This window comes from Hetaerina americana, unplaced genomic scaffold, assembly GCF_022747635.1.
Source record: "Hetaerina americana unplaced genomic scaffold, ioHetAmer1.1.p SCAF_9, whole genome shotgun sequence".
Lineage (NCBI taxonomy): Eukaryota > Metazoa > Arthropoda > Insecta > Odonata > Calopterygidae > Hetaerina > Hetaerina americana.
The window spans coordinates 43,091,257-43,235,435 of NW_027287538.1; the positions used below are offsets into that span (position 1 = coordinate 43,091,257).

Genomic DNA, 144,179 nt, shown 5'->3' on the forward strand with positions numbered 1-144,179 from the left:
GAAATGAGTCGAAGAATTAAGAAGGGATTGGTTATTTTCCTCGAGTTATTGGACCATTCATTGGTATTATTTGTAATAATATATGGTGACACGTTTATAGTAGATGATAATCACTAGTTCCTTTACAATGCACACTGTTGGTAAGAATTGTTTTATAACAGTTTTTTGAATATGCGTTGATATATAGTCGAAGCGAATTAGTCACTCGAATGACAAAATTATTATCATTTTTGCCATATTTTATTTGCATTAGGCATGAATGAGATATTATTAGAGGTGAATTAATATTGAAAACAAACATAAAATATTTGACTTGGTATTGATACTTGGTTTTTAGGTGCTAGGACACCATCAGATTGGTTATAATGTTTTCACTTGTGACATTATATCCCAGCCATATCAGCAAATATCCCTTGAGAGTAGGTTTTTGATATCCAAGGTAATGTTTATGGGATTTTTCATCGCAAATATGTTCCTCGTTCAAGTTTTGGATGTGACCATCTTAGCCCCATTCCCCTATGCGAAAAAAATTCATCTGGTACTCTTTGTTTTTATATTTTAAAGAAAAACTTCGTTATGCGTTAGGATAAAAATTCTTCCAGTGTATCTATGCAAGCATGATTAAATGCGGCGCAATGCTTCAAAAATTTACGAAGGTATTGGTTATTTTCGTTGAGGTTTTTGTCCATTAGTTGGTATTATAAGTAATGGTAAAATAATGCCCCCTCTTTTGATGATACCGAGGAATTCGGTAATACTGTACCATATTGGTAAAACATGTTTACGGAAGGTTTTAGAAAATAATTTGATATGCAGTGGTCGAATAACGGAAAGTTTTATGAATATATGACATAAGTGTTCCCTTTTCAATAGAAGTTGGTATGCGTTGTTAATGTCTGTATGGTTTAACATGTCAACTTATTTTTGGAATGACGATGAGTAGTATTTGGTCGAAATCTATTGTATTGGTGTGTTTTGAGTTGAATTTCAAATGAGAAGGGCGTACTATATCTAAGACATGGTGATTTTCATGAGTAGGTAGGGGCACTTAGCTCTTTGCTAAATAATTATTTGATGTAAGGCGTGCAAACTGCGGTACAAAACATTTGGAAGTTGATATACCTTCTTTGATGATAGCCCCCAAAATTTTTTATATGCGAATGAATATATAGGTTGTGCTTTAATTTGCGAATGCTTGGATATTTCACTCCAATAACTTTAGCATAAGGTTGTGGCAAACTATTTCCAAAGTTTTTTAACCATATTTCCTTCAGGTTATATATTTTATTGGATATCGAACCAGGGGTAGGCATTGTTTTCTTTGCCTGAGGTTTCCACAGTATGTAATTAATGGATAGGTGTCGATAGCAAGAATATTCATTTATATCAGGGTAAATTGGCTAATGGAAAATATTTTATGTGGTGGAAATCCAAGGGGATCTCGTATTTTACATCACATGACTCGTAGGATATTCGTATGGTCTTGGGTGTGCCGAAGTTAGTTCCATCAGTGGATTTGATTACTAGTTTGGGTTCGATAGTTTGGTTCTAATCGGGTTTATTTTAATGGCAAAGGGCTTTGTCGTTATCCCCAGTAGTGAGACAGTGGGTCTTTTGTTCACGAAGACCAATATCATTGATAATGACGCCATGGATATTATTTTCAATGCAGAATTATAACTGCAAGAGGCAGTGGTAATCAAGTTTCTGTCGTGTTATGTATTTCCCTCGAAATTAAAACTGGCTTGAGAGCTGGTATACGATATCATTGGTGATGGTTATGGATGTTTTCATCGCAAAAATATGGCCTGTTGAAAGATTTTTCCTGGCCATCTTTGCTCATTTTGGCTGTGTGGAAGGAAGTTTTCCTTGTGATATAAATTGTATAGCAATTACATAACAATGCGTTAGGATAAAATGACTATAGTGTGTGAGCGTTTGAAAATTATTGCTGAATTACTGAAATGAGTCGAAGAATTAAGAAGGGATTGGTTATTTTCCTCGAGTTATTGGACCATTCATTGGTATTATTCGTAATAATATATGGTGACACGTTTATAGTAGATGATAATCACTAGTTCCTTTACAATGCACACTGTTGGTAAGAATTGTTTTATAACAGTTTTTTGAATATGCGTTGATATATAGTCGAAGCGTTTTAGTCACTCGAATGACAAAATTATTATCATTTTTGCCATATTTTATTTGCATTAGGCATGAATGAGATATTATTAGAGGTGAATTAATATTGAAAACAAACATAAAATATTTGACTTGGTATTGATACTTGGTTTTTAGGTGCTAGGACACCATCAGATTGGTTATAATGTTTTCACTTGTGACATTATATCCCAGCCATATCAGCAAATATCCCTTGAGAGTAGGTTTTTGATATCCAAGGTAATGTTTATGGGATTTTTCATCGCAAATATGTTCCTCGTTCAAGTTTTGGATGTGACCATCTTAGCCCCATTCCCCTATGCGAAAAAAATTCATCTGGTACTCTGTGTTTTTATATTTTAAAGAAAAACTTCGTTATGCGTTAGGATAAAAATTCTTCCAGTGTATCTATGCAAGCATGATTAAATGCGGCGCAATGCTTCAAAAATTTACGAAGGTATTGGTTATTTTCGTTGAGGTTTTTGTCCATTAGTTGGTATTATAAGTAATGGTAAAATAATGCCCCCTCTTTTGATGATACCGAGGAATTCGGTAATACTGTACCATATTGGTAAAACATGTTTACGGAAGGTTTTAGAAAATAATTTGATATGCAGTGGTTGAATAACGGAAAGTTTTATGAATATATGACATAAGTGTTCCCTTTTCAATAGAAGTTGGTATGCGTTGTTAATGTCTGTATGGTTTAACATATCAACTTATTTTTGGAATGACGACGAGTAGTATTTGGTCGAAATCTATTGTATTGGTGTGTTTTGAGTCGAATTTCAAATGAGAAGGGCGTACTATATCTAAGACATGGTGATTTTCATGAGTAGGTAGGGGCACTTAGCTCTTTGCTAAATAATTATTTGACGTAAGGCGTGCAAACTGCGGTACAAAACATTTGGAAGTTGATATACCTTCTTTGATGATAGCCCCCAAAATTTTTTATATGCGAATGAATATATAGGTTGTGCTTTAATTTGCGAATGCTTGGATATTTCACTCCAATAACTTTAGCATAAGGTTGTGGCAAACTATTTCCAAAGTTTTTTAACCATATTTCCTTCAGGTTATATATTTTATTGGATATCGAACCAGGGGTAGGCATTGTTTTCTTTGCCTGAGGTTTCCACAGTATGTAATTAATGGATAGGTGTCGATAGCAAGAATATTCATTTATATCAGGGTAAATTGGCTAATGGAAAATATTTTATTTGGTGGAAATCCAAGGGGATCTCCTATTTTACATCACATGACTCGTAGGATATTCGTATGGTCTTGGGTGTGCCGAAGTTAGTTCCATCAGTGGATTTGATTACTAGTTTGGGTTCGATAGTTTGGTTCTAATCGGGTTTATTTTAATGGCAAAGGGCTTTGTCGTTATCCCCAGTAGTGAGGTAGTGGGTCTTTTGTTCACGAAGACCAATATCATTGATAATGATGCCATGGATATTATTTTCAATGCAGAATTATAACTGCAAGAGGCAGTGGTAATCAAGTTTCTGTCGTGTTATGTATTTCCCTCGAAATTAAAACTGGCTTGAGAGCTGGTATACGATATCATTGGTGATGGTTATGGATGTTTTCATCGCAAAAATATGGCCTGTTGAAAGATTTTTCCTGGCCATCTTTGCTCATTTTGGCTGTGTGGAAGGAAGTTTTCCTTGTGATATAAATTGTATAGCAATTACATAACAATGCGTTAGGATAAAATGACTCTATAGTGTGTGAGCGTTTGAAAATTATTGCTGAATTACTGAAATGAGTCGAAGAATTAAGAAGGGATTGGTTATTTTCCTCGAGTTATTGGACCATTCATTGGTATTATTCGTAATAATATATGGTGACACGTTTATAGTAGATGATAATCACTAGTTCCTTTACAATGCACACTGTTGGTAAGAATTGTTTTATAACAGTTTTTTGAATATGCGTTGATATATAGTCGAAGCGAATTAGTCACTCGAATGACAAAATTATTATCATTTTTGCCATATTTTATTTGCATTAGGCATGAATGAGATATTATTAGAGGTGAATTAATATTGAAAACAAACATAAAATATTTGACTTGGTATTGATACTTGGTTTTTAGGTGCTAGGACACCATCAGATTGGTTATAATGTTTTCACTTGTGACATTATATCCCAGCCATATCAGCAAATATCCCTTGAGAGTAGGTTTTTGATATCCAAGGTAATGTTTATGGGATTTTTCATCGCAAATATGTTCCTCGTTCAAGTTTTGGATGTGACCATCTTAGCCCCATTCCCCTATGCGAAAAAAATTCATCTGGTACTCTGTGTTTTTATATTTTAAAGAAAAACTTCGTTATGCGTTAGGATAAAAATTCTTCCAGTGTATCTATGCAAGCATGATTAAATGCGGCGCAATGCTTCAAAAATTTACGAAGGTATTGGTTATTTTCGTTGAGGTTATTGTCCATTAGTTGGTATTATAAGTAATGGTAAAATAATGCCCCCTCTTTTGATGATACCGAGGAATTCGGTAATACTGTACCATATTGGTAAAACATGTTTACGGAAGGTTTTAGAAAATAATTTGATATGCAGTGGTCGAATAACGGAAAGTTTTATGAATATATGACATAAGTGTTCCCTTTTCAATAGAAGTTGGTATGCGTTGTTAATGTCTGTATGGTTTAACATATCAACTTATTTTTGGAATGACGACGAGTAGTATTTGGTCGAAATCTATTGTATTGGTGTGTTTTGAGTCGAATTTCAAATGAGAAGGGCGTACTATATCTAAGACATGGTGATTTTCATGAGTAGGTAGGGGCACTTAGCTCTTTGCTAAATAATTATTTGACGTAAGGCGTGCAAACTGCGGTACAAAACATTTGGAAGTTGATATACCTTCTTTAATGATAGCCCCCAAAATTTTTTATATGCGAATGAATATATAGGTTGTGCTTTAATTTGCGAATGCTTGGATATTTCACTCCAATAACTTTAGCATAAGGTTGTGGCAAACTATTTCCAAAGTTTTTTAACCATATTTCCTTCAGGTTATATATTTTATTGGATATCGAACCAGGGGTAGGCATTGTTTTCTTTGCCTGAGGTTTCCACAGTATGTAATTAATGGATAGGTGTCGATAGCAAGAATATTCATTTATATCAGGGTAAATTGGCTAATGGAAAATATTTTATTTGGTGGAAATCCAAGGGGATCTCCTATTTTACATCACATGACTCGTAGGATATTCGTATGGTCTTGGGTGTGCCGAAGTTAGTTCCATCAGTGGATTTGATTACTAGTTTGGGTTCGATAGTTTGGTTCTAATCGGGTTTATTTTAATGGCAAAGGGCTTTGTCGTTATCCCCAGTAGTGAGGTAGTGGGTCTTTTGTTCACGAAGACCAATATCATTGATAATGACGCCATGGATATTATTTTCAATGCAGAATTAGAACTGCAAGAGGCAGTGGTAATCAAGTTTCTGTCTTGTTATGTATTTCCCTCGAAATTAAAACTGGCTTGAGAGCTGGTATACGATATCATTGGTGATGGTTATGGATGTTTTCATCGCAAAAATATGGCCTGTTGAAAGATTTTTCCTGGCCATCTTTGCTCATTTTGGCTGTGTGGAAGGAAGTTTTCCTTGTGATATAAATTGTATAGCAATTACATAACAATGCGTTAGGATAAAATGACTCTATAGTGTGTGAGCGTTTGAAAATTATTGCTGAATTACTGAAATGAGTCGAAGAATTAAGAAGGGATTGGTTATTTTCCTCGAGTTATTGGACCATTCATTGGTATTATTCGTAATAATATATGGTGACACGTTTATAGTAGATGATAATCACTAGTTCCTTTACAATGCACACTGTTGGTAAGAATTGTTTTATAACAGTTTTTTGAATATGCGTTGATATATAGTCGAAGCGAATTAGTCACTCGAATGACAAAATTATTATCATTTTTGCCATATTTTATTTGCATTAGGCATGAATGAGATATTATTAGAGGTGAATTAATATTGAAAACAAACATAAAATATTTGACTTGGTATTGATACTTGGTTTTTAGGTGCTAGGACACCATCAGATTGGTTATAATGTTTTCACTTGTGACATTATATCCCAGCCATATCAGCAAATATCCCTTGAGAGTAGGTTTTTGATATCCAAGGTAATGTTTATGGGATTTTTCATCGCAAATATGTTCCTCGTTCAAGTTTTGGATGTGACCATCTTAGCCCCATTCCCCTATGCGAAAAAAATTCATCTGGTACTCTTTGTTTTTATATTTTAAAGAAAAACTTCGTTATGCGTTAGGATAAAAATTCTTCCAGTGTATCTATGCAAGCATGATTAAATGCGCCGCAATGCTTCAAAAATTTACGAAGGTATTGGTTATTTTCGTTGAGGTTTTTGTCCATTAGTTGGTATTATAAGTAATGGTAAAATAATGCCCCCTCTTTTGATGATACCGAGGAATTCGGTAATACTGTACCATATTGGTAAAACATGTTTACGGAAGGTTTTAGAAAATAATTTGATATGCAGTGGTCGAATAACGGAAAGTTTTATGAATATATGACATAAGTGTTCCCTTTTCAATAGAAGTTGGTATGCGTTGTTAATGTCTGTATGGTTTAACATGTCAACTTATTTTTGGAATGACGATGAGTAGTATTTGGTCGAAATCTATTGTATTGGTGTGTTTTGAGTTGAATTTCAAATGAGAAGGGCGTACTATATCTAAGACATGGTGATTTTCATGAGTAGGTAGGGGCACTTAGCTCTTTGCTAAATAATTATTTGACGTAAGGCGTGCAAACTGCGGTACAAAACATTTGGAAGTTGATATACCTTCTTTGATGATAGCCCCCAAAATTTTTTATATGCGAATGAATATATAGGTTGTGCTTTAATTTGCGAATGCTTGGATATTTCACTCCAATAACTTTAGCATAAGGTTGTGGCAAACTATTTCCAAAGTTTTTTAACCATATTTCCTTCAGGTTATATATTTTATTGGATATCGAACCAGGGGTAGGCATTGTTTTCTTTGCCTGAGGTTTCCACAGTATGTAATTAATGGATAGGTGTCGATAGCAAGAATATTCATTTATATCAGGGTAAATTGGCTAATGGAAAATATTTTATGTGGTGGAAATCCAAGGGGATCTCGTATTTTACATCACATAACTCGTAGGATATTCGTATGGTCTTGGGTGTGCCGAAGTTAGTTCCATCAGTGGATTTGATTACTAGTTTGGGTTCGATAGTTTGTTCTAATCGGGTTTATTTTAATGGCAAAGGGCTTTGTCGTTATCCCCAGTAGTGAGGTAGTGGGTCTTTTGTTCACGAAGACCAATATCTATGATAATGACGCCATTGATATTATTTTCAATGCAGAATTAGAACTGCAAGAGGCAGTGGTAATCAAGTTTCTGTCGTGTTATGTATTTCCCTCGAAATTAAAACTGGCTTGAGAGCTGGTATACGATATCATTGGTGATGGTTATGGATGTTTTCATCGCAAAAATATGACCTGTTGAAAGATTTTTCCTGGCCATCTTTGCTCATTTTGGCTGTGTGGAAGGAAGTTTTCCTTGTGATATAAATTGTATAGCAATTACATAACAATGCGTTAGGATAAAATGACTCTATAGTGTGTAAGCGTTTGAAAATTATTGCTGAATTACTGAAATGAGTCGAAGAATTAAGAAGGGATTGGTTATTTTCCTCGAGTTATTGGACCATTCATTGGTATTATTCGCAATAATATATGGTGACACGTTTATCGTAGATGATAATCACTAGTTCCTTTACACTGCACACTGTGGGTAAGAATTGTTTTATAACAGTTTTTTGAATATGCGTTGATATATAGTCTAAGGGAATTAGTCACTCAAATGACTAAATTATTATCATTTTTACCTTATTTTATTTGCATTAGGCATGGATGAGATATTATTAGCGGTGAATTAATAATGAAAACAAATATAAAATATTTGACTTGGTATTGATACTTAGTTTTTAGGTGCTAGGACACCATCAGATTGGTTATCATGTTTTAACTTGTGACATTATATCGCAGCCATATCAGCAAATATCCCTTGAGAGTAGGTTTTTGATATCTAAGTTAATGTTAATTGGATTTTTCATCGCAAATATTTTCTTCTATGATGGTTATGGATGTTTTCATTGCAAACAATGGCCTGGTAAAAGATTTTTCCTGGCCATCTTTTCTCCTTTTGGCTGTGTGGAAAGAAGTTTTCGTTGCGATATTAACTGTATAGCAATGACATAACAATGCGGTCGGATAAGATAACTCTAGAGTGTAAGCGTGTGAAAATTATTACTGAAGTATGAGAATGAGTCAAAAAATAAAGAGATTGGTTATTTTCCCCGAGTTATTGGACCATTCATTGTTATTTTTTGTAAATTATACGATCCGTTTATTCTAGTTGATACACTCTAGTTCGTTAATACTGCACATAATTGGTACAAATTGTTTTTCGAAAAAATATTGATTCGAAGCGAATTACTCACTTGAATGACTAAATTATGATTCATTTTTACCCTTTTATATATGCATTTGGAATGAATAAATTATCATTAGGATTGAATGATAAATGAAAACAAATTTAAAATACTTGGTATTGATCGTAAAGTGTTTTTGGTGTTCGGACTCCCATCAGTTTTGTTATATAATGGTTATTGAATAATGACTCCAAATAGATCCTTGTTAGTGCAGTAATAGAGCTACAAGAAGAAGTGGTAATCAAATTTTCGTCGTTATATATTTCCTACCAAATTAAGATATGGCTTGAGAGCTGGTTTTTGATATCTTATGTGATGGCTATGGATGTTTTCATCACAAAAATATTGCCTGTTAAAAGATTTTACCTGGCCGTCTTTGCTCGTTTTCACTATGTGGAATGAAATTTTCTGAGTGATAAATTATAAAGCAATGACATCACAATGCGTTAGGATAATAGTGCTCAGAGTGTGTGCGAAGATGATATAACAGTGCTGAAATGTGTCAAAAATGTACGAAGAGATTGGTTATTTTCCTCGTTAATGGAGCAATAATTGGAATTTTTGATAATCTGACATGATGACCCGTGTTTTGTAGATGATACACACTAGTCCCAAACAGTGCACACCATTGTTACGAATTGTTTTTCAACAATTTTTCGAAAAGGTATTGTTATATATGAAGCGAATTAGTCACTCGAATGACTAAATTGTGATCCATTTTTACCCTTTTATATTTGCATTCTTCTTTAATATGTTATCATTAGTGGTGAATTATTAATGAATACAAATATAAAATATTGGACTTTGTGTTGATCATAGCTTTTTAGGTGTTAGGAAGCCTTCAGATTGGTTATTTTGTTTTATTTTGTGTGACGTTATTTCCCAGCAATGTGGAAATCACCCTTGAGAGTAAGGTTTCAACATATAAGGTAATGTAAGTGGGATTGTTCATTGCAAATACATTATTTCTTCAAAGATTTGACATCACCAACTTTGCTCTTTTCCCTATGTCGAATGAAAATCAATTGGTACTGCTTGTTTTATATTGAAATGTTATAGGTCTAAATTGATTAGGATTAAAATCTGTTTGTTTGCATATGAAAATGATTAGTAAATGTGCTGAAATGAGTCATAAATTTAAGTAGGTTATGGTTTGTTACTTTTGACTATTTGTTTGTACTTTAAGTAAATAAAATAATCCCCCTTTTTTGATGTTAAGGGAACTCTTGTAATACTTGACACCATAGGTATGACCTTTTTTTTTTGACAGTTTAAAAAAAATAATTTGATTGGTATTATCTGAATCTAGGAGATAAATGAATAAAGAATGAAGTAAGATTTACCTGTTTGATTATCATTGTGCTTGTTTTAGTTTCCACTATTTGGTAATTGGATAGTTTTTTTTAACAAAAACTTAGCAATTTTTTGATACCGTATGTAGTGATTAGTGTACAATCTTTTTACTTACTAATAGCAAATATCATTAAGTTGAGTCAGGATAGGTTTTTTTTTCCTGGAACCGGAAAACTCCTATTTTTGATTGGAAGATTTGATATCCAAGTTTGTGCTGTTGGTTTTTATCATCGTAAATATAATGCTGCTTTACAGATTTGAAGGTTTGCCATCTCAGGTCTCTAGCAACGGTGGTCAGGCCATTTTTCTCTCTGTGTACGTAGAATTGTCTTTTTATTAAGCAATTTTTATTTGAATGGAAAACTTCACAATGCTCTAAGATAGAAGTAAAAAAAAGTGGGCAATGTTTCGTTTGAATGTAAGTAGGGATTGTGGGTATTTTTTAATGATAAGCACTTGTTGGAAATTTTGGTCCTCTTAATTCTGATATAGTCGAGTACTGCACGTGCAAAATATTTACAATTTTATCCCTCTTTTTAGTCGAGCTATGTCACCAATCATTGGTATTTTTAAAAATCTGTAATGTTGGATTCTTTTGTGGATTATACAGACTGCACCATTGATGCTCTACATCCACCATATGAATTTTTTTTTGACAGCTGATTGAAAATTTTTGATATTCACTGAGTGTTTAATAGATATAAATGATGAATGAAATTACCAATTCTATAGGGATATTGCATGGGTAATTTATATATGTTAGGAAGATTGAAACTTATTAAAGGAAATGATAATGAATAGAATTGGGGTCCATATCTACTCTTTTGGTGTGGGTCCTGAAGCAAGTCTATTAAAATGAGAAGTTGGTTCCTTGGACATCATTTTTGTCATAGGTTGAGAATCTTACCCAACTTTCATTAAGTTACATTATTATGAATATTATTGACTATTATTTCGATAAGGACCTGCTAACTTGGTTACCTTATGGTTAGAATGTTACAATAATTTATGAGGGTAGTCCCCCAACATTGTTGCGCTAAGATGTGACTTAAATGTAATTTTGAAAGGATGGGTTACTTATTTTCATTTGGTTTGGGCCAAGGTAATTGCAATTTGATTACTCGATATTTTACATTAATATTCAGCAGGTAGTATTATTTTCTTGGGTACTTTTGATGTACTATTCTAATTGCATATTGCTCAATAGAATTTTTTTCTTGGGTGTTGAAAGAAATTATTTGAAATGGACCCATTATGAACATTATTGGACAATATTTTTTGTTGGATTGAAAAAAAATGCTGTTCAGGGTGATATAGGGGATATTTTAGATATTTTTGTATTGAAAATGGTAACTCTTCATAGGAAATACAATTGAATGCAATGAGGTTTTACTTAACTTGTTTGGTTTAAATACAGGCGTATTAAGAGAAAATAGGTGATAGCTGATGTGGATGAGAAATATTCCTGTATAATAAATTTTTCGATAAGTAGTCATTATTTTGCCCTGTTTTAATGTATTTAATTGTTTATATGAAGAGGATAAATAAGATTAAAATTGTGTTTTGGAAAAATCATTTGAGTACCCATGAAAATGAAAATAATACATATGATACATGCGAAACAATTTCCCCAGTTTAATCGTGAAATTCCGTGAAATCATTACAGAAATGTCTTCCCTACTGCGTGCTACTGTATTAATGCTTAATTGGTGATCAGTTACAGATAATATTGATTCATCTGAATGAGTCATCATTTAATTTACCTATCCTATGATTATTTAGTGATATTGAGATTAAGTTTGATTCTTTTTGTATTATCTTGTTGTGTTGGGAAATCTGTTTTTTTCCATGTTATTATCTAAAAATTTGGTATTTATCCAACCTTTTTGTTGTTAGGACATATCAGAATAGCGTGACCATAACTAATATTATTACCTACTATTATAAATTTTGGTATTTACATTAATATAGCTATTGTGAGGATTTGGGAAAGAAAAACTGGGAGAAGGAAATTGCAGGAAGTTGAGGGTGAGGTGTGAGTTTGGTGAGTTCAAGGGAGGGAATGGGACTGGACTGTAACAGTAATCTAATTGGCAGGCTAATGAAAAGGTATGGAGTAAGCAAGCATTGTGGGAAGTACAAGTTGGTGGTTAATATAAGATTTTTCTTTTCACTATGCATGAAACTGAACAAATATTTATAGCACAATTTATTGTTCTCATTTCACTAAGATTGGGAGTGTTTCAGTAGAATACTACTCTCTGTGTAGATGATAGAAATAAATGTGTAAATGATGTTTGATTATTGGCTTCATGTATGCTGTTGTCCCAAATATTGCCAGATTAACATCACTGATTACCTTAAGTATCCTCCCCTTGTACATGTTCTTCCTGTAAACTAAGATCTCCACTTTGTAATGTTTGTGGTCTTTTAATTCTGGAAACCCCAAATTTACCAAGTTCTTTACCTATGTGCATCTAGGTCCTTTCTGTTATAAGCATATGTAGAACTTACCATTTTCCCTTCATCAATAAATCTTCCTCCGAATAATTTAAATTTTAAATGGAATTTTGTTACTCCACTTGATATTATATCGACTGTTAAAAAATTTAAAAAATCCAACAGTAAGGATATTTATGGTCTTTCTAACTCCCTAATAAAGGACATTATTGTGCTCATTGCGGAACCATTAGCAATGTTAGTCAATTTATGTTTTGAGACAGGAGATTTTCCAACGGCTCTAAAATATTCCAAAACAGTACCTGTCTATAAGAAAGGTGATAAAGATGATTTAGCTAACTACCGCCCCATTTCCATAGTCCCCGTTTTTGGTAAAATTTTTGAAGCTATTATGAAAGATCAAATATGTAATTTTTTTGAGTTAAATAATCTCTTTTCCAAATCCCAGTACGGCTTTCGATCTGGGAAATCTACAATTTTGGCAGTAGAGTCCATAGTTAATTATGTCATTAATGCATTTGAAGAAAAGGAATCAGTCTCAGTGACACTATGTGATCTTAGTAAGGCCTTCGACTGTGTTAATCATTCAATATTACTAACAAAGCTAGAATATTATGGTATTAAGGGAGTTGCACTGAAACTAATGAAGTCATATTTGGATGATCGCCACCAATTGGTTGAACTTGATGGCTGTCGGTCTGCAGCTCTTAAAGTAAAATGTGGTGTACCACAGGGCTCTGTGCTTGGCCCAGTACTTTTCATTATCATGATTAATGATTTGCCCTGTAATATGAAACCTAGATCTGTTTTATATGCTGATGACACTACTTTTGTACAAAAGTGTCAACATCCAGAAGATGCAAAGTTACGATCTAGCCCTACCCAAAAACAGGCTAAGGAATGGTTTGATGTTAATCATTTACAATTAAATACTAACAAAACTCAGCATATTGTGTGCAGTCTTAAATCAAAAACAACTAATATTGAAACTGCTAAAATACTAGGAATTTATATTGATTCAAAACTTAATTGGGAGACTCACATCAGTCAGACCTGTAATAAACTTAGTAAAGCTGTTTATATGTTAAGAAAGCTCAACTTTATCATTTCAAATGAGTATCGTTTAACACTTTACCATGCCTTCTTTCAATGTCATTTGAATTATGGTGTTGAGTTATGGGGTCATTCCCCTCATGTTAAACAAATTTTGCTACTGCAAAAGAGAGCTATTCGCTCTCTTGCTAATATACCACCACGTGATTCCTGCAAACCTTTTTTTATTAGGTATAGAATCATGACTGTATTTTGTTTGTATATCTTTAAGGCTCTGATTCATGTGAAAGTTAATCTAGAAACTTACCAATTAAGATCCAACCTCCATAACTATTCCACAAGAGGTAAATCGAATCTAAATACTACTTATTGTAGATTGTCATCAACTTACAACACATTTCACAATATGAACATACGACTGTATAACTATCTGCCTACTCAGTTGAAATCAGATGGTATCCAGAGTTTCAAGAATAGGGTATATACCTGGTTACTTGCTCACCCACTTTACTCATTGGATGAATTCTTTTGTGACAATCTTCATCACATTTAAGAACTTATGTTTATATATTAAGTAATATTATGATTGACGACATTTAATATGGTTGTACCATTTTTAAAATGAATAAAGTATTATTATTATTATTATTGGCCTTCTGCCACCCAATGGTCATTGCTGACCCATGGGCCATTAGCCCTCCAATGGTCTCTTTGAAGGCCTGTCCCTATAATCATCATACTTAATCTTTGTTGAAATGCTTTTATATTACTCCTTTTAACCGATTATGGCTTGGAAGTTATCTACAGGTATATTATTCAGCCAAAATATTATAGTTCTGAAGGTATTAATACCTAAATTTGCAATCCAATAACAATTTTCCCCTTGTTAAATATGGTCATTTTCTTAATGTAACTTCGCAAGTCTAACATTCTGATCACGTTTAGTATCTAATTCTGTTGTATATATGGGGTGCAGCAGCATAAGTTTCTTTTTTATAAAGCAAAATCTCTTTAAATTAGTAAGTTATGTTGCTGCACCCTCAATGTTTAATAAGTAATTATGTTTTGTATTCAGGAATAACTAATCAAATATACTTACTTAAATTTAGGTTCAGCGAATATAAAAGTAATCAGGCCATTATAGTCTAGATTAACATTTGTAAAAATGCAACGGTAAGGAAAAACTCACAAAAAGTTTTTAAAAGTAATATTGTTTTAAAGGCAAATAATAAAATTTGTTCTGTATTGGAATATTTAGTCCTGAGGGAGATGTAAGATTCATGAACCTGAATTAACCACTTTTTAACATGTTTTGGTCAAATTGTTACTTCAGGTGCATTTGTGAATCAGGATTAATGTTATTTTTTGTAGCAGGTTTTTTAATAATTAAACTTAATCTAGGTGAGAAAATTTAGAAATTTATTTGAACAAAGAGCATATATTTCAATGGTAAACTTGATTTTCAGGTGGTTCTATCAAGGTCTTCCTAATCATAAGACTATTGAAGTCTTCTTAATATTTGTCTCTCCTGCCCTCGATGATCATCTTGTTCACCATGTTTTAATATCGCCTTGAGTCCTGCCCATCCAGGATATCTTCTCCCAGCTCCATGGCCCTCTAGGTCCATCTAACCTTCGTATGCATTACCATCAGGCATCCTGCCCATCTGTCCGATTTCTGTCCAGCTTATGATCTGATGGTCCATATCCTTTTCCACCATGAGTCCACCTGCCAATCAGGGGCCTTTATACCCATGGAAAGACACCTGGGAGTAATATACATCATTCTAGTTTTCTTTTCCATTTTACCAGGATTAATTAATTAATGGCCATTAAGTTAAATGCAAGTGTTCAACAGCCTTCACAAAGTTTTTTTTTCTGGAATGTGCTTAACAAGGATTTCTTGAAATTTCATTTTCTGTTATATTTACCCACTTGCTATGATCCTTTTCACCTGGGATGTCATAGCATTATCAAGCTTCCTCCCATATCTCCAGATCCTGTTCATCTATGGAAATAGAGCCTGTTTATACCATCTCAAGAGTTGTATACTTGTGATAATTGTCACTTCAATGAATCTTGACAGCAGAGACAATCGAATTTCCATAGTGGCATTTGTGATAACTGACAGTTTCTTGATTAATCTTGTGATAGCTAACATTTCATTGGTTACTCATGCTCCTTACAAATAATCAGTGAGTTGCCATTTTACTTGCTGTAGTCCTGTTTTTCACAATGTTCCTGAATGACCAATGTATCAATGTCATTTTTTTTCACCTACTGAATGACCACACATCTGTTGCACAGTATAAGTGTGACCTGTATTTTTCTTGGGGCTTTCCCTTCATATTCCACCCATAAATGTACTCAACACTCTGTCCACCTTATGTCTTGCCCACCAGCCAACATACTTTCTCTCCAATACCTTACTTTACTACCCTAGTGAAAGTTTTTTATATTTTATCTGTAAAAAGGTATCTAACAGATATGGCCCTAACATTTGAAAGGCAATGAACAGAAATAGTAGGTGGAATAAGTTTTTTGCAATTAAATTACCTTGTCGAAACTCACCAATTTCTGATAACAAATTGGTTTTGGTTGCTATCACTGCTCATGTTAGGATGAAAATGGTTTTGATTTTAAGTCCAGCTAAGGTGCTTTTTGGCTGAAATATCAATCAATAACTTCAAACTCATAAATAACATCTCCCTTGTCCCGTATTCTCTAATTTCAACTTTGTTATTATTTTGGCAGTTTCACTTGCATAAGGTATTACCTTACCTTAGCCTGTACTTATCTTTTTTCTGACCATCACCTGCTAAGCACCCAGTTGGAGGTTTACTCTTATCATTCATTTCCTAATTAACTGTACTCCCCATTTATGGAGTGCTAATCACTATTTAGCATTATGAAATCTAATAAATTCTCATCAGCATTCCTGTACCACTGATATCATTAAAGCTCTCTTCATCAACCACCAACTTCACTTGGAATGGGCGATGGTTCTTTGATCCAAGGAATCCCATCAATGATTTGTTATTATATCACTTAGTTTTCATTCCATTGCCCATCATTCATTAGTCCATCTTTTTTCTAACCATCCTCTGTGTTAGTGCAAGTGATATGTGTGGAAATAACATGGTGACCAAAGGCATGCTGAACATATTCGGTCATCAAACGTTCCTGCCCACATAAATACTGATGGCCATTGCTTATTATAATATCATAAAAATCAGCATCCTCATCCATGTTATATGGTATCACAGTTGTTTTTCTTTCATTTTTTGACCCTCAAATCTAATATTGCTATCCAATGGTGTACCTGTGTCCAATGCCATCTGCGAAAGCATGGCCTCTCGCTTTAGTTAGCTAACTTACTGATATTATGCATATACTGTGATACTCAATGCTAGTTAGGATATGACTGCCTGTCAGGCAATATGCAATAGGAACCAAAATGCAGCAAGAAATCCTGTACAACGATTATTTTTTTCACTTCACTTGCATTCATGGAGGAATCTTTTTACCATTTCATTTTAACCATATTTTCCAATGAAATATCTCTTTCAATGTGCATGCATGATATTCTCCCAAAAAAACTCGCTTGAAAATCTTTTCTATCACTATAGAGCTAAAGCTCTCATCCTTTTTCATTTCACTGCCTTAACATTACCATGGGGTCAAAATTTGAAATTCACTGTCATGCTGTGAAATTTAATGCATGTTTTCCAGTCATACCCATGGGAGTAAGTAGTCCATAATTGTTCCATTTTTTGACAACTATGGGGGTGGTTTGGTGGGACTGTCCCTCCTTAAGGGAAATAATCAATAACTTGTCTTTTGCAATCCCCAAATTAGATTATTTACTGAATTTAAAGTCACAATGAGCCCAAATTATGAAGTCCACCTAAACAGTATGAATTTTAACTTCGTGCTTTTTTTGTCGTGTCATCAGCTTTGTGCTGAACCAGCCATATCCTCAGAAGAAAGCAGTCCATAGTTGTTTCATTAATTTGGCAACTATGGGGGTGGTTTGGTGGGACTGCTTCCCCTTGAGGGGGATCATTCAACTTGTGTGCTTGTCCTTATCAATCCCAAAATTAGGGTATTTGCTGAATTTTGAATTCTTAACTTTGTATTTTTATTATCATGTCATCAGCTTTGTGCTGCAACACCCATATCCTTAAAAGAAAGCAGTCCATAGTTGTTTCGTTAATTTGGCAACTATGGGGGTGGTTTGGTGGGACTGCTCCCCCTTGAGGGGGATGATTCAACTTGTGTGCTTGTCCTTATCAATCCCCAAATTAGGGTATTTGCTGAATTTTGAATTCTTAACTTTGTATTTTTATAATCATGTCATCAGCTTTGTGCTGAAACAGCCATATCCTTAAAAGAAAGCAGTCCATAGTTGTTTCATTAATTTGGCAACTATGGGGGTGGTTTGGTGGGACTGCTCCCCCTTGAGGGGGATGATTCAACTTGTGTGCTTGTCCTTATTAATCCCCAAATAAGGTTATTTACTGAATTTAAAGTCGCAATGAGCCCAAATTATGAAGTCCACCTAAACAGTATGAATTCTAACTTTGTGTTTTCATTGTTTTTTCATCAGCTTTGTACTGAAACAGCCATATCTTCAAAAGAAAGCAGTCCATAGTTGTTTCATTAATTTGACAACTATGGGGGTGGTTTGGTGGGACTGCTCCCCCTTGTGGGGGATGATTAATAGCTTGCCATTTTCAAACCTCACTTTTGATTATAAAACATTTCCGAAACTTCCTATCATTATAAAACCAGTATCCAGTCTTAGATTTAACATACAGTTCAAAGGCCTCGTCTTTTGACTTGTTATTTTTCCAAATAAAACAAAGTCAGCCTACAGTTTCTTGCTATGGATAAGAGCTGCAGAGGTAGTTTGGAGAGAGTGCTTCTCCACTGTGGGAATTTCACAGTGTTCAAAAATTTTACATAAATTTGTATGAATAATAAAATTTGACTTCCATTCAAAATTCACCATTTATTTTAAATCCTGCTTGTTTTTTAGTTGCTAGATAACTCAAAATGTGTAAATGCCTTTAACATATTCTCATCAAAATGACAAGTAAATAATAACAGTAAATTAAACTAATTTGTTACTGCTATTTGCCCATTTTTTCCATAGAGTTGTAATTGTACACTTAAAATGTGGTATAAACTAACCTGGACAGTTGAAGTGTTACGTAATGTGTTAACAGGAATAAAGAAATTAATAACATGACTGAACTATTGGTGATGCAATTTGAAAATGGCAAGCAATATGATAAAGTAATGTTAATAATTAAAATAATAAATGACATGGAATGTTAAACAAGTATACCAATGGTATAATTACATATCTGCAAATGCATTGAATAATAAAATATAATAATACAAATAATGTTGTAATTATTTGATACCCTGAAACCTAAAGTTCCAGCAATTCCATATTTTAGTCAATGAAATTATTTGGATCAAGTGACTAAAGCTTGACTTTCATTCTTCTGGAGCATCAATTAATGCCTGTTAAGAGGGTCAAGTTGGTCACAGAATAAGTTGAAAGTACCCCTTCTTGTGATAGTAGGTCATTCAATTTACATAAAATGCCATTCGCTATTCTGTATGCATAAGAATATTTTCTGTTAGTGGACAGCAAATTGCTAATCATGCACTAATGTCTTGGTGTGACCTGTGTTAATTTGTTAAAGTTATGAGAATGAATACAATTATTCTGAGTAATTTGGAATGAAATTCACTTAAAATTAAAATTGAATTTCTTACATATTGCCAAATTATGAAAATTAACAAGCTGGATAGTTGTAATTAATAGAGTAATAATTTACTATAAAAAGTGGCCAGGTAAGTTCATATGGTGATTCAGTAAATTTCACAAGCACAGGTAAGCAGCAATTTATAGATGTACAACCTTTAATATGCATCAAAGTTCACTGAAGATTAGGATTAGTAAAAATTGATTATGCAAGGACCTATAATTAAACCAGGTGTATTGAATACTTCAATATAAAGACCTGTAGTGTTGGGTTGCCATTTACTGAAATAATAATAGGAGGTTGCTTGTCCTATCCTGATTTAAGGAAATGGGATGTTTAACGTCACGTTCATTGCTTAAATTCATATTGAAAGCATGTGAATTTTTAGAATTACAAATGAAAGCAGTGAAAAGCAAGCAGTCTACTTTAATTGATAGTCATTGAAATAAGTCTCGAGTCTTGCTTGTTGGTTTTCAATGGTAAATAGCAGAATTTGGTTTCAAAGATCAGAAAGTATAGAGCTTGAACACATGTTGTGCCTGTCAAGATAAAATTAAAATTTCATTGTGTTTATAAAAAGCAAGCAGCGGTCAACTCGAATCCACTTCAGAAAAGTAATTTCAACTGATGTAATGCAAATTTTAGAACAAATAATATGAATTAAGGAGCTTGGAATATTAATTACCACATTTTCCCATCAATGATGTGTGCATTATCTGTGCAAAAATGTTGAGATGATCATAAAAAATGACTGCATTATGTAATGAAAATTGAAAAAATCCAAACATTTGCATACCTATATGCCCAATAATTTAAAAAAGTCTCACAAAAGAAATTAGTCTGGAAGCATGCCTTTTCAATTGTATTCTATTTTATACAGATCTGCTCCTGTTATAGTTATTTCATCTTGTAAATCCATGAGAAAAAGAAGAAACAATTTCTATACTTCATTTATTCTAATGCGTAGTACTTCCTGTTTGCATGAGAGTACATCATATTACATATACGTAAGTATAAATATATGATAAGATTGGTAGATCACTCGAATCCAAGAAATTCATCACCTGAATCACAATTACATGAATTAAGTGCATGTATTATCTACTCAGGCAAATCACAGAGTTCACTCTTCTAAGTTAACTCTTCCTAATCTTATAGCACTGGCGTTGAAATATTCCCTGAAGCTTTTTCAAATCCATTTTTTACACTCTGACACCCTGCCAACTTTCCAGGATCCACCAGCTTATTTCTTCATTAGGCACTTAGTTAATTCTTCCCAATTCTGCGTAATCTTTCATACCAGACATCATCCACTATTCCCAACTAGAATGGAACTTTGATTTGAAAGATTTATCAAAGGATACATCCTGGTAGCCTTGCAATTTCCTTTTCCTTTCATGAAATTGATGACTTCTAGCTTAAACATTGCTGTATACAATTTTCTTCTCCATGGGTAATTTTCTTGAGACAATTCTTAATTAAAAAGTGTAACTCAATTCAGGTTTGAAACAATCGCCATGTAGGCGGCACTTAGAACTTGTAGGGTGTCTAGAGCAGCTGAACGCCTATACTAATTAAGCTAATTAAAGCAAACAAAATTCTATTGCATTCATTCTCTTTATGTATTTGATTTGCTGAAAGTTAATTTTGCTAAAGTTAAAAATTTAAGGCCATATTATCATAGAATGCTCTGTTATATAATTTCTGCGCTTGAAAAATGTTTTTCTCCTCAAACAAACTTGCATAATTTTAAGAATATGTGTAAGCTATTGGTTGTGAATGTCAAGTTTAGTGTATTCCTCTAGCCAATATTAAGAAAACTTCAGAAAGCTCAAATAATGTTATATCGGTCTGCCAGTGGCCATCAACGGAGAGAGCTAAGGGCTTGACGGCAAGAAGATATCAATATTGAATCACTGATGATATTGAGAGGTTGTTAATAATGAATAATCTTTTAATAATTTTGTTTAAAATTAAATTTCTTATTCAGCATTTCAAATTCTGCAAAGAACCATTTCATTTTTTCCATTAAAAAGTGTAATAATTGAGTTGTTAGTGTTGGTCAACAATACCAGAGTAATCCAATGAATTACCCTAAATTAGTAATGCTGTCCTTATCTTAGTTCATAAAAAAGAAAAACTATGTGGAGAAAGTAGTGTGCTGGTCACATCAAGATTTTTGGTTTATAAAACATTAATTATAGCTATTAAAAAGTAATTATCAATTGTGAAACTACATGTTCGAGGTTTCATTTCTTCCTATCCAGTCATGGGATATGACCTTCTGGTGAAGAGGTGTATCTTGAAACTTCTTTGGGCAGAAGATACTGGAACTGAAAGAGTTATTGAATTTCCTCCTCTCTTCTTATAATAAATCAAAGAAGAGAGGAGGAAATTCAATGAGTGAATAGTATGGAGAGGTAAGGTGATGTCTTATTCCAAGAAACAGCGGGAGATGCTGCAACAGTAACTCTTAATGAAGTCAACCGCTAATATTCATTTCAATGCAACAATTTCAGAGTGTAAATCAAGGCAAATGATTTTTACACGGAAATTTTTGTAGTGGTTTGTCATGTCTGAAAATACAATTGCTCCCATTTAAAAATAAAGTACCCTACTTTTACAGTGATACAGGTATAATAGTATGATAAGGTACTAGGTATTTCTTGGGATTACAAACTTGGAGATAACCAGTTAAAGTACAGTTGTGAGCCTGGTGCAAGTATTCACTTGGCAAGAAGAAAAAGAGCCGCAATTCATCTCTTTTAATTATCTACATAAGAGAAAGAGTAATTAAAGGTTGGATGATTACTTGGAGGATGATCAGGAAGGGGAGAGACATGTTAACTCAATTGCAGTAATGAGGTTACTAATAGATAGGAAAATACAAGAATGTTGAATTTTCATGTGGAATACAATTAGATTTCAAAAAGGTGTTTGATAGAGTGAATAGGGAAAAATGAATCAATATATTGCAGAAAATAGGTATAGATCGGAGGGATATGAGGCTTATCTGCAACCTGTACATGTCTCTTACTGCTCAGGTGTCAGTGGGGGATCGCGAGTCTGGATAGGCAGTGTTGGGTAGATAGTTAGGCAGAATTATGCTGTTTAACCTATTTGTGGAAGAAATAATTAAAGAAGCATCAAAGACCTGGAGATTGAAATGAATTGAAGACGGATGATAAAAAAATGGCTAGTTAAAACTTTGATATGGAGTGTAGTGACATATGTCGTGGAAACATTGTCATTGCTGCAAGATGATAGGTATAGATTGGAGGCTATTGAAATGTGGGTAGAGAAGAATGGAAAAGGTGAAGTGGACTGAAAGGAAAACTAACTTGGAAGTGTACTAGGCACAGTTGAGGAGGAGAGGGGTTACTGGTAGAAATTATAAGGAGACAGAAGAAATGGATGCAAAGCATATTTATTGGTAATGAGATGTTTAAGACGAATGAGGAAGGGGTAGAAATAGGATAGGAATTTTGGACAGAATGAAGGGATAAAGGAAGTAGACGGAGATAAGGAGGGGCTTTTTGTGGAGTTGGATGTTGAGTTGTGTTTTGCTAGGAGAAACAAGAGCATTATTAGTTGTGTCCTTAAAAAACCTACCTTAACCTATGATACTTAATAATTAGAGAAAAGGGATAACAATAATGCACAGCTTCTAATGGATGTTGAGTGAGCTGAGGAAACTTGCGCTGAATCCGGGAACAGTAAGGAGGCCAAGAACAACTGAATTTTAGTAAAAATGGTAAAATATATTTAGCAGTACTGAAACAATTGTAATTAACCCAAAGTTTTATGTGATAGGCAAAGGTAGAGCTCTCCTAGTACTGCATAAGTATAGTGAAATACAGGGTCCATACAGTAAGTATCGAGACATGTTCCAAAAATCAAAATTTATTGCAGTTATCAAATCAATTACTTAATAAATTTCAAAATGCAATCCCCCTGCATCGATACACTTCGTACGGCATGTCTGCCACTTGTCAAAAGCCAGCTGGAAGTAGGTTTCAGGAATACTCTTGAGAGCCTTTGTCATCGCCGCTTGAACCACCTCAATGGAGTCAAACCGATATCCTTTGAGGTAATAATATTGTTGAGAAAATCCTCATCTTCCTGGACCCAGTCCAAAATTTCCACCCGCGACAGTTTTTGTTCCTTACTGAAGACTCCCGGCACCAGCTTCTCGCACACTTTCCTCATCCCAAGATCCTCTGTTACAATGGTGAGGACAGTTCCGACTGAAAGGCCAGTCTCCTCAAGTGGGATGATTAAATGCCTGTCAGAGTCCCAAACTTTTTTTACTTTGGCCAACTGAGCATCAGTTAAAGCGGTCGTCAGGCATCTGACGCAGTGCTAGTCTTCGACAAGCTGCCGGCCTTCCTTAAACTTTTTGTGCTACTGAAAAACTCTTGTGTGGCTTAAGGCATCATCCTTATAAGCCTGTTTAATGAGTTCAAGGGTCTCTGACGTGGATTTCCCGAGTTAAATGCAAGGCATCATCTGGAATCCCACCCAGGTCTTCCAGTGAGCATCCCAATGCTGTACTCTCACATGTAAAATGCAATGAAAATTATTTTTTTTTACATTTTCATTGGTATACTTTACTCTCAATCATACTGTTAATTATAATATATAATATCAATTATTTATATAAGGTCATTGATAGTTTGCATTGATTACAAAATTGAAAGAATCATATAATGTACAAGAATTTTAAGAAAATATAATGTCATGTAAAAAATAATGCATTTCATTTGAACTTAATCACCCACTACAAGAAATAAATACTATTGCCTAAAATATTAAGAACCTTTTCTAGCTGGGTAGGAACTTATTAAAATTACAATGGATGAAAAAAGACATACATATATACTTTAATGGTTATGCTTTGCGTTATCCAAATCACAAACCACAGTATTAATTAACCTCAGGGTTTGTTTGAAGGTAGAATTAACCTAAAGCTAAGGCCAATGGTATGTGAAGTTCGTACACAGGAATTATGAGGACCAACTCCTCATAATGCTGTTGCCAGTGGTTTCCCAGGAAGGCTTATAAATTATGTGGATTGGTTGAGGATGCACAAAGCTATCACCTGGAATCAAACCTCTGGTCAGTAGCCCAGTATTTTACCCATTGGAAGACCATACCCATAGCTGAAGCTCTATCATGATTTTGATTATTTTTAAATAGCCAAACAATAAAACAAAAGTAATATTTTGTGAGATCTTCCTTATCACAACATATCAGACCCTGAATTTGATAAGCAATTTCATTAATCATTATTAAAATCTTGTGCATCCATTCATACTCCTTTTTTGAGAATATTTTTGAATAGCTAGAGATGTATAAAGGGTGATGTTTGATTTTAAAAACCAAGAACCACAGTTATCAACCTGAAGATAGGCGAGGGTAAATGTCACCCAATACTTAGGAGAATGGTATTTGAAATTCATATATCAGGGTAGGGGGCCAGATGCTTTCCCTAAACTGCCTATGGTATCCCAGGAAGGCCTGGTACCCTAAAAACATAAAACTTGGGTGAAGCCGAGGGTGCCCAGTAGCATCCCCCGGTATCAAACTGGGGCCCACCTGTCAGTAGTTGAACACTACCCAATGGATGGTTTACCAATTTCTTTAATTTTATTTTATTAAAAAATTCGTTTCATCGAAAGAAATGAACTGGGAATATTTTTCCCTTCCCCCTGATTTTTTATACAAATAATTAATTCAATTAATGCCAATCATTCACAATATTAAGTTGTTGGTGAGAGAATAATACAATTACAAATAAAGAAGCATCTCCTTACTTTCCTAACACATTAAAATATATAGTGCACCCTTCCTCTGAGGAAAAGTAAGTGGGTACTGACCCACCTATGACAGAGGAGAGTGTTTTAAGCTCACTATTGTTAAATGAAATGGTAAACAGATACAATTGACATATCTAAGATTTGACACTGAAAGATGCCAGCTAGGCCTTATTAATAATAAAAACTGATAGTTTCACATTACATAAAAGATTTTGGTAGCATCTGTTGATCCTAGTCTATGTGCCATTTTACCCTCCATAATTTCAAATCTCCACAATAATAATGATGGTTCACACTCCACAGTAATAATGGTGGTTATTTAAACTTCAATATTTTCAATGTTTAAGTCAGCAAACTACAGTGGAACCTTGTTCAATAAGCATAATTCGTTCCAGAATGTCACTCTTAATGCAAAACATGTTACAACTAATGATGCATTCCATGCTGTAAAAAATATATTATGTGTAAGGTGTCCTAAGCCATGTGATTTTTCGGGTACCAGGTCTTCCTGGGAAACCATAACTGGCACAGGGAAAGGAACTGGCCCCCATACCCTGATGTGTGAATTTCACATGCCGTTGGGCTTAGGACTGGGTGAACTCTACCATCACCTACCAAACCGACCTTTGCGTTGATTAGTGTTTATGGTTTTTTTATGGTATAATGTTTATTCAAAGAAAACTATACATTGTTATGGATTATAAATCATCTTTTCTTCTACCACAGAATGAACCAACCTGGAAATTAAAATTTCTGAAAACAAATTCCACTTAGCCTGGTCCTCTGGGCTTTACACTCCATGGAAGGCTCGTGGAGTTAATGAACGAAAAACAAGCAGCAGTTTAATTTTCAAATTGGTGCTTGTATTGGCCCAAAATAGCATCAGAAGATGGTCTTTAATTGGCTTAAGGCCAGGCAAAACATTCTCCTCTGCTTAAATGAAGGTTCACTTCAGCATCTTTTCCCAGAAGACACCCACCCATGACTCATCTACAGTCTTGAACTTTTTTATAAAACCTGGGTCATCGTTTACAGCTTGGAGCAGGTCCCCTGTGACTGCAGCTCAACATTTTTGATGTTGACGAGAATGCAACAAAACAGCTGATGCCCACACAGAAGGACTTTGTCGATTGCTTTGAAAAATTGAAGAGACCCTGGGTAAAGTGTGTGAGGTCCGAAGGGGAGTACTTCAAAGAGGATTTAGGCCTTATTGTTTTAGGTAGGCTTTTTTTCTCAAAATATTTTATGGCTGGATCCTTCCGGGATGGACCTCGTACACTGTCTGTATTAGGCTTGTATATAAATGTATCATATTATAAGTAATTTCATATGGAGAAGGTAGCCATGAAAAACCTTGATTAAAAGCAAACCTAGTCAGTATTTTGCTTTGTCAATTTATTTATCACAGTATATGTAGGCAAAGGTGTTACTACATTCATCTTTTACAGGAATAGAGTTAGTTTGTAGCATGGGGAAAAGATTTATGTGTAAGAGCTCTAAAGTTGAAAATTAATTAACCCCCATGTCAAAACAGTTATATGAAAATCTCTTTCCTGCAGTATAGGCAAATTGATGTTGTGCCTTTGATAGTCATTTCATGTGTTATCTTTGATAAACCTCTGTAACATACATGAAAGTTCCCCAGAAAACACATGCATTACGTGGGGAAATTGCCAGATATTGTAGTCTACATCTGTTCATGGCTACTCAAGTCCTATGTGATTGAAGTTTCATTAGAAACATATATTTGTAAAGGTAAGAAATAATACAATTCTCCCCTTTGTGTTACACTTACATTCATGGCTTCTTTAATTCAATATGAATAAATGGCTTGACGTGCATAAAAATGACTTAAATGACTTGCATAAAAACCATCAGGTGCATTCTAATTTCTAATGGATTAAAATTATGTGTATAATATTGTAAATTTAAGTAACTTCTGAAAGACATGTTTGATCAAATATGATATTTGGAGATCAGTAAAACTCAACTCATTTATTTCTGTTTACCAACAAATTTCAATAAAAATTAAATTACAAATAAATCAAGTCAATTCATATACACGTATTTTAATGGACAAAATTCACAGATATTTTACAGGCCTAATGTAGGCTAAGGGATTTTTTGTAGTTAGATTATTTCACACCCAAATATTTCTAAACTCATTTTTCTTGGTTCTTTGAATTTCAAAATAACACGTTTTTACTGTATATAGCTCCTATAAAATACCATAACCACAATGTAGTCTCAATGGAGATAAGGTTTTGTTGTAAGCAAATAATAAAGACCCCTACAAAAGCAAAAATTAATGTGAGGGCATAAAAAAAATTGCCCCCACAGGGTTCAGTGCAGTCAGGAAAAAATCATAATTGAGGCATTCGATTTGATGTTACTTCTGTGCTAACTTATAGTAAAAATTGGGCACTACCAAATTTGTTCAGAATTTGCTGAGGAATGACTACAAATATAAACATAGATATTTCTCTTTTTGAGTCAGTTATTATCCATTTTTATTCACATGAGAGAATGTATCGTACTTATTTCACTTGTAGAACGATGGAGTATGATCATACTGCTGGAATTTTCTGCAACAGATGAATATATGCCCTTAAATAGGAACATCCCTCTCTTTCTGATGCAACTTCGTCGAACATCTACAAATGAGTGGATGGTTTGTCATTTATTCACTTAAACAGCACTGGAGTAACAATATGATTTTAGAGAGAAGATTGATCTTTCATCTGTGCTTCTGTTGTATCTACATAAAAAGACAAAAAGGAAGAGATACAGTTAAGTATGCACTCATTAATTTTATTCATATGAAAAGATAATTGAAAAATTATGCTCCAAATTTGATAGTTGAATGAGATAGAGGGCTTTAAAAATTTCATGACAGAGTTTATGGTTCACTTCTGATCATTTACATGTGACTTTGAACTATTCATTGAAACACTTGGGATTGAAAACTAAGTGATGTCCTTTCAGCCTATTCAAATATGAGAACTAAAGAGATCACAGACCTAAATAGGTACACTGGGTGAAAAATAACTACCTAGATAAATACTATATAATTATATCATAATTAATATGGACAAAAACAATGTTTTTAATTAAAAAATGATTTTCTTTCTGAATAAAAAATAAGTTTCTGGTGATATAGTAAGAAATTAAAATATCATTTCAATATATATGATAACTAAATTCCATTTATGATATATTCTTTATTTTCTACTACTGATAATGGATGGTGTGCCACTCAAAAGTTGTTACAGTTAAATTGCTTTACAAACATAGAACTTCTATTCACTTTCAATGTTACATATCACTGCAATTACCCTCTAATTGCTAGTATTAAGCTAAATTTTCTTATCTGTTCTTTGTTTCAATCATCAAATGTTACTTAACGATGAGTTGGTATAATATTTTCTAGCACATTTGGCAAGACTGGTAGAAACTAAAGAACTGTTAGAGCAAGTACATATTTGGCATTGAAAACTTCTGTGAAACAATATTATGCCAATGTTTTATCAGGTGCATATAGCAATCCTCAAGGAACCCTCATGACATATATAACATTGTAGGATAGACCAGTAGGATTTGCATTTAGCCTTTTGGACATCCTTAGTATCCTGTGGATTTTTGTCTTAGTTGTGATGAGACTAATGCCAGATAATCAGAATAAATGTTGACTTGAAATCTGTTCAAAATTCAAAAAGTTTAGGAATGATCCAAATATGCTCTAATTGTTAATTATTGGTGATGAATACTGGGTTTATGAATATTACCTGCATATAATGACTAAAATGTTCTAGATCCTGTCAAGTAACTTGGTGCAATCCCAAAATGCAGCGAACTATTGAACAGTGGTACACCATCAAATTTTGTTTTAGAGAGGGGAAACTGGGTACAGAGACCTTTCGCATGATTTGCCAAGAGTTTAAGGATGAAAGCATCTCACAATCTGCAGTTTTTAATTGGCACAAGCTCTTCAAAGATAACCGAGAGTGTGTGGAGGACGAGCCCCATGCTGAAAGGCCATTGACGCCAAGACAATGACAATGTGCAACATGTGCATGAAGTGCTGAATTCAGACCATCGGTTAAGTGTGGTACATGATCACAGCTCTCAAAATCCCCTCACACCCCCAGAGCCATACCCACTCCATGTCATCGAGCAAGATGCAAAACCTGCCCTATTTTCACCATTCCACCCCACTCCATCCCACCATTTAACTCTTTCCTGCCCTTCCCCTATTCCTCTTGCACTTCCAAGAATGTTGTTTATCTTCTTAACTGTAAACTCTACCCGTCCTTTTACATAGGCCAATGTTCCACACCACTTAACATTAGGATTAATAACCACCGCGCCTCGTGCAATCCCTCCTCCCTGTCCGCGGGTCTCCCCATCCCTAAACATGCTTCCCAGCATAATACCCTTTTCAACCAGTGTTACAATGTTTCCTTCCTAGCATCCCTTCCCACATCCAATAACCCTATAGAATTAAAAACTCTTGAAATGGCATTCATTTACATCTGTATGGCCTATCAGCATCCGGGCCTCAATGTCACTCACTGATGGGAGTGGCCTAAAATTGTTACTTTGTGGAAGCAAAGCATATCGGGGGGTGGACACTGTGTTTTTCCGAATGAGTTTTGGTGTATTTTGCCTTTGTTTTGACTTGCGTTGGTCTTGATCAATACTTTGTAGGTTGAAACCTGGGTCTCGTATGTTGCAATAGTTGCGGTGAGCATGTTGTTCTATTTTCCGATTTTGTGTCAATTCCACCCCCTCCCTCTCCCTTTCCTCTCCCCAACCATTCCTCTCACCCCTCCTTTGCCTCCCGTTCTCCCCTTCCCCTGGCCCCCTTCCCTTTCTCTCGCACCCCTCACCTCAACAATTCCAGCAGTCATTACTTCTATATCTTCAGATGAACACACAATATAGAAACACAAAAAAAGAAGAACACTCACACGTTATTTCTTGATATTTCGACGGAAACAATCCGTCTTCATCTGAAGATATAGAAGTAATGACTGCTGGAATTGTTAAGGTGAGGGGTGCGAGACAAAGGGAAGGGGGCCAGGGGAAGGGGAGAACGGGAGGCGTGTTACTGTGTATTGTACTATATATATATATATATATATATATATATATATATATATATATATATATATATATATATATATATATATATATATACTATATATATATATAAAAACACGGATGTAGATTTGTAGAATATAGAGACACAAAGAAAGGACACTCACAATATGTTACTTGACATTTCGACAGCTCGGCTGTCGTCTTCTGAAGGCGACAGCCGAGCTGTCGAAATGTCAAGTAACATATTGTGAGTGTCCTTTCTTTGTGTCTCTATATTCTACAAATCTACATCCGTGTTTTTATATATTTGTGTGTCGTGGAGGAGCGTTCCATTTCGAAGATATTTTTATACATACATATATATATATATACTATATATATATATATAAAAACACGGATGTAGATTTGTAGAATATAGAGACACAAAGAAAGGACACTCACAATATGTTACTTGACATTTCGACAGCTCGGCTGTCGTCTTCTGAAGGCGACAGCCGAGCTGTCGAAATGTCAAGTAACATATTGTGAGTGTCCTTTCTTTGTGTCTCTATATTCTACAAATCTACATCCGTGTTTTTATATATTTGTGTGTCGTGGAGGAGCGTTCCATTTCGAAGATATTTTTATACATACATATATATATATACTATATATCTGCCATTATCATTATTAACAAAATATCTACTTTCATCATTAATTTTCTCGTATCGAAGAAAATTTTATATATATATATATATACATATATATATATATATATATATATATATACATGTATATATATATATATATATATATATATATATATATATATATAAATAAAATTTTCTTCGATACGAGAAAATTAATGATGAAAGTAGATATTTTGTTAATAATGATAATGGCAGACTCAGAAGGATGAAGAACATACCCAAAGGTGCTGACTCAATGGTGACAGCAAAGCTACCATCTAAAAGAAAAGTAAATTTTACTTTAGTAACTTAAAACTATCAATTTGTTCATGGTTAACAGTAAATTTACAAAATGATTCAAAATTTGGATGAAAAATAAAATGGCATCCTAAAAAAAACGAAAAACAATATTTTTGCAAGATAACTACTGAATTAAAGATCACATCTTACCGGGTTCCCTTTCCTCCTCCACATAATCTAAATTTATATTGGCCGAGGCAATGGCTGTACTGAATATATCCATTGGCTGTGTTTCTGACTTCATAACGGAAATCGCACCTTTTGTTAAGTCTGTTACAAACACACCGGGCTCAGTGGATTTGTTAGTTTCTTGTACATCCAACTCCTTACCAATTTCCTGCAAGAGGTAGTATGTGTAAATATTTCAAAGGAAAAAATTCTTTCTCAGACCACAAACATATTCATGGTAAATGGGAATCACAATAAATGGTAACTAACACATAATATTCAGTAACTACAAATTAATGATACTACTTCACCCATGGAACCACCCTCCCCTAAATGGGCTCTGTAACTCTAGTAAAAAAAAGTGAAATTACATGCTAAGTAATGTAGCAACAAATGCAGGTATTTGGTGTATTGGAAACTTCAAATGAACCATCAACCCAAGATATCAGCAAATGTATTGGAGTGAAGATATCAGCCATCAACCCAAAGTCTGGCTTGATAAAGAAGGTCAGAGCAGGCCTCATATGAAGCCTTATGCCATTAAAATCTTGGCATACTGGTTAATTTGAATCCCTTAACCAACTAAATTTTATTGTATTGGATTAATACTAAATCTGTCACTATGAGAAAGAAGCTCTCAGACTTTTTGCTTTTCTCTCATTTTGATAGTTTAAATATGAGACAAGTTTTATTTCAGGCATAGATTTTAAATATGTTATGCAACTTTCCATGTTATTAAGGCAATGTGTCACTTGCTGGTGTGCTTTGAAAGAACTATCCTTTATCTTCTGATTTGTGAACTATTACAAGAACACTTGTAGGTAGTCTACAGAGAGAGCAGCAATGCAGTCAAAAAGGCAAAGCCACTAAGGGCTTTGCCTTTTTGACTGCATTGCTGATAATTTTTACACAGGTGAGTAAATCCCTTTAAGTTATAAAAGAAGCACCATGTACTTTCTAGACTGAGACAACTTCTCAAATGAAAATGTATCCCTTTTATTAAAGTCTCTCCTTAACATCATCAAAGATTTTTACTATCCACCATCAAAAATCCTATGAATGCTTAGGGAATAAACTGCTATGGACACTTTTACTTTCAGGTTATGGCTTAATTGCTTTGGATTCCCGATTTCTGTTATAGAATGTATTGTGAGTGGATCCAGGATTCAAATATTTGTACAGGAGGAGAGGATATGAAATGAAAGAAAAGCATTTGCTGGCAACAATTATTACTAAGTTTAGTATTGTGTGAACATAGTCTCTAACTGCACTGTTTGACTTCATCCATCAATTTCTATCACTCCAATTCTCAGAAGGTCCATGAGCTTTTTACCTCTTTTTATTCAGCCTAGTAATTTGTACAATGATCTCTCTCATGGAGCTTTCATTTTAATTACACCTCTAGTAAATTCATTCCATCTGTACCTATTCTTTTGTATGCATCCTCATTTCTCATTTTATTTATGATTTGGTCTCATAACCTAATTTCAGAGGCAAACTTTCCTCCCCAATGATTTGGGCTCATACATCTGGACTTCGGGCAAGACTCCACATGAATGCTTTAAGATATTGCTTTCTTGTATTTCATATGCACAACCTGAACATAGTTGCAGGATAGGTTCCATAATGGAGAAAAAGTTGGCAGCAGTTCACAATGCCAACTTATTAGAGGCATGGCCAAATATTGCTGAAAAATGCATAATAAACTGCAATTTAAAATCCTCCATGCTTAGGCTTGCTGTGAAGTCCTTGGCTTCTCTCGAACAGGGTCAACTGGAAGAATCACTTTCTTGCATTGAGGCAAGGAAAATTATATGCACTCATTGATAAATGAACTGCTCTAATATTACATTCTTGTTTTAAGAACTAGACAGGCATAGTAAATCTCTTATTTCAAGAGCCAAACTGACTGTGACAATAAATTGAATAATATAGCAAACATACAGAAATTCAGCCAATTACATATATAACAGTGCCATAAACAATATATGTAAACTCCCAGTCACCTCCTTTATCAAACAATCATTCAAGCTCAAATGAAGCATAGAAAACTGCACAGAAAATAAAATTATGCATAATTGGGCTAGTAGAATTAATTAAGAGTATATATGCTGATACTTCTGAACACTTATTGGTACAACAAATCTGTAAAGCTTGAGTACAAATCCTCTGCTTTTTATCGTTCTAAAAATCTGAATTGAATAAAGTAATATTTGGGGATAACATACTAATAAATTTTTCAAAAAATTACAGCAAGTGCCAGGGAGGTAGGCTGAATTAGGCAACCGACTTCATGCAATTGGCTTGCGGCTAGCATTACCCTCAGGGTACAAGGTCTGACCCAAAAGTAGTAAGACTTATTTTTTCCTGGATGGACAGAGTTTTATCTGGCTGGGTTTGAGGGAGGGTTGTCTAAGGAAAGGCCGGTGGCAGTTGGCTCCCAGCCTTTGTGGAGTGCGAATTGTTTGTTGGTGAAGCCTCTATGACAAGTCCTCGTTACCCTTCATCTTGAACCAGTTATTGGGACAGCGCTTTGCCATTAAATTTTGCGTGAAACTTCGCAAAACCAGGAAAGAGACTCATGATATGCTCAAGGCAGCTTACGGTGATAACGCCATAGGTAGATTGGATATTTTTGAGTGCCACAAGTTTTGGGTGGGTAGAGAAGATGTTTAACCCTCTTAGTGCGGTGGGGATTCAAGGGGTACTAGTGAGAAGTGCGAAGGGTAATTTAAGAAAATGTATCACCTTAGGAAAAAAAACATTATGAAGCCATTTCTTTAGATATCCATATGCAGTTTTCTTTATTTTAAAATAAAATATTGTAGTTAATAATGACGGTTAACATTTACATCATCTGAAAAATAAATGTAATTATTACAGTATTATAAATTTGAAGAATATTTTTTTAGAAATAATATTTAGATTTTTAGACACAATACTAATACCTTTTCAAAACATTTTTCTATAAAACTACCATATTTAAATATAAGAAAGAATCAAAAAGACTTGTAGAAAAATTATAAATAAATAAAGAAAAACCAGTGAATTGAAAATTTTTTTGTCAGCCTCTGCATAGTTCGATTTTGGTGAAAAGGCTGATCTTACTGAGCCAAATTGGGACTTTTCCCCTTTCCTTGAGACTGCGACAATGTGCTTACAATCTAAAGGCAGAAAAGAACTCACAGAGAACTACTGACAGTTCTAACTCACAGAGAACTGCTGACAATGTAATGCAATACACAGGGCGCAAATGATTAGATAGGGTGGACGGCAAGAGAAACCAAAATGATTGCAAAGCAGTGCTCTCATTTCCATCGTATCAACAATGTCTGAAGAAGCAGTTATATATCAACACCAAGACACCATAACACATTCAAGAGATTTCTGATGAACACAGATTAGTAGCCTTTCAGTGGATTTTCATAGTGTAAAGACCACTCAGGAAAAGAAACAAGGAGACAATTAGGCTGAGCTTCCCGACATGTACAAAACTGAACCTAAAATTATAGTAAGAATTATACTTTTTGAAAAGCATTTAAAATTGCTAATAAAAAATTAAAAAATGTGTTATATAATTGTATGGGATTCACCCTATTGATAGCACAAAAACCATAAGTTACAGCGATTTAAACAATAAACTACGCAAGAGCTGATATGTCGGCCCGCCGCACTAAGAGGGTCAAGATGCCCAAATGTACAGGATGCCCTTCGACCTCAAAAAGTAACGAAAATTGCAAGAGTGAAGGTTTTGTTGGATATGGATCGCAGATTAAGTGTTCACATGGTTTCTGAAGAACTTAGCATCCCTAACAGTTATGTGCATCAACTTGCCACTGAAAACATGGGCACGAGAAAGTTTGGTGCCACGAGGGCTCTCCGATGAACAAAAGGAAACTTGCATGTGGATCTGCCAAGAGATTCTTGACCATGTGAGTGAGGATCCAAATTTTTTAGACAATGCCCCACCAGGCTTCTTACTCTTTCCCCACCTCAAATTCATGGTGAAAGGATGCCAACACAGCATGGTGGCAATGTTACAACAGGTCATGACGAGGAAGCTTGGTAGCATGAGGCATTGAAAACCCACTGGCAGCTGTGTGTGGACACACAAGGGTGCTAATCCGAACACTTTTGAGTGAATGTATCAATGCTGGCAGTAAATATTTGTTAATAAACTTAGCCCTACTAATTTTGGGACAAACCTTGTAATCTACAATAAGTGCACTGCGGACTCGTTTCTAATGGTTTCGCTTTAACTGCCAGCCCCCACAAGAAATAATGAAAAATTACCCCAGACTCCTTTGGAAAGAACAAATGCAACAAAATATGTTTTAACAATAAAATGACCTAGATCAAAATTATGGATCATTTTATTCACTGAATGAGAATGACTTTATTATTTTTTGACGTTTTCCTAATTATTTAGGTAGATCTTGGTCCAGGATCAAAATTTTGTATGAGAGAGCGAGCGGGTAAGAGTGCAAATTTATTGCATGCATATAGCATCATCACAGCTTTAAACAACCCATTGCCAATTAAAAGGCTCTGCATCCATCTTTCCAGCTTCTTTTTGATTTCTCTCGACAATCCTCTCTCCTCCGCCACTATGCCTAACGTCTCCTCATCTGCCATCATTTCAGTCCATATCATATTCCTCATCCTTCTCCACACCAACATTTCAAAATCCTCCAATCTATGCCTATAATCCCACTTCAATTACCAAGCTTACATGCCGTTCACTGCCACACTCCATATCAAAGCTTTGAAGGGCTTTTTCTTAACATCCTCACTCAAAATCCATATCATCAATTCCCTACTTCTTGCAAAAGCTTCTATGCCTAATGTAATTTTTTGCCCTATGTCGCTATTACTTTGACCATTTTGGTTCAAAAAACTTTCGAGATACGCAAACTGCTGCACCTGTTCCTGTTTTTGCCTTCCTGTTTTGATAACATATATAGCATAACTTTCATCTTGTGTAAATTTCTTCTCATGCCATAACTATTGCACTGGCTTTTTAATGTGCTCCGCAATGCTTGTGACCCCTTGGCTGACTGACAAACTAAGGTTTGATCATCAGCAAACCTAACTGATTTTATGAATTCCCCACTGACTTTCTTTCCTATCTCCAATTCTTTCTGTGCTTTAATCATTTCCTCCACATATATGTTGAACAGCACAGGTGATAAAGGACAGCCCTGCCTTACTCCTCTTCTAAACACTGCCTAACCAGATTCTCCTTCCCCCACTTGCGGTGAAGCAGTCTGAAGCATGTGCAGGCTATGGATAATTCTCCTATACCACCAATCTACTCCTATTAACATCCCTCCTCCACACCCCTGGCATCAATTCCCTCTTCTCTGTGAAAGCTTCCTCGTCCTAAGTACTCCTTGTCTCATGTGCCCACCATTCTGGTCTGTTACACCTCAGGGACAGGCAAACTGTTCCACCTGCTCCAGTCTATGAACTCTAACTTCACTAGTTAACTTGGCTTTCCATTTCTCGAAAATTGCATAACCTTCACCCTGTTTACATTCATTCTCATCCCATACCAATAGTACAGACTTTCCAATTCACTCATCAATGTTTGCAACCCCTCGACTGACCTACACACCAAAGCTTGTTAGGCAAATGAGAAAGGGGTAGGAATAGGATAAGGAGGCTGGAGTGAAGGGAGGCAGGAACTATTCAGAATTGAAAAGGGCCTTATTGTAATGTTGGATTTCAGGTTGTTTTTGGAGAAAGAAAAGGTAGTTCACTCTGTACTGTTTGGTAGCTTGTGTCTACTTAAAACTTACCTTATCCAGTAGTTTACTAATAGCAATAATATTGTTATTTAAATGCATGCACATTTAGACATTGTCAGGTGGCACACAAGTCCCTAGAAACCACAATTGATTTTACCTCGGAACAATAACAAAAGCACTCATTATAAAAATCAATCATTCAGCATATCATTAAAAAATCAAAACTATGCCACCACATACAAGGGTAATTATGGAAATCATGGTATATATTATGAAAAAAAACATCAGCAATTTATCTCCAAGAAAAAGTTTGAGATATGATGTGAAACATTTACTACATGTTAATGATGTAATATTCAGGTGACTATTTGCTATCAGTTCATTATAAATAAAGTACAAGGTAAAGGAAATTATTAAAATGATTGAATTAAAATTGATATCCTGTTGATATCCCTCCCCATGGACTACAACCTTGACATGGTGGAGGACTTGTATGTACTAATGACCCCTGAGCTGTGCTGACGGAAGCAATATTTATGCCTTGTAGGGTCACACATGAGTTAGGTTGAAGGGTAGGAGACAGATGAACGATAGTCAATACAGCATCTGTTTCACAGCTGGGCAGTTGCAAAGAGATCTGACCCCAGTGGGGCAGCCATTTAAGTGATGGTATCATGTTAAAAATACTAATGAGGAGCAGCAACAGGAAACCACCTAAATTATCATAATTTTAATTGATGAGAGACAAGATTATGGAATGAGTCCTCGCAACTGATGCATGTTTGTGATTACAATGTGGAAACATGGGGTTTATGATTTGTGCATAATTTGCTAACACATTCACAAATTCTCTTCAAGATTACTTAAATAAAATGTCAATGTGCTAGAATGAATGTAATAATCTGGTAAAACATGAAGATTTACTGAATTGTTTTATTTATGCCTCTTAGTTTTTAAATCACTTTGGTTTTGTAATTGATGACTACTATTTCTCTTTCACAATTGCAAATAAAAAATTAAAGTTTGATTAAAAAACAAACTTCTATTACTTTTACTACCAAATTTCCATAAAATCCAAAACATTACTGCTTCAGGACAGGCAAAATGCCTCGCTTTGATTTTGTATCATTTTTCTTGGTTTTAGGGGAAGAGAATAAGTCTAGTTCAACTACGAATAAAAAAGAGTGCCATATGTGGCATTACTGTCCTGACTAGCAGGCAGTATTCAACTGCAAGTACTTAACACAAGACAATACTTGTGCATAAAATTAATAAATATAGGTACCTCAGGGGAATGAAGAAAGGAATATTACCCTTGGTAATAACATGATTAATGGGTGATTTAAATTACATGTAATGAGTGAGTGAGGAAGATTCAAGAGAGAGGAGATGTTAATTATTCATCTTCTGAGAGTAATAATGCAATGCAATGTGTTGAACATTATCATCAATTAGTTGAGCAAACAGTTGAGTATGGAAAACTGGCTTGAAACAGATGTTTCCCAAATGGTCAGATTACTATGAAACATCCTATCAAGCTTTTGCTTGTGATGTAACTGATAGTGAACTTCTGATGATTCAGCAAACACTCTCTGGTAAGGATAAGGCAGATTGGGAGAATTCTACAGATGCTGAGGAAAACTCAGTAATATTAAATAAATATGGAAACCAGTCCTCTAGCCCAAATATATACTTTTCCTGATATCTGCCACCCTTCTAGGAGACTTGAGTTTGGTCTTAGAGTTCACCATAACTTTGAGATAGAACATCTTGATGTTGTGACTGCAATTCTGCATGGAGATAAGGGTGCATATAGTTATGTGGCTCATCCTGAACATTTTATTAATTAAGGTGAAAAAGGAAATGTCTGTCTTCTCAAATATGTGATATATGGTCTTAAACAGATGGCTATCTGATAGAAAAAGGGTCTATGATGTGCTGGCATCAATCGGGCATCATATATCAGTCTAAGGAACCAAGTTTGACATAGATATCATTGTAATGATTGAATAGTCCATGTAAATGATTTTCATTATTTTATATAATGATTACTATGTAGCATGTGCACTGAAATAAGTGTTGCCCTGGCATTTTAAAATAAAAGATTTGAGCAATGACACCATTTGCCGAAGCATTGAAATGGTGAGAGAAATAGGGCCAATTATGAACTCAAAATAACTTGGTCAATTAATCAGGGATCTATTAAAAAGATTTAATATGTCAGATAGTAACTCTGCCAACCCACCAATAGATGAAAATACAAATATGAGAGCAGTTGATACAGAAATAACTACTTATGCTTCTTATCAGCAGCTTTTGGGTAGTTTAATGAACTACATTTCCTAAGCTATTTCATGCCTATGTCAATTGGAAACTTCAGTTACAATGAAAGAAGTAACCTTGTAATTCCACACAAACTTTATTAAAACCCGACCTATGTTTCAAAGTTCGACATCATCATCACGTCCCGATGACAGACTTGGACCTGATGATGACATCAAACATCAAAATCTAGGTTGTATTTATTTCAGCTCGTGTGGAATTACAAAGTTACTTCTTTCATTTCAATATGTTGAGTCAAATCTGTAAAGTTATGCCAGCGACAACATATTTTGAAAACTTCAGGGCTACTCTGGTCAGGTTAAATATTATATACTTGATTTCTGGAAAAAAGCATAAAAAACACGTGTCAATTGAAAACTTTTTTGCTGAGGGAAAATTTTGCCTGGGAAAAACTCAATTTTTCAGATCATTTCATAATAGGTAGTATCTATAGCTAATTTCGATCCAAACAAAATATTTTTCTTCTATCCTAGAGGAAAAATAATTATTATTTATTATTAGGTAATCTACTGGTTAAGATAGGTTTTGGATGGACCCAACTACCAAATAAATATATTGTGACTCCTAACAAAACACAAAATCCAGCATCCTACTCTACATCAGTTCCCTCTTCATCTCTGAGTACTTTCTCCCTCCCTTCATCCCGTCCAACATCCCTATCCTGTCCCTGCCCTTTCCTCCTTTGCCTAACATTCTCCCCTCTATTACAGTCTTCAACATCCTACTACCGATCAATACGCCCTTCATCCATTTTTCCTGCCTCCATAGGATTTCTCCCAACAAACCACTCTCTTCGCCCACCATGCCAAGTACTTCCTCATTTGTTTCCCTTTCAATAAATATATTAACTATCTCAAAATATGGAGATCATGTTCAAGAGTGATAGATTTGGTATTAAAAATCTCAATGGACCACCTAATTATGTGAAAGAATTAAGGCTAATAAATTAGAGAAAATTGAGAATTTTTGTTTACATAAAAAAGTTTTGTTCCATCAATACCCAGTAAATCATTGAGCTTAGTGATGATTAGAAATCTAGTGAGCATTAAACACCATATATTATTTGGTTTTTGTTATGATCAGTAGATATGCATTTTTGTCCAACCATGCCTTAAAAAATGTCCCAGAGCATGTTAAAAATATTTCCCACATATTATCGTTATTTAAGGCAGATAATAAAATTATTTATGGTACTATAACATGCACCTTTCCCAAAATATGACCTCCAAAATCACCTCCTTGGTCTTGCATGCACAAGCAAGGTCTTATGCAGGCTGAAGTCATTCTCAGTGCTCACCAGTGTGGGCTAATTTTAGCACCAACTAGATGAACTTCAAAATATTATTATTGTGGCTTAAACAATTTTGTTGTTAATAATAATATAACAAGTGGATAGACAGAGTAATAAATGATGAGGTATTATATTAAAAAAGTGCTGTGGTTTCACATGCTGTAAAAACTTTTTTTTCCTGTGCTAAAATGGGGATGTTTTATATGCCATGGGATACAGCTTTTTTTATCAGCCTGGGAAATAGCATGATACAAGCAATGGAACTTTTTATCCCAGAGTTTTAAAAATTATTCTGAGGGTAATACCTGAATTTATCAAAAGAAATGGATACAGAGATGAAATGGCTGATTCTGTCTCATAATACAGTGGGTTTGATTTGGATACAGGATATCTGTATCATCAGTTTCATTTATGTTTTACATAATACAGAACTGTGCGACATGTGGCATGAAAGCATTGATTAAGAGGCATTCTTGCAGTCTGACATGATGATGCAAAGGGTCGCATTTGGACAAAGTTTACAGGTATGTATATTTGGATGACTCTTCAGTGAATGCTCAAAAAACCAATAATGACTGCCAAAAATCAGGGCTGGCTGTCTAAAAAACAGGGATGGAGAAAAAACCCTGGGTGGAGGGATACAAAATCATTGGTAGTCTATGCTAAAAAACAGAATAAATGGCGACCAAATAACGGGTTGGCTGCAAAATTCATGTTTCCTGCTGAACAGGCAGAGGTAAAAAATCCTTGGCACGGTTGTAAATAAAACAGTAACGACTACCAAAAAAATTATACTTTATAGCTAATAAAACATGGTCAGCAGCTGAAAATGGGGGCTTGGCATTGAAACTTATGGCCACCAAAAATAAAGCTCAAAATGGGTATCCAAAGATCAGGGCCAGCAGCAAAAATTTATGATACCAATATTTCTGTATAGAATTCTGAGAATAAACTGTGCCAAAATCAATGAGAATTTTCTGCATCAACTTTCTTATAGGTTTTGCTTATTTTTATGCCATATGCACACATTGCTTTTAAATGAAATTCAAAATGGAGGTAAAATTTTCCTCATCACTTAATTAAACAGCTTATCAGCATAGGTACCAGCTTTTAAATTTTATCGTGAGGAAAAATTGTTATCTTTAAGTTGAAATTTATAATATGAATTGTGAATATGGTGTTTTAATACTATGACTGATTCTGCAAGGGAGTAACTTAAACTTTGAGGGGCTGGTTTATACTCAAGCTCATCATTTACTTTGAAAAAATACTGGCAAGAAGCCATATAATTAGTGACAAGATCAGAAAACATATCTCATACATTACTCTCCACAACAAGACAAAGCATGTCAGCGCATGTAATCATTACTAATTTCAGGAAATCATGTAAACACCCAATATAAGTGAAAAACATCATATTAATTCTAAATAAACTTACCGTTGAATCTAACAATATTTGGATGTGATGAAAAGCAAGCTGGAATAGGAAAGACAATTCAACAAAAGGTCAGTTTACAGTTAAAGCCTTGGGTTACAAATTATTAGGTTCATCCAAGGAATTTGTCTTTAATCCAAAAAAAATATTTCTATGTTATTATATTAGTCCAGATTTCCCAATGACCACATGAAGTCACTCAAGCATTTTTTTATTTAACTTTACATGCATGCACAATATAACTAGCATTTTGGGTGAAAATGTGATGAAATTAGGGACACCATCCATACACTAAAAAGAGCCATCTCCCACCATACCTTAAATAAAATTTATTCACAATGAAAAGAGGGCAATGAAAATGATATATGATGAAAAATTTCATTCCAAAGGTATCACATTATTCTAATACTTAGTATTCTAGTGAATTATACTATCAAAATTATTCATTTTTGTTACAAAGAACACAAAACTTGATTTTCACACAAAATGTCACCGGATACACAGTATGGCTTGAATTCCTAACTTGATATTGTTCCAGAAAGAATTGTTTTAAGCTTATAGAAATCATGCTCCATAGATGCATTAATGAAAGCCATCACTTTTTCTTTTATCAGCAAATCAATCTTTTAACTCTCAAAAGTAGTAGTATTTAGGGGAGGCGACTGACAGCTGAGGTCATTTGCGCCATAGGAGATGGACAGGAAAGGATAGAGAGAAACCCAGTGATGGCATTAGCCTACTCTTTACAAAAGGCGCAAAGGGGTCCGCAGCTTAACGTCTCATCCGACTGATGGCATACTGACTTAAAGTGCCCTCCACAAAGCACCTCAAGTAGGAATCGAGATACCTCTGAAAAATATTCAACATTGCCAGGATTTGAACCAGGGCCCTCTGGGTGGGAAGCCAGTACATTATCCCCCGGACCATCTCGATCCCCTTAACTCTCAAAAGTTGAGCTAGTTATTACAATACCAATTGAAAGCTTTCTTTCAAAGGAGTATGCTTGATTCAATAATTTGCTAGGTACTGACTGTATCAATCAAAGTAGCCCAGGGGATACATAAATTAATTCTGAATGATGTGACAAAAGCATGAAACTTCTTCCTTATTGATTCCTGACATGAGACGGCTTGGTAAAAATATGAACACCACACATTCTAATTGTAGCAATATGAGGCTACCAAGTTCCCAATAGTTGGTTCACATCACATGACATTGAACTAAATTGATAGCATCTTGAATCTGCCAAAAGATTTTGCCTTAACTACTAATTTTACTATTTTTCCCTTATCCATTTCCCTCTCACTAAAATGGAGGAAACTACTTTAAGCCTCAGGCAATACAGAAGTGAGGCAAGTTGGGATGATATGAATGTTGCAAATCTTTGGGCTATTTTATATCCTAAAGTGGCAAAATGTGAATTGCACAATAAAAAATTTTTAAAAAACTGAAATTTAAAAAGCATTTTTTCAGAATGAGAGTAATGATGCAATCACTGTTGATGATTGGTGAGAAATACATGCAAATTCATATTTGCATTTGAGCTATAAATCCTGATAAAACTTGTTTATTTGATGCTTCATGTTGAATTAAATGTGGGCCGTGGCAGTCCAGGAGTAGAGTATTGGACTACTGACTGGAGGGCCCAGGTTCAATTCCCAGGCAGGCCTCTCTGGGCACTATCAGCTGGACCCAGGCTGTGTGATGTACCAGATCTTCCTGGGAAACCATAACTGGCTCAGGGAAAGGAACTGGCCCCCCTACCCTGATGTGTGCCTTTTACATGTCTATGGGCTTAATACTGGGTGAACTCTACCATCTCCTGCCAAACCGACCTTCGGGTTGATTACTATGTTTATGGTTTTTTAAGTTGAATTAATAGAGATAAATTCTATGAAGACATAAAAAGCTAATTTCTTTTAAGTTCAAATTTCTAAGATGCCAAAAGAAAAAGCTAGCAAAAAGATGTTGGTTCACGAATGGATAAGATATCCATACATCAACTACAACAGATATTTTTCTTCAGTCAGCTATAAAATAAAGAGGTGATTATAATTTTACATATTTTAATGCTCGATATTTAGTAAATTTTCATTTGGCTTGCTGAGTCAATATTCTTCCTCATGTCCATTTGTTTTCTTAGCTATTGCCAATAGCCAATAACTAGAAAATCATAGTATGTGTTCTCTCAAAAGCCCAATGATTTTATTATTTCCCATTATATTGTTGGTTTTGTTTTTCTGGGGATTCTATTCTATGATAAATTTATAGACTGTTCTACTTCTGGTTCATATATTTCTAAACACTACTCATGGCATAGCATTACACTATGAAGCACAGCCAAGTATTGAAATCAATGGAGGAGGGGCAGGTCTTTAATGGTGATGCATACACCTTAGTGGTTGCAGTCAACACTTTTTTGAAGGCATACTACCAACACAAATGCAAGGAAATTACAGGAGGCAAACACTGAAGTCAGCCACTACACATTTCATGTCAGAGAAAGTCTCCTATGTGAGCTCTTCCTGCAGGAGGATGACCTACGGGCAACTTATCTGAGAATTTAAAGAGAAGATTTAGTTCTTGAGTTTTTGAAAAAGTACAGAGAGATTATCAAAGTGCTTCTGCATTTCCCTCTCTTGCACTCTTGAAGACCTAACCAGAATATGATACGTCCCTCAAGCTGAATTGAAAACTCCATGGGAAACAGAGCACTTAGGTGACTCAAGGTATCTTACACTTGAAACAATATGCTTTGCTGAGAGGTATACATGAATCACTCAGGTGGACTGAAATGACGAGGTGGAATGAGGATCTAAGAAACTAAGACATTTAGGACAACACACCAAAGATTGAATCATTTATATGTGCCTGAGACCCATTGGAATTAACTCATGAGAGTTAAAAAAACTTCCTATTTTCCAAAATTATTCAGTGAAATAACTGGTTTCAATGTTTTCACATCATTATCAAAAGGACTATCAATAATGATTCGAAAATGTGAAAACTGATTGCTTTAAAAATATGGAAAATTAAGGTATGTTATATTCATCATGCTAGAGATTGGTTTGAAACCTAATGGTTTTATAAGGTCCCATAGCAGGTGTAATGCATGTATGCAGGGAAATGAGGGACAGCTTCTTTCAATGTACAGTCTCAATTTTTCTAGAAAGCTCAGGCACCAATAAAATCTTACAGTTCGTATTAATTTAAGCCCATTCTAAGGAATTACACATTTTTGAAACCAGGCCCCTTCCATTACCAGTGGGTGCCCATTGGACTACCATGCTGCAAGAACAGTTTTTCGTGTATATAACAAAGGTCTGTAAATTATTAAAAATATAAATGTTTGGATCGTGACAACCGAAGAATGAGAGGATTTTAAAAACCAATAGTACCTTCTTTGTTTTAATTATGTTGCTCTACTCTACCACATAGTTTATGATAAGACATATGTTCGCTCAGTCAATTTTAAACATGAAATTTAATAGAAAACAATGATCAAAATTTATCTTTGGTATTCAAAGTGAAGCAGGGAAGACTTCCTTCAAGTGTTTGAAAAAACAATTTTGCATAAGAACATGTGGTCATCAACGATATAATAATGATGACTTATTTTTTGAATATATAGAAATCACAAAAAAAACATATGACCTATTTAATTTTTGAATGAAGCTCTTTCCAAATAATGTTCATAGCCCAGGCTGACACTGAGACACATTGTGTGAAGAACAGTCATCCAGTAGAATTTAACATAAATATAGATCTGTCAATTTCAATTTGCCCAGTGGACGGCCACAATGGTGGTTCTCATTCTAGCATGAACAAAATGCATCCACATTTTTACATGCTCTCAAATGATTTTAATATCCAAGCAATTAAATGTCATAACTGATGCAAGCTTTTGAAGACTGCAATCTATTCAAACAATCTATTGTCATGTGGACATGACATACAAAAATATGATGCCATAGGGATGAAATGCATTTCACATCCAATAAAGATTTAGACACAAGTTTTGAGGCATTAGTTTAGCATGAGTTGACATGATGTGATCCAGCTCAAGATTCTCAAATAATTCTCATAGGTGTTTCCATTATTAGGAAGTTATTATCATTATTAGGTAATCTACCAGTTAAGGTAGGTTTTTGGATGGACAAAATTACTAATTCAACAATTTGTGACCCCCATCAAAACACAACATCCCCCTCTACATCAGGTCCCTCTTCAGCTCTGAGTACTTTCTTCCTCCCTTCATCCCATTCAACATCCCTATCCTGTTCCTTCCCTTTCCTCATTTGCCTAACATTCTCCCTTCAATTACTGTCTTCAACATCCCGCTGCCGGTCAATACCACCTTCATCCACTTTTCCTGCCTCCATAGGATTTCTCCCAACAAACCCCTCTCTTTGCCCACCTAACCAAGTACTTCCTCATTTGTTTTCTTCTCTGTCCATTTTACCTTCTCCATTCTTCTCCACACCCACATTTCAAAAGCCTCCAGTCTACGTCTATCCTCCTGCTTCAATGACCACGTTTCCGCGCTCCATATCAAAGTTTTTACGGGTCTTTTCTTAACATCCCCGTCATCAACTCCCTCCTTGTGAAAGCCTCTTTGCCTAGCGCAGTTCTTCTCCTTACATCCCTACTACTTTGGCCGTGTTGGTCCAAAACACTACCGAGATATGTAAACTGTTCTACCTGCTCTAGTTTTTGCCCTCCTATTTTAATGTTAAGCTTGGCCTTTTTCTTTCTAGAAAATCGCATAACCTTTGTTTTATTAATATTGATTCTCATCCCATACCTGTCGCACTGGATTTCCAATTCACTCAGCAATGTTTGCAACCCCTTGGCTGACTGACAAACTAAAGCTTGGTCATCAGCAAACCTAACTGATTTTACGAATTCCCCGCCCACTTTCATTCCTACCTCGAGTTCTTCCCATGCCTCTTTGATCATTTCCTCTACATCCAGGTTGAACAGCAACGGTGATAATGGGCAACCCTGCCCAAGTAAAGTATTAGGAAGTAAAATTTCTATTTAGAATTCAGGAGATAACCTGTCATGCATATTTGAGAATAATTTTTAAGCCAGTTGAAGCCACCTCAGTGGACTCACTTTACTGGGGTCATTACATCACTTTATGACACAATTAGTTGAAGATTTATTCTTTGAAGAGGCTCACAGGTCACTTTATGATAGGATACTCCACATTCAATACCTCATGCCATTCAACAATTAATATGCACTGCAGTGACTCCAGCATATCAAGCCCAACTATATTTCATGACCTGACACCGCATTCTACCTTACTACATTTATGGTTTACGGCATTGAATCACAGTTAGTAAAATAGTATAAGATATGAAAGATATTGTGCTTTCCTGGTGTATCGGTTGCATGAAATCCACTAAGGTCTTCCCCTGGGTTAGTGTCTCCACAGCTGCCCTGGTTTTAATGACCAAGTCTGAGATCGAAACATCAGCAGCTATGGAGGCACTAACCCAGTGGAAGACCAGATAGGATTTCACTCAATATAAGATATTGCAGTGAACAATGTATTTTCTAGTAGGAGAGACATAAATGTTGTGACTGAAGAGTATTTGAACAAATCAAGTAATGGCACCAAGTAAGAAGACTGTACCGACTAATATTCCACATACGTTAACTATTCTTAAGTCCTTGCTTAGGCAGGGTGGCGGGCATAGCCAAGGGAAATAAGAGGTTTCAAGTGGTACCAAAGCACCGATGTATTTTGTTTTTTGATATTCAGGAAAGAAAAGGATTCCACTCTTCGCTAATTCAGCATTATTCTATGATATATCTTTCTCTCTCTCTTGAACATATCAATCCGATTTTGCTAGAGTTGATGAGCTTGAGTCCCCAGGATATCGTTCCTATTTTACACCAAAGTTTAGAGTAAAAATCTGCAGTGGGTTGGGGAAGAAGGTAGAAGACCTCAAATGGAAGGACAGTAATTAGTGTATTAACTGCAACCATTGGACAATACATTTATTCTATGTTTGTTCAAATATGTTTCTCACTGATTGAGCCTTTTAGATTCCTTAATGGAAATCGTTAAGACTTTTAGGGGAGTATTTTTTTGTACTGAAGTCAGTGTTATAACACCTACACTACTTTGATTCAGTGGAGGTCATGTGTGGCTATCAGATATTACCAGCTTGCAATCCGCTCTATTCTTTGTAAAGATTAATGAGAGAATGTGAGTTTGGCCTCACAGGCAGGGAGATTTCCAACAGTAAAGGAGCCATGCAATTTGAGATATAATAATACAACATATGAGATATAACTAATATAATTGATTGTGAGAAGTTAAATATGGTAATGATATCATACTAAGATGTTAAGTAGGCATGAAAAAGTATTTAACTTGACACCCTATTTTTCCCTACAACGTGTAATATAAAATTCAATTAATGTCTGGTGCTTTCCCGGCACATTTGCTTGATGAAGTATTCTTGGGTCTTCCACCGGGTCAGGGGTTCCATATCAGCCAATGTATCAATGCTCGACTCATGCGTCGTCCTCTGGGTAGATGAGTGCCATTCTGCATTTGGCTGTCTTATATACATGACCCTTCCAGTTGGTCGATTGTGTTCCTTCCTTTTCTAACCTTCATCAGCACCGGTTTCTACATGTTGCTGAGGGAATAGCCGGAGTCCCTGTTGAAATTATGTATGGCCATTCCAACTTCAATTACTTCTTTAATTATTCGGTCCCAGTAACCACTGGTGCGGGCATGTAACTTCATCCCATCGAAGTTAATGGAATGATCCATCTTGCTGCCGAGTTCAGCGATGGCTGATTTCTCCAACTGCCCAGCCGTAGGTGTCTTTGGTGTTCCTTTAATGTGGTCTCATTGGTCCGGCCCATCTCTCCAATATAGACGTCTCCGCAGGCACATGGAACTTGGTAAATGCCTGGGGTCTTTAGGCTGATTGGGTCCTTGGCTCTGACAATAAAATTTCTAATTTTTCCCGGTGGTTTGTGGACTGCTTTGATTTTGTGCCTCACCAGTATCCTGCATATTTTCCTGGAAATCGAGGAGACACACTGCAAGTAGGCTGTGGCTATTGGCTTCTCTTTTTCCTCCTGCGCCGTGTGCACTTGCAGGTTGAAAGATCTTTTTAAGGCCAAAGAGATGACACGTCCACTATACCCATTTTGGGGGAAGGTTGTCTTGAGGTGGCTAATCTCATCTCAGCTCTGGCAAACTGTTTTTGTCAGTGATGGCACTGGCTCATTGGAAGAATGTGTTCAGCACTGCTTGCCACTGGGCTGGTAGTGGCTTTTTCCATTAAGTTACAGACCACTGTGCATCGGCTTACAATACACTCCAAGTCCAAGTGTGCCATTACTCTTCCGTTGAATCAGGTTATCGAGGAAAAGAGTTTGCTGTCGATTTCCAATTCCATTGTGAAGGAGATATTGGTGTGCTGGCAGTTCATATGCAACTGAAATCAGCTTTAGCTGAACACAGCATTTGGATGGATCATTTCATTAACTTAACTTTAATGGGATGAAGTTACTCGCCCACACCTGTGATTAATGGGACCAAATAATTAACAAAGCAATTAAAATAAGACTGAAGAGAGAATTTCAACAGGGACTCTGGCATTCCCTCAGCAATGCGTGGAAACTCATCCTGATGAAGGTTAGGTAAGGAAGGAACACAATGCCATGGCAACCAAAAGGAAGGCTCCTCCATCATGGACCAATCACAAGTCACTTGACCCATGGGCTCAGGTATATAAGATGGCCAAATGCAGAGTGGCACTCATCTACCCTGAGGACGATGCATGAGTCGAGCATCGAAACGTTGGCCAATATGGAACCCCTGAGAATAATTCATCATAAAATTCAATTCCCATAATTATGTCTCGACAGATCATCGAAAATTAACTATCACTAATTAAAAAGTTATTAGCAGTATTTTCATAACATGATTGGTTCTATTGAATGGATTACTGTCATAAAGAGGGGAGTCAATGTATAGTCATACCAGTAAGCAGTAGAAAAAAAATATTGCTTCCATTGAAAATATAGTTTTATAAAAAATATTCCCTAGCTCGCATTTATTCTAAAATTTTATATTATATAACAATACCATGTCAGAGAATTTGAAACAAAGATGAATTCAAATCAGAAAGTGATCTTGATTTCATCTTACCTCAATAAAATATGATTGAATGACGAAATGAAAGTATTGCTACAATTTTTTCCTGTTATATGTAAAGCCAAATTTCTCATTCTATTTATTTACATTTTTGGTGCCTTATGGTCCATGGAATCGGTCACTTTGCATGCACCTGTATGTGGTTGAACAATTGTATGTATGAATGCTATTAAATTCATGCAAGATGTGACTTTTGGCAAAGAGCACCTAAATAGAGCAGACAAAGAAGAGAAAGTAATGGTACATAAAGTCCCACCACAGAGGTGGTGTTACCTGTATATATACGATAATAATAACATGGTGGTCTTTGCAGATGATCTAATGGCAGGTCATACTAAATCATCTCAATTGGAAATAGATGTGTATGCTATGGTGAATTCAGTCGCTCAATGGCTGTAAGTAAATAATTTACAACTAAATGCAAGAAAAACAGTTTACTTGGTATTTAGTAATAGAGACCTTCAGTCAAATATTCCCGTAGAAATAGGAAACCAATTGATGTCTGAGTTAGAACATACCACCTTATTGGGTTTAGAAATAGACAACGAGTTAAGCTGGAGATTTCAAATGGAAAAATGTAGTAAAAAATTATGTTCAGCCCTATTCCTTTTAAAAAATCTTGCCAACTATTGTAATACAGAAATGTTAACCCAGTATACCATGGTATATTTGAGTCCATAGCTCGATATGGCATCGTCTGCTGGGGGAGTTCAGCACATGGAAACATCAATAGAATACTCACACTTCAAAAATGGGCATTGAGGGCTATATTTAAACTAAATGCAAGAAAACCCTGCAGGGAGTACTTCAAATGTCACAAAATCATGATCATTCCCTGTATCTATACGTATAATGTGATTTTGTATGCCTGCACCAAAACCCCTTCACTGGTCAGAAATAGGTATGTTCACAAGTACGACACCAGGAGTAAGGATAATCTTCATAATGAACATTGCAGAGTAGCAGCACTACAAAAAACTTCAGAAGTTTTAGAAGCTGTTTAATCGACTTCCTGAAGAGTTAAAACGAATACTCCCCCAAGAAAATAAATTCAAAAAAATGCTGAAAAATTTCTTTTTAAATAATGTTTTTATAGCATCCAAGAGTACATAGAAAGAGCCAATGTAGGGAATTCTGATTTTAAAATCTTTAATACTCATATATTTCATGTACGTTATTATTCCCATGAATTTGTAAATATGTAAATGCACCTATAAATGTAATTGAATCTTAACAAAAGCCAATACTTTTATGTATTGTTCTATGGCGAATAAATCTATCTATCTATTAGTCATCAACCCCCAATTTTGCATATGGATACATCACATCACATTTTCAGCAAGAAAAAATTATTATTGCATATCCTCTACAATTTCTCCTATTATATTTTGAAAAATTAACCCTACACATGATGTCTCTAAGGGTGACTCTCTTCAAGAATTAGATGTATTTTTTGGCTTTCATGCCAAGGAATATATCAATGCCTTATTTAATTTTAAACAAGATTATTTACAACTAAGGTATCAGTAAATTTCTTACCAATAAATTTGAAAACTTTCCAATTGCATGAGTATTTCAAAGTGACAAGGCATATAAAAATATGAAATGTACTAAGGCCTAATTATTATTACACTTACCTTGTCCCAATAAATCCCATGTAATAAAATGGGTAATAATTTGACAAATCCACAAGAACAATGAAATGTGTCTTCCAAACAGAAAAAAAAGATAAGCACATATATCCGAGATAATACTCTCCATGAATCACAACTTTAAGAACTCACTTTAAATGATAATTAAGCTAGGAAAAAGTCATCTGATACTTGGATATACATAGTACCGAGAATAAAAAAAGAGGTAAATTGAGTGCACCAATGAATTTTATAGGGAGGCCCAAGACAAATACAAGTAGAATATACTTCACTGGTACTTATCAAAGCTTGCAGCCGTAAATAATTGATTCTCTTCTTGAAAACTGTTTACATTATTTTGTATTTTCAGCCAATTAGTGTATTTAAGGTTTTGAGGATGAATATGACTTAGAGGAATGCTCAAAACTTGTATCATCATGGGGTTATTGTTTTCAGGTACCAAAAATATTTCCTTATGCAGGTACAATCAACTCACAATCAATTGAATAAATGACCCAAATGAGATATTTTATGAATTGAAGTTACGAGGAGATGGAAAGTTTAGATATTTTATGAGTTGGAATTGCAAAGATAATTAGCCTGTAATTATTTCTTCTGAATAAAATGCCATTAGAAGGACAATGTTTTTGTTTTTTAATGCTTGTTTTTATACTAGTACATAATGTTTATGTCAAGTGAAAATGCATCATTAACTGCTATTGAATATGAGCTTAAAAGTGAAGAAAATATGCTGGTGACATCAAATTTTTGTAATACAAGAACTTTTATAGTCATATATGTCACAAAAGGAAGGAGTGATAAAAAAATAAAATTGAATAATGATGTACGTCGTTCAACAAATGCATTTTTAAGATGACCTGGAAATAGCCTAAATGGGGTGAAAATGAAAATTTTGGTGGCTAAATTCAGGTACAAATAAACTAAAAATCAAGAGAGGTAATATATTAAATAAGTAATATACGTATATACTTGGGCCTAAACGATTGTCTAGGAAAATATTGTCTTGTGGGATAACACACAAACATTAAGAGATAATGAACCTAAATGAATAAACCTAAAAGGCTCTTTGATATTGCTTTTAATGGAGATGATTTCAGAAACATTTCATCAAGGACTCTTATAAAAAAATAACCCTTTATGAAACAAAACAGTTCATAGAGAGAATTTCCAGAGCAAAGCTTTCCATGTTGAATATTTAGGCAGTAGGTAAAGGAAAATGTAAGTAACAGAGGCAGCCACAAGAGTAAAAAAATGAGAGAGAAGTTTGGAATGTAGGTTGAACTCAATGATGGGCATCCAGCTTGTTTCCAACATATGCTATGTTCATGGATGTCATTTCCGATGATAATGAAAATAAATTAGAAACTTAAAAAAAAAACCTTCCAAGACTCTGCCTTCTTTTTTCCTATTAATAAGACTTGGGTGGTCTTTTGGACCACCAAAGATGAAAATGACTGCAGGAGTTGTGCATCAATACATGCACACTAGTAGGTGTTCTTGGCACTCGTGATGGCTGAGGTCATATTGCATGACAGTCAATTCAGGATAATCATTCACATGACAACTTATGCCTTAGGGTAATCCAGTTGCCATCGGGCTACAAGGCAATCAATTGCCCACTGAGATAACTGGGCTATCATGATTGCTGCAATGTTTACAATGAGTTGAAAGCCACCAAGCTGGTATCAGCCAAAATGTATAACTACTTATCCCCTAATGTACATATTACTTGTTTAAATAATATTCAATTCCAATTTTGAACTCAGCAGCCAAGGCTTGAATCAAAGACCCCTATACATGATTATTGAAATTTACCCTTGGACAAAAGAAGAATTTGAATGAAGAAATAATGCTGACAAGGAAACATTTTTCACTTTTGGATGTAAAATCTAATGTTCCCAAACATGCATATAATTCTTCTAGCATGTATACTCAAGGTATAATATCCTTTAGACATGTAACCTATTATTCGAGGGAATTTTACATTTGAAAACTTTTCCTTAACTGAAAGATGTCAATGGAATAACTTAAAAAAAGTATGAAATTGAGAGTTAATTGTACTAACTGCATAAGACTTTTTACCCATGATAATTAAGTAAAAATCACTGGCTAATGATTTAACTCCTAAACCAAATTTTGTGAATGCAATTATTTTAAGTCTTACAGAATATTGAAAATTTAGTCCTGAAAAGAAATCATTTCAGTAATCAAAATACACCTTTGATCCAAAATTGTTTATTTTAGTTTAGAGGAAAGGTCTAACATGATAAAAAATACCAGTGAAATATAAGAAAATTCTGAACAGGTTGATTCCACATTAAATGGTAATAATTAAGTATATACTGATTTTTTACAACCTCCACCAGGGTTATTAGTATTCAGAAAGAAACACCATTCCTAGTTCGAAAGATAAAACCACCACATGAGTTGATTAATAAGCTGTAATAAATTGCATTAATCAGCTGTTATGACCCATAAATATAAAAAAAATTAAAAGAAGAATGAAGATAATGTTAGGATCAAATACCTCATTTTAAACATCAAATACTGAATTTGAATATCAAATCTTGCCTCGAATAACATAGGGTTAGAATTTCTTTTACTAGAAAGTTGACAAAACAATTTATGCTATATGTTTGCTGAAAAAATGGCAAGGATAATAATAAACCTATGAATATTAGCAACAAGAAAAGTGTGTGAAGGCTTATTTTTTCCTATGAATTAAATAATGAATAAAATATTGAGCTATGAATGATTTCCAAATTAGGAATATGCGATCAATCATTTCAATTAAGGCAAATTGTTAAATTGCTATTTATTGAGCAACTGTGACAACATGAGATTGAGGGAAGAACCTAGAAATGGCTTGTTGTACTAAACGATAACAATTTCATATTATTACTTTACCCTTTTTCCCTAAACAAATTTTGAACTAGATATTTACTGGCAAAGGCAGCATTTTGTCACCGAGATAGAAATCACAATATAATTCTTGTTAGCTACATAATTCAAAGTGTGACATCAATTGCTAAAATACAGTATCCGAATAATCTCCTGTTATGATTTGTCTATAAATGCTTCCGCTAATCTGAGTTATACATATAGTATTATGAATAGGAGCAGCTGGTAAATCGAAGTGACACCAGTAACAACCGAGTCTGAAGGGCTATCCAAATCTACATGCTAAATTATGAATTAAAACAGAGAATTTCACAGTTGAAAATGGATTCTTACTCTAATGGACACATCTGCAACATTGAGGTCAAACAATGAGACAATTCCCCTTTTGATGATGTTGAGGAATTTTATTATCACTGGTAAAAAAGGTCTGTTTATGTGTTGACCTAAAGTGACACTAAATAGGCACATAGGCTGAATATGGAAGAAGTTTACTTGATTCCATGTATTTTCAAAAGCCTCGCGTAATTTTAAAAAAGTAAAAGATTTGGACATCATTTTGATTTCATGTGACCTGAAAGACATTACCAATGAAAGTTTTTTCAAACCCAAATTCCAGTATTTCATAGCTGAGAAAGGTCAACCTCTAGATGATCATCATCCGATTCCTTCACTGTAAGTAAATATTACATGTTAAACTATACTTTCATCTGAACTTCATAATTATTCATATTTGCCTGATACTTAATCAATGCTTATCTCAAGTTTAATGAAACAGAGAAACGATCACAGTGACAATGGCAGAAAAAGCAACTGTCAAGAAATTTATGGAGATTCAGAGTCACAAACATAAGTTTAAATTGCCCACATGGTCACTTTGATTTGCTTACCAGGAGAGCCAAATGGTCACTCTTTTAAGGTGTGCTAATATTCTTCATGATAGTGTACTAATATCATATAATATTAATAATGCCACTGTGTGCTTTATTGGTCTTTTTCCATAGCTTTTGAATGTAAGATTCCTACATTTCATTTGAAATAATATGTACAGGTTGGTATATGGGCCAACAATACTCGTTTAATGCCTGCACGAAATAAATCTGGATCAAACATGTGTATGATGATACAAAAGAAAAAATGTCATTCAACATCCAAATAAAACAGTGTTTTGGTAGTCACGTGGTTATACTATTGTATTACTGACTTGTGGGCCTGGTTTTGATCATGGGTGATACCTCTGGGCACCCTTAGATTCAATCAAGCTGAGTATTTCTTTGGGTACCAGGTCTTCCTGGGAAAACACAGGTGGCATAAGGAATGGAACTAGCCTGATGTAAGAATTTCACATGCCGTTGTACTTTGGACTCTACCTTCACCTATTAAACCAACCTTCAGGCTGATAACTGGTTTTAAAATTAATTAATGGCTTATTTAAGAGCCACTTAATGTTAATACAGTCCAATGTTGTAAACATTAGACTGTTGCACAGTCTCTTTTTCTCTTTCATAGCAGCTCATAAATTTCAACAAAGTATCAATTTGTGTGCAATGCACACTCCAATATGGAGTATTGAACGTAAGGATTAACAGAAATAATCAGTTTAATGAAAGTACATATATTTATTTAAACATTGATGATAGCCAGATAATTCTAAGAAAATTGTTTATCATTTATAACATAATAACATTTAAAACTAGAGACAAATTGAGAAATTACTGTTCCAGTCTCCTTGATTTAAAAAAAATACCCTAAAGCAGAATAATTTATTCATGTGTCAAGCATTAAATGGGTTGAAAGTACTGCAGAAAACTCCAATGAGGATCAGGATGTGATTTTTTTACAAAACTATAATCACTGTTACTTGTATCATTGCTTTTTCTGGTGGAACTAGCATACAAGACCATAATCCTCTTCATTTTAGGAACTAGGAATGCTTCCAAAAATCAGCCTTAAAAATCCAAACCACAAGGGGCTAAAATTACAGCAGCAGGTTAAAAACTGTTCTTAATTGAAGGCATCACATGGGGTTGTAAACAAGCACATTAAATTGCTAAGAAGAGAAGGGTACTAGAGAGTGAAGGCTTGAGCTTGTTGACCTTGAACAGGAATCAAGATATATATTCCATTCCCCAAGACCTTGAGAATTACATACTATTTGATCCAGGTGGGAGAGGTCAAAAGTTACCTATTTTCAGAGAAATCTTCTGAGAAAGACTGAAATACTAGAGGATCTCATATAAGATGTACTCTCCCTTTCCAAATAACAACTTCAGAGAACAGAGGTGCTCATGGGACAGGGGTTCATATAGTATCCTATGAATGAAATTGTGTGGAATATCACTGAATCAGCCAAAAGGCCTGCGTGTTCCATGAGCAAATAAATCATGGTTAGATCACACTGTCCATATGTTTCCTAGGTGAAACCCAAAGTTAAAGAAATGTGTCCTTTCTTATGTAATATTCATGATTAGAAAAAAATTAGTATTACATATTGATTCAGTTTAACTATTACAAATAATGCAATGAATTTTCCATTCTCATCCCATTCACAACTTGTTTTACTGTTATTTTTATAAGCATGATTCTGAAGTTCAATGAAGCGAATGTATTTTACTCATTGATGGTAAAGTAACATGACCTCTAGACACATAATCTTTTTGAAAAAATATGCCCCAGAGCTTTATGACCACAAATCTTCTTCATTTGTGTCACAATGTTCCCCTTCTGATTATATGTACAAATACTAATGTCAGTATTCATTATTTTCGGTGAACAAAAAGTTTGAATTTGCATGTAGCCATAATTTCATGTACATTAATCTTTTTATGACATTTGTTTTGCTACATTTTTTAAATGACTGGCTTTGAAATTGGAAATAACAAACCTTCACACACTTCTAATGAAAAATACTACATGTTTAGGGCTAGCAATGCCTGAAATTAAGAAAAAATTACCATCATGATGTGTAGGCATTAGAGGAAAAATTATAACTTTTTCTTAAATTACCAGCAATGTATTATTCGAGGTATTCAAGTATTTGATATTTGTACTTTCCATCTCTAGTCAGCATGCGCTAACTTAAAAGAGTTCAAATAATTTGAAAATGTATTCAGGTCACCTTTTTTTGTAATTCAATGAAGTTGTTGTGGAGATGATACAACTGGTAAAGTGAGTTGGAAAGAAAATGATTACTATAGGCAATCAGAAACTTCATCTTATGGTAAAAGGTTTAAATAAATAAGTTATGCCTTCATAAAATATGAAAATCAGTCAATCTCTGAAAGTATATTTTCAGGAAAAATAATATTCACAAGTAAACTTAAATGGATCACTGGTTGACAGGCTTCTTTGAAAACAGTACAGCGAAACCTCACTTTTACACCCTTGGGATTTACATTTTCCCTTTGTTTATGATATTTGCTCCATACCCTTACAATGGTGTTTGAATCTTAGTAATGTAATCTTCATCCTCTATTTACACTTCTGAATTTAGAAATAATGATGTGCAAATTATAACAAATGATGAAATTCAAGGCAAGGGCTGGTACAATTTACACAACAATTGATGAACAAGACAACATATGGATCATACATAAGCTTAAACATGAAATATGAAAGTTGGTTCAATTGATTCCCTAGAAAATACATTTCTTTGTTTGTCAGTAGGGCCTTACATCACTCTCACAGCCAAAAAATATTGCCAAACATTAAAATGGCTGCAAGCCAAATTATTTCAAATAGAAGTTTCACAGATTGGTACAAGTAAAACTCAGCTGATATTACATAGATATGTAACTAGATGTTACCTGGCCAACTACTGCCACTACTTTAAGTCATAAAGGCAAAAAGGTTAAAATGTTTGAACTCCCATGCTCATACTTTGCAGAAATTGTTCACTTTTGTTATGCTTGGACTTCATGGAGTTCTGCTGTTCCTCTTGTGCTTTTAGTAAATTCACTTTTTGTTTTATTAAGTATAGAATTACTTATGAAAATAGTGAAGAAACTTATTATACATTGACAAACAAATGTATGAGACCTTAATTGTCGTTTGGTGACAAAAATCAACATTTTTCAAAGGATTAACTAGTATATTGACACTCTTGTGTCCCTGGCTAAGAAACTTGATATGTTTACCTGTATCAATGCTGAACACAAGATTAATCATGAAAAATTATTGAAAAAAGTGCCAAGATATGCATGACTGTGGTGAAAAGGTATGAAAATATTAAACGTTTCAATTATGATAAACTTAAAGAAACGTTTTGGACATGATTTCAATCATCCAGAGCTGCAAGCATGCATATTAGAGGAGTTTTGTCAAAAGAAAAGGCACTACATATTTCAGCAAGAGCAGGAATTGATGGCTTTTAAGCATAGAATGGCTGGACATAAAATTTCAAAACTTGATATAATATTGCCAAGCTTCCTCTATTGAACTTTTTACTTTATCTACTGAACTTAATTATGTTTACAATGAGATTAGAGAAGATAACATGTTTTTTCCAGTTAGTCGCCAAAAATGTCTAACTTTTGCGTCCAGCCAAAGAATTTATTGCTTCTGCTGAGGTATTTTTATTCTGCATTATATTGTCTTTTTCATCATTATTCTTTGGTTACCTTTGCTTTACTTATTTTTTTTCAACAAAAGTTACATATGCTTGATTTAAAAAAATGATGGCATGTAAGTAACATGCATATCATATTCGTTCAAAAACATGATTTACTTTTCTGGTGTCATTAGCAGTTTTTACTGCAATTATATGCAGCTTTTGTTCATTCATTTACGATTGAGTGACCCATCAGTTGTTAGGTAAATTAAAGTAAATTAGGGAACATTTGGATATAATTTTGCTTCCATTTCCTGCAAATAATGATTCCCTTTGATTTACGTATATCCATGATTTAAAATTTTGCCCCCTTAATCTCACCAAAAGTGTAAAAGAGAGGTTTCACTGTAAATGCAAATAATTACCATCAATCATACAGCTACTGCAGCCGTTATTTAAATTAATTCCATGATTATACTGTAAAATTTTGCTCTCAAAATAAATAATTTACAAAAATATATAACTCAAATTAATGTATACCAATATATTAACAGCTTGAAAAAAGTATTTATGTTAAAGAGCATAATTTTTGTCAAAAGCAAGAACCACCTCAGCTTCATCAGGAGGAACTGCCACAATTTCTTGGCTTCTGGTGTCCGTGGGTTTGATTGAAGTGGAAACATGTACTATCTTCTGGACCTCCTCATTGCCACCAGCCTTCTTTCCCAGTAAAATTTCCCCATTGTCACCAACAGACGTACCAAACATTTCAACTGCTTCTTCTGGTAGAAAGAAAAAAAAACCATAGCTTAAAAAATATGTTCCAATGAAACATAAATAACTTGCCTTAAAACAGTTTTTAAGTTGCTGTCTATAAAAATAATAATACATTGATTTGACGAAAGATTAGGTAATAATTGCTTGTACGAGATATAAGACATGTCAGATTTTCTACATTCATTGACAAATGTATAGTAATACACATACACAACTTTTATTTTTCCTACACTTAAAAATATCCATAAGGTAAATTACAGCTTACAAGATGAATCACTGCTTCATCATGCTTGACTGGCAATGAAGACATAAACTGAATTAAAAATTGGTAAAGAATTAAGGTAGTGTATTTGTATAATAAAATACATGACAATATTTCCTATAATTTTCAAATAAGAGTAGTTTGTGTTCAGCCCATTTTCCTGGGCAATGAAATAGAACAATCCCACATGTTACTACAATGTCATTGGTTGGGCAGTAAATTCAGAAAGGGTAGAGTCCTTAAATAAACTTGAAAAAACTGAATATTGGTTATGTAAAGACTAAATATTGGGTACGTGAGAAGAACAAAAATTGTAAAAAGCAATTCCCATGGCAGTAAAACAAGATCCCTCCGTATTAATTGGTAATAAAATGTAAATAAGGTCCGTCAACAGCTGTGATTTTATTTGAAGAGACTTAACTAGAAAAAAGAGCTCCCTATTGAAAAACTAAAGCATGATGTTTAGTTAAGATTACTCCACCAGCAAGAAAGTCTGATAATTATTAATTTATAACCAAAAACTAATTTTTAAGAACTAATATTTGTAATGTAGACATAAAAATGTAAATTATGAACAAAACATAGGAAAAAAATTAATATTAATCACCTTACCATCTCAATGGAGGAGAAAGGGAGTAAGATTTAACATAAATTGTAGTTTTCAGGAATGCAAATTTAAGATTTTGATTTACATAAAGAGGTGTCCACACCATACATAATTAAGTACATTTGAGGATAATGTAGATTTTGGGTAGGTGAATCTGAGGTTTCACCAAATGTGGTTCATTTTATAGTCTATATATAGTCTATATATATGGTCTATATGAAGTCTTTGGCAAGTTGAATGTTGAAGGCTGTGATTTAAGGAAACACATTGGGAAAGTAGGGTGGAGAAAGGAAGAAATACAGGTATGAAGTTCCCATGCTATTTAGAAAAAAATAGTTGTTAGAGACCATCCAAACCTACCTTGAAAATAGGCGATTGATTGATTTTACAACATACGGCATTAATCGGTGGTGTCTAGATAAATTTCATTTTTTACATTTACATAAAGAATTTGATTAGATAGATAGTTCTACATGAAAATATATGTTTACATTTCGAGAATGTGAATTCTGCCAGAGAAATTCTTGGAAAAAGCTTTCTAAAAGATTTCAAAATTTGCTTAAATACTTAAGAATAAAAAACACTATAAATTCATAAAATCAATGTTCATACTGATTTACATTACAGTGACTCATTTGAAATTACTTTGTAAATACTTTTAAAGTTATAGCATCAAAAAATTCAAATTGAGTAAGAACCATAACTACTTTGCACTTATTAGCCCATCATAAATAGCATAAATTTTCCTTTGCAATTACATTGCTCAGCCACTGTGCAATAGTTTACTACACTCACCATTGGCTTACAATTTATTTTCATCAAATAAATGGTTTGTAACATTGCAACATCTAATTTATACAACAACTTAATAATTCTTTAGCAACAAAAATTTCTTTTGAAATGCATGCTCTCTTGTAATTCATTTGCATGAGAATTGAAAGTATGTTAACACTTGGATTAAAATCCTTTGTGGTTTTATTAACTTTAACAGAGAGTTACTACATCACAATAAAATCATTTGCAAGGCACATTGAAAAGAAATTCAGTCTACTTAAATTTTCATTGCTGTCAAAGGAATAATGTTATTACATTATTTCTATTCAATAATGGATAAAATCATGGACGAAATTAATCCTGTATATTTTTTTTTTTTTTTAAGTAATCTACCGGTTAAGGTAGGTTTTTGGACTGACACAACTACCAAACAAATATTTTATTACTCCTAACAAAACACAAAATCAATCATCCTACTCTACATCAGGTCCCTCTTCATCTCTGAGTACTTCCTTCCTCCCTTCATCCCGTCCAACATCCCTATCCTGTTCCTTCCCTTTCCTCTTTTGCCCAACATTCTACCCTCTATCACAGTCTTCAACATCCCACTGCCGGTCAACACCCCCTTCATCCACTTTTCCTGCCTCCATAGGATTGCTCCCAACAAACCCCTCTCTTCGCCCACCATACCAAGTACTTCCTCATTTGTTTTCTTCTCTGTCCATTTCACCTTCTCCATTCTTCTCCACACCCACATTTCAAAAGCCTCCAATCTACGTCTATCCTCCTGCTTCAATGACCACGTTTCCGCTCCGTACATAGCTACGCTCCATATCAAAGTTTTTACGAGTCTTTTCTTAACACGCTTACTCAGAGTCCCTGTCATCAACTCCCTCCTCCTTGTGAAAGCCTCTTTGCCAAGCGCAATTCTTCTCCTTACGTCCCTACTACTTTGACCGTGTTGGTCCAAAACACTACCGAGATACGTAAACTGTTCTACCTGCTCTAGCTTTTGCCCTCCTATTTTAATGTTAAGCTTGGCCTTTTTCTTTCTAGAAAATCGCATAACCTTTGTTTTATTAATATTGATTCTCATCCCATACCTGTCGCACTGAATTTCCAATTCACTAAGCAATGCTTGCAGCCCCTTGGCTGACTGACAAACTAAAGCTTGGTCATCAGCAAACCTAACTGATTTTACGAATTCCCCGCCCACTTTCATTCCTACCTCGAGTTCTTCCCATGCCTCTTTGATCATTTCTTCTGCATACAGGTTGAACAGCAACGGTGATAATGGGCAACCCTGCCTTACACCCCTTCCTAACACTGCCCATCCTGACTCCCCGTTTCCCACCCTCACCTGAGCAGTCTGAGACATGTACAGGTTGCGGATTAGCCTCCTTTCCCTCCAATCTATTCCTATTTTCTGCAATATACTCATTAGTTTTTCCCAATTTACTCTATCAAACGCTTTTTCGAAATCTACGAAACAGGCAAATACCTCCTGGTTGTGTTCTATATTCCTCTCGATTAATAATCTCATTACTGCAATGGCATCACGCGTACCTCTCCCCTTCCTAAACCCAAACTGATCATCCCCTAAGTAATCATTTGCCCTACTCTCTATCCTTTTGTTTATGATCCTGAGAACAACCTTAGCTGCGTGGGATATCAAACTAATTGTCCTATAGTCCTCACATGACGTGGCCTTTACCTTTTTCGGAATAGGAACTAAAACTGATCTCACAAAGTCTTCCGGCCAGATTCCCTCCTCATAAATACTACGGATCAGCCCATATAGCCTCTTCCTCCCACATTTTCCCAAGCATTTCAAAAGTTCCACGGGAATGTTATCTACCCCCACGGCCTTATTTAGTTTCATCTCCCTTAATGCCCTTTCTATCTCATTGTCTAGTATGCCTGGACCTAAGCTATCTTCCTCTACGTCATGTTCCTTTTCAATGTCTAACTTTGTTGGTCTAAGCTCTTTACTATACAGGTCTTCTACATATTCCTTCCATCTCTCTTGGATCTTTCCTGCGTCAACTATTACCTTACCGGCCTTATCTCTAACTGCTATCGTTGATCTCCCTTTCTTACTTCCCGATAAAGATTTAACTATGCTGTAAAGCGCACCGATTTCCCCCTTCCTCTGCAGACTTTCCATATTCTCGCACTGCGTCTTCCACCATGCTTCTTTGGCTTTATTTGTTGCCCGCCTCAATTTATTGTTCAATTCTTTGTACTTCATTTTGCCTAATTCTGTATTTATATTCTTCCATTTTCGCCGCTCATCCATTTTTGTAATCATCTCATCCGTGATCCATGGTTTACGAGTCCTTTTAGCGTTAACGGTTCCAATAGTGTCTTTTGCCGCTTTAGACAACCCTTTTTTGATACATTCCCATTTTTCTTCAATAGTACTTAGCTCTTTACCGTCCTCCATGATTTTCTCTACCGCCTGTTTGTATTCCTTTCTTTTCAACCCATTTAATGCTTCTACATTCCATTTTCTAACTCGCCGCCCCTGCCTTATCTTTTTAAAACGTACGCTACATTTCATAACAACTAAATTGTGGTCTGAGTCCGCATCCGCTCCCGGGAAGCTGTGGGAATTTATCACACTGTTCCTAAACCTGTGTCTAACCAGGATATAATCTAGCTGATATCTTCCCGAGTCACCTGGCATTTTCCATGTATACCTGCGTCTTTTGTGGTGTCTGAACCAAGTGTTGGTGATAACTAACCCCTGTCTCCTGCAGAACTCAACTGCTTTCTCCCCGCGGTCATTCCTCGTGCCTAAACCGTAGTCCCCCACCTCATCACCATCTCTTCCTTCGCCTACTGTCGCATTCCAATCCCCCATCACTATCAAATGTTTCCCTGCAGGAACACATGCAATCATGTCCTCTAACTGATCGTATATCCTATCGACGTCTTCTTCCTTATGGTTGCTCGGTGGCATGTATACCTGGATAATAACTAAGTTCGTCGGTTCTGCTTTTATCTCCACTAGTAGTATTCTATCCGTTACCTGCTCTATGTTGACTACGCTTCTTCCTACCTCTTCATTTAATACTATGGCAACCCCTCGTTGGCTCTCGTCCCCACCGCTGTATATTATTCTATACTTATCACTCCAGTAATCCCCGCTATCTTTCCATCTCACGTCGCATAGACCTAAAATATCTATATTTCCCCTTTCCATCTCTCGCTTAACATTCTCCAATTTCCCCGTCCTCATCATTGTCCTAACATTCCACGTTCCTATTCTAACTAATTTGGTCTTCTTCTCCTGCGTCTTCTGTCCTGCTGCTGCTGGTTTTCCCTTGCAAGGGTTTCGTGGGATGACGACCGCGGAAGCCTTGCCTCCCCCGCTGCCGGGCACGACACACGGCCGATTGGGCCGAGCCCCGTGGTTGCCAGGACTCAAAATATCTCTATTGTCCATCACATTGTTCTTGGGAATGATAATTGAGGTGGTTTCCCGTTGCCTTCCTCAATAGTGTTTTTAACGTGACACCATCACTTACTGGCCGCCCCACTGGGGTCAGACGCCATTGCAGCCGCCTCACTGAGGAACAGACGCTGCGTGGACTACCTTTCGTCTGGCTCCTAACCTTCGACCTATCTGGCATGGGTGACCCTACCAGGAGCAATTTTTATTACTCCCGCCAGTACAGCTCTAGGGGTCATCGGAACGCACAAGCCCTTCCACCACGTCAAGGTTGTAGTCCGGGGAGGGGAATCCTGTATATACCTGAATGTAACTTTAAATAAGGATGGAAATTAGGATGAGTTTCAACCAAGGCATTTACAGCAGTACACTTTGTCATGAGAACATGGGGTAAAAAAGGCAGAAAACAAACAAAGCATTTTCCAGATCAATCACTAAAATATTGGTCTTCAATTATGATCTTAATCTTGTAGGACATATAAAACAAATAGAAAAATTGCAATGATTAGCAAATAGATTTGCTATGGGGAATTTCAAAAGGAAAGTAATGGTGAAAAATATGCCGAGTAAGTTATGCCAGGAGTCCCTAGAGTTGAGAAGGAATGAAGTGTGCCTGATAGGAGTACACAATACTAATATGGGAAAAGTGCTGGGCTAGATATAGCCTAAGAATTAAAATACCACGCTATACTGTCAGGAAGGACCATAAACATAAAATTAACCCTCCATAACAGATAACAAATATTGGTAAAAATTCATTTTTAATGGGATGTAGAGAAGTGGAACTCATTACCCAGAAAAATACTAGGAAAATTTTCAGTAAATGCACACATTTTTAAGAAGAGACTGAGATGTTTAATTAAATCTCTTTTCTCCTTAGATTCTGAGGCATATTTTTCAAATTTATACAATGCATAGCCTTATAGTTTTGTGTACACGAGAAACTGTGAGGATGTCATACTGAAATTATTTACGTTTTTCAGTTTATTTATGAATCCTAATCTTTATCATTTATATAGGGTAGGTTTCCAATTGTCTTTATTGTTTCAATTTTATTTACTATTTAAATTTCAAGTTAAATGAATTATATTTACATGTTTGAAATGCTACTAGTCAATCATGGGGTCGACTTGAAACAGTGAATGTTAATAATAATGATAATATTCTTACCTAATGTGACAACTCTTGTTTGAGAAATATTCATCGCTGGAGACGAGACTGGTTCAGCCACATGGCAAATTTCTTCAACGGCTTCTGCTCCAGCAGTACCCTCCACCAAATGTTCTGCAGTATTATTGCTATCTTCAGTACGAGTATTAACATTATTTACTCCATTTGTTAACAAATTAATTGACTCTGCATAAATACCTGAACTATGAAGAAGCTCATTGAGAAGGGAACTGCTGCCTATTTGCTCATTACTTAAGTCCAGGACAATAACATTTCCCTGTGATAATAATTAAATTTCCAAATTTATAAAAAGTAAGTAGTCACATTACCGTAAAAGAATGAAAATGCTGGCACATGCTACACTTTAAATTCTAAACTGATAACAAAATTCTAAATAACAAATAGAGCTATGAATTTTACCTGTGAACTTGATGCAGGCAGGTTTAAACCAGTTCCATTTTTGGCATTTAATGAGTTGTTTAATGTAGATACTGATGTATTATTAGATGAGGCTGGCCGTCTCTGAACAGTAATAGCTGTCATTGATGGGTTAATTGTTTTTCCCTTGAATACCTTACCTACAAATTCCTGAAAGAAAACTTAATGTATCACGGAATATGGCTGAAATAAAGTACATTAATGTTTCTAATTACACGGTGACATACAGTTAAGCCTTTCAGATTTGTTATTGGGTAGACAACATGAGATTTCTGAGATAAAATGATTTTAAATCTTAGATATGTAATATGTTTTAAGTGACAAATTTTCGATGTGTATATACATGGGTCATTCATCAACTTCTTAGAAATTCCAAGAGATGGCACTTGTAGTATCAGAAAGGCTTGCTTTTACTAAGTCTCATCTCTCACTCGAAAGCTGTTGAAGTTTCAGCTATATCCATCACATGGAGTAATTTCATAGTCAACTGACACAACAACCTTTTGTTTATTTAGAAAAATGGAAAAAATTAGTTTTGTGTGGTGATTAAGCTCTTCTATTTAAAAGGCTTGAAATAAAAAGAGGTTAAAGCCCATTAGCATGAAGTTCATGGCACATGTGCTACTGTGTTTGCGACTGTCTACAATTGGGTTATTGAGTTTAAATGTGATCATAAACGATGTGCATCATTTGGGACTTCCAGTGGAAGTGATTTCTACTGAAATGTTTGGCAAAATCCATGACATGGTATTGAGTGATCTATGACTCAAAAGTTCCTGAAATAATTGAAGTCAGAGGCATACACAAGTTATAGAGTTTTCAATTTTTTAGGGAAAATTGGGTGTGAAAAATATCTTGGCAAGATGGGCTCTGTGTTTGGTCTCAGTGGAGAATAAGAGCTATTGCCTGGTCAGTTTGGGGGTTAGTTTGGTGCTTTTCCATCACAATCCTGATGAGTTTCTGCATCAATATATAACTGTGGATGGAACATGGATACACTGCTTCACCCTAGAGATAAAGGAACACTTGAAACAGTGGGTTTCTAAATGCAATTCGACTTGGAAGAGGGTGAAGGCAGAGAAATCGGTCGACAAGGTGATGGTCACAGTTTTTTTGGGATGCACATGGAATCATCTACATAAATTACTTGCAATTGCATGCCTGTGCAGTTTTGATGGAGAAAATTAAGACATCGAAGTTCGAATTATTACAACATCCACTGCATTCACCAGATTTGGCCTCCGGTCATCGCCAATACAGATGCCTAATTAGTTGACCTTCCGAAATCCTACTTTTTGCATGGCTTAAAAAAGTTGGAGAAACACTGAGAAGTGTATCGAGCTCAAAGGAGATTATTTTGAAAAATAGAAAGAAGCCTACTCAAAATAATTTGATTTTCTATTTTCCTAAGGACTTATTGAATGACCTAAGTATCTTTGTCTTAACAGTCAATCACTAGTGGGAAGAAATAGGAGGGTTTGACCAGGGGAAGATACAAGGCTAAAGTACTGCGATGGACTATATTTAATTGTTAAAAGTGTAAAAACTTCATCAAAACCTCTTCGATCCACACAGTGTTTAAAATCCTCACTGAAGTTGGATCACCTGCAGATCAAAATATTCATATTGGAACTTTTCTTTCAATGAAACTTACTGGCTTAGGATTTTCTCAGGCAGTCACACTCAGGAGCCAGTAGTAGCAAGCAGTATTTAAATCTTCAAATAATCTTGCTTCTGTGACAAAACCCATGAACCCATGAAATTACTCTGATGGAGAATAAATACATTACAATTACAGATCATACTTTAAGGTCAAAACTGAATCCAGACAATGTAGATTCACAGCTCTACATTGGTATTGGTAAGAAGAATGGATGACAATTTCCAGTTATCCCACTGGAGGTTAAGGATCACTTAACTTTTGCATAATTCGTTTCACTTACTTTTGTTGTAGCCCCCAAAGAAACTCCACGGCAGAAAGTTGTGTTCCCTGAAGGACCCTTCTGTACCACAATGACATTAGATTTACCACATGTCCCCCCTAAGGATATTGCATTGGAAGAGGATGGGGGAACAGAGCTTGAGGCAGCACTTGAGGATGAGACAGGAACATTACATGATGTTACAGTGGCTGTCACAGCACGTCCTGTTTGGTGCATTATAACTGCAGTTCCGCCTGAACTTGCATTACTGGTGAGCTGGCTTGAACTACTGGAAGACACAGATGATGAGGAAGAGGAAGAGCTGGTCGATCTAACCACTGCTGTAGCATTCAGATTTATACGACTACTGCTGCCAGTTGTTATAGTCCTCGTCCCTAGAACTATAAAAGCGATGAAAGGTAAATCTAATTGGACATCAACATAAAACTAGAGACTGACTGCAAAATGCATATTTTAAGGAAAAGGTAAAAGAACGTTAATTACTGTATTTATTGGTATACATGTTCACCTTATTCAACAAATTTCATATACATATGCAGCTCCCACTATGTGAATTTAACCCTCTCCACAGAGAAATACAACACTTTGATGAAAATATGACATTGAACAATATTTAACAAAAATTGTACAATGAACTCACATATTTGTTTTGGTTAGTTTTTTCTGAAAATCTTTTGTCTCATTTATATAAAAAATTTAATTCATATTGTAGTTTTGGTTACTAACTTTACGAGATAATTGCCTTTAATTTGGGATGCCCACCTTAATGAATGGCTGATAGTCACTTAAAGTAGGAAGAGAGAGAGAGACAAAGTCATAATTTTGCAAAGCAGGAATTGAAACGCAAATAATTTCACCCATCATTTAAGCAGAGATTTTTCATAGAAAAAGGAAGAATTAATCATTTCAAGCACAAGTTTGTGATATGGTTCTATGATGAATAACATCAAAATAAAACTCTTTAATTCCATATATAAAATAAACTTCATTGTGACCTAGGTTTCTCAACTGTGTTTCCACTTTTTGAAACAGCCCTGGAATGCTCATAAGCTCTTCTGTCAAATTTTTCTCTAATACTGGAACAGTGGCAAATCTTTTTCCTTTGAGTGAGGTTTTCAGCTTGGGGAACAGGAAAAAGTCACATGGGGCCAGGTCTGGTGAGTAGAGTGGGCCTGGAAGTATAGCAGTCTTGTTTTTTGCTAAAAACTCATGATTTTTGAGAATAGAATGAGCTGGTGTATTATCGTGGTGAAAAAACCACTCCCGCTCCTCCAGAGTTCAAGCCGTTTTCACCTGATTGGGTGTTTCATAACTCCCACAGAATACTCCGTGTTGACTTTCAGGCCTATATGTATTAGTAAAACACAACCCCCTTTGCATAGAAAAAAACCAGTCAACATTACTATGATCTTCAAATGAATTTGTCGAGCTTTTTTGGAGTGGGTGTATGCTTCACCAATCCATTGTGAAGATTGCACTTTTTTTAAGCCAATTCCATAAACCCATGGCTTCTCACCATTTATAATCGTGAACAAGAAGATTTTATCATCTTCAGTTTATGACAGACTTGAACTTTATGTTGTTTCTGGTCAGCTGTAATCAGGCGAGGCATGAATTTGGTGGTGATTCGATGCATCTGCAATTTTTCAGTCAGGATTTCATAGCATGAACCAATCAAGATATTACACTCTTCAGTAAGTTCTCTGAAAATTACGAGGGTCATCCGGAAAGTAGTACCCGTTCGTGAAATAAAGACACAAAAGTAAATATTAACAAACATAAAAAATTTTATTTGAAAGAGGATACTTTAAACTACTTCTCAACATAATCTCCAAGCAAATTAAGGCATTTGTCATAACGTGTGACAAGTTTCTGTATTCCTGCTGCATAGTCCTTCGCCGCCAGCTCATTGAGATACGCGAGGGACCCATCTTGCACAAATTTTTGCATAATGCAGATGGTGTTTAACAATTTCATGAACAATTGTTCGAGAAACATTGGGAAAATGCTCACAGATGTCATCAATTGTGACGCGCCGATCGTTCCTCACGAATTCGTCAACTGAGCTCACCAGTTGGTCTGTAATGACAGACGGTCTCTCCGAACGCTCATCGTCGTGTGTGTTCCCCCTCCCCATGTTGAAGTTGCGACACCACCGCCGAACAGACGACTCGTCCATTACATTGTCTCCATACACCTCCTTTAATTGGCGATGAATATCACATGGGCGAACGTTTCTTGCATTGAGGAATTTAATCACTGCCCTCACTTCACAACTGGCGGCGTTCTCAATTTTTTTAAACATTGTAAACAATCACAGAAACAACACAGGCAATGCTAGCGTCACGCAACTTGGCTCAGAGAAGGCAGACAAGCCACTGAAGCTATCTGACCTCGTCCAGCGGCTACTCGCGTCGTCAGCACTTCATGCGGCACGAACGGGTACTACTTTCCGGATGACCCTCGTACATGTTGATTTGCACAAATGAGATAATTCAATTTTGTGATGTGAGGATCATCGGTCGATGTTGATGGTCTTCCAGAATGCTCGTCATCTTTCACTGATTGCCACCCCTTTTTGAACTGGGTAAAACACTCATAACATGCAGTACGTATCATAGCATCCTCACCATAAGCCTTGGTAATTAACTCAAAATTTTCCATGAAGGATTTGCAGAGTTTCATTCAAAATTTCACAGTACAATGGTGCTCCTTCAAAGAGCTCATTTTTGCTGATCTGATTTTTCACCACACTCCATGAACACCCCTTTACATAAATGACCATAACTAATCAACAAAACAAGATATCAGCAAAATAGTTGAAGGTAGTTATTCAGGAAATTTTTGCGGACACAATATCTCCAAGCGGTTTAAAAATAACCAAAGAGTCACTATTCATAAAGTTTGGGAACCTTTAGAACAGACTCTTGATGTTTTCCCTCCACCCTTTTCTTGTTTCCCTTCTCATTTTACCCAAACATTTCTGAGTCCCATTTAACCTACTCTCCAGGTACTGCGGTACGTACAAGTTGGGTAGGTAATGCATAGGGTAGTTATATGATCATTTATTATGGCATATTTCCACAAACTGAGATGATTCTTCACATTCAAAGGCGGTATCTCCAAGCAGAGATACATATCACATGAGATTATTAAGTTACCACTATTACAATATGATTACTTCCACAGCATTTTGATTTAAAAAATAATACAACAAATCCAACAAATAACCCAATACAATGACAAAATTGTAAACTTAATGAAATCTACTATTCATTTGTAACTACCATGCTAAGGGAATGTCATCCAGAAATTACATATCACCATCACTTTAATTTCAGTTCTCAGATCTGAGTTTATCATTACTTTCGCAAATCAATTTCTATTTTGTGCAGTGATGTCAATAAAATATTGCAGGGCTAAATGCGATGCATTCCTAAGTACTTATATGTTTCTGACTCAGGAAAAGGACAAAGAGTAGTTAGAAAAAATTTCTATTTTTTCGCCAATTTCCATAAAAAATTTATGCAACATAAAATTGAATTAGGGCAGACAGTCCTAATTCAGGGAATATCTTCAATACACAATGCATGTTTAAACCAAACTATTTGCACTCACCTGAAATAGAAGATGTGGGCAGATTCAAATTGGGAGAGGGTGATAAAACAGAAGTAGGAACTACTCGGCTGATAACTGACATTTGGGATGCTGTAGTAGTACTTGAACTGCCTGCATTGACTACATACAATGATGAACCTTTGGTTGGTTTGGGAAGTATTTTAGCCATGGAACCACCACTGTTGGCCACTCCGGAAATGGGAAGAATCTTCATTCCTGCAAACAATAGCTCTATTGAAGATCAAACAGTACACCAGTAATAACTACAGGGGGATCGGAATGGTGCCGTGGCTAATGCACTGGCTTCCCAACCTTGAGGGCCCTGGTTTGAAGCCCAGTGGCAGCAGATATTTTCAGTGGTATACTGATCCCTACTTGAGGTGCTTTGTGGAGAGCACTTTAGAGAGTAAATACGCCATCTGTCAGATGGGACATTAAGCTGCAGACTCCTTGGCACCTTTTGTTAAGAGTAGGCTAATACCTGGGTTTCTCTTCAACCTTCATCCTTTCCCATCAATCCCTAATGGTGCAAATGACCTCAGCAGTCAGCCACCTCCCCTAAAAACTACTACATTAACTACAGAACCTGCTCAGGGAGCTTCCACTGCAACTACTGGTTGCTGAGAACTCTTACCTAGACGAAGCATCAAGAGTGATTCTGGAGGTGAGATGAGTGAAATTCCTTCTGGGATCTCAACATTACCTAGGCAGTTTTGTAGCCCCATCTCACAAACATATCAACCAGATCAACTTTTAGTACAACTCATACGAAGGAATAACTCCCTTTAGAAATGCATTCTGGAAAATAATGAGAGTTGTCCCAGAGGGTCTCACATGTATGTTAATTATACAGCGACAACAATTCAGAAGTACAAGTAGAAAATGATTTCTCTGGATCATTTCTGGAAAAAAGCGTCAAGACAGGGTTTCATTATCTTGCCAATTCTAATTAACATTTTTAGGGAGTTGATGATAAAAAAGGCAACAGAAGGCGGGCAAGGAATGGAGAGGAGTTTTAAAAGTCCATTGGAGTTTACAGTTTTGAACTTGTGCCATGATGATACCACCTCACTCACTACTACTGAACAAGAAATAGTTAATCTTCTGGAAAGGATTAAAATAATAAAGTTAGAATCTTGCCTAATGTTAAACAAACCAAATGCTAGGTATTATGTTACCATGTATGCTATGTATTTGTAGTTGACTACACTCAAGAACTTCACCAACATTTAGGTGTGTTGCACAATATTGAACAAAAGAATTAGATAACCCAGTGTGGGGCCTGAATTAATAGTAAAGGAGGTTGAAACTGAAAGTGAAATGGTCGAGTGGAATAACAAAAGATAATGTAATCAGATTAATATGGATATGGGAAGATAATGTAAACCTAATCATTAGAGAAGTGAAGAAGAAACATCTGATGGATGCTCATATCTTACCAATTTTATACTTGGATGACAATGCTGGAAAATTAAGACTACATGTTGCAGAAGAATAGTCCTTTGAAATGAGATGCTGAAGGAAAATCCTATGGACACCCTGAACAGCACACCAAATGAACACATCTATAATTACAGGTTAAAATAGGTTCATGGAAATATAGTATTCCAGACCATTATGTAATTCAATTTTGTTTGCTGAAATTAATTGGCCACAACATGAGGAGAAATATAATTACACAAAGTAAAGTCAATGGCAAAAGATCTCGAGGCTGCCCAATAATATCATACCTGTATCAGGTCAAAAACCTCAGTGGGAAGTCAGCTGTTGAAATAATAAATAAAACAGTAGACTGAAGGGCATAGTATTCAACTGGCTGCCAATGCAACGTGAGTAATTCATGACTTTCAACATCAAATTGTGATATATGAGAGATAGAGAAAGAAATGTATTGAAATTAAATGAGAAAAAGGTTAGGGCTGACTCTATTTATCCATTTAAGAAGCATGCAACTACATAAAAGTAGTAAAAGCCATGAAGTCATACCTGCTAATGATTAAATGAAGGTAAACTGTCGATGAGATGAGAAAAAGCAGCAATAGTACATCAATATGAATAATAAGTCTAAAAAAAGTGTCACAGAACTGTTAAACTCCATGAGGAGGAATATAAATGTCATCCCAAAAGTGAAGATTAGAACAATACAACCACACAACATCAAAAACAACCACAACAAGCCTTCAAAGATACCATCCGCAGTTTTCCTGAGTTGTATAATGTGGAATGATGCCACAAAAGAAGTCATACGCATTGGGCGGTACTTCTTTCGACTGAAGCATTATATGGATCTTTGGCTTGTGCGGAATGGGGATAATTCTATAACCGATAATCACTGAGACTAGATGACAGGTATCAAAATATTTTCAGCAAAATTAAGAATTAATTTTCTTGCATTTACATCCTGTATATTGCACAGGCTTCAGCCCATACAAAGGAAAACTGACTAAATTTTTTTGATTCTGCTATCATGTGCACGCATCCATTGCTGATCTTACTCCCACTGGACTCATTTCAATATTGGGTTATGCAAAACTTGTGCACCAAATAAGGTTAAAGATGTAAAATTTGGGTTACCATGGCTACGGTAACCCACAACTTTCTTCATACCGATGAAAGGTTGAATATCACCTACTTCTTATGCCAAGGATTCACAAATTATCATCTTTGAACACCCATTAGTTGTCCAGACTTTGAAAGCATTACTTTGTAAAAGTGCAAACCAGACATGGTAATTAGATTATGAAAAATGAATTTTTATTTTTCAGATACCAATCAACCAGACACAATGCATTGTGAAAAAAATAACTCTTAATCCAATTTTTAGATCAAAAAAGGAGACTATCAATATGGATAAGTGGTGGATGGCTTGTCACCAGGAAGACATAAACAAAGTAGCATAATCAGTTGTTACGTAGAAAATAACTGTGGGAGTTTCATTATACACAGGCAATAGGATTTCTCTTTTCCTACATATGAGCCAGAAGCTGCCACACATTTGCTTGAACCAAGCGATGTGGACTTCTAAGGCCTGTCGCTGCTGGGATCTTTGCAGTGAATATCTTAAGATGGACATATAGGTTCATATGAGGGAATCAGAAAGGCTAGTTCAGAGTACTGTGGAGAATATTACCCATATTTTTAACCTTAAAACAGCGCCAACAATTGAGCTTTGCCTTGTCGCTTGGTACACATTATGAATCAAACCACAACTGCTAACTAATTCTTCAGTAGCATGTCTTAAAATTATTTGGTTAGGGTAGAAAAAATATTCAGAATGGATTCAAAAGAGAGAACCGGCTTCAAAGAAGGCAAAGACTGTTTCATCTGCAGGCAAGGTCATTGGTTTTTGGGGATGCGCGTAGGATAATTTTCATTGACTATTTTAAAAGAGGAAAAACTATCAATGGCGAGTATTGTGCAAACTTATTGCAACATTTGAGGGATGAAATCAAACAAAAGTGGCCGCATTTGGCTAAGAAGAAAGTGGTGTTTCATCATGACAATGCACCAGCTCACAAATCTGTTATTGCAATGGCCAAAATTCGTGAATTTAAGTTTGAATTGCTATCTTATGCACTCATTTGCCAGATTTACCCCACTCTGATTATTTTCTGTTCGCAAACTTGAAAAAATGGCTTGGTGGTCAAAGATTTCCTAACCATAAAGAAGTGATGTCGGCAGTTAATGGCTATTTAGAGGAGCACGACAGTGCTTATTATAAAAAGGGTATCGAACGAATTGAACATCGCTGGGAAAAGTGTACATAGCTGAAAGGAGATTATGTTGAAAAATAATTATATTTTTTTCCAAAATTTTTCTGTTTTCTTTGCTGGGTTGGGTACTTCTGGGATTACCCTTCTATACATGGAAGTCATTTAAATTTGAGGAATAAGATCAACTTTGTAAAATTCATAAAAAATGTATTAACATGGTACTTTTAAAAACTTTTTTGTGAATTTTATAAAGTTTATCTTGATCCTCAAAGTGAATGCTCGCAAGGTTGAGCCAGATACATGATCTGATATCAATTTATTTAAAACTACCTATTTCCTACAGTGTTCTGAGATTGAAAATGTTGGTAATAGGTCATTCCATTGAATATGTATGGGATGGGAAAAGTAAATGAACCTATGGGAAAAATAAGCGCAAAAGGAATTAGGTAACCATAAACTACAGAAGAAATATTGAAAACAGTGAAATGCCCTGAAATTTTGGTGAAAAGAAAGGTGCAATGTGGATCAATCAAAGATACAAGGAAAAGTGAACTTACAAGAGGTGGGCCAGGTCCACAGACAACATAGTTCATTGAAATTTGGCATGTAGTTATGTTTCACTCAATTCCCTGATCACACTTTTGTGTAAAGACAGCCAATAGTTCATGAGATAATTACATTTAAACACAGCAAAAACAATGCAGATGACAGATAATTCATATTATTCTGTTCAAGAGAGGTAAGCATTTGATGCAGAGTAACATTCTTGCCTATTATAAGGTTCAACTACTACAAGCACAAGTTAATTGCTGCCTCAGGTATAACTATTTATCTTCATAATGCTTTATTATTTTTAATGTTGCTATTAAGCTCAGTATTATTTGTTGCAATTTTATTTTTTCTATCTTTTGGATGGCAAATTTGAGCTTCGTATATTGTTTTTTTTTGCATTTTTGGTCATTTAAAAAAATCATTCTATACATTTGTATCTTTATTAATATATATATCATTTTCCTTCTCATATCTGCTTGAGTATCTCATTGCTATCTTGAGGAAGGAGAAACTTAAACGTACTCCGAAATGTAAGCCATGTATCATTTACCACGAAGTGAAATATTTTGTCTTGTGTCTTCCAAATGCAACTACATTATTATAACTGCAATATAACTTAATGAGTTTGATTAAAATCCAAGCCTTGATACGCAACCAGTTACATGTAAATTTTCCTTCCAATACTTAACTATGCTTTTTATTAAAATCCTGTCCTTAAAGTAGCATGAATTATTTTTCCCAGATAGATGGATGGGTGGCGATTTCTCTGGCTGGATTCAAGGGAGGGGAATCTCAGGAAAGGCCAAAGGTAGTTGGCTCCCAGCCTTTGCGGAGTGCACATCGTTTGTGTGTATAATTTAATGTTTTTAATTAGGAGTTTCTTAACGTTGTAAACTCGTACAAATTAGTCAAATGTAACACATGCATGCAGCATCTAATAAAATTCTTAAGGTGCCAGTGTATTTCCTTAAATTTTCTTTATTTTATCCTAGTTGGTTGAAAAACTGTCAGGTTCCTCACATTTTTCCTAAATTGCAAACACACTGTAATTAATTGAAGTTAAATTGTTCACCTTTTACATTTCTAAGAGCCTGTTATGAATGCAAAGATATTAATGACTGTAATTAACCAACACTGTTGAATCAAGTGAAGAGTGTTTACTGGGCAGTAAAGTAAATTTAATCTCTTATACACAAAATAAAACTCAACTCACCTCCTGTAGTTTTTCCCAGGGCTGACATAGTGCATCCACTACTTTCCTGTTTCACTGCATGCACCCCTAGTAAAGATTTAGATTTTTGCTGGACAGTGATTCCAGTGGTTCCACCACATGTTAAGGATTGGTGCAAGGGATGGTGTGTGTTAGGGGTCACTGGTATGACAATAGGGCCTGTCCTTGGTCTACTTATTCCTCCTATGCTTACACTTTGAGGCTTGGGCCTTAACTTATGAACCACATTGCTCGCTGTTGTGCTACTGAAGTTAGATGTTCCAGATCCAAGGATGCTCACTGCGTTACCAGACAAAGAACCAGTTGACCCTGATGAAATATATGCCGCTGTCGGAACACCATCAATGGAGACTGCAAAGCAAATGGGAATATGCAATTAATCAAACAGTCAATTTTCAATAGATTAAATATAACTTTATAAACCACTTGGCAAAAAACAACCAGATTGACAGATATTCTCGCTAAACCTCCTACACACTAAGTAGCTACTTCCAGCTTTTATCATGCAAATAAAAATAACTGGTAAGGCAACTCTTAAGTGAGTATTACTCAATGATGTTAATCATGAATATTTAAACAACCATTATTTTGATAAATCATCATTTCCAATTGAGAATGTGATACAGCAAGCAATGATATTAATATCATTGGTGGTTAATCGCAAAAATGGAAAGTGCTACCTGTGGTTGCAGTCATGTTGCAGTCTGAATTATTTCTGGAACCAGATCCTACAGAATTCTCATTTGATGAGCCTGTTGAAATGGTAACCACTGTCCCTGATTGAGTAGATGATTGCCCACTACCGCTATTTATAATATATGAGGTTGGACCCCTGGAATGAGCTGATGAAGATGAAGAGGTTGCCGTGATCGTGGCAGAGGAGGATGATGCCGATGATGAGGCTATAGAGGTTACAGTTTTCACCATTGGGACACTGAGGGATCGCTGAAGTATACTTGGTGACCCACAAGATCCTGAACTTGACACAATGATTACCTGAAGGAAAAAAGAATACATCCAATGCACAAATCAGTAAAAAGATGTTTAATGGCAAACGACTTAACTTCAAAAGTCTACAGCTAAACATACATAGTTCAGCGTTTCCTGAGATACTTCGTCATTTTTTAGGCTCAGGAAAACCTAAACTGGCTTACAGTCTAGTTGAAAAATAAGGGGACTTTTCATGGGTAAATAATTCAAAAAACTGCTAGCAAAAGTTAAAGTTATCTGCTTTAAGCATACATTCTAAAGTAAAACACTTATCAAAGATTCAGGCTTCATTGAAATATTTTATAATATTTTTATTTATTCAGACATGGTTATTTCTTCATATATCTCTACTGTACAATTTGCTGTTGATTTGATTATATGGTTTCTGGCTCAACTTTGTTTCTGGCTCAACTTTTGCTCATTAAAAGAAGAAATAAATGTATTTTTCCACTGTTCTTTATTTTGGTACAATTAATTTCAACACTTAGGCATCAACATCAGGTACAAATTATCCAAGTTGCAGTCTATTAATATACCATTTTTGTGGGGGAATGTAAGAGAGAAGTAGAAGGGGGGGCAAGAGGAGGGGTTGTAATCGGTGTTGATGGGAAGGAGGAGAGGAGTATTACGCATCAGGAAAGGCGATCAGTGGGGTTCACAGTCGAGGGGCGGAGGAAGGAAAGGGATGCTTCCAGGCTTGGGCAGAGGCATTCAAACAATAAATCCTTGACCAAATAACCCTTTTTCGAAGTCTTTCTGATTTCAAGTTCTTCCCACTTGTCCATCTTCCTTCCTTTGTCCATTTGGTGTATTAGTTTTGGGTTGAAATCACTCCCATGGTTTTCTTCCCACAGATGCTGGGCAAATTGAGATTGCGCAAGGTAACAATTCCTAAAACAGCATTTATGTTCCTCCGCTCGTGTTTTCAATGACCTACCAGTTTGGCTTAGTAGATAGCACTGCAGTCCTTACAAGTTAATTTATAAATGCCACTTTTATTTTGTTTTTCCACTTCGTCTTTCGTTGTGTTCATGAATGATTTTTCATTATTCACATTGTAAAAACCTATCCAAAATTGTTCCCGAGGGAAGAGGTTGGCCAACTTTTGTGAAATCAATCCATAATAAGGAAGTCTACACCATTTGTAATCTTTTACATCCATATTAACTTGTTTAAACAAAAGATTGCTTGTTCTACGGGAGCGTTTTCTGTGTAGTATTTTTTCTTTAATGTTGGCACAACTGTGAATAGATGCCAAGTGATATTGCTAGCCATTGCATCCAGCAGTTTGCTGTAGGATGTCATTTGGTGCCCTGGTGTCTGCGTAGTTAGGAATAGGAAGAAATCATATAATGTGCAGTGATTAAATTCCACGTAAAAGATGGTGTCATGCCGATCAAAATTAGAGGACTGCAACTGTGTATGGGGACTCTTTTTCAATATCCACAGCTATGAAACTGGCGGCCATGAAAACCTCCAAGATGATTCATGCAAAGAACATCCATAAACTGCAACCACACCAGAAATCATTGAAAAAGTGTACAATTTGAATTTGGAAGATTGTTGTACAGAGGATCGTGGAATTCCTAATACTGTAGGGATATCAAAAGAACGAGTCAGCAACAATAACTGGGTACTGAGTACTATTCTAACCTTCTTACGAAACTAGATGAAAAAAACTTGTGAAAGCAGACCTGGCTTTCAAAGGATATAAACCATTGTTCATCAGGCCTTTGCACCTTCCTACTACAGTGGTTTGGCATTGAGAAAATTGTGGGATTTGCATTATTTAGTGCTGGAACATCCACCCTATTCCCTGAATTTTGCTCCCTTGGACTTCTAACTCTTCCGAAAACTCTAAAGTTTCCTCACTGGCCAATATTTTCCATCCAATCAAGAAATGATTGCAGCTGTAGACAAGTACTTTGCAGCACTCATGAAAGAACACCAAAGAGATGGGATAATGGCACTGGAACACCACTGGATGAAATGCATTAATATTAAAGATGATTGTTGAAAAATAAAACATTTTTGAAAACATAAATTGTCATTATCATCATCAGGCCAAGAACGTTCAGAAAATCCTCATAAGTGAGGCAACTAGAACAAATGATGAAATGTAAAACCTCTGTATCTACAATATCAAAATCCAATCTCATGGGGATCCGGATTGGTGCGGTGGCTACCGTACTGGCTTCCCACCCAGAGGGCTTGGGTTCCGATCCCAGCAGTGTTGAATATTTTTCAGAGATATCTCGATCCCTAATTCAGGTGCTTTGTGGAGGGCACTTTGAGTGAGTACGCTGTCCGTTGGATGGGACGTTAAGCTGCGGACCCCTTGGCACCTTTCATAAAGAGTAGGCTCATGCCGGTGCCAGGTTTCTCTTCACCCTTCATCCTTTCCTGTCCATTCCCTATGGTGCAAATGACCCCAGCAGTCGGTCGCCTCCCCTTAATATTACTACTACTCCAACCTCATTACTGCATAATTGATGTGCAATAAATAATCTATAAATTTCACATTATATTGCACTCTCATTAGGATGTTCCTTGGTGGCACAGGCATTTATTCATTCTCAGGCCTCAACCCACGTAAATAATCATGGTCAAGACGTTCTGGTTACCTCTTTCACACAATTGATAAAAGTAAAATTTGTCTGTCACTAAGTAGAGACCCAAGCAGCCGGTAACCGGTTGTTTTGTTTAATCATGTTCAATATTATTTAAGTGGCATGAGGTAGAAAAGCTAACCCAAATGAATCCTTCAGAACCCCGGTTCTTTGGGTTACCCAAGATTCACAAACCAGGATTTCCGATTAGACCCGTGATTTCTAACGTAACAGCCCCCAACCACCTGTTAGCGAGAAGAGTAAACGACATATTTAGAGAGCATTCAAAATTTGAAGCAAAATACGGTGTCCGTAATTACATTGACTTTATCAACCGTGTTTCCAAAGTGACTATCCCCAACAAGTGCTTCCTAGTGTCCTTCGATGTATCCAACCTCTTCACCAGTGTGCCGCCTAAAGAAGCTATAGACATTGCAGAAACCAAACTTATCCAGAATTCTGTGCCTTACCCAGTTATCTGTGAACTAATCCAACTGCTACAGACATGTGCTTCGCAAAATTATTTTAAATTTAACGGAAAGTATTTCAAACAGGAATCAGTAAATTATGGAATCCATATGCATATGGAACACACTGCAAAGTCATTAAAACATTGATTTGTTAAGTGTAAACAACAGAGGTATTGGGGAAGTATTCAAACAAAACATACACTTACAGCACCTATTCTTAAGTTATGGTATCCACATTACAACTGAAACATGCCATTGAAGGTCAACCTTAGTTTGCAAAACTTTACTAGTAGATAAGTTCAGAATTCCATTAGCATTCAAACATTGACCAGCAAGAGTCCATTATATTTTCAAAATGTAACCTTTATGAAACTCATAAGTCCACTTAATGACCATGTTTCGTGTATGCTACAATACTTGTCAAGATGATGCTTAAGGGGCTAACATTTTCAAAGTTTCACATAAAGTCACATAACTAACTGCCAACACTTAAAATATATATAAACCAGAATGGTCAACCTAGAAGGAAAATTGTATTCTCCCTCCCTAAGAATTCAAAGATTTGTTCCTCATGGATCTAAACAAATAAAAAAATTAGCATTTTGGAAAAATTACAAAAATTCCTAAGAAGTATACTTGAACCTTGTAATAGAATTACTTTTTGTGTGGTTCCAGATGATGTAGTGTGTGATGCTGTGGATGTTGGCCAAGTAGTCGTGGATGTTAGAGTGATTTTCACGGGGACAGGGGCAGATGAAACTGTTAATACACGTGATGAATTGGAAGACACACTAGTTGAAGTTACTGATGTTGACTGGCAACTGGTAGAAACTGCAACCACTGGTGCTGGTGGCTGAAACATAGAATTCATAATTTTAAAGTGTGTGATAATGATGAAATTGATGGCAATTGTTTGACATTTTAGTCAGGAGTTAATGATAGTGTACATGGAAGTTGGGGTGCAGACCTGATTCTGAATGAGTGTGCTAATATGCATTTAGGGAAACATGAACTAGAATCCCACAGATTGCTCTGGATTCATATGAAAGTTGGTATTGTTAGAATTTTTATTGTAGCTCATACCTAGCTATACATCAGTGGGTAGAGCATGGATCATTAGTTCTTGGAAAATCAAGAGAAATTTTTAATGGGTGGCCCTGATAATAGAATCATATAAATGTGTATGTACAGGTACCTGTATTATTACATAGCATGATTCTAAAAAGTAAGATGCCACTTGGTGACCCTCAAGTATATAATGCGTTAATTGCCGAGTGTGGGCATTAAAAAGAGGTTTTGTTTAATCATGATTTCTGCATAAATTTATTCTCTTGTATATATGGAAAGAATGATAATAATTGTAAGAGTATTGTTGATTTTGTAGCTTATGATGAGAAACTTTACCTTTTGTATGTTTCTTTCATTTCAAATGTTACACACTTAACAATGAAAAATTTACATCAACTTGATCAAGATTTAAAAGCCAAGAAAATCAAATTCATTTTATAAGTTGAGCAAGAGGGAATAACTTCCTTTTCTGAAGATGTTAATCATAAAAAAACAAAATGGAACACTGCGAAACACATTATATAGGAAACTGATGATAATGCCATACAGTCAAATGACTCAGCTACTGAAAAGGCATACCAAAAAAAAACCCCAATGGAAAGTAGCCACTCCAACCAATGTTCGAAGGGAAAGCCAAAGAGACCTCTGCAGAGACTATGGCCTCCAAATCATTCAAGCAGAAAATTACAGTTTTAAATAAAATTTTTATACTGAGGTCTCTCCACTGCCAGTGCCCACTAGCACTCAATGGTTGTGTACAAATATGTGATGCATACATGTAAAAATTTGTTATTTTGTACTATCTCTGCAGCAATCATTATAAGTCTTTCGTTGATAACGTGATGAGAATTGATCAGTAAACATGGGTTATCATCCGTAGAATAAGCATCATGTAGTCAAAAAAGCTTTACATCTTTATGAGCTGTGAAACCTTAATTAAGAATTAAGCTGGAATTAGTTTCATTTCAAATATAAACAACTTATTTTCTAAATGCATCCCATATTTTGACCGAAAGAATGTCTAACAGAATGGTTATCAATATTCCAATGGTGTAGGGCTCTTCACATGGCTTTCAAATTGAATTATAATGCCACAACTACTGGTATTCAGAAATGATTCTCAGTTTAAGATTTCTGCACACCAGGATCCACGTCAACATAATTCCAATGAAAAAATATAACATATCCCATACATATTGCAATAACTGTATTAGCTAAGTCCACATGAGCATGAAACTACATCTGAGCTTTTCAGTTTCTCCTCACATAGTAGTTTTGTTTTCTACTCAAATAATCTTTCCGGCATTAGTTATGGTAAGAAATATCAATGCATGTTTCTCCCCTTACATAAAAAAGTCTCCACATCTTTTCCCCTGGGAAAGCTAGCACGGTCACTCAATACTGGAAGATACAGGTTAGATTGTTGGTGAACTTTGTCCACTGAAGACACAACAAAAATGGGAAACAGAAAAACTAAGCCATTAAATGCAGAGGAAGTATGAGAACTTCACAACACCTTTAAAAAGAAAAGAAGCTCAATGATTGAAGCAACAAAATCAATGAAGCAATCACCTTAGATACTGATGGAGTACTTGGTGCAGTTGACACTGTTGGGGGTGGTGGAACTGATGCGGCAACAGAAGATGACACCTCGGCTTCTCCCACGGGTGAAGGTTTTATCTTCTTATTACTACACTTCTCTTTGGTCTCCTCTTCACCTTCTTCATCAAGCTCCCTTTTAATGCTGATATCAGGGACAATAGTTACATTATCTGTTGGAGTCTCATCATCCACTTCTGGTTTCTGGGCTGTGTTTTCAGATTGTGCCTGAGAGGGCTGCAAAGGACTGCCCTGTGGGGCTATACTACCCTCAGAAACCACCGGTTCCATTGATCTTGATTCTGGCATAGTATTTGATCCTGAAATTTTTATTTAAGAATTTCCCATTTCAGTCTGAAATCACAGCTTTTGAAAAACTATGCGCATTCTTTAAAAAAACATGGCATAAGTGATAATCGAGTGGACACCATGACATTCTCATCAGATTAGATAGAATGATTTCAAAATATATAAACCGTGAAACGTAACTTCTTAGACTAAGCAAACTTCATAGCAGTGAGATAGGATGCCAGTTAATAGACCGTTAACTTTAAATATGCATTAAATTCAACGTTTATTAAGCAAAAAATGTCGGAGGATAACCACACAAAAATATAAAAATACATGTATTAAATAATAATTATTTTTCGTGGAAGAGGGAAAGAGTAACATTCACCTGGAAGCTTAGCAGTGGCAGCAGGAACAGGGAGGCGGGCATTGCCCGCTGCAGTTAGATTTGCAACGCTGTTAGCAAGAACAGTGAATGCAGTTTGAGGAACAAGCCGAGGCATCAAAGGAACCAATCGGCGACCTTCAATGGCCCATTCGGTGCTCGTATCAGGTCCTGCCATACTATATTGAAAAAATACAATTATTAGGTCTTTCACCATCAAAGAACCTGAAGGCTACGAAATAACACAACAATACTGAAATATATTAATAAGTATATTTTTAAGAAGAAATTTAGCGTCATAAAAACCCACACCATAACAAAATACTCAACTGTTCGGCTATAGTTGCCAGTTTCTCATCATTGACTGCTCTTCTCACTTCAGCACGATGTCTTTCCATAGATATATTCAATTGGGAAGAAATTTCTTTTAGAAGACTCTTCTTTTCCTTGGTCAAAGCTCCTTGTGCACGAAATACGGTTATAATGGAAGCATACGCCTCAAGTTCTAAAAGCAATGGGTACGTGTTAACAGACATTCTTCGCAAGCCACTGGTTAGTTCAAATTCAAGACGACTTACCTAATCTTCTGAGAATACGTTTGCATTCATCCCGAGACATATCAAGTAGCATCGGCCACATTATGCCGTAAATGCTTAACAGCTCTTTGCAACGCCAATACAAAATTCTTATACAGGAGTTTATATTATCTTTGAACAAAACTATTTCCAACGAAAATGGCAGAATTTACAATGATAATAATTAAGCATAATATTTCACTTCACACTGTAAGACATATAAATCCCACTGGAATACATTATTAACATTTACACCTTGTATTTTTATTGCCGCTTCAACCACGGCGCTCACGTACGTCAATTTTTTGACAAAAGAATGTAGAATAACAAAATTTAATACATCTTTAACGCCTTCGGTGTAATTGCTGAATGAGCGAGAAACATTGTATTGATTTTTAAAAAATGATGTCACTCGTCGCACCATTTTGTACTAGTACTTTTGTGCTTAACAGTAATTTCGAAACATTTTTACGTGCTGATCAACATGTCGTTCTGCGCATTACAAAGTAAATCTACAATATGAAGTCTAAACAATGGTGCGGTTATTGTTGTACATTACTTTGATAATGGATGGAAATAACCACGATCTATGATTTTTCAATCATTAGATAAAAATAGTAATCGTACTTGTCGTCTCCATTATCTTTTCCAAGAAAATTTAACAAATGAGTAATGAAATACTTTCTCCTTGGCGCACTAATTTGAACAATCGTGTTGATTGCATTCATCTACTCTTACGCAAAATATCTTGCGCAAAAATCATTGATCTTTAAATATTTTGAAACTTTGATGGACTGGAAATGAAGAATTTCAAATTATAAATTTAGTTTTAAAGTGTATCAACCTAACGTGGATCATATGAAACAGCAGGAACTTTGCCGTAGTCTGATTCCGAGTATGGCATTGGATTAAATTTATGTACCAATGAATGTTTTCCCATAATTTATTATTATAGTTTTATTTTGAATGATTTTTAACTATACTTTGTATTTGAGTTATAATTTTAGGAGTGGCTAATCATCTATGTTAGGTAATTATCGTAATTATGTCGTAGCAAAGGGAAGCCTAAATGTCTTGCCGCGAATTTCTGCTGGATTTTTCTTTGAAATAGTGTTTTGAATAATTTAATGTAGCATAATGGGTGGTGATTAGGTGGGATAAGTCCTATAAAATTGAATTAGTTAACAATGGCAAGCTATATAGAAGGTGGTAGATGTAGGTATTGTCATTATAACAATTTACAGCATATATGTGAGTAATTTTAAATTCTTATGTGTATGAAAGGAAATACGTAAATATTCTCGTTGATGTAGTGTACATTGGTGCTGAACCTGGAAGAAATGCTCCTTTTATGTCTCATTGCAGGCTTAGCAAGTCCATACTCCATTATGAGAACAGAAATAAAAATTTTTGACATACTGCCTCCTGAAGTCAGGTTAGTCAATAAAAGAATCATATTTTTGTTCTCAAGGCCTTGAGCTAAATCCCTATACTCAATGGGAGATTTTTTGGAGCTGAATATAAATTTAATGAAGTTTTAATATGGTTAAGCTTCATGATACACTCTAAACAGATTTGCTGCCTTAAAATGTTTTGTAATTTTTGTTGATGTACATTTTTCGCTATTTTTACTTGATGGCATTGATATGTCGAACATCGATCTTCCTGGGAAATCAGATTACACAAGGAAAGTAGCTAGCCAAATTTCTTGCTGCATGAATTTTGCGTGCTGTAAAGGGCTCAGTACTAGGTGAGCTCTAACCTCGCCTATCCAACAAACCTTTAGGTTGATTGCCATGGTTAGTGGTGATTTCTCTATGTGATTTGGACACATGATCCCAGGTCAGTGTAGTGTAGGCAATTACAAGTTTAGTGATGGAGAGATATAGGAAGGAGGTGCTTGGTAATGTGATTGAATAGGTAGGATGGATTTGGTGGAGATAGCCATGCCCTTGTTGTAAAACTGGAGTTTGGTCCTATGTTAGGAAGGGAGGTCATTTATATAAAGCCTGAAGAGATAATAATTCCTTGAGGGATGCTGTAGAGGATAGGGTCAGATAGTGAGAATGATTTATTCAGTCTGACAAAGAATAAGTAGTTTGATACAGAGATTAAGAGGATTTTATATAGGTGCTAGGAATTGAAAGGATTGATAGCTGGGGATCAGGATGGTGCAGTGGCTAACAAAATAGTTTCCCACTGAGAGTTCGAATCCTGGAGATGGCAGAAATTTTTCAGTGGTATCCTGATCCCTAGTTTAGGTGCTTTGCGGAGAGTACTTTGAGTGAGTACGCCATCCATTGGGTGGATTGTTAAACTGTAGACCTCTTGGTAACCTTTGTTAAGAGTAGGATAATGCTGATTCAGGATTTTACCTCCACCCTTCCTCCTTTCCCATCCATCCGTAATGGTGCAAATGCCCCTAACTGTTGGTCACCTCCCCTAAAACTACTACTACTAGGAATGATAGCTTATGGATCAGGCCATTGCGCATGGAATGTAGCCATAGTAGGACTTTTTATAGAAGGCTTAGTGAAGGTAAAGGAAGGAGGCTTGGGTACAGATGCAGGTATTGAGGCTGACCCTTCACAGATGCTATGCTTGCAGAGGTTAGATATGGAGGGGAGAAGACATGGGTTGATGTGATAGATGGTTTTTGTATTGGTTTAAAGAGAATTATATTGGTATTGGTTTCAGCTGGAACTTTCTTCTTTGTGGTAAGATTTGCAGTGGTGCTGTCAAAAAAACCCAGGTGGAAGGGCTTTAAACTTTTATCCTAGCATCTGCTATGTACTTGGGTTTACAGGAAGTTTGGAATCCAGGTTCATTACCTGACTCTCCATCTGGTTACCTGGCTTCTCAAGTTGTGTATCCAATCTTACTCACCAAGTGGCACCCATGTCCTCCATTTGAGTTCTCCACCTATCTCTCCTCCTGATGGGTACCTCTGAATGAAAATACTACTGTCATTTGAAGGTTTTCATTAGAAATCTATTGAGCAGGGTTGAGTGAAGGGAGGTATCTAAACCCAGATTTTTTTTGCAGCCCTAATTTTATGCATTCATACTAAAATCATCTTGTGTGTGTAATTTCATATCATGTGAGTGGAGTTAATTAGAATCCTATGTATGATTGTCAGCTAAATTATAAATATTGCCCAAGTGAACAAATGTTAATGATATTGGTGTTACAATTCTTAGCTCACGAAACATAATCGCAGTCTTTAGCCAGTTTGTGATAGAAAGTTTCAACATCATTAGCACAACCTAGCTTTCACATTGTATACCTACTGCCATTTGTGTGTGCCACATGTGCCTAGAATTTTTGGAATTAAATGTGGACAAAGGGTTCACCCACTGATTAAGAAGGCTTACAAAACTCTTAAAATGATTAATAGCCTCACAATTTGTGGCAAATAAATTCTGTTGGTCAGTCTTATTGACATTTTGACTGAGATATTGATGTTTACATGCATCCTTACGAAAATTGTCCTTAGTACATAATGTCTTGTGTGTTGAGCCCGTGAAGTTATTTGAAATGACTCTGGAATTATTTATGCTCAAAGTTTTAGCCATGGTCACCAAAATTTGCAAGCTTGTTGCCAGCATGTGGAAGACATTTTTGTCATAATCAGCAGAGTCTAGCAATTACATAATATTTACATACTGCTAGAGCATAGGAACCAAATGTGAAAAGGATATTTAACTGATATCATAAATTTGTTTTACTTTTACAGAATGTTTAACTGCTTAACTCTATCATAGTGTTGAATAAATGAATTAACTCCATTAGCCATAAACAGTTTACAGCTGTAAAACTGTTTATGGCAATTGGAGTTTTTCCATTTATTCCATACTACTAGCCGCAAGAGCTCAATTCAATCAATATTTCTATGAAAGTGGTTCCAAAAAATTTAGTAGCTCTTTCTTCTCATCAGTGAATGCATAATTTGATATTAGTATTTGAAATTTATAATGGTATTTTAAGTTGAGCATTAGATGCATTTTTCACCTTGAATTGCTACATGAACTAAACAGTGATAAAGGTTAGCACATAGAGTTAATGTGTTTTCCAACCCATAAGATGCAGTTTTTTTGCTCCAAATTAGTCTAAAATCAGCCTGCTTCTTATGGGCCAAAGGTATATAGGTGTAACTTCAACCGATGAGATGCAAGGCGTTTCATCCGAAAAATACTGTTGAGTATTTGTTCCCACATCAGGCATGGAAAAGGGTTGATTTTATTGCAAATTTTTATAATACATATCACCGTTGTGAGCCTGTAGTAAGTCATCAAGATTTAATATTTCCTTGAATTTACTTCCTAAAATAATTTCTAAATAAATCATGTGTGCATACAATGTGGCACGTTTCATTGCAACTTACATGTGGTCCTGCTGCATAACATATACACATTCTGCTGATGTGGATGTCGCTAATGCAATTATCTCTCTCGATAAGTGAAGTTTGGCATTAAAGGTTAAAATTAGAATAACCTCATGTGATCTGAAGAGAGAAGATTGTCACATGGTATTGCATTCAAACTTGAAGCTGTGAATTATGCTTCAGAATATGGAAACAGGGCAGCTGAGAGGTAAATTGGTCCTCTGACTGATGAGATACAAGAATGGAAGAAGAAGAAGATGGATTTAGTGAATGCAGATGATTTGTATTATTATTGGTAACCTACCGGTTAAGTTAGGTTTTGGATAAACACATGCTACCATATAGTGCAGAGACAACTATCTTGTCTTTCTCAACAAAGAAAAACCTGAAATCCAACATTACAATAAGCCCCTCTTTAATTCTGCATACTTCCTGTCTCCCTTCATCCCATCCAACATCTCTATCCAATTCCTGTCCCTTCCTCATTAGCCCAACATTTCCCGTTGAATAAATAAACTGAGCATTTTTTTCACACAAAAAGCTTCATTTAAGTTTTTTGTGAGAAAAAAATACTGAGTTATTTATTCAGTATATGTTCATATACCTGATGATATCGCCTATGCGTTGAAACTGGTATTAGTGTGATTAAGTATTTTTTGTAAGAAATACCAAGTTTATTCATTCAGTGATCATGAATTTTCACAAAATAGAGCCATAAACCATCAGATATAACATTCTCCACTCTAGCACATTCTTCAACATCCCACTGTCAATAAAAATGTTCTGTATCCATCTTTCCTACCTCTTTTTAATTTCTTCCAACAATCCTCTCTCCTCCCCCACCATGCAGAGTATTTCCTCATTTGTTTTCCTTACAGTCCACACATCGTTTCCATTCTTCTCCACACCCACATTTCAAAAGACCTCAATATACGCCTATCATCTTTCTTCAAAACATGTTTCCACACAATTGAGATCCAAAGTATATCAAAATAACCAAATCAAACCAAACCAAAGTATAAACCAAAGTACTCACTCAAAGTGCTTTCCAAAAAGCACCTCAAGTAGGGATTGGGATACCATTGAAAATATCTACTGTCACCGGGCTTCAAACTCGGGCCCTCTTAGTGGGAAGCCAGTATGTTGGTCACCGCACCACCTCGATTCCCCTCATTCCTCATAGTCATAATCTCCCACCTTATCACCATCTCTTCCTTCACCTATTGTTGCATTCCAATCCTCCATCTCTATCGAATTTTACTCAGCAGGAACACACGCGAATATGTCCTCTAACTGATCATATACCCTATCGACTTCTTCCTCCTTATGATTGCTTGGAAGCATGTATACCTGAACAATGACCAAGTTTGTCGGTTCTGCTTTTATCTCTACTAGTAGTAGTCTATCCGTTGCTTGGGGATGCTTCCTCTATCCTCCAAAATTAGAATAGGGCTTTGTACCAAGCTAAACAATCAAGATGCATATTTGGTGTTTGCCATGCTTTATAAGTGTTATGAATGAGATTCTGTCATTAAAAACCCATGAAATCTTATTTGGCTGGGTTGCAAATCATGGTTAAGAAAGAAAAAAATTCTCCTGTTGGATTATGTATTTGTCAAGATCATGTATACACTGCAAGCCACATCAATTGATGCTTAGGGGTAATTCATATACTATGCAAGAAAGGAGGGGGTTCAATGGATCATCAGTTATGCCCTGTGGGTTTAATATCCTCATCAATGCAGACACTTTTTTCCAGCAGCATTGGCTAAATGTATCATGGATAACATTGGATTATTCTGCTGCCATGTAGACCATAACCACTCATTCCAGAACTAAATGTTTTCCTTTTTAAGGATTATTTGTTAAGTTACACATGCTAAAGTTTTGCCAGAAAAAGGGATATTACCTCTCTATGATGATGCCAATTGTGAGGTGGGCAAATGGACTGAAGGACAGAGGGAACCTAGTTAGGGAGTAAGGTACTAATTTAATGAGTGGAGGGTCCTGGGTGATGCCTCTGAACTTCCATAGTTTAATCAGTTTTGCATGATTTCCTGGATTCCGAAATTTCCATAAAGATTATAAATCATGCAAGGAAAGGAACTATGCTATCCCTCCTGCTCTGAATGTGCAAACACTGTTTGCCAAGCATCATTGAGTTTTGTCAAACCAACCAGTTTAGTAGAAGTGATAGGTTTGATTTGGAATGATTGGGGGCTTGTGGCTCTGAATACGGGATGCTACCCGATCACATTCTGTCACTATTAGGAATTTAGGAAAAATAGATGATAAATTACAGTACATGGGTTGCGAATGCCCCATAGTGGACAAAATTCCTACTGTAGGATGAACTCTGTGAGGAAAGAGATTAGTCACCTAGTAAAAATTAGGCTACATGAATCTTTCATTTATATGGCTAATAAGCAGGTTAAGTACTATCATGAAGTTGTATGCCATGGTACAATCAACTAGGGAGGCCATTTACTTTAAGTTGAAAACATTATTATTACCCTTGTGTATATTTTTGAAATTTTCTTGAATCATACCTTTGATTTCTCAAGTCTAACTTGTGTAGGTTATTGGGTATTAAGCTTGACATGCTTCAATTCTTGCATTTTATTCTTTCAATTTCAAACAAATAATAAAACTATTATTACTAGTGTGCTCATTTCATCCACGAGAAAAATATGTTGAGTCTGCTTGGTGTTGCTTTCTTGATATTGTTCTACTCTTTTCAGATTTTATAATGTTTATTAACTTATGCTTCCCTTGACTCAACCATTTACTTTCATTGGTTATTTATAACTTGGCCTAGTCATAATTACCAGACCAAATGTAGAAAAAAATTTAATTTCTCATTGATTTCCTTGGCAGCTAAGTTTCATTTTATCTTTGGACCTTAATACTTCCTCATATATTGCAACTAGCTAATGAAGTAAGAGTAAGGAAATTAAAAAATAATTGCCCCTTCTAAATGGAGGGCTTTAATTTTTCATTTGAGAAAAGGAGAATTGATAATTTCACCATGACTGCCTGTAATTATGGCAGTTTGTTAGTGTTTCTAACTGCTAATTGTAATATTTATGTATATATTATTCTCCTCTTCTCAGATTTCAATATATGAATAAAAGTGAAGGATTTCTTAAACTAGTTTCTCAGGTATTCATGCAAAATTAATTTCTCTAATTTATATTACTCGAAGACAAAAAAATATTTTAATCTTATAATATTTTTGTTGAGGTATCTTACAAGTATCGAGAAATCACAGTGGACATTAATGGGATGTTTAAATACATACAACCAAACCATAACAACTTATGATGAAAGGGATCATGTTTGCCTGCTTGTAATACTCATTAGCAGGCACACCCAAGTAGAATTATGCATTATTTGGTGAAACAAGTTAGAAATAAAATAATTTGTGCAATAAAACATATTAAAATTCTTTGCTTGATGAAGCATTTTCACAATAAGTATATAATATTTCCTACAATGGTGTTTCTCTGTGGGATATCCTAAGGTTTCAAGGATATGTGTATATTGTAGCACATCAAAATTTCTGAGCTATCATATTTTTCAAAAACTTTCTACCACCAAGGTAACATTTAATGATATATTTTAAGTGTAGAAATACAGGCTGGAGTACTAATATTTGATAATTATATATCCTTTGAAATTACTTTCTCTTTTGTTTATAAAAACAAAATTAATTTGATTAAATTGGTTCCTTTGGTGTTTATTATTACCCGATGGCGTAACTCATTTCTGCATAGAATATGTATCATCTTATAATATTTGTGCTATTTACATAGAGAAGGTTTTAAAAATAATTTCCAATAATGAAAATAATAACTGCAGTTCAATGGGCATACTATACCTGATGAATACCATTTCATTGTTGTAAATTAATTACTTTCAAGGCAAATAAGAATTTACGAAATAATCAAATGAGTGCATGTTTTGAATTTAGCAATTACCTACATATAACTGCTATTACTTCATCAACACTTCAATCATGGGTTTTTTAATGAGCTAAAGAATTTAATTCATTCTTGTGTATGCAAGTGCATTATATATTTTGCAAGTTCACATAGACTTTTGATAGTTCTATCTCAGTAGTTATCCAATTGTTTGTACATAAGTCAATTGCCACACAAATCCATTGAACAAGTTCTTGAGGGCTTTGAAACTCAGGTTGATTTCATAGCTTAATATGATGGGAAATTATAATGAATGTAATAATCATACATATGGGTACATTTTTTTACCTGACTTAAACTATCAGCTTAACAAAAATAGAATGTGAGAGAAAATCCCTCATCAACTTGTTGAAAGATTGTGTTAAAAGAGAGATTCACCATAAGTGTCAATCGACTTGTCTTTTACCAACTAGACTAAAACCTTTTCCAGAAATTGTTTCTGTTGTTAGCCTCCAGAATGGTATCCAATTAAGTAAATCATTGGTCAGTTTTACATATCACTTCTCTGCTCATTTGACCCGTTTAACCTCCCAAGTTATATTTAAGAAACATTTTCAAATATTCATTAGTGGCTTATATGAATAAAATTTAAATCAGACTCTGAATTTTCAGTTGTAATGCCAATTGTAAGATAATTTAATGTTTGTTGCAAATGGTTTTTTTTTATCTTCTGCAAGATTTCTTTTCCTCAATAGTACTACCAAAATAATATAATGCGATGGATCAATATTAACTCTCATGATCACAATCCTCATTAAACTTCATGTCTATATAATTTTATACAATAAAGTAATTTATCATTTGTATTCCAGGCATCAAAGTTGACAGAAAATGGTCAACCCAACAAAATGTGCAATGGCTCATTATGATCCATCTACATCTATCCATAATTATCATCTTCACTCTGATAAACCAAGATATTATGTTTTTATCCATCACATTTTTCCGGCTGGTCATTCCATATCCTTTGGTAAAATTCTTCTCCTTTTTTGTTGTTTTTTAATCATTTCCATTGTCCAGTGTAAGTTTTACACTTTTATTCCTCACAACAGGATTTATATCAGCTCTGATTTAATCATTTTTACCCACATGCTTTTTTTCGGCTTAGTAATCATCTTCCATTGTCGTCACCTCCCTGGTTCCAAGCATTAATCTAACGCATTTTCTTCCTTTTAGCCTCATCTTCATGGGCCTTCTTAACAATTGCCAGCTTTGAGTGAGGGTCTGCTGGTGGTGGAAGAGCACGATATGGAGGATCTCTTGTCCCATGCAACATTAAAGTCCACTCCTTGATAAATCCTGTTTGTGGTACTTGTGAATTGAAGCCAACCTGTGACAAACAAGGTGACAATGATATCAAATCTTATGCTCTATTACATGATGGATACATCAATCTCATACATCAATGCAAATTCATTTTGAAAACTTTCTTGTGATTATACTACAGTTTCCTTAGCCCATGGATAGCTGTTATTAGGTTCACTTATAGCTTTGAAATAATTTCAAAATAATCACTATTGATGATTAACTAAATGTTAAGAATTAGGTCATACCTCTAGTGTCCAGACGCCTTGCGGATACTCTCCCCATGTATGTGTTGTCATGAAGGGCCATTTTGTGAAGCCATCCAACTTATCATCATCATTAACCCGCCTACTTAATATCATAGATCTGTGAATAGATTAGGATTATTACTTACTGGACAAAATTATGGTATTCTAAGTTTTTGACAAGACTTAAATCATTCAAGGGCTTATGCTTAAAATGAGCAATGGGGGCAATTTTGCTTTCAGTAACCAGACCTATTATAAAATTTTTTGATTTACATATATTTTTAGTCTGAGTGCTCATTGGTGTATATTATACCCATCTTGACCCTTGGCTTGAGGAGTAGGTCAGAGGAGAATGTGACTGCAATGGATGCTGTTTTAACTTCATACATATCAGTGATATCATATCAATGAAAAATTAATTATTAAGTCCATGAAATAAGTGAGGAAGAAAGACATATGAGGAATAATAGAAGGATGGGAATATGAGTCCTTGCAAAACATTTTCCAGGGGTGTACCATTGGAGGAATGGGAAGAGGGGTGAGCAATCACCAGAGCATTCTAGATCACCCAAAATATGAAATTAGTATTCATTAGCATTAGTATTCTAGTCAATCATAGCATTGGCCTTCACTAAGTTACACTCTTGAAAATCATTCCTTTAGAAATTTTCCATGATGTGTACCAACCTTGTGCCCATTGGTGATGAGAGAAATAGCTCCACATCTCCCCTCCGTGAAGCATTGAGAGTGATGACTGCTTGGACATGCTCAAGGTATCCAATTTGTGTTTCTGTTCCCTCACATGCTCTTGTTTTTATCTTCAACTGTAAGGAACGGCTGCTTGGTATTTCCCTGTGACAAAAAAATTAAAAATCACAGTAATTGTAAATTCCATCTATGTAATGAAATATGTATTTGCTTACCAAATGCCTAAAATGTCGACCATTATTTCCAATTTTCTCAATAAATTGACGTTTCACAGGATAAACTTAGTTTTTCAATGTTATTTGGTACAATGAAATCTCATTACCCAAGATGAGATGGGAACAGGAATTCTCTTATTCATGACTATAGTGTTCACATTTGCGGGATTTTCTCTGGTGAATTTCACAACCCTTGCAAGTGGAGCTAATAATTTTTATACATTTTGTGGAAGTCATCATGTTAACCATGCCCTTAATGATGTTAGTTCATTTTCAGTGACTTCTCTCTGCATGTTGCTATTGAGCCTAACAAAGATGAAAATTGTGACTTTCCAGTCCAAGTCCAACTGCCTTCCACGTTATCGAAAAAGAAATCCTTACTGGTTGCCCAAACATTTTATGATGCATCATTTCATCAGGGTTTAGTTTTTTTGCACTATGTTACACATTTAATATCTCATGAGTAAGTAATAATGTATTGCTTACTCATTGCTCTCTGTAGCTGTGGTCGCAAGGTCTATACACATTTGTATTCTTATATTCATGGAAGCCATGAATGAAAATACTCATTAGTGCCAGAATGTGGAAAGTGTACATGTATATGTGCCTTATATCCATTCCTTGTTAACAGGATGAACATTCTGCAGAAATGATAGAAAAAAGATTTGTATGCATATATGTATGTTATGTTTGTCATATGCAGTCAAGGGATGGAGATTGATAAAGAGAAACTTTATCTCATAATATTATTATATAAGTATTAAAAAAATCAGAAACACAATAATCAGCTTGAAGATCAGTTTGGTAGGAGCTGGTAGAGTTCACCCAAAACTAAATTCAATGGCATGTGAAATCCACACATCAGGGTAGGAGGGCCAAATCGTTTCCCTGTGGCACCTATTGTTTCCCAGGAAGTTCTGGTACCCAGAAAATCACACAGCTTGAGCAAAGCTGAGGGTGACCCGAAAGGCTTGCCCAGTAATTGAACCTGAGCTTTCCCCCAGTCCTGGGTCAGCAGTCCAACACTCTACCCCTGGACTACCACATCCATTTATAAAGTATATATGAATATAAATTTACAAATTTGTCAAAGGATAAGACAACTTCCTATCAATATCATGTATAAAATAAAAACCCGCATGCACAATTAAAGGGTTAAATTTGACTTGCAAACTTAGTGATTATGCTAGCATCAGCAAAATGAGAAAGTAATGTTATTTCTTTGGAATATTAAATATATTAATAAATAATGAAATATTAATATTTATTTCTAAGATGAATTTCTTTAAAATGTTAATTGACTTACAAGCTACTATTAAGAAATAAAAAGTACTGGGAATCGCATGTATGAAAAAACAATATTGTTTGACAAACAGGGCATACAATAATCAGACTTGCTTGATGCACATACTTAAAATAAACATATTCTCAGTATTCAAGGAATAACCCCTATCCCAGGGAATAACCTATTCCTGTAGATGATGTAAACAAATTCACAATTGTTTTCATTCCATCATGAGCTAAATATATGTGAATATGCATATTCATGTACATGAAATAGTGGAGCCCTGGTACTTACTTTATTTCTGTCATGGATCCAGCTTCACAGTGAAACCTTGCGGGAACAGTCTTCCACTGCTTGGCAAGTGCGACCATGGCGCCAGCGTCAAGGACCCCAAAACCAAACAGGTGGTTGAACTCCAGCCCAACACCATTCATTGTCCAGTGGAACCGTCCCCGGGCATCAAACAGGGAGTTGCGTTTTGAGGTCAGGACTGTCAAATGTTGAATATCCCTCCAGGTCAGCTGGGGACTGCAGGAGGAGAACATGTTGGTAAGTGAGTCACGATGTCTTTGAATAAATTAAGAAATTTACAGTTTTCTGGGATGGAATTGTCTAATTTTAACTTATTAATGTGCTTGTATATACTGTTTTGGATAACTATCATCCAATGCATGCCCTGGGGTGAGGTTCATATTGACATGGAATTTGAATGAAGGCAATCACTTTAGAATAAAGTATATCACTTGGAAAAAACCTCAGCTTCAATTCAAGACAAATGAAAACAATATCTTATCCTTTTTTATGGGGGTGTGTGTGTTGATGAATGGAGAAGCACAATGAACGATTTAGAAAACTAATTTCTGCTAATCATACAAGAACTGAAAAGAAAATGTCAGGTTGATTTATTTGAAAGATTCAGGTGCTATGATTAGTGAATGGAAGCATAATTAATAACCAAACAAATGTGTTGTTGTTAATTATGTCTCATAATTTGAAGTCTAGGGAGTGTACATATGTTGAAAATCTAGAGAAATAGAAATTTCCATGAAATCCTCTAGGAGAGAGGAAAATCAGTCAAATATGCTGCTGTGATGGAAGTGTTCAAACTATTAATTGCCAATAAATTACCTACTAGTTATTTATTGTAGGTACCCATATCTTTTAAAGTGATAATCTCACGGTTGCAGGTATAACTACAATGGATTTTATTTCAAACGAGTATTTTTTGTCACTTGCGCAGGTGTTGCAAAGTTAAAGAGTGGTCTGTTTTCAATGCTATTCTTTTTTTCTGTTATCAAACATTATGATGTTAAACTTTAACAGTGATGTAAGCCCTACATATTTTTTTAGACATTTAGACAAAAAACATTTGGCTATTGCCTGGTAGTATTCGTTCCGATGACAATTTATGAAATATATAGTCACACAAATAAATTCGTATTATAGAGGGCAAAAAGTTAGCTTATGTACTTACTTAACTTTGAATAATGCGAACATACAAACAGGTATGCTTCATATATGGCATGGTTCCATTTAAAAGGCTAGCAAATCTCTCAAGAAGTTTTCTTGGGTTTCCCACTGGGTCAGGTTGCAGTGCACCGACGTTTCGAAGGCTGACTCTGCCATCGTCTTCAGGGTGAACCCTTCAGGATCAGACTTCACCCAGAAGATGATGGCAGAGTCAGCCTTTGAAACGTCGGGGTACTGCAACCTGGCCCGGTGGGAAACCTGAGAAAACTTCTTGAATACCATATGCCGGGAAAACCAGAGATCCTTCATTAGCAATAACCTGTATGTTGAATGAAATTATTATATATTCATTATATGTATACAATTTTAATTTCTCCAACAGACTGATGCAATATTCTGCTTAACCAGATGGGAATACTAAATTAAGTCAGTGGAAAAATAATGATTATTAATTCAGAACATGGAAAAGATTGACATAGGTTATATTCTGCCATCCAGCTAAAATGCGACCACAGGGCAAACAACTTTCATGCCCGTGGTGATGGAATTCGAACCCTCATCGTTGAGTTCCCATGCTGAAATGGTAGCTACAATGACTTCTTAATGTTTATTGAAAATTTCGACCACCTCATGCCTGTCTGCAATGTCTCAGTTAAATTCGCATTTCGGGGTTTGTAGTTGTAGCAAATTAAGGCAGAGCAGGCTTAGCTCGGCGTGATGGAAACAAATTGACTCCCGTGAATATTTTGTTCCAAGCTCTCGCTCGGCTTTCCGAATTTACAATAATAAGGTGTTCGAAATGTACGTTAAATAAACGAAGTGTAATAATAAATACCTTTAATTCGTAGGACGGGTAGTGGATGACGAACTTATTCTTGCCTCCTTTATTTCTACTTTTAAAAATTCCACTCGCAGTATTTTTCTTTTGGCGTAAAGGAATGCGAAGTCACCGGTTAGATGGAGGAATTTTTTAATAAAAGTGCCACTTCCAACGAAATATTCCCTCCTCCCCCATTTCCCCATTTTTCCCGTGGGCAAACGGGGCTGGGGGGTGGCGAGAGGTGGGGCGTAACGGGGGGCTTCCCTTAACTAAGAGGGGCACTCTGCAAATTCGGGAAGACAAGAGCGAACGGCCTAATAACGAGCGGTTTGAGAGGGCTGACGTTTGTCTTTTTTCCCTTTTTTGTCGTTTGCGAACGAGGATGGGGGATTAGGTGGGTGGGGGAGTGCATGTGCTGTGGCGAGGGAGGTGGTGGTTAAGATGGATGGATCGATTTTAGGTCGTGTTCAGATTTCGTTGAAATTTGGCATTTACGTTCCCGAAGGCCTTCAATATGTGTGCGCCGGTAAAATGGTATATGTCCGGGTTAGTTTTTCTCTCGGTTGGCGATACAAAGGTTTTTCAAAGATTTAACCGACGTGACCTTATGGCGGATGTGATGTTTCTGTTTCAATTCATCCATTCAGATGTTCACCAGAAGGGTTCAAAGATAAGCCATGCCAAAAGATTCATATCTACTTTTAAACCGGCACACCTCGCCGATCTTGATTTACATATTAATTCGCCGAAAGCGAATTTTTTTCTTGCGTTTTCAGTTTTCTTGCGAATCAAGCAGACTCAAAACAACTTTTGATGATATAAAGACGAAAAAGGGGCAATACTTCTTTGGCCGTATCAATATTTACCTCATATTGTGGTGTTATCTAATAATGAATCCCGTTAATTGAATTAGTGAATGCTAATTAAATGCGTTATTGTACAGCATCAATAGTCCCGGGAAACATTATTATGAGCAAATGATTTCCACCCATTTTGTTTTTACGTTTCTCATGACAGTAATAGCTCGCCGGCTTACAGAATTATCTTTAAATAAATGTACAATCTTTTGATAAACGCAGAAGTTCATTATGTAATCTTAATGACCTTTAAATTTCCAGGATTACGGAGTTTATGGTCGATTTTACAAAATTTTTGGATACCAAGAGGCCCTCAAATTAAAAAATTACAAGAAAATTCAACGAAACTTAATGACCAGCAATTTTACTTGCCGGCCACTTCCAGAGTTAAGGGTGGAGAGAGGGACGTGCGTTGTTGACTTTTCAATAACGACCGCAGAAATAAAAGAAGTATTGAGGTTACAGCTATATAAGGGGTTAGGCGATAATTATCTGATATATCGAGCAATATCGACTGTATAAAGTAAAATCGACCGTATCGCTAATATTACATCCGTCGTTTACGGGCCATATGGTCACATATCAACGGGGATAGCATCGCCGCTGTCGCGTGGAAGATTATAGTTATAATATCTATGGCTACCAGACGTCTGAAAATTACTGAATATATACTCATTTTAAGAGCATCCTGGGACGTCCATGTGGGATTTTGATTATTGTCCGGAATTACTCATTTAACACAAAAATATGTCAATGAAATTCGGGAGCATGTGTGTTGATATGCAAGATTATGAATTTAAAGTGTCTTATTTCTTGGAAAAAAGTTCCTCATTTTTTCTAAAATTTCAGTTACATTTTCTGCAATCAACATATAAAACCTTCAAGCTATTTTCATATCGCTCTCTTCTCATCTCTCACTTGCTTCCAAAATATCACGCAATAAGTCTTTATAATTGTAATCGTCAATTTTTTCTTTGGTGTATACCGTCTATACTGTCATATCGATTGTACCGCTTTTGTTGCCAATATAACATTTTGCTCAGGTCGACGATAATTTTCGATATATCGTTTCCTGACTAATTGCATGATATAATTATCCATATCTAGATAAAATGATATCTATGCGGGTGTTTTCTCGTATGGCAGAAATCCATGTTTTGGAGATGGACCTGTATTGGGGTGGAGAGAGGAGGAAATGCCGGAGAGGGGGATGTGGAAAGGGGAGAAACGGTGGTGAGTGGCTATTTCGCACGATTATAGCCTGGAATGTGTTCGTGGCGCCAGCTGCCATCCGTCACGCTTCTGCACTCGAGATAATTAACAAAGGAGATGTGAGTGGAAAAACAAATGTTCCCTTCCCACCCTCCCGAACAAAAGTTGGGATTTGTCAATTTCGGGAGGTGAATTCTGGGTGAGATCTCACCATTCACGTCGCCATTGGTAACGTCAAATGGCCGAAGACTTGACGTTATGTTGCGTATGTCATCCCACCTAACGCACTTTTAATACACTGTGTACCACGCATCCTCACTCTTTTTTTTACCTTTTCTTAAGATGCCAATCCACGTTAAATCAGCTAAGTGCATGATTGTGCTCTGTTGGTCGGTCTTCATTTCAAGCAGAGATTTTTAAATTGTTCAATTTGTGCACTGATATTTAAAAGAAAAATAATTCGTAGGGATTGTGTTACTGTACTTTCCGAATTATTTTTGGACAAGAAAAATTGATTTTGTCAAAATTACAGCTCAGGATCACATCATTAGAACACCTTTTAAAATATTCTTTTCTCTTATGCAGTCGTGGGCGTAACCTGAGTTCTAAAGTCGGGTTAATGTGCAGTGAACAACGTTAAAATATCCAAACTTAATTTTGTTATTACGAGCACTCACATAGTCCCGGGAACCATGGAAAATCTACCCTAAGCTAGTAGACTACTACTTATAAAAAAACTTTAGTATATGGTGTGAGGAATCGGAATCCAGGGGGGGTCGGGTGGGAATGATAGTCCGATTAAATTATAGTAGTGGAAATTGATAGTGCAAACTTATTTATCAGAGTTGTTTAGAATTCCCTCAAAGTTACGCCAGAGTGCGTTAGTTTTTTAAATTGTCAATAGCCAGCGAATTCTCATGCCTCCGCGGTGGTCCAAAAGTTTTCAACAGAATTTCCGTCGTGCTCTGAATGCACGTTGTAGGAATGTTCCTTTCATTTTTGTACTTTGCAACCGTTGTTAAATAATGAATTTCTCCATTGCGAAGGAAATGGCAATTTATGGCCAGTAAAACTATTATTTCCGAATAGAATTGGAATAGTTGAAATTTGGTTGTAGAAGTTTCTCATTTGACTCGAAAATTTCCGTTCGTGTCCTTAACAGCTCGCAAACATGCCTCCAGAATTCATTCCGCCAACCATAATGATATGCATGGCTTTGAAGAGTAAGTAGGCACTCTTCGTTTCAATTACTTTTGAAAGTTTTATTTTATTTCTTTGGAATTCACTCGCTGCGACTCGAGGACGTAATTAAGTGACTGAAAATACTTTTGTGTACTCACTTGGCTTCCAGGGCCAAGGCAAACACACCAGCGGCCTCAGGTGCAGCGGCTGACGTCCCAGAATGCATTGTCGTACACTTCCCGTAGAGGTCTGTCGTGGCCTGGAATGAAAGACGTAATTAATTTACAGGGAAATCACTCGGGCAAATAAAAATAAGTCGGTCTTTCTTTTGCCTCGTGAATTTTTACGCTCTTTTGAGAGAGCCATTTGTCGAAGTTCTGAAGAGTACCATAGATATCGCATGGAAAAAAATTCTGGGATAAAATCGGAGAAAAAGAACATGCTATTGGACCCTAGAGAAGACAAAATTAGATATGGATTAAAATTAGTACCGCCGAATAATTTAGGTGCGCTATCCATAGTGTAATAATTTTGGTAGTATCTATCAAACACAAAAAAATGGAACGCAGATCGATTTGGAAACTAGATAAAATACTAAGCAGCGAAAGATTTGCATAAACTTGATTATCAGATTACATTTTTTTTTCGGAATCGAAGTCGTTGAGTGCAATAACTCATACATTTTTCGAAGCCATAAAGGCACTTCCGCTACCACCTCCACTGATATTGTTTTAGCATGATTTTTTTAAGTTCATGATTAATGTATGGGTACCGGAAAAGCCATTAAAAGGATAATGCTCTAGCAAGAGAGACTTTGGCGAAAAGGAGGAACTGGTCAGCATTGCGCAGGGTCGGGAGCTGAATAAAAGATAAGTTGGACTTGTCTTATGGAGACTAAGTAATATGGATTACTATCAGCATGGAAAATGGATCACACAGATGGAGAAGACATTGAGTCAAAGCGGGGTGATATATATCTACGAGAAAATTGTAAGGAATGTGAAAGAGGGAGTGATCTTGGGCGGTGCGAAGCGGGGGAGATTTATTAGTTAAAGAATGCGGTAGTAAACGAGGAATACATTTTCCGAATTAATACAACTCTAATCTTTGAAGTGACCGACGGAAGCCTAAACATACACCTACGAAACCTCGTGAGCCGCCGCAAGGGCGCGTGGCATGGGATTTTAGAACGTCACCAGCCGGGAAAATACATTGGAGGAAGAATCTTGCCAAGAGGAGATTGGTTCTTATCTGTTAGCGTTTTATTATATATTTTTTGTTGATGAATTATGCCATCAGGGAAAGCAAATATTTTTGCCCATATTTTTAATAGTGTAACTCTAACTTTGTAATTGTCTTCTGATTTCCCGATTTGTGGGACTGGGATTATTTCCTTGGCGTCGTATGTAAAATGATTCTGTCGATACATTTTTAATAATTCACGCCCAGCATTGAGTCTGCAGGGCATTCTCTCATTCCAGATAAAGTAAATTATTTGACACCTATTGTCATTTTATTGGCAGTTTTTGAACAAACTGGGAAGGTTTTTTTTTGAATTTTATTCAATTTCCTAATCAGTGTTTTCCGGAATGGTTCAAAAGTGCAGTCGTGCATTGGAGGTAACTGACGTGGGATATACGAGCCATGACACTTTTTCTTCACTGTTTTTGTGGTTTCAGTTCCAATTATGCCCTCCATAAATACTAGTTAACTTGAAATGCCTTTCCCAGGTAAGCAAGGCCCTAGCACCTGAAAACTTATTCAAAGTAACTCTAAAAATGTTTAAATATGTGGTTTTCTTGTATTAAAACGGAAGAATTGTTCATTTTACACGGTATTATGTAAGCAGAAATATGCATTATGAAATATGTATTGGGAACTTTAGTAAAAGTCTTTATTATTATTACTATTACTGTATTCTCCCAAACTGATCGTCTTTTTTTGCTGTTATCTTATTGATTACATGTAAAATTGTTCTAAGGGAACTACAATGTTCAAGAAAAATAAATCATATTTATTATTATTGAGTAGATCTATTCCCTAGGCTAGTGCACAATAGTATGTCCGGGAGAATACTTTTCTGTGGGAGATATAATATCTTTTTTGAAAAAATGAGTTCCCCTCTCTTTACATATGCATCTATGATATATCCTGTGAACCTAGTCCTGTGACAGAAAGGATGGGGTGCTAGTTCAACGTCATTTATCATGTAAATTCTCTGGTGAATCAAATTGGCACCTTGTGAGCCGTGTACTTGGAAGCTACATGGTAAATATTACCTTCTGAGTCTACCTGGGTGTAGCTGCGTATTGATTTTTCATCTATCAGTGCATTATTGACATTTGTAGCTACATTAAGTCGACAACATGCTAACGGACCAAAGGACACCTATGATGTTCAATAAATGTATATTTGAATATTTCACTCGGTAATATACGTAAATAATTTCAACATGCTAACTGTGGATGGTATAAATGGATTGTTCAGGTGCTTTATAGCTATTTGAACTTGTGCAATCAAAGCAAAAGTTAATTACACTGATTAAAAACATTATATTTCTTTAGTTTTAATCATTCTTTCCTCTATATCTGCAAATTCAGATCTTTGCTGAAAAAACTGCGCACTGGACTAACCTGTCGAGCATCGTGATATATAAAAATATGTGATTTGACTCGGAATGTCATGTATGCTTAACGAAAAAGTAGTTGGACACCATATGGTGCTTTTTTTACCTCGTTTTTGGTGCAAAATATTCAATGGCTACAATGGTGTTGATAATCGACAGCGTAACACGATTAAAATTGCCTCCGAAAGCGGGCGCCTGACCAGATTTTAATTTGTTTGTCGTTTGGTCGATTATATTGTTGTCTCGACGCGGATTAATATCGGTGTTTTAATTTTCCGTAAGGATAGGGGAAAAAAAGCGTCTCCGCGGCCGCGTTTTCAATCTCCGATGATCCTTTTGTGATTACTCCTAGCGATCCCGAGTCGCCTTCTCATTGAACTGCGCCCGTGGCTACGAGGCATTCATTTTTTTTCGTTGAAGTCTGTAACTTTCGTCATCAATTCCCCTCCTCTTCCCGGAGGAGTAGCGTCCTGATCCTTCGCTCGAGTAACTTATTTGATCACATGCTCACGTAATATCGTGCTTAATGAGTTTCTGTGCCAGTAACGTGGTATAAAGAAACGGTGACGGAGATATTTCAGTTTCATCACCGATCCCTTCAAGGTGAGCGTAGTTTAAAAACGTATTGTTCATCACGGCTTACTTGAGAACTCTCAGAATGGAACCGATAGGTTGATTGGAAATCTTTTTCTTTCTTTTTGGAAATATCCTGCTGGACCCGTCAAATAAATTAAACGTAACGTCTGCTGTTTCTCTAGCGCGTATTTTTTGAGTCGTGGGTGTGGATTCCGCCTTTGTTACTTGCTAATGTTATAGTTTCACGAATGGCGCTGACAGAGAGGCGGAAAGAAATCCAGAGCAATCAAAATCGCTATGCATTGGATTCCAATTTGCATCAAAGTCCCCTATTCGGCCGACGTGGAAACTCTAGTTTGTAAGTAGGTTGACATGTAGGAGATTCTGGTGTGCCTATGTAATTGATTCGGCAATGGAAAGAGTGGCAACTTCTGCCATAGAAACTCATCATGATTGGGAAATGCATCGATGTACAAGCAAAAGAAAAGGATTTCTATTTTACTTGTTAGGAAGACCGCACATCGAAATATGTCAGGAGCATTTATTTATTAGTAGTATTCTACCGCATTAGGATAGATTTTTGATGGGACTTGAAACCACTCACTACTGTAACTGTAACTAATAAATTACAAGAAAAAATATCCTCAAAACCCATTTTACATTTTGCAATAACTTAGTCATTTCTGGGAAATCTGGAACGTCATTTTTCCGAATTTTGGGGAAGAAGAAGAGGGTATGATATACATACATGTACTATTCGGGAATTTCTAATGCAAACTACATTCCTTATAGTTGTGGTACGATTTCGTGTCCAGCCTAGGCCATCATGTTTGCAAGCCCTGGAGAAAAAAAACTACATTAGGACCTTGGCTGAAGTACAACTTGGGATGGAAGAATTTCGACCGACATAAAATCGAAGAATAGCTTAAATTGAGTAGTTTCAGGCGTGATGTGGTGGAAACCGAACATAATGGATAACCGAAATGAGCCCTTGTCCACTGGATAACAGTACAGATATCCAGTGGAAAAGTACTAATATCAGTTATTAACGAAGAATAGTTTAGTCGAAGAAGGCGTTCATGAAGGCGAGGCAACTAATATATTCAGAGAAACTGAGATTGCAAACTGGGAAGCCGTTAAAACGTTCGTGTGGAGCACCGAGACATGGAACATTAGAGGTGTGGATGGCGAATAGTAGAAGCTTTTAAAACATGTTGCTGGAGGATAACGCTGAAGATCAAAAGGCCCAAAAATATGAGAAACAAGGAATTTAACATAAGAGCAGAAGAGGCAAGGAAAATATGGAGAACTCTACAGAAAAAAGAATTTGAATGGATTGGGCACACGTCAAGGGTCTATGAATTAACTAAAACAGGAGAAGGAAAATTGAAGGGAAGATACCTTGAAAAAGATCAAGCTCCCGAACGCCTACTGCATCAGGAACAACTAAATAGAAAGTGTATGTAAACTCAATTAAATACTTAGGCGTTGCCCTCACTCACAACCTCTCCTTGGTGGAACATACGGGGAATATGTGGAAAAGCTAACACAAAATTAGGCTTTATTGGAAGAGTACTGGGTAAATGTGATGAAAAGGTCAAAGGGAAATGTTATCTTTCGCTGGTTAGACCTCATGTAGAATATGTTGCTAGTATATGGGATCCTCACGAAGTGGAATTGATTGCCGAATTAAATCGCGGGCAGCGTAGGGGATCTAGATTTGTAAAACGTTGTTATGACAAACTGAGTACCGTATCAAAATTATTAGAGAATCTGGATTGGGACTCGCGGAGCGAAGGCTAAATTGCAGATTAATTCTCTTGTATAAATTGGAAGAATGTCTCTTTACCTCATTGTATTACGGCAGGAGAGATCATGTCGATAAAATTCGATAGATTAAGTGCAGAACAGATAGATTTAAAATGCCATTTTTTCCACGAACGATAAGGGATCAGACCAAAATAGCGTTTGTTTGGCCGCGCTAAGAGGGAAAGGTGTTAGGATCAAGGGTGATGTACAATCACCCCCTTCCACACATCCTAGTGGTGGCTCGCAAGGTACTAAATGAAACTAAAAAACTAAAGAGACAAGTACATAGTGCATATTAAGAATGACGTAACATAGAGAAGCTACCAAGGGGAGAGGGAATGCACACTGGATAGAGATTAGAGAAGAATGGAGGGCTACAGAAAACCCTTTTTAGGATTGAAAAACTGATGGTGATATTAGGATTGCCTGTAGTCCTATGATACGTAATGCCGGATGATTAAAAAATTCTATTCCTCTAACGGAGGAAAATCGAAAAAAATGATTAAATGTTCTCGGGGAAAAAGCTGGGAATTGAAATCTAGAGAATTAGTGAAGAAGAAAATGAAGAACCGATGCTATTTCTCGTTATTTGGGCTTCGAATTTAAGCGAACTGCTCTTTGGGATTTTGGCACAGGAAAAATTGCTTCAAGAATTGAGAAAAATTGAGGGAAAAGCTGTCCGGTTAATAAATAGCCACCATGAAAGTACACAAGAGTGCTGCATCACTAGTATTTATCATGTGATGAATAATCGAGGCATACTCGTTGGATTAAACTTAATACGTATGTGTTAATCTTACGATGCTCTGCAGTGACACTTGTAAACTTCTCTCTGTTTTCTAAAAGCATTATTGGTCTAATAGTTAAATAAATTACGGGACCCAATATTCATTTGTTTTACCGTGACAATTTTCAGAAAGAAAATAAATACCGGTCAAATGTTTTTGGTCAAAATATTTGGTCAACTGTTTCTCATCAATAACCCCCCGGATAGTTCGTATGCTTCAAATAAATGATTATCATGTGATATTTTCTCTCAATTCTTTATCAGTGCTTAGACATAATTATGTTCTCCTAGGTATTGACAAAAGATCAGAAAATCGAAGATATTGAGGGATTCGAAATTACCGCACGAGCCACCTTACGGATCGCTTACCAGCTTTATTATTTTTTCAACTCACCACTCCCGTGTTGGGGTCCTTGGCTCCGTTGCTGAATGTCGAAGCCAGCGTGGAGGAGCACGACTCGTCGTAGTGGGCGTTCTGCCCATCGTTGATCGCGCTGTTAATGGAGACCGTCCACATTGAGGCCGCGTACCCATCGCAGTTGCAGTCATCATCACTGCCCCCGTCACCGCTGGCCCACACGTATATGTTCCCGAGGCCACCCCGGCCCTGTGGAGAGAACAGTTATGGAAAGGATAAGTCATCGTTCGGACACCAGGTAGGGTGAACAGATTCAAAATCTTGCTCTTGAGCTGACAATGGTAGATTTTTGCGTATCTATAAGAAAAAACAAACAAAATGTAATGGGAAACGAATGTTGTACTTCTATGAATGGTGGAGGATATGGCTGCGGAAATTCTTAAAGGCGGGAGAAATTCGTAAAGGCAGGGATACTTAAGTGGCAATAACATGCTGAAAACGGAAATAGAAGGGAAGTTATTGGATAAATGAGGTACTGGGAAGAGGAGTAGACATTTCGGATGAAGTTAAGGGATTATGCAGAGCTAAAGAATGAGTTAACATAATTTTTAGCATAGGTTTTTAAAAATGCCATGTTGGTTAAGGATTTAGGAGCGTAGTATGTAGTCCCAAGATCCATCAAAAACCTATTCTAACCCGGTAGACTGCTGCTAAAAAATAAGATAAAACATCACTATGTTTTCACACCCTAATTTTTACTTCACCGACCAAAGTTTCGACAAGCTTCTGTCATCATCAAAGTTTAAAATTTACGTTGTGATATTTTTTCTTATGGCAATTACGAATTACCTCAAAGTGACGCTTGGAATTTAGTCTTTCAGATTTTGGGGTGTTCATAATCGGGAAAACTGAATGATAAATAGAAGAAACAATAGCAATGTCTAAAGTAGCATGCACGAAGAAAAGCAAATTATTAAGTAATCGGTTGGATTTGGCACGCGAGGAAGAGTTTATTCAAATGTCATATGTGGATCGTGATACTGTACCGATGTGAGGCATGATTTGTGAGGAAAAGTGATAGAAAAAGGATTTTTAATGTGATTTTGGAGAAATATGGTTGAGATAACGTGGTCGGACAGAGTAAGGGACGAGGAGGTCCTGGGGCTAATCTGAGAAGAGAGGCTTGATTGATGCTTTCATAAAGAGAAACGAGAACTGGCTTGGACATGCATACACTTAGAAGGGACTGCTTGATGAGGGATGTCTTGGAAGGAACGGCCGACGGAGCTTTGAGATGGGGAAGGAGAGGACTTAAGTTAACGTTAAGTGGACGTTCTGAGGAGGAATACTATGTGGAAATGAAGGGAAGGGAACACGATAGGGAACTGTGGCGAACCAAACCAGCAGAAAACTAATGGTCATGATCGTTGAGCTCTGAGATAATTGTACTCTCAAATATGAAGGACAAACAACTACAATGAAAATGTTTAATTTTTTTATGCTAAATGAAATTTTCACTCTCGAAACTCACGTGTTGTGATTTTCACGTGCAAGTTTCGATAATTGCTCGAAGTTTTTGAATGTTTCGCGTGAATGTCACAGACTGCGATCTTGTCAGAATTGAAGTATTGGTCACCCTGTTTGCAATAAAGGTAGAATGTAGTGGTTAATTACTTATCGCAGAAAATCTGAGAAAAGATTCAGAGAACTGCGGGAAATACTGCAACAGTTACTAAAACGGAGTCATCCGCTGATATGCCCCTAAATGTGAGGATTTCTCGCGGTAAAAAAGTCATATTGAGCGGTATATGAATCCGCTCAATGAGAATGATTATTACGCTGTGGAATTGTGCAATTTCGATTTTCCTGGGAAAAGAATATTTTGTCCAAAATACTGAAAAGAGGCATTTTTCGTACCACATTCCACATTCTCAAAAAGAGTTTGGTATTTTATAAGTTTAATTCAGTTAATGGAGTATTATACCCCGAAATGGGGTACCTGTGGCCACCATAACTCTAAGAAAATCTTCTTTGCATGCATGTGGATATCGTTTGAGATGATTCTTTATACTTAAAAAGAATTACCTTTTTCATAATCATTATTATTTCAATCATAAAATTGGTCAGCCCTCAACTCTTCTCTATTTAGTGGTAATTCCCTTACCCCCTGACACGTGTTGGTTCTCTGTTTTACGTCCTTAATTTTCCCTTCTACTATGTTCCTAACTAATTAAGTGTGCCTCAAGGAGTGTTGAATCATTTTCGTTCTTCTTTGCACTAGCGTTCTCCATGAGGTCCTTTCTTTTTTCCTTTTGGTATACTATTTCCTTGTTCCTCACCTCCTGTCTTTTCATTTAATCTTCACCGTTCAACTCTTCATTACAATGCTTGAAGGCTTCTATTCTTCGATATTCCACTTTTCCATTGTTCCATGCCTCTCTGATACGTAGAGTGCCATGTTCCATGCAAACGTTTGACGAATTGCTTCCTTGTTTGCCACCTCAGGTATTTTTTAACTAAGTAGTTGCCTCTTCTCCATGAACGCCTGATATGTTTTACTTCCATGCACGATATCGTGTATAAAAAACTATTAAATTGGATTTTAATCATTTTTGAACCCAGTTTCCCCATTCAACTTCGGAAAGGATGAATGAAATAATTGAATCAGGGGTAGAAGTAAAACTTAATGTATAATACACACGGTAAATATTAGGCCGGATTATGCCATTACCTTTTTTCTTATTTATCGTATCTGACTTTGATATTATTAATTAATGGAATTGGCGTCTTAGACATGCCAAAATACATAACATGGACACTTAAATAGAAGCAAGTTTTTAAGGTATGGCATGCTCTTTTGAATGTCCCACTATAATCTATCATTGCATCATTTAACATGCGTAACATAAATTAATAAGTTTGCATTTGCGACGTGACGATATAGATAATCATGGTGACTGGATGTGATATTTTTGGCTGCGAGAAATCAATTCTGGTCTTTCTGAAAAAGTGGGTACAATTTGATTCAATCAACACTTAAATATTCAAACTAGTTCTCGATACGCTTACGCTCTCAGAAGGCATATGAGGAGGGGAAGCGTAAATCCTGGACTGATAATTTCGCCCCTTTAACCGCCACTACCCGAGTTTCCCACTGTAACAGCTTCCTGATTTCGAAAAAAAACTCCTTGGATCTCTTAAGCGTCAAAGGACAAATTTGAACCAGATTGCACTCAGCATGTTTTCCAAGGTGATTCAACCTTTCCAATACGTTTCTCTCCAGCTCTTGGGTTCAACAAACCTAAGGATGGTTTGAGCTACGGTTAGTGGGTACTTGAATATCCCCAATTTCGTTATTTAAAGAGCTGTCTACCTAAACATCAAAGCAATTTATTTTTCAATTACGGATACAATGGATGTGTTATTATGTATTGAGTGGAATTTCTTTACCTGTACTTATTTATAGGTTACATCAAGTCCGATCACGCCCACGTAATAAATAAAAAAAGTTACCTCAGTTCATTTACGTGATGTGTTAATTTGATTTACCTACACTCTTATTTTGAGACTATACTTGATTGAGAAACATGTTTAAAATTGTCTAGTTTGAAAGGAAAATAATGTTTACCTTTATTTTTTGTTATAGTGGCTCAAAAATATACATTAATTCGAATCAATATTTGTGTTTCGTATTCCAATTAAAAAAAACTTCTCTGCTATCGTATTCTCTTCAAAAATATAGTATTTCATGAATGTTTTTAAAATGTGCTATTCTGCATTGCTGATACAGAGCTCTTGAAAATAAACTCATTTAATCATTTATAACTCGTCTATTTCACATGATGTAATTTAGAAAGGCTTTTACGAGAGCCTTTGTCGTTTTTAGATGCCCTGAATGGAAAGTTTTAGTTTTCAGAAACGGGTCCCTAGTGTAATTAAACTTCTGGTGCTAATTCAACCACGGATGAAATATTTATGACGTATTTCCGTTCATTTTAATTTCATTAATACCATTCGGCTTAATGGTTTTTATGAGTTGAAAATTCAGAAGCAGGGTTCACGTAAGGTATTTTCTCAAGGAAACCTTTTGCTCGACCCATGAAGAGGCAAGTGAAGTTACAATGGATGTCTAATTAACTGAAACTTCCTGAGCATACCATGAGCGTACTCATTCTGACTCGGGGAATCATAAAGGTTTACTATTCTCCATTTCGAAAGTGTCAAATTTATTGTTGGATACTGGTGCACTTCAGCTCTCTCGTAATGTACAAAGACCAATGTGAGAACGAAGGATTATTCGGTGCGGAGAGAGGCCGGTGAGGCATTTTCGTTCTTCATTGCGAGCGGGTGTCATCAAAATCGTTGAATATTTACGTGTACCGACGACGAACAAATATAGCTTCTAGTCGCAGATATAATGTTTGAATATACCTGAAATTCGTTCCGAGTTGCTTGCATTTTAGGTGCATTCTCTTTAGCTAAGGTCGATGAGCATTATTCAGAATCAGTGGCACCTCTGTTTTTTGGGGTAAACAAATTTGACAATTTTCTGCTCATGTTTCGTTTCGTCCGAGTTTGTGAATGTATCGCTGAGCGCTACATTTCATTCGATTGCGTTGATTTATAAATTCATTGAACAGGGAAGTAGTATGCGACTAAGGTTTCATGACCAGTGCATTTTGCTGTTTCGTTTATCACTGATGGATCAGATTTATTGAATAAGCTACGACGTTGAACGATGTAAAGCCCACGGAAATCCTAGTTACATTTGAAATATGAAAAAACATTTTGGTCCTTGATCGTCATAGTCCCTTCATTTTGGATGATACGAGGGTCATCCGGAAAGTAGTACCCGTTCGTGCCGCATGAAGTGCTGACGACGCGAGTAGCCGCTGGACGAGGTCAGATAGCTTCAGTGGCTTGTCTGCCTTCTCTGAGCCAAGTTGCGTGACGCTAGCATTGCTTGTGTTGTTTCTGTGATTGTTTACAATGTTTAAAAAAATTGAGAACGCCGCCAGTTGTGAAGTGAGGGCAGTGATTAAATTCCTCAATGCAAGAAACGTTCGCCCATGTGATATTCATCGCCAATTAAAGGAGGTGTATGGAGACAATGTAATGGACGAGTCGTCTGTTCGGCGGTGGTGTCGCAACTTCAACATGGGGAGGGGGAACACACACGACGATGAGCGTTCGGAGAGACCGTCTGTCATTACAGACCAACTGGTGAGCTCAGTTGACGAATTCGTGAGGAACGATCGGCGCGTCACAATTGATGACATCTGTGAGCATTTTCCCAATGTTTCTCGAACAATTGTTCATGAAATTGTTAAACACCATCTGCATTATGCAAAAATTTGTGCAAGATGGGTCCCTCGCAAGCTTACAGATGAGCACAAAACCAAGCGTATGGCTGCAGCACTGACGTTTTTGGGACGTTATTCTGATGAAGGAGACTCTTTCTTGACTCGCATAATTACTGGTGACGAAACATGGGTTTGTTATGCATCACCTGAGAGTAAACGACAGTCAATGGAGTGGCATCATGCTCATTCACCAAACAAACCAAAAAAATTCAAGACAGTTCTGTCCACCAGGAAACTCATGGCAACCATTTTCTGGGATCGACGAGGTGTATTGCTTATTGATTTTATGGCCCGTGGAGACACTATTAATGCCAATGCGTATTGTGAAACATTAAAGAAATTACGGCGGGCAATACAAAATCGGCGGCGAGGTCTATTGTCTACTGGTGTCATTCTCGTTCATGACAATGCCAGGCCTCATGCAGCTGGGATAACACAAAAAATTTTGCAGCAATTCAAATGGGAAACTTTCGACCATCCACCGTATAGCCCGGACTTGGCCCCTTCAGATTTTCATCTCTTTACAAAGCTTAAAGACTTTTTGGCAGGAAAAAGATTTGACAGCGATGAAGAACTTAAAGAAGGAGTGACCCTGTATCTCAATGAGCTGGCGGCGAAGGACTATGCAGCAGGAATACAGAAACTTGTCACACGTTATGACAAATGCCTTAATTTGCTTGGAGATTATGTTGAGAAGTAGTTTAAAGTATCCTCTTTCAAATAAAATTTTTTATGTTTGTTAATATTTACTTTTGTGTCTTTATTTCACGAACGGGTACTACTTTCCGGATGACCCTCTTATATGTTACTGTGAGTGCATTTTTTAGCCAGCGAAACTAAAAATAATTTATTGTGCATCATATTAATAATCTAGGAATTGAGTAAGTGTGCCAAAGTGATGGAATTAAAAAATTTGCTTGAATTTGGCAATTGAAAAAAAACCGAAAGTTTAATTATCACTCGAAATCTTACGTTTTTTCTCTCTTTCCAAGTGAATTGATCACTCTCCTTCTGATTTCCTCTGCAGTCGAAATAAGAGAGTGGAAGAGTAATGGCCATTTCTCCCTTGAATTGAAAATGTCAAATGAAATGGAAGCCATACGGAAGCATTTGAAATGGAGAGACTTTTCTTGGATAGATGGAAGAGAGGGTCTTCCATCCATTCCCCCGGATATATTTGCCTGAGTGGGGATAGGAATCTCAGGGAGGACAAGTTTGACCTTTGGGCACAGCCCACAGTCAGAGATGGAGAGATATGGGGGTAAAAACGAGAACCACTGACCTGGCAAGGTTATTTGCGGGGAGGAAATTCAGACGAGGGATGGAGAGAAGAACGGGTGGGTGCTATAAGTGTGAATGAGGGGAGTAGCTTTTTTGTGGGCTTGGGTATAGATGTGGGAAAGCCTAATGCAAATATTACAAATGTTCAAATGCGGAGTATTCTCGTGATTAAATATTTATGGCTGAGAGAAATCTTTTTTTTAGTTATTTATTTTTTCACCTTCTGGATTTCAAATATTTATTTTCCCCGGTAAAGGTCGTCTAAGGTGGTTGACAGCTTTGGAAGTCAAAATGTTCAAAACTGAATTCGGAGAAAGATTTTATCCCGAAGTCCGCGAAATACTGTTGCGACGTGAGGGTCCATAAGTCTTGATGTCGAACGAGTCTCTACTTGGAATAGGCACACGCATCATAGCAGGTCCCTGCAGATGAGTGTGTCATTGAAGCCTATAAACTTTCGTATAATTTGATTTTTCCAAGGTTGAGAGCTTGGATTGGGTTTTTGGTGACGTAAATAACTCGAAACTTGGAATTTTTTGTTCCAATGAGCTTTCCGGTGTTTCAGATTTTCAATTAAAAATGAACATAGTTGAACTATTAAACCATCGAAAACGATTAAACCTAAAATACTTCAAAATAAAGTTTGAATCAAGATAATATCTGCATGTTTAAGTATGCCAAAAATGACTGGCTAATATTAAAATTCACTATTTTTAAGATGCAGCCATCATTATAAAATTTGAACGCATCATTAAGTTGGTCTCGTGCTATTTAGAGATTCAAAACTCTTGCTAAAACATATCGCGGTGCAGATTAAGATTGCGTGAGGATGAGTAGAGAGGAAATTCGGTTAACATCGTCGTATTCTGTAAGGAGTTTAATCGAAAGTCGGTCAAAATAGATGTTATGATAGACTCAGGGACATTATTTCTAAGCCGGGCATAACACTATGCTGAGCATCCCAACACCCCGAGTTTAATAAGCCATTATTTAACACCAAATACTATCTACCTCCTTTCATACCCTCCAAAATGAGAAATCCTTTCCTCCCTTTACTCGCCTAACTGACATTTTCCCCTCTATCTATCTTCAAGGTTCCATTGCACCTCAGTATCTCATGCAACCACTTTCCTCGCCTTCTTTGAATTCCTCCAAACAACCGCCTCTCCTGACCTAGCGAGTCTAGGCCTTGCTTTCTTTTCCTTTTCGTTCATTTTATCATTCCAATCATTATATTTCTCCATTATTATCCATCTCCACGTCTCGAAAGCCTTCAATATACGCTAATCCTGTTTCCTCAACTACCAATTTTCCGAGCTAGAAAAATACAACGCTCCATCTCTAAGTTTTCATTAATATTTTTATTTAACCTGTATATAGGATTCCTATGATCAACTCGCTCTTCGTATGTAAATGCTCTGAGAGGATAGGCCTTCGACAACATGGACACCTAGTAGGAATCCCACAAAAGAGTCTTCTTTTCATGGACAGGTTATGCTTAAGTTATTTTAGTTGGCTTAATCTGAGCACTTTCAATTCTACTGTTTCCCAGAAATCCTCTTGGAATACAGAATATCAAGTCATTGAGCGTAAAATACAAAAAAATGTGTTATTGAATTATTGGGATCCGTGCACGGCTCCTTGCTCTGGCGGAACATTTTTTCCACGGCAAATCTCCAAACAGTGAATTAATTAATTTAAATCCGCTCGCTTACACTGCGTAAAATGTGTTGCTTTGGACCCCTCCCCTCTGTCTCATTGTAAGACCAACGTTTTGAGCGTTGGAGAAATTTCACTATACATCAAATTAAATGCCCGGGGACTATTTCACGCCTCGTTTTTAGCTCGGGAGTATCTCCGCCACTCCGTGGAAAGTGCCCCATCATTTTATTTGCAGATGCTAAAATACTCGGGGAGAAATTTGGACAACGCTTGCTCCCAAACGTTGAATCTCACCTGTTTTAGGATTAAGCGACAAACTTTTACCTCCGGATTGCCTTTGGTGATTTTGGAAAGTGTTCAGGACATCAGTTCGGCTTTAATGCAAACACGGGCATCGTTACGCGCACGACTTTGGCTTTTGCAAAGGGCGAGTTGGGGGATCTGTGGAGGGGATTAACCGGGATTTTCTCTCACGTCAGTATTAAGCGTTGGGAAATACATTAAAGTTTTGTCAAGCTGATTTTATGGCCGAAAGATTTTCTCCTATGATACGCTGCTTTTACGCCTAGAATACCGACTTAATTCCTGCCTTTGAACTGGGAACGAAAAAAAAATCGGGACGCGTGGGATGAATCGCCGAGTTTTGACGATTTCTTGAAAATGAGTGTGGGAGGTGACGTGGACATATACATGATTATTAATTTGATCAATTTTCGAGGACCAAGTGAACAATGGAAATTAAATAAGCCGATAAAATCGGCGGTATTTACTTAAGTAATAGCTTTAGTATTTTGAAAGCTAACCCAATGCCTCCAATGTAAATCTAGGTCAATTTATTCTTTTATTTATTAAATAATCAAAACATTGCATGTTTTTTAATTGGATCACGGTACTATTCAACTTTAATTTTTAAAATCCTAGAGTCCGATCACCCAACCAAAGTGTGTTGCGGTCTTAAGTCTTAATTTTCTTTTCCTCTTATGGTTTGGGTTTCTTCTTATGGCTATGCTGCCTTCCCTTCCATTCTTTCCACGTGCAGTGCAGCATTTCTTGTATCTCCAAAACACAAAGCTGGGGCTTATCTACGTTTACACAATGTGCCCTGTAATCCGCCACAAGGGTGCATGGTAGTGGATGTAGGGTCATCCGCCGGAAAAAGGAGTGCAAGGAGTCCTCAAAGGGTAGTATTGGAGCTACGTCTCTCCTCAGCTTCCCTCATCCGACTGAAGCCCTCTCCCATTGTACCAGAAAGGCCAATACGGCCACCGGCGAGGTTTAGAAAAGTAGGGCCTACGAGAACCGGTCGGCGAGATTGGCCTCGGGAGGGATGTTGCTCCGAGAGGTCAACAGACCTCTCGGAGCAGCATGTACAATTTATTTTATTACATGCTACTTATACAAAATTTACGTACAAATTGGTACCTCATGAGGCAGCCTTTTCTCTTCCTCAGAGTATGTACGGCAACATAATTAACAATTATAAAGGCTAAAATTGTATCCTTGTTAATTTTTGGGTTAACCAAATTTTCAAGAACAAATGTCACGCGATCAACGCCGTGATACACCCTATTCAGTGTATTTCATACATAATCTGCAAAGACAAAGCGGGCTTCAATTACATGAAATCTAGATTTAACATTAGCAATGTTGATGGAATAGCTACAGTATAAATAATTAGGCTATGGCTTCTAACTATGTATACATTTATATGGCCAACATAGAACTTGTATTCTATGTCTATTATTTTTAACGCACATTTAATCCAATTATTACCCGATGACCCTAGGGGTTAAAAAAATGGCCGGAACGTTGGGAGAAGTGTATCTTTCTAAAAGAGGACTATCTTGAAAAATAAAAAAATGTTTTTGAAAAAATGATTTCTTCATTTCTAACACGGGCACTTATTGAACCGCCATCGCATGCTGTTGGTTACAGGATCTATGGACATTCCTAAATATGTTAACTCAGTAGTCGGTTTGATAACGCTTTTACTAAAATTAATTGTTTCTCCTAATTCGAACTGCATAAATTCTGTGATTAAATAATCTACGTGCTCACTTAGAACTGAATAGAGGAACCAATCGTCTAAGTAAGGGTTCATTGTGAACTCAAATCGCAGAAGCACTTCTTTTGCTACCGCGGTGGTCCAAATTTTTTTAATATATGGCGCCATTCACGTACTTTATAATTTGCTGTTTCCCTCTTTTTTGTTGTGGTTATGATAGGTGCGAGGGAGAAACAATTACTTGAACGTACGCATGTATATTCGGCATTCATCCTGGAAATTTATCACTCCTCTCCGAGATAACGAAATTGTTTCGTATTTACAAGGTTTCTTCGTCTAAAATAAAATTGCAAAATTGAAACCTTTGAAAAAGGTTTATTTGAATCATCTTGCCTTCGTTCTCTGTCGGTCCTCATCACAGATCGTTTACCATGAGTGTTAAACTCTTATGTTTCTTCATAAAAATCATAAAAAGTAATTAATCGGTTTTCCCCTGTATTTTGTTTCCTTGCGTTAACCCTTTCTGAGAGATATCCCATATGCTCACCACATATTTCGTGAGGTTTAACAGATGAAAAATAGCTTATGTTATATATTTTCTTATCGCCGTATATTCCAATATTTCAAGAATTGCAAGAGTCGATCTTGCAAGAGAGATCTCTTTTCGAGACGATCCCGTGTATGCTTTGTACAAATATGATTCCATCGATATCGTAGACGTATTTGAATCATTTCATCACATTAAAACTATAATTCAAAATGATTTTTTAAAGGTTTTGATTCCAACCCTTCTTGAACGGAACATTTTTGGGGGCTCATTAAATCGCATGGAAGTATTTTGCCGTGTACGCGCTCACCACATTTCTGTAGCTATACGAAGCGTTCAAGTTCTAAGGTCATCAATTTTTTTCACATGACTGCAAAGTAGGACAGTTGAGCTACACATACGTGGGTGCTCTTTATGAATACAAACTATACTACCTTGATCAAAAATTTCCCGGAATTTATTCAGAAAATTAAAAATACAAGTTTATTCATCTAAATCTATATTGTCCCCTTCAAAGTAATCCCCATCGACTGCAACACACTTATGCCAGCGCTTGATCCAATCCTCGAAACATTTTTTATATTCGGTTTTCGGTATGTCCATCAGTGCTTCCTGCGATTTTTCCATTACTTCCTCTCGGCTGCTAAAACGCGTTCCCCGTAATGGTTTTTTAACTCGATTGAACAGAAAGAAGTCACAGGGAGCCAAATCAGGTGAATTCGGTGGCTGTTGGATGGTATTTGTTGCATTTTTCGTCAAAAAATTACGAATAATGATAGCACTGTGCGACGGTGCGTTATCATGGTGCAAAATCCACGAGTTTTCTGCCCACATTTCTGGTCTCTTTCGGCGAATTGCTTCACGCAAACGTCTCATAACGCCCAAATAATACTCTTTGTTTACTGTCTGGCCTTCTGGCAAAAATTCATGATGCACTACACCGTTGTAATCCATGAAAACCGTCAGCATTGCCTTCTTTTTTGACTGAAAACGACGTGGTTTTTTTGGTCTCGGCTCATTTGGTGAACGCCATTCACTTGCCTGATGTCTGGATTGCGTGTCGTACTCATAAACCCACGTCTCGTCTCCAGTAATGATCCTTTTGATGAATGTGGGATCGGATTCAGCCTCGCAAATCATGTCTTTTGCGACGTCAACACGGTCTCTTTTTTTGCATGAAATTGAGGTCTTTTGGCACCAACTTTGCTGCTACACGACGGAAACCCAAATCATTAACCACAATGTCTTGGGCGGATCCATAGGCAATGTTCAAGTCCTCCGCTATTTCTCTGATGGTTAATTTGCGGTTATTGACCAACATTTCTTTTACTTTATCAATTTTTTCACCGACTTTCGATGTCGATGGTCTGCCACTGCGTTCATCATCTTCGATTGACTCACGACCACTTCTGAACCGCTCGTGCCACTGGTAAACGACCGTTTTTTTTAGAGAATCGTTGCCGAAACACTTTTCCAACATTTCCAACGTCCGTGCGCCACTAAATCCGTTTTTTACGCAAAATTTAATACAAGTTCGTTGTTGCAAATTTAAATCCATTTCTGAAATTGTAAAAAATCGCCAACACACACAGAGATAGATGTACTCTTGGCTACGTAACTTTTGCAAATGTCAAGTTATGACACTAAGATTTAAAGGGAATATCAACAACAGATGTACCAATTTAACAAAAAAAACAGAACTCAAATCGGAACGATGGGAGCGCCACACGGTGGTTATTCCGGGAACTTTTTGATCAAGGTAGTAGATGGCTGTACCATCCAGTGCACAGAGTTCGCATTGCTGCCGTTGGAGTAGTAGACGTTTTCAATGGTGAAATTGGCGTCATTTAGTGCACAAGATGTTTAGAGTGTAATCATCCGTTTTCGATGGCCGTTAGATCACTGATGTGACCCAACGGCCATCGAATTTTGTCGTCAAAGGAACGAGAGATATGGAGACACAGAGAGCGGTAATTGTGCAATGGGTGTGAAAAATGTTCATATGTGGGTACGACAGTTGAAACACCGAGCCGAACGTCGCGTCGTGGGTACACGAATTCAAAAATCTTCGGATACGGATCGGCAGTTTTTTTTCCAGTGGGTAAAATGGATCTCTGTAGAAGTGTTCTCGAGGGCCATGGAATCTTAGCGTTGAAGTTGTGAACATGTGCGTCAATAGGGAGGTCATGCTAAAGAGTAACCTAATTTGTAATCTTCTGGTGCCAGTAGTTTGTATAAAAAACACTGTGAGATCATAGAACTTGAGCGAACCTTGCAAAATGTCGTCGGCGATGTTGTTTTAAGTTTTTGAATTCGTATTTGTGTATTTTAGTAACATTTAGGATCTAATTTTGATTCTCTAATTTACCTGTTAAATGACTTGAATGTAACTGGAAATCGGGTCATCAAATTTTACTCTTTGTTTGCGATTTAGTGAAAGTTTCGAAGGCAGTGTATAAGATTTCATTTATTACTCACACCTAGAGCACTTATTTCATTTGACGAGTGTATTGGGTGTATCAGGAACATTTATTTTTTCAAATTCGCAATTATTAACATAGATGTTGTGTATGCGTTCCATTTCTTGCGATGTCTTTGGAATTCAATGACACATTGACCTAAATATAATGGTTTGAAAGAAGAGGTAAATACTTCTACTCACCGATCAAATTTCATGTCATGTTGACGAAACACATTTGAGGGTCACTATCCTTTTTTTATGTGATATCTTTGCTTGTGCGAATCCTAATGGGAGTTGATGTTGATCATCGTCTGGGGATGATTGACTTCCCAGTTCAATCTCTTGATCACCCTTAGCCGCCTGGGAATCGGCTCTTGCGCGGACATTGGCCCCGGTGGCTCGGCTTGAATCGCTATGGGACGGGGGTAAAAAATCGAGTCTCTGCGTCAGCCCCATCTCGCTGAGCTGTAACATGGGAGCGATCCGGAAAAAAATATGGAATCCTTGGGCAGCGATCCGCATGGCATTGCGAACGACAATTTGCCATTTTCATCTATTCCACGAGTCATACCTCATCTGCGTCAAGGCTATACGTCATCATCTTCGATCTCGGAAAGGATTTGTTTAGAGAGATAAAATCATATCATACGACGTTATTTTTCTGTCTTTCAGCTTTTCTGATATTAAAGTACTTGTTCAACGTGGTTTCCCCGTAGCATACTGATGGGACCGTATGTGCCAACTGGGATATTATTTTGAGAAGTAAAAGAAGTTTAATGTTTCTGGTATTAAAAGTTAAACATACAAAAACCCTAGCATGTGAACACAGATCGTTTTTCTATTCATAGGAGTCTAGACAGAGAATAAGAAAATATTTCTCTCTAATTTTCTATTTCTACGTTTTTTCTTATAAAATGGAGGCATGTGACTGATCAATTACTATTACATTTTTCTCTCATTTTATTTTGATAGCGTGAAGGATATAATTCTGGCTCTCGTTAAAAAAAAACTTGAGTGATCTTGAGTAAAACGAGAGGGTTTTATTGCGGTCTTAAATTTTCCAAATACTATGTTTATAGCAATCAGCTCCCGACTAAATGGTGCATGTTAAATTTATTTACTGGCTCGATTTATTGGCTAATTTATTTGCTGGAAATTTATTTTCAATTTCTCGATACATATTCATCTTTAAATGGAAATTCAATGCATTTCTTTTTCCAAATCGTTTAGCCGCTTGCTTCACTTTGTGGATTTTCAATATTGGAAAAGGAACAGTTAAGAACACTTGTAATTCCCACAAATATTTCATTTTCAAGAATCTGGTTTAGACTCCTTGAAGGCGTTAGAAGATGATTCAAGGAATCGAAATCAGTTTTTGAAGCGCTCTTTCGCTTCTATTTCCAATTTATATTGTTTTATTTTTAAATCTTGTCCATAAAATTGATTAAAAAATCGCTCAATCAATGGCTCTCTCTCTCTCTTAGCATGTTATTATTTTAATTGAATTGTCAAAATAAAAATCCTCGTACACCTAACTCTTGTATTATTCTGGATTTTTTTCAAATGCTGCATCAAATGATTTAATTAAATTCATCAGACGAATTTGAAATCTTAGTTTCCATTTAAAATCATTGTCTTGGTTCAAAAATGAAATCGGAAAGAAATGAAAACATTTAACAATTATCTTGTGTCATTTCGTTTTTACACAAAGCTACTTTCTTTTGTAGAGCTTTTACCTTTTCGCGTGAAGTGAACACATTTGCACATCGACCCTGCAAATTCATATACAGAGACCAGTAAGTTTTCCAAACACCTCTGTGACATAATAGGGACGATAAAACCATTTTTTCCTTGACTATTAAGAAAAATCTAGGAGGTCATTAAGATTCAAAAGAAATATCGAACTTCATATTTAAGACCAGGTAATCATTGCATCATTTTTCCACGCGCGAAAACCACCTCAACTGTAAATAATTTTTCATTTAGTGCTGTCAATTTCAAGAGTCGTCCAAATCTTACTCTTTATGTCTACAGTCTATGTGATGGGATGCCATATACGCTAACAAAATAGTCGTCACTCATTGTGGAGAGTTTCGAAGAGTTTAAGTGTCAACGTTGGAAAATTACATGTATTTTAAGTTTTTCCTTCAGCTGCAGCTCGTTCAGAAGCTTGATAATATTTTTTGTTTGCACAAGAACTAACAGATTTATTATATCATGCAATTCAAAGGAGAATTAGCCATTCTATCAGCCGTTTTATTGTCTTTCGTAAATAACCGTGTGTTTTCAAGACTTAGAGGACTTTTCAAGACTTCTTCTTTTTCTGGTGTCGAACTCTGCTTAGTTGTAATTTATTTTCCATATTGCAATTTTTAATGCTTAGGGGTAAGTAGTTCCTCTGAGGGAAGGAAACAAGTGGAAGCAGCTGTGGCATCTTCAATACTTGACGTCACGCTGGGGTCGGAAACCTTCGATCCCACTACCCAAAAGCCACTCTCCATTAGGCTACCCACCGTAAAATGACGTCGCTTAGTCCCCTTTGCCGTTCTGAATAATTTCGCAGGAACTATTCGTCTTAGTGTCTTGGTCGAATTTCGCTTGATTCTTCAAGCGAACATCTTGGAAGCCTTAAGGCATTTTGTTCGTGGTCTGCTCGCGAAAACAGTTAAATAAACACAGAGATTAATAATGTGACTTCTATTTGCGTGATTTTAGTATATTGGTTTTATTTTTGCATTGATGAAATAATATGTCAGTCCCCAACTATGTCGACAGATTGGAAAACAGCGAAAAATATTATTAGAGCCTGTCGAAAGTTTAAGAAGTAGTACATCTTACCCTTGCGAAATTCATGACAAGAGAACAAGGTGAAGGGTAAACTAAAATCATATATATATATATATATATATATATATATATATATATACATATATATATATATATATATATACTCATATATACAGAAACATATATAAGGAAAAGGGATAGGAACACGTATAAAGGACGAACACAATAGAGGTGGGGAAGGCGGAATCGAACGGATCACAAGAGTAAAAATATTTCCTCAACCGGGACTCGAACACCGGATCTTTCCACTTGCCGGGCGGATGCTCTTAACCACTTGAGCTATCGAGGATATGTAATTTACCCTGAGATCCGTGGGTCTTATATGTCGCCAAGCGCCCCGATTCTTTAGCCAAGAGATGGCGTCAGGGGGCTGTTTCACCCACCAAAGGAGAAATAGACAATACACAAGAGGAAAGGACAGTGGTTAGAATTCATACAACATCATACATGAAATCTTTCTTCTGGCTATGCGTTCCACGAAACGCACTGTTCTTTTCATGTATGATGTTGTATGAATTCTAACCACTGTCCTTTCCTCTTGTGTATTGTCTATTTCTCCTTTGGTGGGTGAAACAGCCCCCTGACGCCATCTCTTGGCTAAAGAATCGGGGCGCTTGGCGACATAAGACCCACGGATCTCAGGGTAAATTACATATCCTCGAAAAAAAAAAAATTTATATCATAGCTCAAGTGGTTAAGAGCATCCGCCCGGCAAGTGGAAAGATCCGGTGTTCGAGTCCCGGTTGAGGAAATATTTTTACTCTTGTGATCCGTTCGATTCCGCCTTCCCCACCTCTATTGTGTTCGTCCTTTATACGTGTTCCTATCCCTTTTCCTTATATATGTTTCTGTATATATGAGTATTTATTCGCCGTTTGGCGGGATTTCGTGTTTGAATGTGTATTTGGCCAATGTGGCTCATCTCTTTCTTCTGGCTATGCGTGCCACGAAACGCACTGTTCTTTTCATGTATGATGTTGTATGAATTCTAACCACTGTCCTTTCCTCTTGTGTATTGTCTATTTCTCCTTTGGTGGGTGAAACAGCCCCCTGACGCCATCTCTTGGCTAAAGAATCGGGGCGCTTGGCGACATATAAGACCCACGGATCTCAGGGTAAATTACATATCCTCGATAGCTCAAGTGGTTAAGAGCATCCGCCCGGCAAGTGGAAAGATCCGGTGTTCGAGTCCCGGTTGAGGAAATATTTTTACTCTTGTGATCCGTTCGATTCCGCCTTCCCCACCTCTATTGTGTTCGTCCTTTATACGTGTTCCTATCCCTTTTCCTTATATATGTTTCTGTATATATGAGTATTTATTCGCCGTTTGGCGGGATTTCGTGTTTGAATGTATATATATATATATATATATATATATATATATATATATATATATATATATATATATACACACACACAAACATATACTAGCGGGCATGCCCGGAAACGCCGGACCAATTTATCCATATAGATGTAACTGGTTTTAATTCTTATTGCAGTCCTTTTTAGTGTACGTGGGCAGTTTCACTGTCTTGATGTCATCTGAGAGCACGCAATTTTGCAGTTGCTTCGGGAAAATGCGATTGCGGACAGCTTTGAATCCATATTTCCGCCTCCTTTGAATTTCTCCTGGTAGTCCATTCTCTTCCCCTACCATGCCTAGCATTATCTCGTTTGTTGTCCGTTCTGTCCACTTCACCTTATCCATCACCCACACCCACATTTCAAAAGACTCCAATCTACGCCTGTCACTTTGCTTCAATGACAATGTTCCCGCGCCGTAAAAAACAAAACCTGAAATTTTACAGAAATGCGATTACTCGTATATTGGAACTAAAAATGAAGACTTGAGTTTTAATGTCTCATGCTTAATGTGTAATCACCCCTGCCTCACACCCCAGTGGTGGAGGGCAGTTACCATGTAGATAAATAGAATCTGGGGGTGCCCTAGGGGGTCACCCGGAACCAAACGTACACTCTCCGGTCAGTAGCTTAGAGGTCTATCCACAGGACTACATGTACTCTGCCCCTGAATTAAAAAAAATATTTCGATGGTAATAATTGCATAGGATTCTTAACAGCAATGCAAATTTTATCCAGCAATTATCTCTCCAGGACATAGAATCGTAGCCACCAACATTAAACATTTGAACTCAATGGATTGATGATGTGAATATATTATTAGAAATTAATAACTAATTCGAACATAAGAACAATATCTAGATAGCATTTTAAACCTCAAAAACAGGTTTAAAACTTCATTCGAGAAGAATTTCCACCAACGGTAAAACGGTATCTAAGGTTTGGAAATTCTTGGAACCATTTAGACAATCCTAATCTTTAATATTTTTATGTACCTCCTTTAATTTGCATTTATCTGGCCTAAAATCAAACTAAAAAGGTCCTTATTCGCTGGAAGATATCTTAAGGTCGTCAATAATGAAGCAAATGTGATTTGAAGAATATGTGATAGAAACACAAATTACCCAGTGAAGTAATACGTCCCTCCAAATGGAGTACAATCTTGACGTGGTAGAATGCCTTTTGCTTTCTCATGACCCCAGAGATGTAAGCCTTAACCGTGCCGTAGTGCGTGTACCTGTGGTTAAAATGATATGCATCATTTCCATTATTTTGCAAATCTATACTGTAACTAAAAGTTAAATAAAGCTTAATTTTTAATTTTAAATGCCTGGCGTGTAATCATTTCCTGCGACACTCCCTAACGGTGGCCTGTGGATACCTGGCAAATGAATTTTGTCTCGCACAATGAAATATGAATTTGGAAAAACGACTTGATACTCTTTAAAAGTTTTCCTCCGTAGAGACCCTCGAATTTCGCAGTAGCAATTTACCGAGAAAAAGATGCACGGCTATGGATATACCTGGCTTTGCAGGATCCGTGCAGCTGTAACTAATTTTAATTTGTATCGTAGGCCTTTTTATCTAGGTGTGTAAGTTGGATGTACGAACAGTTTCATATACAACATAATTGGATCATTATAGCTATGTAGTTTTATATACACCCTTCACAGTTTTGCTCTATTTTTTCACTTTTTTTAACTGTTAAAGAAATAATTTAAGACCGTTGAATTACGTCGGGGCAGTTTTTCGAAAAAATGTACACTTTCAAAGTTAAATTTTAAAGAAATAATCTGAGATTATCGAATTTCGCAGCTGCTGTTTCCATTGCACAAAGATTCTTCCCAGCTGTCGCCATAAATCATTATACGTATACGTTTGAACCTGATATAGTAGCTACATAAAGGATGTGACAGTTTAACTGTCGCTCTTCGTAGAAGAGAATTAATTTAAATCTTAATTCTGAGGGAAACATATGCTCTCATATTTGTGCGGGAAAAAAATTTGTTTAAGTTGTTTTTTCGGTGTTAAAAATTTCCAGAAAAGTATATCCAAATCGAACATAGCGTTTGAAAAGCCTCCCCTCACTTGTGCAATAAAGGTAAACGTTTTTAAAATCGGTTTGAATTATCAAGATGGCTAAGAATCCCTATCCGAAAACTTAAAATTTAATTATCCATACCGGAACCAATAACACACATTCCAGGAACTCTGACATAAAAAGCGATCTCCTACTATCTCCAATTCTAGCCTTCGCTAAAAGATTGGCTTCGGACATGGAATCCTCCGCGTAAAAAACCAAAACCTCACTCCTAATAAACCTATATATACTCCCCACGCGGAAAAATAACTCACCGGAGACCAAAAGCGGGAAACACCACTCACGTTCCTGTCCCCCATTGATGTGACAGAATAATGAATAATACTCACTGATACCAAAGAATAAAGAAAACATTAGAAGTATATAGAAGCAAAGAAGATAAATATAGAAAAACGAAAAAAACAGTGAAGTGACTAAGTCAACTTTAAACAATTAAAAAATTATTGAAGAAATTCCTCCCTAATTGAATCATGCTGTAAACAGCTTTCAGCTGGACGCAGCCGTTCACACAGTCATGTAGACTGAGACATCGGCATCAATTAAAAGAGGGTAATTTGACCTGGAAAGAATTCCTTCCAATTAATTCATAAAAATATCGGCCATCAAAGGTGAACCCATAACTAATTTATGGGAATTTTCATGAAATATTTTGTCGCATCAATAAAAAATTTGATTGTTAGCCATGCTCATTGAGATATTCAGTTAAAATATTGGTCCGTAGTCTCCAGAAAAAAGATTTAACAATGCCCATGGTAAGTGAACTCACCTCCTTTGCGGAGTACGTTGTAGACATTTTTTGAACGCCAAAAGATGCTAGATTCACATTTGCACGGGGGTTTTAATATACAGCTCTTCTACTTGAATTCCTTTAGTGTGGCTTAAAGTCAGAATACCCCTGAAGGAGGGCATTGAACTGCATTGGAATTTCATATTAAGTGCCGTGAAATGTGACACAATAGGGTATATGAGTTTATTTTCCTTACGAGTTTTACGAAGACCGTATAGTCTTGGATATAAGGGTTTCACATTGATCGCCTGCCATTTCCCTAAATATGAGGAAAGCCTTGGACAAAGGGATAATATTTGATGAAGCTTGTTTTAAAAATAGGTTAAGGGGTGTTTAGTTAAAATCTCCAAATTGTCGTCTGTCAAAATTGTGGCGAAATTTTGAAAATAATAGCTTCCCGGTAATATTACAACATTATGACCTTTGTCTTTAGGAGTATTTTTATTGATTTACTTAACTTTTGCTAAAGGGAATACGATGCCCGCGATGTCTACGTTAATTTTTTTTGCAAAAAGGGAGAGCCAGGCGAAAATTGAACTTTCCATTCTTTTAAGCAGTGCGACTATTACTTGTCATTTTCTCCTACTTTTTCCGGATATTCCGATTGATCTTCCTTACGGTATTCGTTTTTTATGCGGTAGATATTTTTTTGCATTCTTTGATTGTCCATGTTTTGCTACAGTAAATTGCGCTGGGGGTAGCCATTGCTTAATTAAAATGTGTTGATTCCTTTCTCAACTTCTTTTTTTAAGATTCTTTGTGCTGTACGTTGTGTTATTACTTTGAAAATATTAAAAACCAGAAGTAAATAAATGATGGGACCTTTTCGAATATATTTTTCAAATGACAATTTCTGATTTTGAGGAGTCACTAATAATAGAAGCTCCTCAAATTACAAAATATTCGAGCTTCCATTTTCCCTAACGAGTGACCCACGGATATGTCGCCAGTGTTAATTTGTACACATGCTTCAAGATGTTTGAGACACAATTCACCTGTTCTACAAAGTGCCTTAGAGTTCTGAGGTATCCCCATTTTGTCTTAGTAATGGGAGTCGGTTGTAGTTGAGCTTAAAATGCGTGGTAATTCTTGATGGATGTAAGACATAAGGTGGCTGCACCGGGCAATGCACGAGGTTCAAAGAGCTGGCCTGGTTCAAGGTGGCTGGAGCCACTGGAGTGAAAAGCGTTTTCAATAGTTATATTGGCGTCATTTACTCGTGATGGCCAAGAACTGCGTATACTCGTAGTCATCTGTTTTCTCCACTCGCGTGGTTGATCATCCGTCAAAATCTATCGTTAATTTGAGTGAGACATGCAGTGCAGTGATTTTATACAGTGAAAAATGTGTGTCTCGGGTTACCATATTTCTAAGAAGGCCGGACGTTGTGGGAAAACTAACTCAATTAGTCTCAGCCCCAGATCGGCAACTTTTTTCAGTGGAGAAAAGTGTTTTCAGTGGTAATGGAATCGTGACGTGAAAAATGTGTACGTCTGTGAGATTATACTGAGAAGTAATGGAAGTTTCAACTTTCTGGTGTAATTACTTGTGCCAGAAAATAATTAGGAGACCTAAGAACTTGATCGTACCTAGTGTAGTAACACATTTGATTTAGACTTGTACGGAAGACTTGCTTAGCTTCAAATAAGTTCATTATTATCATTTTGACGCCAATGGTTATATCTCGTGGAACCCCTTCGAACGGAGCGTCACGGTGGGCTAGACCTTCCCTCCCCTCCTTACAGAAAGACTTGACGTCAATTACGGGCAGAATTGATGTGCTCGCCTCTCTCCGAGAGTACTTTTGTGGTCGTATGAAATTTTCAACGTTCTCAAATATTAGAGCACCAAAGTCGTGGACTCCCAAATAAAAACCGCATCAAGGCAGAGTAGTAGTAATGGAACTGGACGGCCAACTCTGAAGCGAGTGGATGGTAAGGGACATTCGCCTCCATGAAAGATTGATTAATTGGTTGGGCGAGAAGTTCTTGATGCAATTAAATGCTCTATTGCCTGTAATTCTGGGGCATTAATGGCCGTCGGATCGAATGTCATCCGGTTTCAAGTCCTACTGCGAGTACCTTCTTCGCAGATGGCAAGAGAATATTTCGGCACTTCTGAGTGACATACAGAACAAGCTGGGCAAAGTGAAGTGTCAGTTTGACCAAGGTCATTTTCGGTATTCATATCCGGGCAGTAATAATATTGCTGTCTATTATATCCATACTAAAAACTATGGAAGTTTTCAACTGTAATTTTACTCAGCGACCGTGGATTCAACAACCATCTTCAATCTATTTTTCATAATATTACTGAATTCCTCTTATCTTAAGTTTAATTTAATCACGGAATGTTTTTTAAACTTGTGCTATCGCAATTAAGAATAATTATTGTACTGCATTTTTGGACAACCAACAGCCAAAGGACTCTTCGATTCGTGGAAACAATACGATAGCAAAATATTCAATTACGTGCATTTTCTTCGGTGTGTTTTACTTTTTATTAGGTAGAGAAAATTGTAGTTGATGAATCTGTCGTCTTCGCGTAATTTAATTTGCTGAAAGTTAGGCTTTTTTGTAAAATTTATTCTATAACGATCGAATATTTGCACACATTCCGAAAATTGTGATCCGCGAATCATTTCCAATCAAGACGGAATTATAATACTAAAACTCAGCCATCGATTGAAATGCCTTGAACGAGTATGCTCTGCACATCTACGGAAGAGTTGACTGACTACGAAGATTCGCGTTTATAATTCTTCCACCAAAATAATCAACCTGCAAGTTGGTTTAATTAGGGGGGAGGTGGAAACTACAAGATAGGTGGGGGCTGGATCCTTTCCTTTCGCCATCTGTGGTACCCAGAAGATCAGCTTCTTAAAAAATCTCAAAGCTTGGATGAACATGAATTTGTCCCGAGGCGTCGACCGGAATCAAACCCAGACCGTTTGGTCAGTTGCTAATTAATCTACTCCCTTGGCTCTTTAAGCTCTCGAAATTAATGCTATGTAAACTATCGATTTAATGTACCCAACAGCGAAATTTTGCCGAACAATTACGTGTCAAATTTACTCTTCAGCTCATTCGCTTTGTTTTATTGAAACTTCATGGATTGTTTTCGCTACTCGCCGAATTCACGGCAAGATATAATATTAGATCTTGCGTCGGTTTGGAAGCCATGTGTTCATGGAATCCTCTGGGTATAGAGAATTATTAAGGGGATTAGACGCAGAGGGAAGCCACGAATGTAACTGCATCTGCCACATCCGTGGCGATAATAACAAAGCTCTCGGAACATACGACACAATGGCGGCGACCTAGACAGGAATGCTGTAATTATGCATGCATCGCGTCGCATCCCGTGCACTCCAGCGGAACGTATTTGCATCCTGGAGCGCCTCGAGTGAATACCTGCTTCATCCGTAGGAATGGACGTTGCGGCTGTCTCTACTCGACGACCGTTGGCATTGAAAGGTATATATAGTCCCTATGGAATCCTGGATTGTCTGTATAGATACTCCTCAGAGTAACCATGGATATATGGTGCAGCTACGTCATCATTATAGCATTCTAAAAACAGAATGTCATCGATTTGGGTTGAAAAATCATTAAAACAAACATTTAAAAACGAAAGTGATGATGATCTCTGGTAATATTTCGGCTAAGCTTAAAGATTACAGTCGGAAAGTATAAGTTAGAACAGGTGGAACCATTCGCTACTATTTTTGCGGTGCAGTATTTTATTGACTTTGTGAATGATTTTATCTACATATCAAGAAGCTTGCGTTAGCAAAAGAAGAATTTACGAAGAGGAGGGTGAATAGGATCGGTATAGTGAATACTTATTTCAAGAAAAGTTGACGTAAAGGCTATGGTGGGGCAACGACTACTGTAGAGCGAATCCCTGTAGGGTTCTGAAATTTTGTTGAATGGTAATCACGTAGATTATTATGGAGTTTTTTTTTAGATGTAAATCAAACTAATAAGAGAGAAAAAGAGAGATTTTTAGATTTTTTGACCAACATGAATTTGGGAAGAAAAGCACGAGGAGCTGTAGGATTTTTTATGGGAAAAAATATGAATTTTCATTGTTTGCAAATTATTCGTTGGGCCAAAATCGCGAAGAATGAGCTTGCTCCATCATAAACCCATCTAGGGCTTTCCCTTGAAGCCGATTATGCTGCGTTCGGTAGGGTGTGCTAGGTCACCAGCCTCCAGAAGCTGATTGGAGAAATCCCTCCTGAATCTATTGGTGCTGCAGTCTACCTTCCTTGCCTCATGCCAATGATTCGATCTGCCGATATAGAGAGGAGCCATAATGATTTAATCGGTGTCATAAGTTAAATCGATTTTATGTGCCTTTATACGAGTATAGTAACCTTGTTTATGCCTTCTCCCTTGATGCTCGAAGGGACTCGGATAATAGTGCCTCTATTGACCGCGTTACATTCGCTTTCTTATTGTAATTATATTTCTATGCAGACCTAGCGGCCCTTCTTCTCACCTTTTCTCTCTCCTTAATCAACTCCTCCAAAGGATGTCAAATACTTACGGCATATTCCAATTACTTATTCTAGGTAGAGCGTTTGTTTAAGAAAAACGGAAACTGATGAAAACTAACGGAAATGGTAATAAAATTGGTAAAATTTTGTTTTTTTTCCGAATGAAGAATTTACTTACCTATTTTTCTCACGCCTCCCTGCCGAAACTTTTAGGAAACATCTATCCCGATAAACTCTTCCTTGACCCTCGAAAGTTAATACTCTTGTTATTAGTAATCTTGCGATTAAAGTCGATTTGCCTCTTCCTACTTTTCAAGTTGCACGTTATTGGATAAATTTCTTACTGCATCCTAGGGTGCCATTGTTTGTGAGATGATAGTATATACATTTGTATGCGTGTAGAATGAAAGGAGTTTTGCATGAACGAATGTGCCACAGTGGGTAATGTTTTGCATGTATGTGTTGATTTTGTATGTGGTTGTGTTCCTTTTTACGGTTGGTGTCCTAACAACCCCCGCCACACGCCCTTGCGGCGGCTTGCGGGGTATTATGTAGATGTAAAGTAGGTTTTCGATTTACAGTTAGATTAGCCACTGCTAACAAAACCCTACATTGCAATATACCCATCTTGAATTCCGTTTTCTTTCTCCGTCCCCTATCTCCTCCAAAATGATTGCTCTCTTCTTCCTCCTATTTGTCTGGCCTATAAAGTTCGACCATCTATCACAGTTTTTGAAATTCACCATGGCCTATCAAAATGCCCTGCATCCACTTTTTCTGCCTCCGTTGGATTTCTTCCAACAAACCTTTCTCCTCACGTACCAACCTGGAGGTAATACATTTTTTTAATCCTACCCTTTGCTCATGAATGTAATATTTTTGTATGCCGCACGTTATGAACGATTTCGCCTTCGAAATCATAGTTTTAATTCATTTCAAAATTCAGATAATGCGACAGATGAGCAATTCGATTAAGCATGAAACGTGCCTTAAATGAATCGGTATTCGATTCGAAGCCCTCCGATCAACTGTGGTCTCCATCGATCTGGAAACTTCGGCGTATGTTACATGGATGCCTCTTTCCTGCCTTCCTTCATTTTCCCCGAGGGGATTGCCTAATCACGCACTCAGCTTTCCAATTACGTACCACGCCACGAGTCACGGACGCCGGGAGGAGAATCGGTTAGCCGTTCCACGCTTGCGTGTGTGCCGGTGATTTTCGCATCCCGGCGAAAGGTTAGGGAAAAAGGAACGGCAAGGCTCTCACTCTCTTTGGGAAATCCTTTGGAAAAGACGTGTTCTTTTTTTTTCTTTCTTCCCGGGCGGTGAAGTGTGCGGGAGAGAGGTGAGTGCTTAAGTTAGCATTCCGTAAAAGTATTCGGGTTGGGATAATTCATAACGACGGATCCGCGGGAGCTTGAGATCGGAAGTAGAGAAGTCGATAAGCAGGATAGCTCTAATAATAACTTGCTAGAATTTTTCAAAGGGTGGTTAGAAGGGAATTAGTTGGGTGCTAAACAAATTCAGTGCTCCCCATGTACTGAAGGACTTTCTCCATTTTGCCCGATGACGACTTATCGCATCGAAAAGCGTCGTGCGAATAAAATACAAAGTGGAAAATTATAAATTCCCTTTTTTGAATGACCATGTCTCTTGAAAAATTGATACCATGAAATACTTTGAAGGAGAAACTTAATGGGAAACCTTATATAGCAGAAAAATATTCATTATAATGCTCTTCTGGGTTTAAATGGAAATACGCGTTCCCAAGCCCGTGTACGCTTTGGGCATTTTTCTCTATAATAATCCTGTTCATAACATGTATAATTTTATCATATATTCCGTGGGTGCGTGATTTCACCAAACATCTCATTAATCCTTAAGTTGAATAATGCATGTGGATGGCCGCTATGCAGAAAATAAAATAATTTGCACATTAAATCCGAGACGAATTTTCGTAAAATTGGTAATTTCGGATTCGCACATTTCATTTAGTGGCCAGCGGTATTTAAAAAAAAGCGATCCAATTACCAAAACAAATGACTGTATAAAAATAATTACGCTCTTGTTTCAATTGAACAGACATTTATTTTTATCTCTTAGGCAAGCAAAATGGCGGTTTCATTAAAGTCGGTTATTTTTAAAATATACTCGTAAGTATCCCACCGGATTGGTTTAGGTTTTTGATGGACCCTGGAACTATGCGATACTGTACTCATGTAAGCTCTAACTAACATGGTGCAAATATTCTCAAAACCCCATGCGACATACAACAATAAATAATTTTTTGGCTCAGTTTACTTCCTAATTTCCGTAATTCTACCCAAGATTACTATTTTTTTCCATTCACCTCTCTTTCCTAGGAGTCTCCAATCTATTACCGTCTTCAGCATCCCATTTCCTCTCAGTATCTCCGGCATTCACTAGTCTTGTCCTCTTCGAATTTATTCCAACACTATCTTTCTTCAACTACTATGCCTTGAGACTTTCTCGTTTGTTCTCCTATCTGTCTGTTTTATTTCCTCCATTATTCACCACATCTCAAAATTCTCTGACTATAAATAAAGGTTCGGTAGTGGGGGGTCTGACCTTCCAGACGCATCAAGCGCCAATCGCCTGCGAGCGTTCGTTCAGGCTAGATCGTGTTTTTAATGGGCCACTGTCGAGTGACTCGGTGCGAGCGTAAAATGCAGCGTAAGGTTGAACAGCGGCACGGTATCAAATTTTGTGTGGGACTGGGGAGATCGGTTACGGAGACGTTGGGCATGATTCTCCAGGTTTTTAAGCATGAAGTATGTCACAAACTGCTATTTTTAAGGGGCAAAAGCTCTTCAAAGATGGCTGAGAGAGTGTGGAGGACCAGCTACAACGTGCAACAATGGGCGAAGTGCTGCATTCAGACCATCGGTAAAATGTGAGCATGATCGCAGATCGTATGGGATGGATTAGATGACAGTGCACACCATTATCACTGAAAATTTGGCGATACGAAAGATCTGCGCTAAACTCACCCACCCAGACACCCAGTATGCCCAGCCACACCTGCACCAAAGTAACCGACTACCTGACGAAAAGCGGCATTGCAACGATTCCCCAAACCCCTAACAGTCCCGATTTGGCACCAGAGGACCTTATGATATTCTCAAAAGTGAAATCCCCTCTCAAAGGACACCACCATGGGACTCTTTAAGTGCCGTCAAAGAAGCTTGCTCGTGCATCCTTAAGGACCTTCCGGAATCCGCCTACCAGGGAGTCTTTGAGTCGTGAAAAAGCCGCTGGCAAAAGTGTGTCGACGCTCAAGGGATGTACATTGAATCATTTTGAGGACTGGCATCAATATCTGAAATAAATCTGTTTTTCCGAAACTTTTCCCGATACATTTTATACAAACCTTGTAGTAAACAATTCAGGCGAATTGGACAGTTGACAAGACCATCCTTTTTATGAACTTTGGAGACTGTTAAAACTGATTAATAAGTTAATCAGAATTGCGAAATGATAAGCTAAACGTAAGATTATATATGAAAAGCGATCTTACAAATGAGTGAGAAGTGAATGATTATCTCAAGATATACATATTTCTTGAAGCTAAAGTAAGCCGTTAAAATACCTGGAAAATTGCGTAGTGCGTAAATGTATTAATATTCAAAATTATTGAATAAAGGAGTATAGGAGGAGAAAAGGACCCTGTACGGGCGGAGAGGATTTTATTCATAACTTCCACTCGAGGAATGGGGTGGGAGATATATCATTAGAAAATTTTGAATAACTCTTGTGGAATGAAGAAATATGCCCTTTGAAGAAACCATATGGTTTCACCATACATCACTTTTTGTAATCAGTCCATGTGGAGAATTACGCTCTAATTTGAGTCTTGCCTTCTATTTGTAACCATTTGTCAGTTTTCGGGGTAAAATAGGGTCAATTAACTCACACAATGCAGAAAAATCATTTTAATAAAACCGAATGTCATTGCATGATTTTTCTCTTCGAGAAATCTGGATAATTATTAGGGGACATCGGCAAAATTTCATTTTAAAGAATAGATTTTCCAGTAAATTTTTTTAATAATCTAACTCACATCTATGAAATCTAAAAAAATTCATTATGTGCGCAGGTCTTTATGTCCCAACTGCTTCAAAATGCTCCACTTCTATGTTGAAAGTATAAGGGAAAAGGTGGGAGTCTTCCCTTGAGGGTGATGGTTTTAAAGCTGATATCACTTTATGTTAATCCCCTGAACCCATAACTGCGCATTGCAATTCTCCAACTCGGTCTAGAAAGCCGTGGAAATGATTATTATATTGCTCTTGCTTACACCACACACTTCGTCTTTAACTCCATCTCCATTTCTCTTCGACCCGTTCAGTCTGAGGGAATTTTCCTATAGCCCCAGCTCGCACATCCCAGAGTCCTCACCTCTTTCAGCCGTTGTGCAGCTCGTGCCACCGCCATCTCCTTGAACTTACTTCGGGCATCGTCCAACCGGTGGGCCGTGTTGCATCGATTTGAAACGGTTTTTAGTTAAGCGAAGAGTTATTCAGCTCGGTTAACCATGCCGGTTATATAGATGTGGACTTTAAAATATGCCTAACTTTCGGATATTTGTCTTCCAGTTCCATGATTTTCGATACTTTAGTATCCTTGTATCTGTAGGAAAATTCAATAAAACAATTCACTTTCGTTTGGCTACATTTGGAAAAAAGCATAAAATATTTAGGATCCATGGGAAAAAATTTAATTTAAGAATTGGAAAAAACGTCATGAAGAAACTCGCTTGATTTGCTAAATCAATTTGTAGCTCACTACCAGATGAGAGTAAGCGTGACAGGTTGGAGGGATAAGGCTGGGAGGCCTTTGATTCACGTAGAGTAGAAGCAAGACTAAGACTTTAAGAAAAGTTAATGGCTCTCGGGTTTGTTTGTGACACCGAGAGTATTATTTTCGACCCAAATTATATGGGTAAATTGGACCAAACTAAATTGTTTATAATGGATACAAAATTGTACTATTTATCTTGAATTTGGTCTCAGCGTGTATATACGTGTATTTCCGAAAAAGCATTTATCGACATGATAAGTTAAACTCAGAAAGGAATGCCACGGATTCACAAAAATAAGTAGTTGCCATAGATAGGCGCGATTGGATATCCGAAATAAAACTCGCTCACAGTGATTTTATTATTAAGTAATTGATTTTGAGTGGGTTGCAATTAAAACCGCGGATGGATAGATAGATAGAGGTCTTTATTTGGGCGAAATTGAGACCAAATGGTGCCTTCTTACGAATATAGAATTAGAATAGAACTACGAATCAAGTTATGTTTAATTGTAATTATATTTATGTTAATCACCGTTTTATTTTAACTTCATCCGTGAGATATCAGTCACCAAACTGACGATGAAACGATTTCGAGGGGACCGAGGTTATGCGGCGGCTAACGTACTGACTTCCCATCCAGAAGGTCCGGGTTTGAATCCCGGCAGATAATTTTCACAGGTATCCCGATCCCTAATTGAGGTGCTTTGTGCGGGGCACTTTGAGTGAGTACGCTGTCCGTCGGATGGGACGTTAAGCTGTGGACCCCTTGGCGCCTTTCGTTAAGAGGAGGCTAATGCCGACACCGGGCTTCTCTGATGCCGACGCCGGGTTCCTCTCCACCCTTCAACATTTCCTGCCCATTCCTAATGGCGCAAATAACCTCAGCTGTCGGTCGCCTTCTCTAAATACTACTACAATTTCGGTAAAATTTTGTACGGGAGTTGCCGGCGCTCGGATATTCAAATTAGAGATGTAAGAGTTTCATTTGGAAGCCAAAGGGATAACTGTGATTCTCATAATACAGGTACAATGATAGACGAACAGCAATGGGAATTAAAAGTAACATGCTTGCGAAGATATCTCTAGGATTTATTAAGTCCTCGTATATTATTGATCACGAGGGTAGAAACCAATACGTAAGAGTTAAAACAAAAAGACTGTGCAGGCCTTTCACGAAAGATATTGATACAATTTGAAACGTCTTCTTGTCTAAATCTATTTCAATATTTTTATAATTGATTCCAATTATTGTTATTATTGCACTCAAAACATTACTCGAATATATTTAGTGCGTATTTTATTTAAAAACTACTAATGCAAGCTACAACTATGGCCATCTACGCAATATTTTGGCAACATATGCCTTGATTTGGCACGACTCCACCTGGTTTTAAGACTGTTCTTACTTTCAGAAGTGCTATTCCCTGCTTATTTTACGATTTTCACGATAATATTTAAGTGCTGTCAGTTTCCGGGATCTCCTTACCAGCTGTTAAGAGAATTTATCTCCATTTTATTTAATTAACTTCGAAAAATGCGAATCCGCATGATATTATTTAACTGCACATTCAGTAAGTTGGATAAATTACCTAGACGACAGTTATTATTTGCTGTGCATCACATTAGGATGAAGTTTTTAAACGGAACACGGTTCAGAGTTGTTTTGTCATGAATTTACAAATTACCATCATGCCGTGTTCATTGGAGTAATTGTCATGAAATCGGTTTATACATCAGAAAATGGCGTACTACTCGTATTTCCGTGGATAGTTTCGTGAATAGGTAAATGTATCGTACATCAGAAAACGATCTCAGGAGAGGAAAAAGTGTAGAGGTAATTTTTTACTGCACTCGGAGAGGAAATTACATTTTGAGGACGTATTGATCCAGTGCATTGCCAACAGCCAGCGTCCCGATGTTTCATTAAACCCATCGATAGGCACGTTAGCCATTTCATTTGCATACAATCGGGATCCTTCCTCAGAGAGATAAAACGACAGCATGAAAAAAACCGTATACACTGGTGCACTACAGTAACTGAGGAAAATCACTTTAATCTGACGTGCTATTAGGTTTGCTCTCAACCTGCCTCATACAAATTGAGTCTTCGCGAGTGCATTCCGAGAGCTGATGAGAATATAATTTCTCAAATGCTCTCTACTCTAGCCGTAAAATAGATCTCAAAATTTTCTAGGCTTGAGAGTACTTGTTGAAATTAAAAACTTTTGAAATGTTTTTTCTTTATTGCATTGGATAGAACAGTACACATGAAAAATAGACGGCCCAAAAGGTAAGATATTCTGAACAGCATGAATAAAGTTTTAGGCTGGCATACTTTGAAACTGCGTCGAAAATTATTATGATTGGGATCCTTTTACAGAGGTTATATGAGCGATCAGGGTTGGCAAAAAAATACCTAGAGATTCCAAAAGCCACTAATATTGGAAATAACGAATTCAAACTTAAAAAATAGGCAAGGGGACCGCGAAGTGGCAAAGGTAAATAAATATCCCTTCACTCAAAAGAGGATTGGAATGGCTTTGCTGAAGAGGTTCTTTTCCTAAGACCCCGGAGATCCCTTCTCCACTTTTATCCAAGAGGATGCTTCCGAATCTGATTGGTTACGTAGAATTTTCAAGTGTGTAACTAAAATTAATATTTTTATTTACTCTGCCCTTGTTAACACCAATGATTGAACTATGGTAATGTCTTGATGAATTGAACTGAAAAAAAGTTTCTCCAAATACTGTATATCCGCTGGGTTGATATTATGAGCAAGCGAGCGAGGGAGTAGGAGGGCTTTGCAGCAATTTCCGTGTGAGACTAACTCAGCTCTCTCGGGAGATGTGCAACGTCCTCTCTCTAAAGCGCGGGGGGTCACCGGTATGAAAGTCTGGGAAACCTAAGGGAGGAAGTGGGTTACCTGTACTTCCGTTTCGTATGCCAAAAGCCCAAGACGAAGCCATGATTTAATTTACGTCGGAGTTGGAGGTATGCTTCTGTTAAATTCCACGGATTAATATACTAATCTTCTCCTTCTTTTTTCAAGCGAAGAAGCAAGTATTTTTATTTTTTGGTTTCGAAAATCCACGAAATTGAGTGGTGCTATGAGGATGTTGATTCTGGGACTTTTTCCGTGAGCACATAAAAGGCTTTGTACGGTATGGCGAAACTCTAAGTGTGATGATTAGGTTGCATGTGCTCGAAAGGCTGCTAAAGAGTTTTCTTTCTCGCACTTAAAGTCACTTTAAATGCCCATTCAGATCGCAACAGTGCTCATCGTTGCTTGAGGATGAGCAAACGATTTGTCCATCCGCCAGTGAATTTTAATTTTGTGAATTAAAGAGGGACTCTCATTGGCACGTGAATTCTAATGAAATTGAACACCTTGTGTATCTGTAATCAGTATGCTGATTGATACTGCCCATTTGGTATTTATCCACCATCAACTCACATTCACAACAAATTCTCAATGATAAGCAAGAGGCATATTTGGATTATTTTCCATGATTTCGTTGGTATGACAATTATAAGTTTGGGTAGGGGATATTTTGTTCACAAGTCACCTACTTTACATTATTTAATTTGGTTATGCTTAACGTGACATATTCATGTAATATAATATCATCATTTTATGAAGACGACTTGGGGATAGTCTCTGTCAGCCGTTACCAATCGTCTTGGGCTTTTAAGGAATTCATGAGAGCCTGAAATCTTTTTGCCATATATTTTGGCCCTTCTTCATTTTTTCATACTTTCCACCACCGTTCAATCCTTCACCCCTCCAAAAAGTCTACTCTCCTCCTGCATGGGCATCAGTCCCCTATCGCGCCTTCAGTACTACATTGCCACTCAATATATCCACAGTTCACATTAAAACCCTTTTTCGAATACCACCCAGCAGTCTTCGCCCTTTCCTCCCCTTCACATGTACAAATTTGCCGATTGTCTTCCTCTCCATCCAGCCTTTTTCTCCATTCTTTTTCTTACTTGGATCTCAAAATCTCTCTAATCTGCCCTTATCTTTTTGATTGAATTGGATATGTGCACAATATTCTAAATGGGAAGGAGGAAGAGCGTGAATGGGAGGCTTTTGAGATGTGGACATGGAAAAAGAGGGAAAAATGACCCATGTAGAGAGGCAGGCTAACGAGAATTGTTGGATACTATGAAAGGAAGCTCGCTTAGGAAATCTAAACAGAGGAAAAAGTTGACAGATGAGATATTGAGAGGAAGGCGGATGAAAGGGATAATATTATGTGAGTGCGGGAGAGGGAGGAAGAGAATACGTATTTTTGTGAAGGTATGAAGAGGGGATAGAAATTACCAGGAGCTGGAGAAAGCCGCAGTGTTGAGCAAAAAGTGTGCAGAAGTGTTTAAGAATTAAGAGGGTTTGGTGAAAGTAGGGAATTATCTAAAATAAGTGAAGGAGTTGGGCAAGGTTGCTCATTGTCTCCTTTATCTCTTATGCATACATCGGTAAGGCAGTAAAAGAGATGAAAAAGATAAATGTGATGATCGGATGGATGGAGAAAGAGTTAAGCATGATCACGTGAATAGGATAAAGAAGATGTGGC

General features: G+C 36.4%; 2 protein-coding genes across 3 annotated transcripts in view; both read right to left on the reverse strand.

The window, feature by feature from the left end:
• Nucleotides 1-27,228: 27,228 nt before the first annotated feature.
• Nucleotides 27,229-86,241, reverse strand: LOC139698757 (BRCA2-interacting transcriptional repressor EMSY-like). Of its 2 annotated transcripts, XM_071597662.1 has the most exons (17): nucleotides 86,040-86,241; nucleotides 85,792-85,966; nucleotides 85,465-85,640; nucleotides 84,762-85,108; nucleotides 82,780-82,974; nucleotides 78,733-79,048; nucleotides 78,035-78,403; nucleotides 72,557-72,772; nucleotides 68,939-69,318; nucleotides 66,978-67,145; nucleotides 66,756-66,834; nucleotides 66,558-66,671; nucleotides 60,120-60,292; nucleotides 42,218-42,256; nucleotides 31,378-31,564; nucleotides 31,167-31,205; nucleotides 27,229-27,914 (listed from the first exon to the last, which is right to left on the reverse strand). In XM_071597662.1, exons 1-17 carry the CDS (start codon nucleotides 86,098-86,100, stop codon nucleotides 27,874-27,876), a joined length of 3,075 nt encoding a protein of 1,024 aa, XP_071453763.1. In that variant the 5' UTR covers nucleotides 86,101-86,241; the 3' UTR covers nucleotides 27,229-27,873. The 2 variants fall into 2 exon arrangements, with proteins under 2 accessions (XP_071453763.1, XP_071453765.1); XM_071597664.1 differs by lacking the exon at nucleotides 42,218-42,256 and having other exon boundaries at nucleotides 86,040-86,240.
• Nucleotides 86,242-95,328: 9,087 nt separating this feature from the next.
• Nucleotides 95,329-144,179, reverse strand: part of amon (prohormone processing protease amontillado) — a 535,895-nt gene continuing 487,044 nt past the window's right edge. The window contains exons 9-14 of the mRNA XM_071597507.1: nucleotides 109,898-110,110; nucleotides 103,864-103,964; nucleotides 98,459-98,692; nucleotides 96,644-96,808; nucleotides 95,957-96,074; nucleotides 95,329-95,733 (exon numbers count right to left, since the gene is read on the reverse strand). Coding sequence (XP_071453608.1) covers nucleotides 95,557-95,733; nucleotides 95,957-96,074; nucleotides 96,644-96,808; nucleotides 98,459-98,692; nucleotides 103,864-103,964; nucleotides 109,898-110,110 — 1,008 coding nt within the window. The 3' untranslated portion in view covers nucleotides 95,329-95,556. The remainder of the gene's footprint in view (nucleotides 95,734-95,956; nucleotides 96,075-96,643; nucleotides 96,809-98,458; nucleotides 98,693-103,863; nucleotides 103,965-109,897; nucleotides 110,111-144,179) is intronic.

Excerpts from the sequence above, each read along its gene's own strand:
- LOC139698757 (XM_071597662.1), bottom strand. The coding sequence starts at position 86,100 with ATGTGGCCGATGCTACTTGATATGTCTCGGGATGAATGCAAACGTATT. Across the intron at positions 78,404-78,732 it reads CAACATGACTGCAACCACAG|TCTCCATTGATGGTGTTCCG; the intron begins GTAGCACTTTCC and ends TTTGCTTTGCAG. Across the intron at positions 69,319-72,556 it reads GCCCACATCTTCTATTTCAG|TTCTAGGGACGAGGACTATA; the intron begins GTGAGTGCAAAT and ends TCGCTTTTATAG.